This window comes from Camellia sinensis, chromosome 4, assembly GCF_055761805.1.
Source record: "Camellia sinensis isolate YWXY chromosome 4, ASM5576180v1, whole genome shotgun sequence".
Classification (NCBI taxonomy): domain Eukaryota; kingdom Viridiplantae; phylum Streptophyta; class Magnoliopsida; order Ericales; family Theaceae; genus Camellia; species Camellia sinensis.
Genome location: NC_138964.1, coordinates 108,767,618 through 108,911,796, shown reverse-complemented (window position 1 = coordinate 108,911,796; position 144,179 = coordinate 108,767,618). Strand labels below are relative to the sequence as shown.

The following is a 144,179-nucleotide window of genomic DNA, read 5'->3' as shown; positions in this document are numbered from 1 at the left end:
GATGGAACCACATATTTATAGAAAGCTGATTTGCGATCTCTGCTCGAGCGCAAGAATGGCCGCTTGAGCAGACTAACGTTCGAGCGCAGGAGGTTCCGCTCGAGCGCAAAAACACAACTTCCAATACATTTGTAGACAATTCAAACTTCTGGAACCAAAGATTCTCCGCTCGAGCGCACAAATGGCCGCTCAAGCGAACAAGCAACTTTGACTGCATTTTTGCTTTTTGTTTCAGGGGCGCTGCCCCGAACCCGCCAAAGGGCGCTGCCCCCTTGACCCCCACGAGCTAACCGGGCTGCTCGATCCCCGACATAGTCAGGGAAGTGGCAACCATGAAAGAATAAACTTTTGAAACAACTCTGTAAGGTGCAATTCGGGTTGGATTCGCATCTAAAACTCATAGCCTCACTGAAATAAAAGATCGAATACAATTACAACTTAAAGGAGTTTTGTCGAACGGGGATTGCCAAGAATAAAACCCTAGCAAAGTGGTTTGACTTAAAAACATCTATGAATAAATTTTAATTATAGTCCTTAAAATTTAACACCGTTTTTTTATTAAGTTCTTAAAATTTTAATTTTGTCATTTAAATTCTTAAATTATTAAATTCGAATCAATTTAGTCTTGAAAGCAATATAAAAATAGAACATAAACCTAAAAGTTAACAACAATTAAGTTAACAATTATTATAAAAACACACATGCGAAGAATAATTAAATTAATAATAAATTAAAATCTAAGACCAATCATAATTTTATATAATTTTAGGCTTATGTTCTTTTTTTATAAGGTTAATTGATGATAAATCCAATATAAGGAGGATATAAGGCATTAGATCCAAGAGAGATTTTTTGTTAATAAGAGATCCACGCTTTGTGAAATAATTTAGTAAGAGTTCTTGGAAAACATTTTGTTTCCAATTTACTCCTTGACTTTTTTTATTTGTTTCACTTTTTGTTGACTATCTATTGAAATTTTTTTTATCTGTTAAAAGTCCTATATGTTCAAATTTTTTATCTGTAGAATTTTTTTTATCTGTTCAAATTTTTTTAGGTGTTCAAATTTTTTATCTGTTCAATTTTATCAACTGTTAAAATTTTTTACCTGTTCATTTTCTATCTGTTCAAACAACAAATCGTCATAGAAGAAACCTTCTGGCCAACTGCTCATCAAAGACCTCTATTGAAGACTTGGTATCTCTTTCTCACTGATCTGTGAATCTACAATAGCAACAAGTAGACCTTCGCCGTCTATGCTGTCCATACCACCATTGATGAACATGTTCCTGCAACTGACATCTCTATGAATAATACAGAGACAAAGACACAAAGAGAGAGAGAGAGAGAGAGAGAGGGAGATGAGAAGGAGAAGGTGATCATGGGTAACATTTAAACTTAGCAGAGGCGTTTTCAACTCTTCAGTTTTCTCTTTAATGTTTCAGATCCATTCTTTCCATTTATTTATTTATTTATTTATTTTTCATATGTCTTTCCTTTTTCACATTCTTTAATATTTTTCAGCCTTCTTTTGGCCACTCATGAAATACACAGCTTTGAATCTTATATATGTATATATATATATATATATATATATATATATATATATATATATATGTATGTATATACTATACACATAGTGATAAAGTCATAAAATAACATTTAAGAGAGAAATATAGAGAATAGATCAAGGATGAGAAGGGTAATGGTGGGATCACAGTTATATCTTTTTCACAGCTATATTTGTGTATATGCATACATATATGTATGTCTTAGAACACAGTAATATTCAAATGTTGCATATAAAAAGAAAGAGAGAGTTAACTGTTAGAGAGATTGAAGGGGAAAAAAAAACAAGAAGAAGAAGAAGAAGCAGAAAAAAAAAGGGTAAATAAATTACACTAACAATGTTTTTTTTTTAATTTTGATTCTTGTGTTATTTTAGTCTCTATAATTTCAATTAGCTTAATTTTGATGTTTAATTTTTTATTTTGTTTCAATTTGATCTAATTAATTACAATTATTAATATTTTTTAATGAAAAATAAACACATAAGTGGTATGTATGTATTAGGCTTTACTTATTAAAATTGTAAATTTATTAAATTTTGTGAGTTAATCTCAACCAACCCACTTATTTATTTATTTTTTTCAATTCTACTCGACGTTATCAATTATATCAAATAGACATAAATTTTAAAATTAATGATCAAATTTAAACTAATTAAAAATACAAGGACCAAAATAATATAAAGAGTAAAAGATAAGAATTATCAATGTAATTTATTAAAATAAAAATAGTTAGAGATCATCTCAGTGAGAATGAGTGGAAAAAAGAAGAATTATTAAGTGTAAGGGGTTGTTTGGAGATGATCTAAATAAATGTACTTATTAATAATTTTATTTATTTGGGTCATATCACCTCTATATTTTTATGTACATCTTTTTATAAAAAGTTAAAAACTGCATTAAATAAACAAACCCTAAACAACTCCTAAATTTAAAAAAAAAATTATTTTATATTAATGAAAATTTTTATAATATTAATTATTAATATTTTTAACATATTTTTATTTTTTTTAAATACTTTTTAGGGTAGTATCAGTGCAATTCAAAAAAAAAAAAAAAAAGAGTTAAACATGGAAAGTGGGAAACAAAGAGAGTGAAATGGAAAGAAACACAAGGTCATGTTTTTTTTGCCTCTTTAAGGGAGGATTAGACTAATAGCATGTAAGACTCATCTAACAAGTGTTTATTTTGGAAAATGAGTGAGGGAATTAAATATTTCCTTAGACTAGTAATCTTCTTACGTGGTAGGACTAACAAAGTCATGGGAGGGCTAGGATTAGAAATTGAATGAGGAGATTAGAAAATTTTTAAATAATTTTTAAGCAAAAATTATATTTTTTATAATAAAAAATAATTATAATATTAAAAAAAACTAAAAATTTTAAAAAATAATTTTATATAATAACACTATTTATAGTATTATTAATCCAGTGGTGTACCAACAAACACTCTTTATTCAATATCTTCAACCTAATACCATTATACTAATAATTTTCTCACTTAATTTTACGGTACTTTTAATCCTCTCAATCCTATAAGCGAAAGAAACAAACGTGGCCTAAACTCTATTAAAATGCAATGTTTTGAGTGCGGTATACCTCTACTATGTGGCTAGTCTTTATTGGGACAACCCATCAACAGGACCAACAGCACTACTCTTGACCGCAACAAAACTGAACTCACCTAGTTATATTTCATTATTAAAGAGCATTATTGGAATTTACCTTTTAGCTATGAATTATTCTAATTGAATGCAAATTTTGTCTGTGTGAGGAAATTAGCTAAGAATATGAAGTTATAGTTTGCAGAGAGCTCAAGTTACATAGGTATATTTCATTATCAAGGAATATTATTTGAATTCACTACTTAGTTATAAATTATTCTATAGACGTGATGTGAGCATGGTAAATTTGGCTATGTATTAGGAGTGCTTGTGGTCCAGTTGTGGCTGGAGAACTTTTAATCCCCCATCCGTCTGCTGGATTGACGGATTGAAAAAGAATCAATCCGCATCTGTCTGTCGGATTGGCGTTTGCGAATTGAGCGGATTGGCAAATGGATATAAATCGATTTAGCGGTTTAAATTTTTACAAATTTTGAACATAATACAATAACTTGTCAACATTTTTTTAGATAATAATCTAACTCAACATAACTGTAACGCCCCCAAAATAACACAATAAATACAACTCAAAACATATAAAAATAACTGCATAATTCAGAGTAAATTGTCCCTTCATTTCATAGAGTTAATGATACGAAAGAGTTTAACAAAAACACAAATTCCCTATGGGCTTACACCTTTTCAAGTCTTTGCTTTGTTACACAAAAGTGAGCTCAACTCATTACAATCAAAGCCCTTGGCTATACAGATACAAAACAAAATAAAGAAGCTCTTGCTTCCCCCTTTAGTCTCTCTACGCTATTGTCTTGGTAGAGGTATATCAACTGTACCTGAAAATGGTTTTCCTAAATAGGGTGAGCCAAAACCCAGTAGGAATAATCTAACATAGTATATGAGATTTAACAAAGATATAAGTACAATGCACATATACAATGCCGAGGGTAAAACAATCTCCAATTTCAAAAATATTCATAAAATACCAAATTCATGTCTTAATCCCTTTTTCTTCAATTCATATCAAGTTCAGTTATTCTTTTTAATTCACGAGTCAAATTCATTATCTTTCAATAATCCAATTGAGGCTACAACTCAATGGTTTTCCAATCATACAATTAACCCATAAACATTTCAACTTACCATTTTACGAATATTTCGTCCACGGGATCGGCACCTATGTATACACAAAATTTCGGGATTTTCACCCTGGACACTCCAGCCAACTTAATTTCAATGGAGTTCATCCCCTATCTCCTCTCAAACAATGGAGTACATCCATTTTCTCCTCCTAAACATTATATATATGCAATGTATTTAAACATAGTCATATTCAATGACAATCAGCAAGAGATTGGTTTCAATTTACCTAATCCTCATATATTTTCTACAACAATCATAACTATCCTCTACCGATAACCCAATACAGTTATTTGTAAACAGATATTCAATCCTTATAACGGATAAATCATCAAACTTCCATAGGCGAGTGATTAAACAAGTCAAACAACACCATTCATATATACATCCTCCCAATTTCGCATTTTTCATACCAATTTCATTATTTATATAAAATAGTTATTCAAGACATTTTAGCGCAAAGCTACCCATTCTCCAAATATTAACACAACGGCCAAAATCAACTTTTCTATCATAAGAAGGCCTCACATCCAAACCCCATAATCATTTATATACGCCTATATAGAAACCCCTCTTTTTAAACTTGAAATCCAAACCCTAGGTTTGCTCAAAACATCCCCAAATCTCACCATTGTTACACAACAACAAATATGTCACACCCCACTTTTATTACCCGAAGCCATTACCCATTTCATCAACTTCATTCAATTTCAGAGATAACATGCGGAAATAAACTCAAATGTTCAATTGAAAGTAATGAACAACAACTCTCTCATTCAAATGAAAACTAAATACAATGTGAGCATCCTTAAATGAATTGCCCTCAGGCTTACAACATTAAATAATCAAATGAAGGGTGTAACCCTTTTACACATATGGCATTCTGCCAACAACAAAGAGGCCCCGTGGCCAACAAATAAAAAGATCCAAATCTTGTAGCACCTCCTGCTAAATACCTGAAAAAGATTCAACAACGTGGGATGAACATATAGTCCAGTAGGGATCTCAACATGATCCTCAACAATAACAACATTACAGATAGCTATGATCATGAACACTCATTCTCATACTAGAATAATAATGTGACAGTTTATACAAATTATATATATATATATATATATGAACTTTTCTCGAAAACAACTATTTAATTCAACGCTATAAGCGATTCATCTTTCCTTTTTCCTTTCATTAATCCCCGTTCCCAATCTTTTATAACATTAACAACTTCTTAGGAAAATAGATCCACTAAGCCCATTACTCTCTCCCATTTGCCACACATACAACAGATGTGCCTTTTCAAAACATATTTCTAAAATGTTTGATTTTCTTACACTTCCAAAAGATTAAAGGGCATTTCAGTTCAATCCCAATTACATCATAGTTATCCATGCACACCTCTATAAAAAAAAAAGATAACAACTCAACTACATGCATAAAATAAATCAATGAGGCAACTCGTCCCTCCAACACTGTAACCAATACAATCCACAATGTTTCCAGATACACTGAAACAATAACAAAACATCTCTGCTCTACTAGCTATATGCGTAGTAAGCCAAAGATACACTTCTCACAACAATCTACCAGTTTACCAGGCGCTAGCTGGAAGGGTATGGTACCTTAGATTATCAGCGCGTCAGTTCTCCGGGCGCTAGCTGGAAGGGTATGATACCTCTGATTATAAGCGCAGAGTATATATATATGAACACATAGGTGTGTGGAGTCCATCCCCTATCTTCTCACACACACTAGAGTACAACCCCTCTCTTCTCCCCAACCAGTATACAAATATAATATAATTCAGCATTTCATCACATACGATGTTAAATCAACAATGGTGTAATGCATACACAACAATACAACGCAACCTTATCATCCTCCACCGATGACCAAAATCTCTAGATGCATGCATATTGTACATCTATTAACAGACCCAACCAACATGAGATTACAAAACTCAGCAACAACATGAACATGGTAGTTAAAGCTATACCCCACACAAGTGTGTTCAACACTCAAAATACAACATTCCAATTTTCTTATACTTGTTTCAAAATACCTTTCGCATTTCACAAAATGAATTCCACTTCCTTTGTTTTCACAAAGTCATTCCCACGGACAAAAGCCATACTTCATTTAAATTCACTACATTCTTTTCAAAGCCATCTCGAACTAATTATGCAAATTAAGTCATAAACAGTAAATTAGGATTTTTCCTTCCTCTTTCTCAATATTGACCAAAAAGGCCCAATTAACATCAACAAACAACAATAACCACAATTAAGACTCAAAGTACCTAAGTATTTGCCCAAAGATCAAAACCCCTCAATTAATTTATTAAATCAAATAAGAAAATTTAGGGTTTCCTCTCCTTTCAACAACCACATGCTAATTAACACTCCAATTAGCCCAAACCACAACTAATGATAATAAACCTAAATTCAACAACTAACCCAAGGTTCAGTCCCATGATTTTCACAAATCCAACATGATACAATTTTTATGCAATACAAAAACTACCACATGTCTATCTATAGACGAAGTATTGAAAAGAAACAAGGAGAATCCCTACCTCAAAAGAGAACTCAAAAAGAGATGATGACCCGAAATCCAAGTGCTCCAAATCCACTATTTTTCAGATTGAACGAAGCCTAAGCCGCCCTCTATCTTTCTTACAAAGAACTTAAGATGGATTCACACTAGAAGTAGATGAAAACCTAGAAAGAAGATGAGTTTAGAGAGAGAGAAGTCGGACCTAGGGTTTGGAAACTAGAAAAGGATGAAAAAAAACTGATCAAAACCCGCTGCTGCCTATTTAAACTGGACAAGCTCGCTCGAGCGAAGACTTGGTCGCTCGAGCGACCAGACACAGGAAAGCCTCGCTCGATCGAAGAAACTCTCGCTCGAGCGAAGAAACACTGCTCACAGGTCTATACTAGACGCAAACGCTCGCTCGAGCTAAGAAACCCTGGATCGAGCCACCAGACACAAAACTCAACCCTAGCTCGAGCGACCAAACTCTCGCTCGAGCGACCAATCCAAATTCTGGACAGTAACACCTGGTTTCCAAACCCAACCAATCTAAAACAAACCTGCCCAACACATCCGATAACTCAAAAAGAGAAAATAAAGGATGACAACCACAATTATACAATTAGAGAATCTAGGGAACCTAAGTCCGGATACAACAACCAAAAGGAAAAAGACCGGGGTCGCTATAAAATAACTAAGCTAAAAACCATATGAAAGTGTAAAAAATCCCTACCTCAAAGAGAGAAGACGAGCCAAGCAAGAGTGAAATCCCAAAGGTACTCAAATCCAACTTTATTCGGATCAAAACGAAGCTCCCAAGATGCTCTACCCTTTTTCCAAAGACACTAGGGTAAAGAGATCAACGGATCTAGGGAAAAATGTAGAGAGAGAGTATTTTAGAGAGAGAGAGGGTCAAGATTTAGGTTTTGAAAAGTTTTAGAGAGAGAGGAGAATGAAAAAGTAATCTAAAACATCATCTTCACAGACTGTTATACACACAGTTCACTGGAGCGTGGAAAGTGACACTCGAGCATCAGACACAAAGGTCCGCTCGAGCAAGAGAAGTGACGCTCGAGCGTAAAATACACACTTCCAGAAGTTTTGCAAACGGAGGACCCCGCTCGAGCGTGAAACGGGACGCTCAAGCACCCACCTGCTCGAGTGTAAGAAACGCCTCTCAAGCGTCAAACACACTCTCCCAGTATTTGCAGGTCTGCAAAAATATTGGGAGTTGACAAATCCCGCTCAGCGCAAGAATGGTCGCTCGAGTGGAGGAGCAAATTTGTGAAGCCCACTCAAGTGCAAGAATGCTCGCTCGAGCGGAAGAGCCAAAATCTGGGCAACAAAGGATTGGAAACACAAGCAACCAACCTGTTCCAAACACACAACTACAACCCGGTGACCAAAATAAAGGGAAGACAATGGAAACAAGATATGAGAAACCATTCAAAACCATACCAACCCGAGTCCAGAATACAAGTGACGGGCCAAAACCGGAATCGCTATAACCTCCCCCCTTAAGAAATTTCATCCCCAAAATTACAAATCAAGTTTAAAAATCATAATTAGATCACTCCCAACAATGACATTATCGCAAGTTCAACACCATTATCCATTTTCCAATCATCCATTTTCATCGACTTGATACACAAGTCCTACATTGAAAGTACAGTTACAACAAGTGACGGGTCAAAACCGGAATCACTATAATAACCAAAAGATTATCAAGTAAATTGTTAAATACTAATAATAATACATATAAGAAAACAATGTATTATCAAAACTATTTCATTACTTTTTTTTATTTAAAAACTATTTAATTTGATTTTTTTTTTAAATGACAAAATTAAGTCTTATATAAAAATACCCAATATCAATACTTGTCATTTGATAAGGGGATTTCCAAATTGAAAACACAACAGAATATCTAAAATCTTTTTAAATTGAAAACACAAACAAAATAACTAAACAAATTAAAAACAGAAAGTCTTACAAATTACTAGGGGTGTTTACGATTTGACGGTTTAGTTGCGGTCAAAGGAACCTCAAATCCATCATCCGTCTAAAACTAGGTGGATTGGAAAAAAAATCAATCCGCAACCGTCCACTAATCATCAGGCATCCATCCAAAATGCGACAAATCGGTTCGGTTTGGTGGGTTTGCATGGATCGAAATATCCGCTGAGCACCCATACTAGGTATAAAGGAAATTGTTTAAAATAAATAGTAGAATTGTTTTTAGTGTTAAATAATACATAAAAGAATTAAAGGATAAAATATAATTTTAGTCTCTAAAGTATGTGTTTTTTTTTTTATTCATTCGAAGTTTTAATTTTTTCATTTTGTCCTCAAAAATTTCAATTTGATTTAAATTGGTTCAATTTCAAGCAGTTGTTTACAATGTTAATGGAAAAATTATAAATTTCCACCATGGTCCCTAGCATATATTTTTTGTATCATTTTGATCTCTAAAATATTGCTTTTGTCAATTTTTTTCGTTTAATATTGTAAGGTTATGTTTTATTTATCCATCAATGTTTCAAGATCGAATTTACAAAATATAAAATTTAAGAACTAAAGTGATACAAAATACATACTTTAAGAACCATGTATGTATTTTATTATCATTCTATTAACTATTTAAGCTGTCCGTTTGGAATTGGACCAATTGACTCAATTTAAAAAATTTAAGAAGCAAATTGACAATTTAAATTTAATAGTTCAAAATGACAAGAAATACATATTTTAAGAACTATTAAATATATTTTATCCTATATTTAAAAAACAACTAAAAATATATTAAATTATAAATATTTTGATATTTTATATTTATTAGTAATAATCCGTAAGATTGTTATTAGAAAAAACTTATCCTTAATTGCATTAGTAATAATCCGTAAGATTGTTATTAGAAAAACCTTATCCTTAATTGCTTCAAGAGACTTTCAACATTTTGGATAGCTTGAAATGTACGTTTGGTTATATCTCGAAGAAGATTAGGTTTATATTACGATATAAATAGATTCTCGTATTTTAGTAGTTTTTAGTTTTTGGTTAAAATATGACGTAAAAAAATTAGGGTAAATTACAATTACATCTCTTGAGATTTATTTAAAATATAGTTTTTCTCTCAAAGTTTTAGAAATTATATCACGCCCCTTAGTTTATGATCGCATAACAAATATCCATTTTTATTAATAAATCATCAAGTCAATTAATAGTTTTTAATGATGTCAAAAACATATTTCAATTAATAATGTGGATGATTTTATTATTGAATAGGAGAGTAGTTATTAATTTTGTTTTTTCTCATAATTTTGTTAAATAAAGAATTCTAACAAAGGGATATTCGTAATTTTTCAAACTACAGGGATAATTCGTATTTTAAACAAATCTTAAAGAGTGTATTTGTAATTTACTCAAAAAACTAGTATGTTTGGGAAGACTTTTTAACCTTTTATGAGAAAAACATGCAAAAAGTAGAGAATAGAATAATTTAATAATTTTTTGATATTTTTAATGACTTTTTGATTTTTAAACTGAAAAACCTAGGTGATTTGTGATTCGTAATAGATTTAATTGCAACAATTCCCAAACAATCAAAACTAACAATCTAAATCGTCTAGCACGTATGAATGTGATTTAGATTGTTATTTCACAATTAATAAATCAACACAAATGATTTTTACGTAGAAAACCCACAATTTGAGTACCTCTAATTCTGATTAAAAAGTCACAAGCGAAATGCCACTAATCAATGCACTATGAAGAATGAAATTACACAAGTTTACTAGACAATTTACCCAACACTCTGTAAAATTGTCTTCAACAACTCATGCCTTTTTCAACAACGTCTTCATCTCGGAATTGATCAGCTTGATGTTAAATCCACAACATTCACGTTGAATCCATGACCACAAGCTGCTTCAAACTCCTTCAAAACCTTCACGCTTGAATATTCAGGATCCACCAAAGAAAAAACTCTTTGTATTGAATGATCAAACAATCTCTATATAATCCACTTTAACCATGATATAAACTCCTTGATGAAAATCTTAACTCTCAAGAAGAAGATCTGGAAACCGTACCCTAGAATCAGACTTGTTCGCAACTTTATAGCAAACAGGGCCACGAAGACCACTTGAGCCATGGAATGGTCGCTCAAGCAGTGTGACTCAAACGCGTGTTTTCCTTAAGTGCCTTCGCTTGAACCACCAAAAGGTTCGCTCAAGCGAACATTAAATCTTCTCAATAATTTTGCAGATAGTTCAAACTTCTAGAACCAAGGATTCTTCGCTCGAGCCACCATCACTTCGCTTGAGCGGTGTATGACAAAAACAGTCTACAGATTTCATGAAAAAAAGTGTTTGTTCACGGAATTGGCAACATAAGGGACCTAACATAAACTAAAATTCAAATTCCCCAAACAAGGCCAAGCCTAATTTGATAATTTAACTTTTTGACTAAAAAATAGTAAAAGGGCATAAAGTCATTAAAACAATAAATAAATAAATAAATCCAATAAAAAAAGAAAAAAAAATTGAACATCTATTTGATTGACTAGAATGAGATGCGATGGAATGATGATTCTTTAGACTTTCTTAAGGAATTATCATTTCTTTAGAATGGTAAAAGATAATTTTATTTGTAATGTAGTTATCATTATTTTTGAAATTCTAACCAAACATGGAAATAAATATTTTGATAAAATGATAATTTCATTCTAATTCATTTTAGTGAACCAAACACTATCTAAGTAATTTATGATTTTCAATACAATTTAAAATTTATTTTCAAACACATAATTTGATAGATCAAAATTTGATACTTATTAGACATATCATTAAAGGTGGATTTTAGGATGAAAAATTATTATTGGGTACTCCTAGAATATGGTCATATATAGTATTGTGATTGATGAAAAAAGTGAGATATTATGATTTTGTGTTGGGTAATTGAGAAATATGATGAGGCATAATAAATGATAATTGGTAAAAAAAATATATACATGTGATATATTAAAGGTATCTAATAATTTATGGATAAACTAAGTATCTGAAGATTTTATTTTCTTTATTTTTTATCAATACTACTTATCAATGCCACATTCTCTCTGCTATGATATCGGATGGAAAATTTTGTATATTAGGGGTAGTTTGGTTTTTGAGTTAGGCTAAAAAATCACAAAAGGACAAAAAAAAGTCAAAAAAATCAAAAAGTCAAAAATCACAAAAGGACAAAAAAAAATTGCCAAAACAAAGCTAAAAAGCCAAAAAATTCAAACAATAATACCAAACAACCAAAAAAGTCTCAGGCTAAAAAAAGTCAAAAAACTGACAAAAAACCAACTAAAAAAGTCATTGTCAAACGAGCACTCAGTAACCATTTGATTGTAGTAGGGTTTGTTTTATTTATTTATTTTTTTTGTGTTTGTTTCGTTTAAATTAAAATGGTCCCCACTAAAGTTGTTTTCAAGTTGGATTTTGATAATTTTGATGAGTAATGTTATTTAAATTAAAAAATTAGATTATTTTTTAAACTAAATCATTTTTTTAAAAATATTTAAGTCATGTCTTGTTCTCATGTTTTCCTTATATTTTATTTACTTTAAAAAATTAACTTGTATCTATATATATATATATATATATATTTTTGGGTCAGGCTTCTCTCTAGTCCAAAATCGAATTAGAGCGTGCTGTTAGGCCCACCATGGGTCTTTTTTTTTTTTTTTAATGATCCGAACCATTTATTATGTAGAGTTTGTTAAGTACTTTATTCGTGTAAAAAATCACGTTGATCGGATATCAATAACTACTTGATCGGATCAGATTTCTGTCAATAGTAAATATAATTTTCAAAATAAATTGTTGACAAAAAACTGATCTGATCAACGTGAGTTTTTACACGAATAAATTATTCGACGAGTTCTATACATTGAATGATTTAAATTATTAAAATAGGACCCGTAGTAGGCCTCACTTCTTCAACAATACCGTACAGTCCACTTTGTGAATGGGAGACGATCTGTTCGCCATATTTTTTTCAAGTAAAGTGAAGAACCTCTGTAGACATTTAAAATAGAGATAATTACATCACAATGATGACCACGAAAAAAAACACAAATCTATGAAAAAATTTATAATTTTAATTATTAATATTTATAAAGTTTCACTGATTATAATTATAATTATTTTTTCTATGCCCACTTATTTGATATTTCCCTTATTAAAAAACTTTTATTTTCAAAATTTCAAATTTTAAATTTTAAATACATTAATTAATTTTCCTTTTGAAATGTGTAAATCAAGACATAATAAGATTGTTTTTTAAAATGATTCAATAAAAGCTAACCAATCGAAGTTATTTTTTTAATTATTTAAAAAATAAAAAAAAATCTATAAAAATAGTGATTGGAACTTAAATGTTACATATTTGGCCCGCTAAATATATATTTTATTAGTCCATTTATTTTTACTGTTTTATAATTTTATATATTTTTATGTGTTTTTATATATTTTGAGTATTTGTATATAAATTAATATAAATAATATATTTTAGATATTATATTATATTTATTATAAAATAAATTAAAAAGAAAAAAAGAAATCAAAAGAGGTTGTCGGCAATAGTCGCCCTCAATTGATATTATTATTATTATTATTATTATTATCTAGGGGTTCTCACGATTTGATAAAAGAATTTTCAAATTGAAAACACAAGAGAATATCTAAACTTTTTTTCAATTGAAAGCGCAAACAAAATATCTAAACAAATTGAAAACACTAAGTCTTACAAATTATTAGGGAGCGATTTGGCGGTTCGATTTTGGCCAAATGGACCTCAAATCTACCATCCGTCCAAATCTGGACGGATTGAAAAAAATCAATCCATAACTGTCCGCTCGTCATCACACATCCATCCAAAATGTGGCAGATCGATTTGGTTCGGTAGGTTTGGGTGGATAAAAATATTTGCTGAACACCCCTAATCACGTGTTGTAATTGTTGGTGATGGAAGCAATTATGAAGAATTAAATTAATAAACTTTTTCACTGTAAGTTTATGCTTTTTTATAAAGATCAATTTCTAATATTTAATCTCCCGCATCCGTATTTCTATTATGCATCTAACAATTATGTTAATTTCTAAAAATTTATTGCATGCTTGTGTAATCTAAGTGTACTTTTACAAAATAAATTTTCAATATCTTCAGTTCCAGTTCAATGGTTTAAAATCTATATTTATTAAGTGTATAATATGGATGACATAGGCTATTGAGAAAATGTGTATATTTATTCTCAATATAGCCAATAATAAATTTTCATTGTAAGTTTTTTCTTCTTCTGGAGGATGCATATGGTTATAATATTACTTATGCATTTATGTTTTGTAATTTCCATGATTTCATATTTTAAAAATTCTATAAGGTTTGCTTTTAATTTTTAGATTTCATAGTAGTGCATTTTTTTCTTGAATAATGTTATACTTTTTATATTTTTATATTATATTTTATTTTATTTTATTGTGTGACTAAGGTTATTTGGTTGTAATTTTAAATTATTATTTGGCTAAAAAATAGAGGCTTTTTAAACTATAATTTGTAATTTATTTTATTTTTTTAAAAAAAATAAAAAATAAAAACTTATTTGAAACCCTTGAATACATATGAACATAAGAGTCTCATATCTTTTGTCTTACTAATAACTTTTGAGGCATTATGAATATTTACACAATTAAAATGTTGTATAGATTATCAAAAGCTATATTGCACCAAATACAACTTATTTTAGGTTAATAATTTAAAATTTTACTTACAATTTATAACCATTATATGCAGGGCTTTTCCACACGTGCGCACCTTCTTCCGTACGTGCAGTGCGTACCTATCTGCATGTAGGGCCCCTTCCCCCGCATGTGCAGCCTATTTCCCGCACTTGCCTCCGCGCGTGCAATTAAAGCAGTGTTGAATCATCGACGGCCTCACCTCACCGCACGTGCAACCTCACCTCTCACACATATGACCTCACTTCCGCACGTGCGGTCCTGCCCTCCACCTAGAAATTGCACTTGCTGAAACCGAGACACCCCTGATCCAATTTCATGCTTTTTGAAACAAGCGGGACTCAACTCTGGAATGAAATAAAGATGAGAATCCGAGGAAAGTTTCATGGACGGTGAACTCAAATGGTCGACAGGGCCTCATATTAAATCCCGACACTCCCAACATAAATAAGATAAACACAATTAAAGAAAACAAGACAGGTTACTTACCCGGGCACCACACTAAAACGACCTTCACAAACCTTAAAAAAATAAGACCGGACTTGGTGGGCCAACGGACCAATACACACCCCGAATCAAGTGTGTTGTAAGCAATATCCTACTCTAGATATTACAAGGTTGTTTGGTAGAGTTTGATGAATTATTTATATTTTATTTTTATTTTAGAATTTGTGTTAAATTATTTAGTGTAATTTTTGTTTATAATTTATTGTCTAAAAATAATTTAAATTTTTTTCAAAAAAGGATTATTTAAAAACTGAATGAAAAATAATAATTTTTACTTTTTTTATTATCAATTTTTAATTTATAATAAATTTTACCAAACCAGTCCATATACTCCCCAACCACCTCTAAACTTTTTTAGGTCAATGTGTACGTAGAGAATTTTGATAATTTTAAATGATATGCCACTCACCAACAAAAACAATGTCACCCGCCATCCACTAATTACGGTGTTAATACTCACAAATTGTCAAATTTTGATAAACACTCTAAATGATGAATGTGATCTAGAACGGAATGTAGCTACAATTATTATAGATATTAAAATGAATATTTGGAGACTCCATGTATTTCTAAAGTATCAAGTCTGTAATTAAATCAGCCCAAAATTAGTTAGGTTTGTAAACATTAATTAACCCTATATAATGCTTTATAATATTACTACTTTCTCAACAACCAAAAAAAAATATTTAATTGGATTAATAATTCCTTAAGTTTCAAAAAAAAGTATGTTAATTTAGTTTTATGAAACATTAGCTGTAATTCAAATAAATAAATAAATAAAATAATAAAAGAGTCATTTACATCCATTCACATTGTCCTTCTTCAACTTTCGTCTATTACATCAATAATTTTGAATCTTTGATTTTCATATATTCAATTAATGAATAATAGGATTAAGAAAGAAGAAAAAATAAATAAATAAAATAAAATAAAATTCCCTACACTTCTCTCCTATTGGAGAAGCTTTGCTCTTATTTCAATTGCTGAGTACGGTTGTTTTGGCAAGTGGTAATCAATGTGCCACAGCCAATTGTTCTTATTTTAGTTGTTGGTTGGTCCTTTTCTTTGTTTCTTCTTTCGAGTACCTATTTCTTTTGATGGTGGCTTTCCCTATTTAGGTTTGTCTATATTTTGGTTTTTTTTCTTCTTAAAGGTGTGGTCATTGCCTATTAGATGTTGGTAATTATAATGGATATTAAAGACCCTAAACCCTAAAAGACAAACAAACAAACAAACAAACAAAAATTAATTTCTTAGTCAGACTTTGGGAGGGGAAAAAAAAACAAAATGAAAAGAAATAATAGCGGTAAAGAAAAAAATAGTAAAATTTTTGTTATTACGTTTCACTATTAATCTCACTAACTATACCTCTTGCTATTCTATGTTTTTTCATCATTATTGGATTTACTTAAGCATTTTCACAAACCCTTTTTCAAAGATCATAATTTATAATTGGAGAATTGTACATTTCAACATTGTTCAAGATCAAATTAACAACAAAACGGATTGCATGGATGCATTAGGGAAAGATATGATTTTCGTACAAGTATTGTAAATCAATCAAAGGAAATAAAAAAATAATAATACGCAAAAAATTAAATCAACGACACAAGAATTTTTTACATGATTTCCTTAATGTGCAGTACATCTACGAGACGATAATCTGATTCTACTATTAACTAAGAGTTTACAAACAATTACAAACGATACACAAAAATCTCACAACTATCTTTAGATGAATTCTAAATAATCATAAATAAAAAATAAAAAAGGAAAGACCTATCTAAAATGGATGAACAAATGTCTTCAAACTAGAGTTGGTAAAGAAAAAAAAAATTAATGAAATAAACCAGAGTTGGTAAAAAAAAAAATCAGGTGAAATAATCAAAAGTACATCATTACATTTATAAAATAAAAATTAATGAGAAGTTTTTTTTTTTTTTTTTTAGAGAATTACACTGACATGTGTCAGTTAAAAAAATATTTGCAACTAAATGAAAAATATTATAAATATTAATAATTATAATTATAATTTTTTTTATTAATATATAATTAAATTACACTGACACCACTGCATTATTATAAAGACAAGACTACTCAAAACTTTAAAAAATAAATTTTAATTTTCAAATATTATTAGTAGAATAATTTCTAACTGTAATATATATATAATACTAAGATAAAAGGTACATACATTAGCAACTAATTATTGCAACATATTTTAAATTTATGCATAATGAGTGAAGTTAGAAATTTAATCCATCAATTTGAACTTCTACAACTTTTTTTCACATTAATAACGGAAAATTCACCGTATTTAAGATTATATAATAACACAATATTTAAAAATTATGTAAGAATATTGGGTTAATTGTGACAAATCTACAATGTAGAATTTGATTAATAGTCCAAAAGTTGGGTTTGAGTAATTAGCCTAATACTCCAAAAGTTGAGATTTTTTTGAGGAATTTTTTTTTTCAGTAGTGATGTTATATGGTTGCTATACTCTTAGGTCTTATTTGATTAACATGATTAATAGTGAAATGATTAATAATCTCATGAATTAGTGTGCAATTAATTATCAAATTAAATTAGAGAGATAATTATTTATTATGTATTCATTTTTTTTCTTTCATACTTGAAATTATGATTCCTAACTTCTCTCAATATTAAAATTTTGTCAATTTTGTTGGATTGAATATTCGCCATATGGTGGTGTTTGGCAACTATGTTTTTCGTTTTTGGTTTTTTTTTTTTTTTTTGATTTTTTTTCACTACAAGACAAATGTTTTACAAAATCAAAAAAAACCAACCCAAACAAAATATCACATCAAACCTCATAATCATTTCACTTTTTCTCTCACAAACATTACATCCAACTACAAAAAAGTCCAACTATCTTCCCAAACACAAAAAAAAATTTCTCCAATAATATCCTACAACTAAAGAAAAAACCTACAAAAAAACTCACTTCCCAAATACTCACATAATCTAGTTAATAAAATTTGCAATCAAACATGGAATTGTGAGTACATAGAGACTAACCATCCCAATCCAATATTATAATTCTATTAATCAAACATGTCTTTAACTTTTGACTATTGTGTCTTCAATTTTTGTATAATTAAATACCATTCATCTTTTAAAAAAAAACTCCAAAATTATTTTATAGAATTCAAATGCATAATTAAAGGCTAATAAAGGCATATAGTTATCCCCCCCCAAAAAAAAAAAAAACTTTAAAACAAAATAAATCTTGAATTTTTTATTTAGTCAATTTAAACCCTATGTTTGAACGCCTAAGAAATAATCGTTCAAGTCATCTCATTCTAATTAATCAAATAATAAGAGTTCACAAATATATATATATATATATATATATATATATGTGTGTGTGTGAAATAAAATGATATTATATAATATATATGCTCTATTTGATAGTACTTATATGTTAATATTTCAGTTTATTGGTTTTAAAAAAAAAATTAATGGTGTTTGGTTGAAATTTATATTTGAATTTAACCGTCTAAAGATAAAATTTAAAAAAAAAGAGATAATTTTTTTAGTCAATAGATCAACTTTTTCAACACCTATTTAAATTACATTTTTTTTCATATAATTTTATCATTTTATCATTCAAACTGTGCCTGGTCGTTCCTACAAGGCAACATATCACAATCAAGTGGGTGAGCCATAAATTTTTTTTTTCCTTTTTTTTTAGAACGAAAGCAACAAACAAATATCTTTAATAAGTAGCATATGGGTTGCGAAAACTACATGCCTTCCCGACCTTGATAATACTATAAGAAAACTAAAAACCTGGCATCTCTATGAATAATAGACCTCTACGCTGACATCTCTGTGAATCTACAATAGCAACAAGTAGAACTTTGCCGTCTACGCTCACATCTCTGTGAATCTACAATGGCAACAAGTAGACAGAGGCACACAAGGCAACAAGTATACCAAATATCGAAACAGATCCATGCCGCACCTGCTCGCAATCCCTTCGCCCGCCATGATCCACGTTGCTGTGTCTTCCTGCAAATCCATGGCAAATCCTGTTGCCGATTGAAGAACACACACTTCACTTGAAACCACCACTGTGTAAAGCCATTGCTCTTGCTCTTGCGTCTTCAAACCACCACTGTGTTTGGCCGGCGCCGATTCCCTATCTCGGATCTGGCCTACGCGCGTGGCTTCTCAACCCACGCGGTGTGGCCTCAGCCGCCATTAGCATCGAAACAGATCCATGCCGCACCTGCTCGCAATCCCTTCGCCCGCCATGATCCATCTATAATGAGGGTCCACGTTGCTGTGTCTTCCTGCAAATCCATGGCAAAACCTGTTGCCGATTGAAAAACACACACTTCACTTGAAACCACCACTGTGTAAAGCCATTGCTCTTGCTCTTGCGTCTTCAAACCACCACTGTGTTTGGCCGGCGCCGATTCCCTATCTCGGATCTGGCCTACGCGCGTGGCTTCTCAACCCACGCGGTGTGGCCTCAGCCGCCATTACCCATCTTTCCATTCTTCTTCATTCTTCTATGAATCCGAGGGTAAGCATTCTTTTCCTTCTTTTTCTTTTTTTTTTTTTTTTTTGTTTTTTTGTATGTGTGAATCTTGATCTGCTAATTGTTGCTCACTGCTTTTCTGTAAAAAAAGAAAATAAGACTTTGTTGAATGTTTGAATATTGTAATTCCGGAATTTGAAAGTTTATTGAGGGGCTGACATTTACGACCTCAGAACTGGAACCTAGAATGTTTATTTTGTACAAAACTCCAAATTTTGTGAAATCAAAATTTGAAATCCTCTTGCTAAGAGGAAGAGCAATATTGTTGTTGTTGTAGAACTCATAATCATAATGTCACATTTTGTCTAGCATATTACACGTATGAACAAGTATAAATAAATAATCAAAAATTAGTTTTTAAATTTAAATAATAATATAAAATTTATCTAAATATGTAGTAAAATGGTTCATAATCAATTAAATTTTATTTATTTTATCAAAGTTACACATAAGAGAGTTTTTATTCTGATATCAACAATTTTGTGTTCTAGATTCTTAATAAAAAATACATGTCATAATTTAATTAATAAAAATTCAAAAATAAATTACAAAAGTTATATTTATGATAAAAAATACATTTTATTTTAAATGTTCTGTAATTTTAATTTGCCATATGATAATAGTAAATTACATTTGTTAATATACTAATTTTTTCTTATTTTGTAAAGCCTAAAAAACTCTCTACTCAAAATTGTTAGAAGTTAGTTGACTCAATATTTATGTCAATATGACATTCATCTAATTATTAAAGATTGTTTTGATCTATATCTAACATATGAATCATTTGACCTATTTATTTATTAAATTGGTAAATAAATATTTGTAATTATTTTTTTATAATAAATCATATGAACATATTTTATGCATATTTATTAAAAATTTTGAACTTAAGTAAAAAATTATATATTTATGTTAACACTATGAAATGAATAGTTATTTATATTTATGTATAAAAAAAATAAAAAATAAAAATTTATCTAAGATAGAATCACATTAAATTATAGGTCATATTCTAGTCTTAATCTTACACTTAATCTATAAAATTGATAAGTTAATTTGTAAAAACGTCTGATAATTATAAATTTAAATATTTATGTATAAATTATATCATTGATAAGTAGAATATTTTATAATAATCAATTCAAATTGACTAATGTCCATTATATCAGTATTAAAGTATATTTAAATCTTAAAAAAAATTATCAAAGGTTAGATTGGGCTAACTCATGAACTATGTTTTAGCCTAAAAATGCAATGGATCATAAAAATTTATCCCGTAAGTGAGTGTATGCTATAAATTTAAAGTTAGTAAGACGTGGGTTGCGCTCACAATAGATGTAAACCATCGTTTTCATTTTTTGAATATTTTGTTTGGTAGTCAAGTGAAATTTTATATCAAATTCATTAATTTGAAGTTAATACTTAAAAATTTTAAACTATTCAATATAATATTTTTTCAATAAGATTATGACATGCGTACTTGACATTATTGACCATTTGATAAATTATGATTAACAGTTAAAAAATAATTTAAATATTTTAAAATTATATATAATTCAAATTTTCTTTGGTCTTTCTTTTTAAATTTAAAATTAAATATAGTTTAGACATAGCTAAAAATATTACTATCTAACAAAAAAAGATATAGCTAAAATTATTTTTTGACATTTTATGTCCTTTTTTTTTTTATTGAATTTGAATTTGAAAATTAGATATGGTCAGATAAGTTAGTAATTTTAAATTATATTTATTTTTTAGTTTCAAATATTTTTTAAAAAAATGAATAATATTTTGAAGTATATATTTTTATAATTTTAAATTATATAATAAATTTAAATTTAGAATTTCCTTTTAAGGATTTTCAAATATCAAATTAGATGTGGCTTAGATATGATTAAAGTTATTTATTTGACTTTCTATATATAAATATTTTGTTTTTAAATTTAAAATTATAGATACGGTTTAATCCGTCAATAGTTGTATGTCACTTATATTTCTTAACTTTTAAAATTTTATATTAATGTTTTGAAATTCTTAGAGTCTCTTAGATCAAAAGTTTCTTTTGCTCGGAAGTAGTATACATATAGATATGGATCAGAGTATACTCTACACCTAAGAAACACACTAATTGATAAACTAAATATTCACTTAGTAGAATTGAAATTGAAAATTATGAAAAATATAATTATTGGCTTTTAAGGACTACATATATAAAATCAATAAAAGATACAATTCTTCTTTTTTTTTAATTTGTAATCTATATGTTAGAGGTATAATCAATCACAAATTCTAATTTTTTTAATAACATGAACAATTTAAAAAAGATTATATATTGATCCATTACATGTCTTAAAAAATAACAAACATATAAAAAATCTCATACCTAATATTAGCACCGAGACCACCAACTATTTGTAGTTGCTTCAGAATTTGAAAGAGGCATTCATGGTCATGTTCACATATGAGTCTGGTTTATTGTTGTTCTGTTATTAACAGAGGCCGGATGGGCGTGGAGATTAACTTGAAGAAAAGGCAAAAAAAATAAAATAAATAAACAGTGAAATCTTAAAAATCACCATTTTGAGAGAGAGAGAGGTGTAAAGAATATTTATTCTGGTAGAGATGAAGATGTTTCTTGTGTAAACTTCCTTTTATTTTGAAAGCAGTGAAAGATGTTTCTTGTGTTAGTTTTTTTTTTGTTAATAGTAAATTCATGCTAATTAGCTAGGTAAAATATATAGTATGTTTTTATTATAGAAAACAATTCCTTAAATCATGTGTATTTTGAAATTTAAATCCCTAAATGATAGAAGTCAATAAATTCTTTGTTGACTATAATTTTAAATTTTAAACTTTAAATTTCAATTTTCAGTATTCCTTAAATCATGTGTATTTTGAAATTTGAACCCCTAAATGATATGTGAATTGAATAAATTCTTTGTTAACTATAATTTTAAATTTTAAACTTAAAATTTTGATTTTTAGTAGCCAATGATTTTTAAAAATAAATAAATAAATAAAAATCAATATAATTGGATTGAAATTTTAAAGCTTTTAGAGTTCTTAAAGTTAAAAACCTTATTTTTCTTAATATATAATTTACCCTAATAATAATGGAAGATGATAGATTTCATGTAAAGACAAAAGAAATAAGAAGGATGGAGAACACATTAGAGATATATAGACTACATATATTTTGTGTGATAAATAAATCATTTTAATCTTAAATTATGTCTTAATAGTGACAAGCCATGATGTTAAGCCATCTAGGTAGATGTTAACAATAATTAAGCCACAAAATTTCACAATAAAATTTGATATGCATAAAAAATTATTAATTATAAAAATTGTTGAGAATAATAGTATCACAATTACTTAATAACATAAATAACTTGTATCAAACTAAACAAAACATTAAAAGAGAGAAATTCTATAAACTCAGAAAAATTATCATAAATTTACTTAGACTTTTAAATCAATGGTGTATATTATTATTGTGGGATCAAATTATGAATAAATATCAACTTTTAATTATAATTTATAAATAGTTTTTAAAAAAATTTAATCTGAGTTTGTTGCCTTGCTCATAAAAAGAACTTTTCAAACAAATCATTAATTGATTATGTTAGCAAATCTTTATTTTTGATTTCCTCTATTAATGACACACGCATATCATATCAAAATATAAATCATTCTCCATAGTTTGAATAAAACTTGTATAGTTCCTACATCATTTTAAAAAAAATTAATCAAAATAAGAATTTCGTAGGATTATAAAAATTATCTAAGAAAATAGTTTTAATCCATTTTATTTATAAAAAAAATGATGAAAAATTATTTGAATTGCACTTGAAGAAATATAACAAATGATAGTTTTAATCATTATATAACAAAAAAAAAAAATTATATAGGGTACTCAACGAAAAAATGGTAGAATACAAATAAAGTCATAGACAATGAATTAAATCACATGGGCTCTAAATTGATAGTATAATCTAGTGAATCAGCTAATAATAACATATAGATATTGACAAATATGTAGTACTTCTCTATCATCTTTGTATTACATTCATTAATTTCATATATCATATGAAAGTTTTACTCGTCTCAATCCTTCAATAAAATAAGGACCAAGAAAACAAAAATGATAAGTAATTGATTTTAAACTTTATTATTGAAAAAACAAAAATTTCAAAGAGAGAATTTAGAGATGAGATTGAAGAAATACTATAATGAATGACAGCCTTACAAAAAAAAACACGACAATGATCTAATACAAACTATTTTTAATAACTAATAGAAAGAATATCAAATTATTACCTTGGATAAATATAGTGACGAAAATTAATTTTGTAAGATTTTTATGCTGCCTTCTCTCATGCAACCTTCATTATTTCATTATTAGTAATCTTCTCATTCAGAGCCAATAAATTTTTTTTTTTTTTTATCACTTGGTAGATAATAACGAATAATAAAAAATATCAAGAGAAGGTTAAGAATTTAATAGGAGATAAGAAGTTATAGATAAGGGCATTTCATAAAATTAAAAAAAAATTAAAAAAAAAAGAAAAAAAGAAGATAATATGTGATAGAAGGAGAAAAAAAATATGAATAAGTCAAAATAAAGATTTAAATATATATGTTTTTGATAGATATATAGATTAACAAATCATGTCTTTATCTATATTTTATTATTTTATTTTTTTTGTAAACCAATTATTTAATCTTTATTTTTATCTATAGGTCATGAAATTAATCTTTATAAATTATTTATCAATTTTATATGTTTATTTATCTATAAGTTATGAAATTAATTTTTTTAACTATTTTTTTTTTTAAAAAATTTATCTTTATCTATAGGTCATGAAATAAATTTTCATAAATTATTTATGAGTTTTTATACGTTTATCTATAATAAAATTAATTAAAGTACAAAATGAAGGAGGGGAGGAGTAATTTCATTTTTTTGTTAAATCAATTATTTAATCTTTATCATTATTTGTAGGTCATGAAATTAATTTTTATATGTTTATTTATTGGAAGAAATTTTAAATTATCTATAAGTTATGAAATTAATTTTTTAAAATTAATTGGTTAATTTTTATCTTTATCTGTAGACTATAAAATTAATTTCTAATTTTTATATGTTTATCTATATGGAGGAAGTTTGAAATTCAAATCTTTATCCGTAAGCAATGAAATTAATTTTAATTTTAATTAATCAAACAAATAGAAAATTAAGCAAAATAGAAAACATGAAAGGCAATCAAAGAAGGTTGCCACGTAGGAAAGAAAGACTTTTAAAATTATGATAATGTAATTTCGTTTTTTTTTTTAAATTCAATTATTTAATCTTTATCTTTCTTTGTTGGCCATGAAATTAATTTTTATAAGTTATTTATCAACTTTTATATGTTTATTTATGGGAAGAAATTTTAAATTATCTACAAGTTGTTAAATTAATTTTTTTAAATTAATTGTTTAATTTTTATCTTTATCTGTAGACTATAAAATTAATTTTCAGCTTTTATATGTTTATCTACATGGAGGAATTTTGAAATTCAAATATTTATCCATAAGCAATGAAATTAATTTTAATTTTAATTAATCAAACAAATAAAATATGAAGAAAAATAGAAAACGGTAATCAAAAAAGGTTGCCACGTAGGAAAGAGAGAGTTTTAAAATTATGAGAATTTAGAAATAAATATTTGGAGGCTTTTAACAAAACAACTGCATACTATAACGAATGACAACCTTATAAAAATAATAATAAATAAATAAATAAATATAACAATGATCTAATGAAAACTATTTTTAATAACTAATAGAAAGAATATTAAATTATTACCTTAGATAAATATAGTGACGAAAATTAATTTTGTGAGATTTTTGTGCTGCCTTCTCCTATGCAGCCTTCATTATTTCATTATTAATACTCTTCTGATTCAAAGCGAACTAATTTCATTATTAATACTCTTTTCATTCAGAGTCAATAAATTTTTATTTTTTATTTTTTATTTTTTTTTAACCTTTATCACTTGGTAGATAATAATGAAGAATAAAAATTATCAAGAGAAGGTTAAGAATTTAATAGGAGATAAGAAGTTATAGATAAGGGCATTTTATAAAATGAAAAAATTAAAATAAAAAAAGATAATATGTAATAAAAAGAGAAAAAAATATGAGTAAATCAAACTAAAGATTTAGATATATAGATTAACAAATCATATCTTTATTTTAATTTTTTGTAAATCAATTATTCAATCTTTATATTTATCTAAAGGCAATTAATCTTTATAAATTATTTATCAATTTTTATATGTTTATTTATCTATATGTCATGAAATTAATGTTTTTAAATAAATTTTTTTTTTAATTTTTATCTTTATCTATAGGTCATGAAATAAATTTTCATAAATTATTTATGAATTTTTATATGTTTATCTATAATAAAATTAATTAGAGTACAAAATGAAGAGGGGGAAAAGGAGTAATTTCATTTTTTTTTAAATTCAATTATTTAATCTTTATCTTTCTTTGTAGGCCATGAAATTAATTTTTCTAAGTTATTTATCAACTTTTATATGTTTATTTATGAGAAGAAATTTTAAATTATCTATAAGTTATGAAATTAATTTTTTTAAATTAATTGTTTAATTTTTATCTTTTTCTGTAGACTATAAAATTAATTTTCAGTTCTTATATGTTTATCTATATGGAGGAATTTTGAAGTTATTTATCAACTTCTATATGTTTATTTATAGGAAGAAATTTTAAATTATCTATAAGTTATGAAATTAATTTTTTTAAATTAATTGTTTAATTTTTATCTTTTTCTGTAGACTATAAAATTAATTTTCAGTTCTTATATGTTTATCTATATGGAGGAATTTTGAGATTCAAATCTTTATCCATAAGAAATTAATTTTAATTTTAATTAATCAAAGAAATAGAAAATGAAACAAAATAGAAACATGAAAGGCAATCAAAGAAGGTTGCTATGTAGAAGAAAGAGAGTTTTAAAATTATGAGAATGTAATTTCATTTTTTTTAAATCAATTATTTAATCTTTATCTTTATTTGTAGGCCATGAAATTAATTTTTATAAGTTATTTATCAACTTTTATATGTTTTTTTATGGGAAGAAATTTTAAATTATCTATAAGTTATGTAATTAATTTTTTTAAATTAATTGTTTAATTTTTATCTTTGTTTGTAGACTAAAAAATTAGTTTTCAGTTTTTATATGTTTATCTATATAGAGGAATTTTGAAATTCAAATCTTTATCCATAAGCAATGAAGTTAATTTTAATTTTGATAAATCAAACAAATAGAAAATGAAGAAAAATAGAAAACATGAAAGGCAATCAAAAAAGCTTGTCACGTAGGAAAGAGAGAGTTTTAAAATTATGAGAATTTAGGAATAAATATTTGAAATTCTTTTGTTTGGACACCCATCTATTTTTATTTATTTATTTTTATTATATCCTTATTTTTCAATTCTCACAAATCAATATAGATAACATAACTTCTTTTTTTTGGTTCTACCCCCAGGTTGCATTTGAAGTTTTGTTGTTTGGGCACCCATCTATTTTTATTTATTTATTTTTATCATATTTTTATTTGTCAGTTCTCACAAATCAATATAGATAACATGATTGAAGTATTTTAAAAAAAAAAAAAAAGGCTTGCCAAACAATGTGTTTTATGGAAATAGCCCAAACCTCTCTCAAGTATTGTTTGATTCATTTGAATTTGGTTTGAATCAAATTATAATTTCATTAGAATGTCCATAGATTTTTGAGCAAAAGAAATGATGAAAACTATAATACAAATGAAATAATTCATACGGAGATTAAGAAATGAACATTTGATTCCATTCTACTTTCATTGTAACAAACCAAACTTAGTATAGATAAACGTTTGATGAACATGTGATTTTTGTAAACAACAAAATAAGATTACAACCAACAAAGTATGAAGGTGAGAGAACATTGCTTACAATTTGATGAATGTATGATTTATGCTTGGCACTAAACTTAGTGAGAGAACTCTCTTTTGAATCATGCTTAAACTCAAAGGAAAAAAGACAAAATAATTGAGAAGATTGGAAAAACATTAATAAAAAGGAAGAGAATAGAAGTGAGTGATTAAACATGCTTAAACCTGAATAAGAGATAATATGCTTAATTATAGAGTAGAGAGAAGCTAATATAAGGTTTTATTTTTCATTTCATGTTCGGCATAAGTTGTAACTCATCAGTTGTAGAAAGGATGTTGAATTAGCTTAATTATCTTTATTATACCAATTAAAATTTATTGAATCATGATATTTATGGTATTTTTTTTACCATGTATTTCTTATAATATAGATTTTATGTGAGTTTTTTTTTTTAACAAAATTTTATGTGAGATGGAAGATGTTTACTTTTTATTAGATTTATTTTAGGGAATAACGAGCTATCATTTCATGGTATTTATATCCTTTTTAAAAGGTGTAGATTTTTGTTTTAGGATAGACTCTGGATTTATTTTTGTAACGCCCCAAAAAATTATACACAATAGAAGTACACCAACTTTCACTCCTTACGATAAACCGAAATAATCTCCAACACTATATATAATCATAAGAGATTTACAAAATAGTTTTACATGCAACTATACATTCAACGACTTTAGTACAAGAATCTATAACATGTAAAACATCCAGTCAGAAGTAAATAAATGCCCTCAAAGGCTACAAAGTCCAAGGTTTAAGCCCGGTTACACAAAATGGTTGCTCGAAACCACACAAATATAGCTCTTGGCTTGCAAAATATAATCACAACAAAACAAGAGTCTTGTGTTCTCAACATACACATCCACGCCCTTAGTTTGGCGGAATCACCGCATCTTTTCCTGCACAAAATCCCATAGGGTGAGCATAAAGCTCAGTAGGAACTTCTTAACAAAGTATATACATTTTATACAAGTCTCATGAACTGAAATGCACATAGCATGCTATGGATTTTTTAAAAAAGTCACATCTTCATCTTTTGAAAGCCATCATGCACAATGAAATCTTGAAATTTCAACAATTCAATAATCTTAAATCAAGTTCAAAGGGCGATAAATACAACTCAGGTAATCCCTAGGTTGGTGTCTGCAAGTAGGCATAACTAGCACTACCAAATCCCTACTTTACCGGTAGCTAACCGGAAGGCACGTGGTACCTCCTCCGTGCGTGTTTTCAGTCTTTCACCCTGAACACTCAGGCCAACTTAATCAATTTCATCTACACCCCCTATCCGGACTTACCAACGTATTTACCCCAAAACAACTGAATGACAATCTTGTTTCACAAACATTTCCCCTTTCAATGCAAACTTTTCAATTTTTAATTCAAAACTCATAATAACCAAATGAATTGAATGCCAACGCAACATATATCAATGCATTACAATATTCTTCCACACAATTTTTCCATTGTGATCACAATTCCCATTTCTCTTTCCATTGCAATTTCACAGGATAAACATTTACTTATCAATCTCTATCGAGAAGCAACAACATTTCCATATTTCATGTATTTTCATCAACTTTATCATTTCATGACTATATTAACATTTTGAACAACAACTTCAAAACCAACTAATTCTCATGCACCATGGAATTTCTCATTTCAACATTTGTCATACTATTGGTCAAATATCAATTTCATAACATCACCACATTTTCTCAAAAATCTCCAAGTTTCTAGGGTTTCCATAAACTAGGTTTCCTCTTCATTTTGAAAGAAATCATTTCAAGATAACACTTCTCTACAACAACAAAGCTCCAAAATCTCAAGGGTTTTTAGAAAATATTATGTAAACCCACTTTTAAAATCACCCACAACTCATGAATCAAAAACCGAGTTTAACACCACAAGAAGGAGTCCCAAAAACTAAATAATTTGTAAAAATGTATATATAACTCAAAGAAAAATCTCTACCTCAAGTTCTTGAAGGAAAAAGAGAAGAAAGCCCCAAAATCAACGGTGTCGAAACTCGATCTCCATCGTACACAATGTAGCCCTCGAAGAGTTCTCCAACTTTGGTAGAGGAACTAAGGTCAAAAAGTTAATAAATTTAGAGAAATCAAGGATTTAGTGAGGTTTGGTGTAGGGAAAGTAGAGAGGAGTAGAAATGTATTTTTAGAGAGAGAGATGATGAAAAAGTGATATACACATAGCCCAAGAAGAAGAAAATGAGGAAATTTTTGAACTCAGCGACTCCCACACGTGTGTGCCTTTCCCCGCACGTGCAGCCTCCACCCCCGCACGTGTGGCCCTCCCTTACCCACACCTGCAGTTTCACGTGCAATTATTTCAATGTTGCACCCTGACCACCCCTACTTTCTGCGCTTGCAGCCTCACCTCCTGCACGTGCGGCCCAAGCCCCCGCACGTGCGACTTTGCCTCTCAGCCAAAAATTTTACCAGCTAAACTGAAAACTCCCAGATCCAACATCATCTCTCCCGAAACATGTGAAACTCGACACCGAAATAAATAAGAACGAGATTTTTGAGAAAAGTTTTCAAAAACAACAAACCCAAACAGTTGACAAGGCTTCAAGTTAAACCCAACACTCTAACAAAAGTGAACCCAACATAAATCAAAGAGGAACGAGGTGGTTTACGTACCCCGTCATCACATTTTTTTCCCTTTTGTAAGTGTTGATGCAAGCTTTTGAATTACATTAAATATTTCTAAATTTTGATTTTTAATGTCTAAGGATAGCCAATAGGTGTTTTTAAAATTCTATAAAAATCAAAAAAATTAAAAAATTGAGTTTAAAGTTTTCAAGCATTTAGAGTCTCTTAGACAAAAAAATCACTTTAATTTATTAGTATGAAATTACTGAAATCACTCAAACACTTAAAATAAAAGTTTCCATCTTAAATTTTGCTTAGAGCCTCCATAAAATCAGGACAGCCTCACGACCTTGGATGATGAGGAGCACTCCCTTGTGCTTAATGGCAAATGGCTTCTTCAAGCCATATCAATAAATCCAAGTGAGGAGATTGTCCTTGTTAGTTTAGTACACCAAGTTCTCATTTGTAGTGGTTTGTTGACAACAATTGGGTGGTGTTTGTGGTGGTTTTTGGAGGCATTCACGATCTTGGGGTAATAGGTTTCTTGGGTTTGATATTTGTTGTAGTGATGGTGGTCAATAGTTGTTAGTTAGAGGTGTTCAAAAAAATCGGTAGAATCAATAAATCAATTCAATCTCGTCTAAATCATCGGTTTAGTTAAGTTGGTTCTGGTTTTGAAAATGGTGGAACCGTTCAAATCGGTACAGTTCCCGCTCCCAAGGCTTTGATTATGGTTCCAAACCGAATTGGACTGTAACACATTTATTATTTTTTATATTTTTATATAAAAAATTTAAAATATGAAATGTTTCTTATAAGATTTGAAGACTAGCTATCATTGTGAAATTTATAAGCTTTAACCAACATAACTAAACTAATTATTATTAATTTATTTAGTAACATCAAATATATATCATATTTATTATTGCAAAAAAAATTTAGAAACGTAAACCGAACCGAACCAAACAATAGAAGTGTACTAAACTAACAATAGAGGGGCCGGCAATGAGAGAGTGGTATGGGTGTGGTCTAAATTAATTAAATGTAAGTGTGCCATCACCTAAGTCGAGTATGGAATTTTATCATTTTACATTAAGTCGTGTATGGGTGTGGTGTTCTTAAATTTCATGTGAACATATAATGAAAAGACAACTCGTTTTCTATTATAGTTAGATAACAACCTATAAAGATAACTCTAATTATTTATTTATATTATAAATAAATATTTTTTTATTTTTTATCAATTTTTTATTTAATTTGTTCATTTCTTTTCTCTTTTTTCTTTTTATCAATTTTTGAAATCAGGTTGAAGTTTCTACGGTTATTATTTGGGTCATCATCATCTTCATAAGTTTCAAGTCTGTAGCAGCCCAAGGTACAGATCCAAAACTGCAAAAGCCTTCTTCGTTTGATGAAAAAGATTTTTGGAAAATAAAAGGAATAAATAGTCCTCTTGTAATAATAATTATTGGATGTATTGTTTTAATTTTAGTTGTAGTTTTTTTTATTATTTGGTTAAGACATGTGCATGCGGCTGGTTTAGGAATAACATCACCAGTTATTGCACAAGGACTTGATCCACAGATAGTGGAGTCATTTCCTGTGCTTACCTTTCCTATTGATGGAGAGGTTGGTTTTGATATCACTGACTGTCACATATGCTTGGAGGAGTTCCTCCAAGGAGACAATGTACGAATACTCCCTGCTTGCAGGCATATTTATCATATTGATTGTATCCAGACTTGGCTAACTAGAGATACTCAATGCGCAGACTGCCGTTATAACTATGCAACATAAGAATTGGAAAGCATGCCACCTAATTTATCTTAAGTTGTGCTTCTTACTCAAAGTAAATCATAGGGCATCTTTCCAATCACTATGTTGAATAGTTATAACAATAGTCAGGACATCGAGTCTCTAGAAATTAGTTAGACTTAGATATATTCAATGTCATAAATACGCTTGCAAATGGGAGCACTTGTACACTTTCTCTGTTCCTAAACTCCTCCAAACATATATGATAGTCAATAGTTACAAAACCAACCCCTCTGATGATCAGTAAAAAAAGTAAACATAAGAAATGACTTCATTATTCCTGTGCAATAACTAAGTAAAATACCGCACACAACTATTGCTATAATAAGGCCAACTGCATGTACCTTCTTAGTAAGGTTATTGATGTAATTTCACTGTACTTGTACATTTTTATTAATCAATATATTTCCTTTTGGCTGATTAAAAAAAGGGCCAATTTGTTTCGTGCTGTTTGTTTACAATTGATGGGTGTTTTTATTATGTGCTTCATCAAAATAAAAATATATAGTGTATTCAATCCTTGCTTTAGAAATGTGCAATCAAAAATAAGAAACAAGCCTAGAACTTTGCTTTTCAAAAATCTGCAAGAGGGCCCAATTCTAGAACAAAATTGTGCCATTAAAAATTACATTCCCATCTATTAGTGCAAAATGCATCAGTGATGTCACCACTGCCCGATTTTCGCCATCATCGTGGAAGATCAGAGATAGACTAGTACCCTAACAAAGATTCATTCAAATGTTTCCTGCACCAGTAAATAAAATTTTAAAATAAAAAGAAAAACAAAGTAACGATCGCATAACAATAAATACAAGCATTATAGTCACGATTATTACAATAGACAGAAACAAAAATAGGATCTGTAGATAAGGCAGTATCAAAAAGGAGAATCAAATAACTAATACTCGCAATACACCTAAACATGTAAGGATTCATAAAACATAATACATATAGATTTGATGGTTCAATTGAATAGAAGAAGCAAATACAAATGATAACCTAACCTCTCTGTAAGGTGGGATTTTTTGTTCAAAATAATGGCTGCTATGGAGTTTCCAATTAGGTTTATTTCTCAGGTTATTCAGTGTGTGTCCACAGTTAGTTATTCCAGTGTGTTAGTTATTCCATTGTGTTGAATGGAGAATTGGAAGGTTATTTCAAGGGAGAAAAAGGTTTAAGGCAAAGGGATCCAATTTCCCCTTACCCTTTTCTTTTAGTTATGTGCTCTTCTTAAGTATAATTTGACTCACGGTCAGTTTACTTTCCATCCTAGGTGCCAATCTTTGGGTATCAGTCTTAGCCTTTGCGGATGATCTTTTTGTTCTGTGTGGGGCTGATATTCAGTTATTCAGAATTATAAATGACATTTTACATCAGTTCCATTTATGGTCTAGACTTCAACCTAATCTACAGAAGAGTGCTGTCTTCTTTGCTGAATTTCTTCTGTTTTAAAAGCTGATTTACTGATTGTTCTTCCAATTCCAGAGGGTCTATTAACTGTCAAGTACTTGGGTGTGCCTCTTATTTCCACAAGATTGAGGTATGGGGATTATCTTCAACTGAAGGACAGAATACGCTCTAGGATTCAGTTGTGGGCAAATAAGCTCGTCATATGGGGGAAGCATGCAATTTATTCAAATAGTATTCTTTAGTGTATAGATCTATCGGAGTTCCCTTTTTATTTTACCTCAAAGAACTCTAAAGGAGGTGGAAAGTTTGATTAGAGCCTTTTTATGGTCTGGTTCTGAGCTCAAGCAAACAGGGGCAAAAGTTAAGTGGGAGAGTATTTGTGTTCCTAAACAAGGAGGAGGGTTAGGTTTTAGATCGCTGAAAATTTGGAATAAAGTCAATATGATTAAACACCTTTGGGATATAAGTATGAAGGCTGATTCACTTTGAGTTGAATGGATACATACCTATATTTTAAAGGTTCAATGCTTTTGGTTTATTAATGTCCAAATGATTCCTCATGGACTATAAGGAAGATATTCAAGCTTTAGAGAGATTGGGCAGCCTCTTATTCATTACAGAATAGGGGATGGCAGTCCCACCTTCTTATGGCTTGATAACTGGCATCCCGTGGGGCCTCTTTATCAACATTTTGGAAGTAGAATTATGCAGAATATTGGTAGAGCTCTTTATGTGAATGTAAGATGCTGGCATTGGCCTAGATTAAGAAATAAAGCAATTCGGCAAGTTATTGCTTTAACACCTCATACCCATATTCCTAATCTGCACAGATCTGATAAAGCTGTTTGGTTACCTTCAAAGAGTGGTAGCTACTCCTCTAAATCTGCTTGGGAAGCTCTAAGGCCATCTAGAGCAGTGGTCCCATGGTGTTCTATTGTTTGGTTTAAAGGAAATGTGTCTAAATGGGCTTTTGTGAATTGGCCGATTTGTTTAAAAAAATTAGCTACCAATGATGGTTTATTGCATTGGGGAATGGAGGTGGATCCTGCGTGCAGTTTGTGTTGATCTGTAAATGAATCTCATGAGCATTTGTTCTGCTCTTGTCCTTTTACTGGGAAATACTATGTTCAAACTTTCCTTGGCTTGCACTTTATATCATGTATGATTGGAGAGGAATAGGAGAATTTGTACTCAGTCTGTTAGTCACAAGCAAGTGATAGTGGCTGGAATAGTTAAGGAAGTTAGAGCTAGAGCTTGTTCTTTCAAGAGAGTTGAGAATTCTTTGCAAAATTGGCAAATCTGTATGGACTGGGGGCTGCCTTGTTCCATTCTACATACCTGATAAATAGATTTTCTAGCTTTTTTTTTGTTTTGTTGTTTTGTTTTGGTGTTGATCTGTGTTTTTTTGTTTCTAGTGTGCAGGAGTAGGTCCTTGTTTCTTGTTTTCTTTGTGTTTTGTGTGGAATAAAATTTGAAGTCACCAAAAAAAATAATTACCTAACCTCTCTGATATGAAAAAACTACTAATTCTACCAACCCAATTCAATAAAGATACAACTTTCAATAATGAACAATCCAAACCCTAGGATTTGGATCCGCAAAAAAATCTGAAGTTACCTGGTTTAGAAACTTAAAAAATTGTGCAGCATCCCCAAATTTCATTGTTCCTATATGTCCTAGGTTGAAAGTAGGCTTTCAATCTCCAATCTTTATATTTATGATCAAAGTTTCCAATTATTCCTCGTCATTACTTTAGGATATGACGTTCTAGGTTAACTATGCTTGTCTGATGTGATCAGCTCACATATTCACCTTTCTACTTGTTGCTTATGAATTTAACCTTTATGTTAAGCTATGGAGCATCATAACTGTGATTCGCCTATTGATATTGCATATACTTGAGGTAAAGATGGGCTATGTTACATGAACACTAGAAATTAAATAAGGTTCCAGCAAGAGAATTCATGATACCTAGACAGTTATTCCAAAAAAACATGACTGCAAAAACAAGCCTTTGAGAATTTAGATTTTGGACATCCAGAGGCCTTCATCTACATAGTTAAGATTACTCACTCTATCTATGTGACTAATATACATATAGACTATAGGTGTCCAAATCAAGAAGGGAAATATATTATTGAACTAAACTGATAATAGATAAAAATGAAACATGAAGTAATGTTCTTGAGTTACTACTTTTAAACTAGCAAACAGTAAGAACCCTATGATCAGTACCAATGCTACTTTTAAACCATAATTCTAGCAACTAAGCCTTATGCAACTATACAGAAGATATTAGTATCAATATTAGTAAATAAATAGCCAAGTAGACAGATAAGCAAACTTACTAAGAAAAAGAGTCCCTCCGACATTGAGTTTGTCCTATCTTCTTCTTCTTCTTCTTCTTCTTCTTCTTCTTCTTCTTCTTCCTCTGATATTTGAACCTGCATTTGACAAGAACAAATAACATGAATAAAATGCCATATTGCAAATTTCATGATTAACTATGTACTCGCTTCCTCGGATGAATGATGGCAATTAAACGATGAGGTATGCATGGGATTGTTGTTGTGAATGCACACGTGTAGTAGTTGGTGCAATAGGCCCACCCATAGCCTGTTGAGACTCCAACTACCCTATTCGTGCTTGTTGAGCTTGGATTGTACCTTGCATCTGACTAAACATAGCATCCATCACTCCTTCACTTGCATCTCCATTTGTACTTTATGTTGGTTAAGTTGCTCTTGGACTTGCGTCTCAATGAGATGAGCCTGCTCTTGTGACTGCCTAAATCCACCTCCAAAGACATTTGTCGGAGAAGGACCCAATCCATATGTTCGAACACGACCAGGTTGATCAAGCCCTAGAACCTGTGTGAAGATCTCCTCATCTGTAGCACTGGATTGTGCTTCGAGCTCCTTCATTTGTGTCTGCAATTGTTAGTCAATGCCACCAATAAAATTTATATTAACAAAACTAATAAGAGTATCAAGTCTATGCATCCAACTGTGTCCAAGTGTCATGAAAACACAACAATCACAGCTGAAGCACCAGCAGAAAACACAGCTGCAGCCACAGCCACAGCCACTAAAGCCCAAGCGACTCATCCAAGGGCTGCAGCCACAGTACAAGTATATGCCTCTAATAAAAATCATCTAAACCAATGCACTAGGAAAATGAATGATCAAAAATAACACTATGCCAAGAAAGACAAATCAATAGGCAAATAGAGACACTCTTGGGACTCTCTCTCTCTCTCTCTGGTGGAGAAGGGGAGGTATCATCCCTCCTTTGGGCTGTTGAATTTTGTGTCAAGTTTTATCTCCACGCTACAGTCAATCTTAAGCTTAGTAGTTGAATAATGCTATACAAATTATATATATATATAATTACTTTACAAAGACTAGTACACACTAGTTCAACCTAGCATCTTCTTTTGAGTCATTTTCAATTAAATTGCTATTGTGTCATTAACTTAGACCCCCCCAAAAATGGTGTCTTTGAACGAGCAAAAAAAGGAAAAGATGGTGTCTTTTATAGCCTTCTATCCAACTTCTCTCAACCGATAATAATAAAAAAACAGGACTTGAAGCGCTGGATGGCAGAACCCTCAGGAAAATTTTCAGTTCGATCCCTCTATTCCCTAGCTGAATTGAATTGTGGTCAAGTGTTTCCCTCTTTAAAGTCCAATATTTTGGATGGCTAGCTTGGCTTTGAAGAGTTAATGGCTCCTAAGGATTGGTGTCTCTATAGCTTCTAATTCTAGGTTATATCTTTTCTGTAATGATAAGCTGGAAACATCAAACCATCCCCTAATTGATTGCCATGCTGTTTGGAAAGTTTGGGCATCTATCCTAAGATGATGGGGTTTGTCATGAGTGGCTCCTATATCAATTAAGTCACTGAGTGATTGGTGGAGAAGATGGAAAAATTAAGGAAAAAGGTTGTTTGCACTACAACAAAATTGAATTTTTACAACTTGCAATGCATGCCGTAAAAACTCTTTCACGGCATGCACACAAATGCCGTTATATGACATGCCGTGGAAAGTTGAGTGTCATTTACGGTATGCAAGTAAAGTTGTAAAAAGTAATAAATTAAACATTAATGACATACTTTGTATGTCGAATATAATTTTTTACGACATTTTTGTTATGCCATAAATCATCATACTTTCCATGGCATAATTTTGCATGCCGTAGAAGATTAGTTTTAATATATTTATGGCATACTATGTATACCGTATATAATCTTTTACGACATTTTCTTGCATGTCATAAATCATTACACTTTTCACGACATAATTTTGTATGTCGTAAAAAGTTATTTTTAGTATATTTTTGGCATACTCTATATGCCGTATATAATCTTTTACAGTATTTTCTTACATGTCATAAATTATTACACTTTACACAGCATAATTTTGTATGTCGTAAAAGGTTATTTTTAATATATATATATATATATAGAGAGAGAGAGAGAAGAAAAGCAAATTCAAAGTTCATTACATGAGTAAACTCAATATCTGAACACATGATATCACTAAAATGCCCACTTTAGTACTTGAAAAACAAATTACAAGATCAGATAGCAAATTATATGTACAAATGAAAGGAAAAAGATTATACACAACACAAGCCAGTCAAGTCTAATTCATTATTAGGAGCAACAGAGAGAGCTAAAGAATCAATTAACTTGGCCAATACAGAAAGGCCCTATGCCAATACCAATTGGAAGGATTCGAAAGCACACATTCCAGAACAACAGAAAAGCACCCAGCTTCCTGCAAAGCCACGGCAAACTCAACAACCTGCAGAAAAATAAATCCATCTTAAGAGGAAATCTCTACTTCAAAGCTTGCAAACTTATGAATTTTTTTGGAAAATATATAATAGTGGTAGGGTCATAACAGTTTTATGCACTCTGCATCACTCAGCAAATTCAAAATTGACAAAAGCTACCCAAAATTGGGAAAAAATGAAGAAAGAATATAACAAGAAAAGAAAATGAAAAGAGACAGTGTGTACCGAAATTGACATGGACATCATCATCCACTTTGACAGAAATCAGCATCCCATTTTGCAACAGTAGTGGAGAAGAAAATTTTGGTTTTTGCAGGCAATTCATGATACCCTTCAACATGCTCCTGCAAGACAACATGACTCATGAGCACCAAAAATTGAGAAAATTTGGTGAATTGTCCACAATATTTTTTGTACATACAAGCTCTGTGCATCCTCACCAGCCTGAGGAAGTCCTTATGCTGAGAATCTTTTGAATCAATAGCTCGATCTAGTATGCTGTTAGATGTTGCACTGCACCAATCAAAACAATTGGCATTCAGCATAATTCTCAATTATACACATAGGTGCCCTATATGATGCAAATATATTGTAGCAAGAGCAAAAGTTATGTATCTTCCATTTAGTAATATTATCCTATTCGAATGGATCTGCGTTGGTTTGAGTTAGGACCTGCTTTTTCTAAACCCCAAATTAAAAAGACCTCTATTTCTCAAATGAATTAGACTTTTTGAAATCTTGAAAACAAATAATTTTTGGGTATTAATGGTTAGATTGAAAACCAATACGTCGGAGAAAGGGTTAAGGTTAATTTAAACTTAGATTGGTAGGCTTTTGGGGCTAAAATGTACAATTTGAGGGCATTATGAACAATAGGCTGCAAATAGTACTTGGGGTAATTCAGACAGTGGAGGAGAAGAAGGGGGGAAGAAGTGTCTCACCCTCGTCACAAGGTTTAGTAAAATTCATACAACCACAACCTCAAATCCTCATAACTCAACTCTCCACTAAAAAGTGAAGATTATTTGCAAATCCATAGGATGCTACATTCTCCAAATTCTACAAAAAACAATGACTTCAAAATTTGGAAAGTAAAAATTTTTAACCAACTAAAATATTTTAGAACTAATAACGACTCTATAAAAGATCTAATAACATTATTTAAAGCATGGTAGTAAGACAATAGTAGTCTATTATTCACACATTGAAGCTTTCATTGTATAAAAAGAATATATTGGTCCCAACTGTGTCCTTTTCTCATAGCAGTTACTCAGAAAGTCACATGATCAATTATGTTCAATAATCAAAGTTTCTATAGGGCATGATCATGCATGAATTATTTCGATCAATGTATCACCCATTAAGCTACTCCAATATTTTTATAAAAATACCCATGTTGATTCTAGTCTTTCCAATTTTTTATGCTCATTCGATCAAATATCCTCATAAATCCCTTTCACTCTTTTCCATTTTTTATTCTCTTTCAGCTACAACTCATTTCATTATATCTCATCTAACACCAATGTTTCTCGGCTTTCCAACATTTGCTCTATGGCATTTAGGTCATTTTGTCACTATTCAACATAAATTTTCTTGTTTTCTGGTAAGTATAAATTCTCTTTAAATTTGCTGCTTTTATCATTATTAAAGCACTTAAGGTGAAAATCAAACTTTAACTATCCACCTAAAATCCAGAGGAATATCGTCCCTTAAGGTGCAAAATCAAACTTTAATTGTCCACCTCATACCCTTGAGAAAATCCTCTTCAACTACTGTCTTCTTACAAATGATTATGCTAAGGCTCCTAAGACAATAATTTACTGCATCTACATACCAGTTAAGAAACAGATGCGGAACACAACCAGAAGAGAGGAGACAACTTTAGAATTTTAAACGAAGCAACCTTGGAACCTTGTTTGGTCAAGTATGTTTTAATTAATTTTCATGGACTATAATTTACAGCATCTACATAAGACAAAATAATTGCTGCCTATAAATTTTATTACACTTTTAAGTTTCTACAGCTTATAATTCTAAAAATCAAGTTAATTCCAACTCGTTTCTGTCTACAAAAACCTCCAAACTTTCCCTAACCTTCTTAAATCCTAGAACTACAAGCTCACCTTATTCAAACCAACCGTGATTTCAACCATATGGAGCAGCGATCAAAGTTTCCTTCCTAGTGCAGCTTTACATAAATTTGACATCAAAATCCACGGGAGAGTGCTTCTTGTACTTGTCCACCAACACCAATGTGGAATGCAGATCAATTAAGATTTAGTTCACCTGACCAATTGATTCATTGGCCAAATAGTTCTGCAGTTCTTAGATATACAAACAAACATCTTCATGGTAATTTAGTTTGTCTTTTTCTAGTCTCATCAAAGAACATCACACCACATAAAAGTAAATTACCCTGCAGCATGTGGTAAAGATTATTTGTGCTTGTGCCATGACTACGGTTGTTGACCACCAATGGAATGGAAATACAGTAAACAAAGAATAATCTAAAACTTGTTCATTCTCATAACAAGTGAACATCTCAAAACTTCCTGGATATTCTATTTTAATTTTTAAAGGCAATTCATGTGATAATGATACAGTTATTTGCTTAACAATGTGTATTTTTACACAAGCAGGAGTTGACTTTTGACAAATCTACATCAAGGAAAAGCGATGGATCCAACTTCAAAAAATTAATAATGAGATCATATTGCCTAAAGAATTCCTATTGTTTTCAAATAATACTAAACTAACCAACTATTGAGAAAATGCAGACAAGAGATTTACCTATGGCCGATCATGAACCAGATGATAATTCCCTTCTCTTGTTCCAATTGAAGAAGTCTCTCTCCTAATCAAACCCAAAAAGCTAGTCAAGGAAAGCCATGAAATTAAGATATAGTAGGACATACACACAAAGACAATATCAAATTATCACCTTGAGGCATCCAAGTTTGTCTAACCAAATCATGCCTCTTCCTACTACTAAAAGCAGTATTAATTCCAATAACTATGAAAGCCTTCTTCCTTGCCAAGCCCTCATGAGTCAATTTGAGATGTGAGTGAACTCATCAGATCTCCTCATCTCTTGAGAACTTCGAGTAGCAGCCAGCTCCATCTGAAGCATTGAAATTGACTTGTCTAGTGATCTGCCAGACCTCCGAAAAAACTGAATTATCAATACAAACTTCAATTGATCCAGTACACACGCACAAGAAAAAATACGAAGTATGACGAGTTTCAAACTCACTGAATCGTTCGATACAAAGGAGCTTGTGGAGATCAGTTAGGGTTTGAGATCAATTGATTGAGAATGCATTTGGCTTGTAGTCTACGTTTTCATGGCTCTCACCAAACCCTAACTTCAAATAAAATGATGAATTCGAAGCTTTTGGGAAAATATGATAGAGCCAGAGAAAAATTTATCAATTGGGAGAGAAAGTGAATGACATACATTGGGAGGTCATGCGAAGTCGCGCGATCAATCAAGGCAATGCTAGAAAAGAGCTCGAAAGCTCGCACGCAGAGAGAGAGAGAGAGAGAGAGAGAGAGAGAGAGGGTTTGGGGCAAAAACATGTACAGATAGAATGAGAGGAGTTTGTGAGAGTGGTGAACAGGGCTAAAATAATTTTTTTGAGTTTTTTTTTTATATAGTTATTGTAAGTTTTTAAATATTTTAAATAATTTTTTTAACTTTTTAAATTCAAATAATTTACATATATTTAAAAGAAAAATATTTTTTAATTTTTTAAAAAAATCACTCAATTCAAAAAAATATAAAATTTAATACATTTCATATATATTATATTTTTTTCACAAATACCTTACTTTTTAGTTGTATTCAAATTAGGCACATCTAAAAAGTAAAAAATAAATAAATTATTAAATTAAGGGAAAATATTAAATCAAGGTAATTTTAAAAAAATAATAATTACAAATTAGTGAGAAGCCATATAAATATTAATCATTAAAATTACAAACTTTTTCATGAATATGTAATTTTTTTCCCAAAATCCCACTGGGTGCAATTCTCCCTTAAAAGAGACCCTAAATTATAAAATAATGTATAAATTATTTTTTACGTTGTCCTCAATTAGGAAAATCTAAAGTGAGAAGCTTGGTTGGAAATTGTTAGCTTTTTTAAATAATAAAAAAAGAAAAAAAAAAATTGGCTTGAAATTTTTTTTAATAAAAGTTTTCACATCTTAATGTATGCCGTGTAAAGTTATAATATTTCACAACATGAATTGTATGTCGTCTTTAAGTGCAAATATTTTATATCATATTTTTGTATGCCATGAAAATATGCATTTTGGCATGCCATAAAAAAAATTCAAATCGAATTTTTTTTTTTTTTTGCAAAAGTTTTCACAACATGTTAATGCATGCCGTGTAAAGTTATAATATTTTACAACATAAAATGTATGTCGTTTTAAGTGCAAATATTTTACAACATATTTTTTAAGTCGTGAAAATATAGATTTTTTACGGCATGCTTTTACATGCCATAAATATATGAATTAACGACTTATATGGTATGTATGTCATTATTGAAAAACTACTAATGGCTTGCAAAAAAAAATGTCATAGAATGTACTAATTACAACATGCATTTGATGTGTGCCGCAAAGTTGAAGCCGTAAATAGTTAGTTTTGTTGTGGTGTTAATGGTTCAAAAACTTATAGATCACAAAACCAAGTAAAATAAAAAGTTGCATCCTTCAAAGAAAACATGCATTGCTCCAGAAAATTTGAATGGGAAACAAAAAGAGTACAGAAGAAAAGAAAAGCAGATAGATGCATCAGATTCTTAAATACACAAAACATGAATTTTGGTTTTTGTTTTACCACCAAAACTACATCCCAAGAATCAACCTTTGGCACACTGATTCTAAGAGCTAGAAGAAGGAAGACTCCCACTTCCAATCCAGTTCAAAAAATGCCTACAATGTATTAGTGACCATCTTGTTACTGTCGAAAAAAAATTAAAAAATAAATAAATAAATAAAATTTGTAACGTTACGTACACTGGGAATAGCCATGGCCAAAACAATATCCATTAAGCACCAACAAGAAACAAAACAATGTAACGTACTAAAACCCATGGAGGAGCTTTCCAGATCATAGAAGTGCCACTGAGTCGGGAATCTTACGAGTAACATGATCATTGTAACGACCATTAGTCCAAAAAGAAACTAGCACGGATGTGAAAAGTTGGGCAACAAAACACATTAGATTATATTTTGTAGCAAGATTCCAATACGTGGAAGTTATACATACACAAGAAACCTTGAAACAAAAGTGGTGGTAAAGTTAGAAAGCGATGTTATTCTAAAATAGCCAGCATTATGTATAATACATATTGGCTCAAGAATCATCTGATACGGTATACAATTATCAATTGTGAATTTCTTCAATAATGAAGAAACAAAGGAATAATAGAATAAATTTCTAACCTTTACTTCGCAGTAGTGGACAAGAACAATGTTCAAGCGCTCCCTGCAGCAGGTGTCATCCAAATAAGAAGCAAATGAGAATGTGCAGCAAAAGCCCTTCCAAAATAACAACTAAGGAAACAAAAATGGTCAGATTTTCATTAACTTCCATAAATTGATTCAATTTTCAAGGTGTAGTCAATTTCATGGAAGTTCATACAAGTTAACATGAGTTTACAACTATAGACATGGCTGTAATTCCAAACATTAAAATGATTAGTATGACAAAGAAAAGGGGTGAAACTTTAAACCATATTTCATCTTTTTTCCCTCACAGAAAAAGGTAATGGGATTTCCAAAGCAGCAAAACTGTTCCAGAAGCAGATATAACTAACGAACCAGATTCTACTCAGCAATTGATGTCTATTCAATGCTAAATAGTATCAGAGGACTGGACTTATGCCTGTACATGCACAAGAAGCTGCAAGTAGGCATTTACATTCAATCAACTTTTATATGCTAATACTAATTAACAGATAAACTTCATATTAAAAGCAATTGCCCAGAGGTGGTCCATAATACAGACAGATTTATATATATGTATATATATATATATATAGAGAGAGAGAGAGAGAAGTGCAAAGATTTGACAAAATAAACACAAACTTTGATAAAAGCAAGGCAAACTTTTAGACACTCACTCTTCAAGCAACCAATAGCTTCGCCTTTGGAAATTTTCATTTTCTTCTCCATGGGCATAGTAGCAATGCAGCACATCAACACTCCCAGCCTGAAAGGACATTATACAAGCAAATTACCTTGGAAGTGTAATAAAAATATACAGCATGAACTATTCATTATATCATATAGTGCAAAATTCCTGAAAGTCACAAACTTCTGTCTGGTGTAGACAAAATCAACTTAAAAAATAAAAATTGCCTTCAACAAGCATCATCCTTTCGCACAAACCTTGAGCCTCTCATGAGCTTCCTTCACTGTCTTTCCATCTTTCTTCTTCCTCCAGTTATGGCCATCTTTTCCGAAGTATCTCAATACCTTTCGAAGTATCTCAATACCTTCCGATCAAAAAGAAAAAGTGAACCACCTGAAAAGGGACATGCACGTCAAGCCAAGATACTTTGAAGATATGAGAAAATACCCTCTTCTATCCAACAAAATTTAATGGGAAAATGCCCTAAATGAAGATAATGACACATTTAGATCACAAACATGACAGCAATAAATGCCCCTACAGCTTCAAACCATGTTATTATCTATGAGTTAAACATAAGCTGCGTGCTACTCCTAACTATCTAGAATTATCAATTACAGAGAGGAAATAACCAAGGCAGCTAATTTAAAACTAAAAGGCTCTTGTAGTGAGGATAAAAAGGCAGGACTAGAAGAACCAAGACAGACAGAAAAAAATTGAAATGACAAATAAGCATCAATGCCATCTGCAGAAAATAATGCAATTCCATTTTCCAAGCCACAAGTTGTGTGGAGAATGATGTCCTAAGCAGAATATAAACTCCCAATGGATTTAAAGGAAACAAAAATCGAAAATGAATTTCAACAACAATCAATGTTCAGGCGAAAATGAGATAACACTAAGTGCTAGTTGGATCTCAATATCTCATTGAATTTGAAAGAGGTTACAAATGGGAATTTCAATGATGATGTCAGTCAGAACCAAAAGATAATTATATTTAGCAATAAAACATATAAAGGAACAAAGAGTGGAAGTTTAACATAAAGAGTTGGGAAAAATAAAAAGAAAAAGAAACAATAATGCAGACAAAAAGACCCAAGAACAAGGGCATGAACATAAAGAGATATAAATAGGCAATGCGGGATAGCTGTTAAATTGATAGAAGTGAAATAACAACTTGAAAAATGCAAGGGACAAAAACTTTATCATCCTTGGCCTTTAGAAAGTGTGCCAAAGGCAAATACAAGAAAAATATTTGAAAATAAGAGTTTAAAGACGTTAAATATAAAGACATTACTGCTTCTCAAACTTCCCAGTTTTTCCCATACTGAACTTCTCCACTTTGAATTTACGTGTAAATGATTGACTACCTACAGCATATGTTACAGAAGTGTTGAGGAAATAAATGGCATCACACAAGTTGCGATACAGATTTGATCTTGGGTGTAAAAAAAAAAAAAAATGAAGGAAGAAGAAGAAGAAAACAATAGAAAATAAAACTAAAACAAATGAACTACAAACAACTTGACCAAAACAGAGTTTTATGCAAGAAGAAATTTTACCAACAGATCATTTTTAACACTCCAATCCATCTAAAAGTTAATATGAAAATCACGAAAGAACTTTCCAATAAATTAAAGCAAAAAACGAAACTTCACAATTCATCAAACACTTGGCCTTCAAAAATTCTGAGGTGGAAAAAAAAGTTAGGGTGGGTTGCACCTCAGCGAAATAAACAAAATTGGTTATTTGGTTAAAGTTCCTAAAGACACCTTAAACAGATGTGCACCATTGTGTATCCATACCTAAACCGTGAAGGCATTAAAAGTAACAATTCGAGAAAAAAAAAAACTACAAAAACAGAGATCCTTTTTGCTGAATTTACAATCAGACCAATTGATAACCAGCTTTGATGATGAACTTCAAACAAATCCATCAATAAACACAACATATAAGCACATATTTATCCTGATTCGATCATATTCAAACAGTCCAAAATTCATTTCCACAGCAAAGAATCGATCATATGCTTCAAAACTCATCAGATCTACCGATCACAAATCGATCAATCGAGACTAATATATACAAATATACGCATATACAGAGATTTGACTGTAACTTTGAAGAACCGAAGATAAGAAGAAGAAAAATATCTGACTTTTGATCAAAACCTACCTCAAAGGCCCGATCGATCAAGGGAATGCGCACAGAACATACCTCAAACAGACTAGAACGAAGAGAGCACGAGAGCACGCACGCCGAGAGAGTGAGAGAGAGAGATAGGGGGGCTTGCACTCGCCTTCGGGCCCAGTTCGTATCGTTTATATTTTAAGATTTATTCAGCATGTGATATTGTAAAAGATTAAGTTAATCGTATATTAAAAAATATATGTTTGGAAAAATTAAATTAAAAATTATTATTTTAAAAATTTTAATAAATAATTTTTCATTTTCAAACATATGTTTTTTGATATTTAATTAATTTAATTTTTTATAAATATGATATATTGAATAAATCTTAAAATATAAACTATTCGAATTATCAAAATTAAGTCTAAAAGTGGGTTCGAAAGCCCTTCAAAAAGGAAGTGCAAGGGCAGGATCCCAATTCGGGGGGTTGATGGCAAAAACATGTATAAATAGAATGAGATGGAGAGCAGTGAACGGGCTTAAATTAATGTTTTTGGGTTTTTTTTTTATTATTTTTAGTTATTGTAAGTTTTTAAATATTTTAAATAATTTTTTTTATTTTTAAATTCAAATAATTTACATATATTTAGAAGGAAAATATTTTTTTAATTTTTTTAAAAAGCACTAAATTCAAAAATATATATAATTTAATACATTTCATATGTATTATATTTTTTTATAAATATTTTTCTTTTTAGCTGTATCCAGATTAGGTATATCTAAAAAGTAAAAAATAAATAAACTATTAAAAGAAGGGAAAATATCAAATCAAGGTAATTTATAAAAAAAAATAATTACAAATTAGTGAAAAGCAATATAAATACTAATAATTATAATTATAAACTTTTTCATGAATATATAATTTTTTTTCCAAAATTTCACTGGGTTCAATTATTCCTTAAAAGAAGACTCTAAATTATAAAATAATGTATAAATTATTTTTTACATTGTCCTCAATTAGGAAAATTTAATGTGAGAAGCTTGGCTTGGAAATTGTTAGTTTTTTTAAATCAAACAAAAAAAATCGGATTGAAATTTTTTTAAATAAAAGTTTTCACGACATGCTAATGCATGCCGTGTAAAGTTATAATATTTTACGACATGAAATGTATGTCGTCTTAAGTGTAAAGATTTTATGACATATTTTTGTATGCTGTGAAAATATGCATTTTTTACGACATGCTTCTGCATGTCATAAAACAAGTCGAATTGAATTTATTTTTATTTTTTTGTAGAAGTTTTCACGACATGTTAATGCATGCCGTGTAAAGTTATAATATTTTCCAACATGAAATGTATGTCGTCTTAAGTGCAAATATTTTAGGACATATTTTTTAAGTTGTGAAAATATATATTTTTTACAGCATACTTTTGTATGCCATAAATATATGAATTAACGGCTTACATGGTATGTATGTCGTTATTGAAAAACCATTAACGGCTTGCAAAAGAAAAAAAAATGTCGTAGAATGTACTAATTACGACATGCATTTAATGTATGCCGTAAAGTTGAAGCTGTAAATAATTAGTTTTGTTGTAATTTAATAAACCTCAGGGGGTGTATTTGTAATTTACCATTTTTTTTATTACACTTATATCCCTTTGAAAATTACTGTTTTGGACTCCACCACCTACCGCCTGCCTCAACTTTCTTTTCTTCTCCGGCCACAATCATTGGCACCCACCATCACAACCATCCTCGCTGGTCGCCTCTCTACTCTCCGTCTCCTCTTCTTATTTGTCTGTCTCTCTCTCTCTCTCTCTCTCTCTCTGTCCCTTCTTCTTTTTCTCTACCTCTCCTAAAACCCTAACCCTAGATCTAGGGTTTTCAAAGAGCGGTGGCAGTAGGTCACGATTTCGTGGCAAAGGTGAGAGGTAATGGCAATGGCAATGGGTTGCAATTTGGCGATGGTGGTGGGTCAATCTAAAGTTTTGGAAGAAGAAGAAGAATGAGAAAAAGGGAATAAAGATAAGAGAAGGGCAACAATGGATAGTGGGTGGTGATAGCAGTGGCGGTGGGTGGTAGGCGATGATGTGGGTTTGCGACAGTGTTATATCTAGATCTAAGGTTAGGGTTTCAGGAGAAGAAGAGTAAGAAGAAGAAGAAGAAGAAGAAGAAGAAGACAAAAGAGACGATGAGGGGGAGAGGGTTAGGGTTTCTAGAACTAGGGTTAGGGTTTCGGCGATGGTCATATGCGCTGCCTCTTAATTTGATGAAATATCAACAAAATCCCGACATGTGGCCACATTTTTTCTTTTTCTTTTTTTGCAATGGATTTCTCTTTTATTGGTTTAAAGATAAAATATGAACATTTGATGGAATAACAACTAGGGTTGATAGGTTATGCCACGAGACAAAAGTTTTATTGATTGTCAACTACGAATAACAAGTATGGTCAGCAAAAAAATTTGAGACAAAAGTTCCATTGATTGTTGGTGGAAAGGTCATGCTATGATGTGATGACAATTTTTTTTTTTTTCAGTTTTTGTTTTGTTTCTTTACTATTTATTTTTTTGTGGAATTTTTTCCCTTGCTTTTTATTCGTAGGATTATGATTCCTCTTATATTGAATTGAGTTGGGTTGTCATGTGAATTTACTTGGATTTGTAGGATGGCAAGCTGGTGTAGGAAATGTGTATATTTAAAACCAAAATTGGAAAAATTGGCATCCGAGGTTAGATTGAATTTTTGTTTATAACCATCCGAGATCTAATTTTCTCATGCTAGTTATCAAAAACTTGTGTGAGCTTTATGCAAGAAAGCGTGTTATTACTTGCCGTTTGAGTCTTTCTATTTAAGTAGTTGTAATGTATCAGTACTTTACCTATAGGGGTGATGAAAAGGTAGTTTATCTCTAGAACTGCCACGTGCATTCTTTCTCTTGGCATATTTAATTCTTCCATTAAGATTTTGATGTATAGCATTAAAATTTTTCAAATCTCACTTGGTGACGCCATAATTATTAACCATTTTATAGTATGTGTTGATGTAGGATACGATTCTATTGTCTAGACGTGAATAATGTTCCATACAAGCCTATGGTTAGTGTAGTAGTCACTGTAAGTCGCTCAACTTTACAATTAATTTACATGCTATTGGTTTTTGTTTTGCCTCATTATTTCATGTTATTACCTGTGCTCGTTGTATTAGGAAATAGAAATAAATAAGCTATTGTTCTCTTCTAAGGTGCATGTTGAGTATTAATAACAAATTGTAACAATAATAAACAGTCCATGAATTGAAACTATGTGTTGGATTGCATATATATGGTCATTCAAATGTCTCATAATACATAATATTTACTTTTCAACTTAAAGTTCTATGTTACATAGATTTGAGTACAAGTATCAGGTGTAGGTGTATGTCCAAATATCATACCTTCATAAACTTAAATAAATTTTAAAATATTGGGATATGTATCAAAAAATTGGATATGGGTATGCACAATAGTTATTGCATATTGTGATGGCTGCATGTGTTTTTGTTGAGTGAATTGCATAAGTTTCGGACTAGAGTTTACTTTCATCAAGACTTTTGTTTTAACTACTTAAGTAATGGCTGCATGTTTTTTGTATGAGTGAATTGCAGAAGAGTTGCAGATAGGCCAAGAGATCCTGCCAAATGGAGGGAGATTGCTAATGTTGTAGCCGCACTATCTATTCCCGTTATAGCGAATGGTGATGTCTTCGAATATGAAGATATTCAGTACATTAAATTGGCAACTAGTAAGTAAAAGATCTCCAATCAATTCTTTAAATGATGTATCTATGCTGGATATTTTTCATATCATGCAAATGATGATCAGTGACTAATTTGTTCTTACCCTTTTTTTTTATGCGTCTATTCTCTCTCTCTCTCTCTCTCTCTCTCTCTCTCTCTCTCTATAATGATATTTGCAATTTAAGTGATCATCCTCCTTTTTTTCTTTTTCTTTTTTTAAGGTGCCTCGGTTGTGATGGTTGCTAGAGGAGCTTTTTGAAAAGCACAAGACACATTTTGAAGGAAATGATAATGCATTTTTCTACCCTTGAACTCCTGGAAGGAAAGGCTGTGATTAAATCTTAAACGTTGGCAAATCTAGCGCAAGTATATTAATTTTTTTTTTTTGGCTCTAGTTTGTTGTAATAATAGGATTACTATCAGAAACAATAGGATTACTATTGCATAGGCTTAAATCCCTATTGCTTCAATCAGTGTAATTACTGAGTTGCAACAATTTGATAGGATTGGTATAATATGACTTTTGAACTATATTAATACTTCTATGCAATGTTGGAAATTTGTTGTCAGCATATGAAAAAAGTTACATGAATGTATAAAGAAAGAAAATTTCCATGCTTTTATAGTGCCAAACGTGTGGCATAGCTTATTTCTAGTTAATGACTGGAAATAAGTTATTTTTATGATATTACAATGGTACATTTTCAGATCATATGTCATGATAAGATAGTATAATTTACGAATGTACATGAATCTTGTGTTAATTTGAATTTGAATGATTACCATTTCGTTTTATTTTAATTGTTTTATGATTTCCACAAATCAACCAAAACTAAATCACCTAACACATGCTGTGCCAATGTTGTAACATTGCAACTAACTGCTCATAACCTGATACTTGAGAATTTCTATGGAGAATTGGAATCCAATTTGGATCGTGGAACTTCAGAAATTGGAGGGTGATATTTTGGATCATCCTTTCGTATTAGAGTATTTTTATTAATGTAGAACAATTTATTGGTTAGTCCTCATCTGCTTCCGTAGAGTAGCTTCTAGTTCAAATTCTTAAAAATAGTGATTTGTTTGTTTTAAGACACAGAACAATTTTAGTTTATATGTTTATCTGTTCCTATAGTTGTTCATATCAACTAAAGTTTTTGTGTCATGTTGTGCAGTAATCTCACTGATTTTTCTTCCAGGGTGGATAAGATTCTAAAGATCCAAAGTAAAGCACTGCTGATATGACAGTTTTTGTAAGTCTCGTGATATGTGGTCCTCCCTATAAGATTTTTTGTAACTCTATGGCTTTCATCTAGCCATGGTGAGGTGATACTTTTCTGGTGATATGAAGCATACTTCAGGCATTTGGATTTGTTCTGCTCTTATTGTGACAACTCCTTAGTTCAAATGCATAATACATACATAGATATATATATATATATATATATATATATCTATATATTGTTTGAGAATTGGCATTCTTTATTCAATTTTGTATCTCTTTGGATGTGCATGTCAGCTCTTGATTGATAAAGATCATCCCATTGTACATAATCTTTTGTTTTGTTGTCTGCAAGAAAAAAGATTGCTTAAAAAATAACTGCTCTATATGATAGAAGCGTGTTAAAATATTTTTTCTGCCTTTTTCTGTGGTTTCAAAGCCTCAGAAATGACTGATTTGTTTAAGTTGTTCTTCCAGGTACAAAACCTTCTTCAACAGATGGTGAGTTGTAATGTAGATCTTATGTTTTACAATTGCAACACTTCTACTGTTGTTGATTTATGCAATTCACCTGATTTGGCTACATGTTCTGATGTAGGTATCCAGACCAGTGAAGACTACAGATTCTATGCTATATCAACTGAGTTCAGTGAATTTAGTAACAAGGGCAAGACATTAAATTAAATCATAACTCATAGGGTTTGTCTTGATGTTTTTCCTATTATTTGTTGGCGAATGTTAAAACATGATTTGTGGATATATTATTTTGTAGTTAATGGTGATTGGATATTAAATTGAATGAGAAAGTGAATTAATGTTATATTTGCTACCTGACAGCTTTTCATATAATTGGCTTATCTTTTGACAAATGTTCATTTGAATGGAAATGGGAGTGTTATTGTTTCATATTAGTGCTACTTTTCAATTTTATTACTGGTATTTTTTTAGTTCAACCACATAGAATTAGCACAATTTCAAAAAAACAATTAAAAAAATAAAGATATAATGGCATTTTTCAAAATGTCACTATATAGCTAATGGTTAGTTTTTTAAAATAAAAAAAAGCTATGACGACATTTTTGAAACGTCACTAAAAATTGTCATGATGTCACTTTGCCGTTATGTACCACATTTAGCAAATTAACGACGTTTTTAAAGCGCTGCAATGCTACAACGACGGCTGCGTCCTCGGCATTTGGTGCTAAGCGTCACAAAAGAATTAGCGGCATTTTTAGCACCAACACCGCTAAAAGCTAAATTTCCTGTAGTGTATGGATCAGTTGGGAATAGATTATTTTGGTAACAGAAAATATTTAAGACTCAAAAAAAAATTATGTACTCACAATGATGTAGTATCATATGTGTCAATTTTGATTTGTTACAAATCCAATAATATAAAGCCTAACTCCCTTGGCACATATGAATTGTTTAGTAAAAAAAAATTATTAAATTTTTTAAAAAAATTGTGATTATTTCACAATTACCAAGTGCTTCTCGGGCACGTGATAAGCAGCAACCAATAATACTTTATTTCATGACTCTTGAAATTTTTTCAATTTTAAATAATAGGTTAAAAATACAAAACTATTACATGCACCTAATTTAATTAATGAATAAATTAGACTTTGCAACCCTGCATTTTATATTGAATCTCATTTTAATCTCTACACATGAAATTATAACAGTTACCTCCTGCACTTTTAGTTAATTGTCAATATCTCCCTTTTATTACTCTATTGTATAAATCTTTAATAAAAATAATAATATAATAAGCACATGACTACGGAGTGTAATTTACCCTTAATTAATAGTTTAAAAATAGAAAATTACTAAATTCAAAAAAAAATATAATATTAAATACACATTAATAATTTAAAATTAGACCGTTACTAAAATCAAGAAAAATTAATACTATCCTATTTAATAGAATTAAGGTGCCTATTGTCCTGATCAAAAATAAAAAATTAGGGTGCCTATTGTATATGTCAAGCACTACTAGCACTGTTGTTCTCATGGTGTGGCTTGCTCCGATTCTTATTTTAATGATTGAAACAATTTATTTTTTAGAGTATATTGTGTACAATATACTTATAAAAAATAAGTTAATTGGACAACGATAACCCTTTAATCGAAACATATTTATATTCAATATTATATTTAAAATAACACTTACTATTCATTTTTATCGATACAAATGTGTTTTGCTAAAAGAGTTACTGTTATCAGATCAACTTGATTATTTATAGATATATTCTTCATGGTATATGCTAAAAAATAAACAGTTCAGATTATCAATATAAGACTCGAAGTGAGCCTCAAAGCGTGCACAATAGTGCCCACATACTTGATGCACAATAGCCACCCCAATTCCCTATTTAACACATGGCTAATGCTAGGAATACCAAATTTTTTACCAAACAAATGACCAAATGTCTCACATGAGTGTGGGTCCATGTGAGACATTTGGTCATTTGTTTGGTAGAAAATTTGAGGCGTATAACATTTTTTCTTAACCACATCTTATCAAATACCCCAGAGACATTTATTAGCATTAACCATAATTAATAATGGGCATTGCTAGACATCAGCTTCTTTTACTAGTATATATATTCGAACCATTCCCATTCCCATTTGTATTAAGGTTTCAAAATCATTCTCGTGACAGAAGTCTATTGTCTTTCAGGTATTTGTTTATGATTTATGGCATTATATTTTTTCCTAGTTAATAATTTGTTATTTTTAAATAGAAATTTTTGTAACTTCCTTCAAATGTAAAGATGTTTTAGTCTAAATTCCAAATTAGATAGTGAAAAATTAAATAAATGTTTGTCATTCAATCAAGCAAAGCTGCATTTCACAACATCTCTCCCTACAGTATACTTTGTTAACAGAAAACGGTGTTAATTCATGCTTAATAGTTGTAAAATTAGTATATTTAAATCCATTTTTACTAAACTCAAGAAAATAAAGATAAAAAATTATTGAATTTTCCTTCAATTACTTACAAATAATATACATTATTCCCACTTGCATTTTTTTATATGGCAATCATTACTTTAAACAAATTATGCCTTGATTTTTGTATGTGCGTTTGTAAATTTACTCAATATTTCCTGTTTAATTTGTCTGTTCATTTTCATTGTTATTTGGTTTACTTTGGTTTAGCAGTTTGACATGTCTTTTTTACTCTCTTCATAATCGAATTTTGCTAACCATTAGGCGCTATTTTTGGTTCATTAAAATGAATTGTGATTCCATAGACTTTCATATGGAATGACTATTTATTTAAAATTGTGAAAGGTAATTCTATTTATAATACGTTTGTTAATTTTTTTTAATTTAATCAAACAAGTGAATGAATATTTTGATGGAATGATAATTTCATTCCACTTTAATCATTCTAATGAATGAAACACTACCTAAGGAGTTGGCCTGGTAGTCAAGGCTGGGAAAATGGAGATGTGCTCTCTCTATGTTCTTAAGTTCAAAATCTCCTTGTCCCAAACAATTTTTTGAGTCAATCTATACTTTAATTGGACCATTTGTTAGTAAACAGTGAGATTGGTGGTTACCAAGTTATCAAAAATAAATAAATAATAATGCTCTCTCGCACTCTTATTAAAATAAATTAAGAAATTGATTTACAAAAATAAACTTTACATGAATAATTTAATTAAAATAATATGACAATGATATTTTAAAATAATAAGTTACTTTGATAAGACTATCTAATTTAAAATGAATTTTCCTATATTATAAATTTATCACCTCATTGGTATAATTTTTCTCCATCAAAAACCCAATGGTTAGCCACATCCAGTCAAATTGATATTTTCAGTTTTCAACTGAAATTAAATTGGAGTAATGCAAGAGATTGAGTTTTTAATTCATTAATTCTTTTCATTGGAAATAAATTTAATTATTATATTTTTAAGGGTATATTTTTTTTTTTTGGGGTCAATATGTAAGAGAGATATTTACAACCAATCTATCAAGCCCAACTTCTGTATCGAAATTGAAGCAGTGACGTCTATACAGCTATTAGATTAAATATCCTAATTTAATTTTATGAATCTTAAACATTCTCCATATAAAATGTGCGTCCTAGTTTCAATTGCAATACTACTAGAAAGTTAGCATTTTGCGTGTAATCTTTTGCGACCGACTATATTACCGTCGCAAAAACAAATATTTGCAACTGCAAAAAAAGCGGATGCAAAAAAATAAATGAATGGAACATGATTTTACTTTGCTCAATTTATTATTCCTATTTCTTTTATTTCTTTTATATACCAATGCCCTAGCCCCTTTTACTCTCACGACATTCACAAACTGTCTCTTGCTCTCTTGCTCGCCATAGTCGCAGCTCCAGCGGTCTGAATCTCTGTCTCTCGGTCTCTCACTTTCTTCATCATGTTCTGTTTCTCTGATCTTCAATTTCATTTTTCGACTCGAAATTTGATTTTCTAAGTTGAATTTTCTTGAGAAAGATACAGCCTCTATGAGACTTGATCGACGATGAAACAGAAAATTGTTGAGTGAAATTAAGCTAATTGTGTGATCGGGCAAAGAGAAAAAAAATAGAGAGATGAGAAGCACGAACAACAACGCTCTAGATAGGATAAGCGCTGCTGCGACTGAGATCGCGTCAGCTGGGACTCAAGCTTCGGTTCAGGTAAACAATTTGATTAGAATTTTAACTATAATTTACGTTGCTTGTTGTGGTTGATGATTTGATTATCTCAATTAGATACATGAATCTCTTGAGTTTTGATTTCTAATTCTAAGCTCTGTATAATCTGAACATTTAGGTTCAAGGTCTGCTGATTATATATATGTTACGTTGATCATTTCACTTTGTTTTATGTAGTTTTTGGAAATTATATTTGTTTAATGCTTTTTATTTTTTGTTGCAAGTCATCCTCATCATCTTGAAATTGAGAAGACAAAGAAGATGGAGAAGGCAAAGAAGATGCTGAAAGTATGAACTGAGATGTATCCTACAATATATATATATATATATATATATATATCACTTTGTTAACGTTATTGTTTGGTACTAAGTGTTTGAATGAACAAGCATTGATTAGCAATACAAATGGTAAATTATTATTTATGATAGCCTTTGAAAGATTTGGTTATGATAAATTTTATTTTTTTCTGTTTTGGAGGAAATAACCATTGACATTGACAACCTGAAGCTCATCTTGTCATAATAGCTTGTGGGTCTGCTTTGGAGGTAATTTATACTGTTGTTATCTCTTTTGATAATGTTAATGTTGGCCTAAATTAAAAGTTAATGTATTCTCTGAAGCTCCGTCATCGGTACTCCCAAAAAGAAGCACTCCTCGATTGCCAGAGCTTCAAGTGCATGCTCAAACTCGTATACTGCTTGTGCATCTGTGCATGTACAAATATCATTGTTTTGAGTCTAAGTTTGGGCCATATCTTGTGCAAATAAAATCTCTTGCCACTTTGTGTGGCTAAAATATTCCTTCATCGTGTTCCTTCTCAGGAATTTCACCTGAAGATGGTGGAGAGGGCTATGCAACATACATCTGCAGTTTCATCATCCTCGGTTTCTTGCAGTGATAGTGATAAGATTCGTGATTGAATTTACCCACCAAAAAAAAAAAAAAAAAAATTGTTATTGAATTTAATGGACTTAAGTATACTCTGACACAATTAATATATTGTGTCCTTGATTGCGACTCTTGTGCCTAAGAAGGATACAGCCCAGTTCCAATTAATAAATGTATGTTTATTTTTTAAAATAAAAAATTGAGTTAAAAATTGAAAACTAGATTAAAGTAGTTTGATGATTAATTTTTATAATAATATATTAAGGTAGTTAAATTAATTTAATTTAAAGTGTTATTAAATAAGAAATTTAGATAAAAAGATAAAACAAGGTTCGTTTCGTCTTCTTACATTGAAATTTCACTTTGACTAATTTTTTTCCCCTTCTCCACTCTCAAAATATGCATGTGAAACAAACTCTCTATTAGTTTGGATGGAAATTTTTTTTCCCCTTCTTCTTACAATGCTAAATATGTATTCTGGATTGTTTAAATGGTTGAGCTTCTGTGCCTAGAAATTCTTTGCAGGAAGTTGCTGAACCAATGCACATGTATAACATCTTCACATAATTTTAAAATATATACAGTACTTTTAAATTATTCTACATGCTTGGTTGTGGTCCCTTCACCTAAGAATGTTTGCTGACATGATCTTCTCCTTTATTGCTATTATTATACTCGAAAATTAACAAATGAATAAAATTATGAAGCGGAGGTGGAAAATGAAGGCCATTGAGAAATGTGATGTGATGGTGTACACAAAGATCTTCTTAAAGTTTCCATATAAGTTCTAGCCTAGTGGACCCGAAAAAGAATTCTTTATATATGCCCATTAGCGGAGAGGTTACTACACGTTCTGGCAGGTTCGTATAATTTATTCAAAATTACTGTACTTGCATCCTAAAAGTCATCGTGTTTTTTTATTTTATTTCGTACTGGGTGTGTTATGTTATTTCATGGATCGTGAATCATTCTAGTCGTTCTATCACTTGTTCCACATGACAAATAGCATTTTTAAGACTTATGGTCTTCTATTGCAGTTTATTTTGAGTATCTAACGACTTTTGCTTTGTTTGGTTGGGCAGGCCTTCAGATTCACTCTTCAATGATCATAGGCAGCCTGTACCTCAGAGGCCATGACCACCGCCTTTTTCCCCAGAAAACCATTATTTTTTTGACAATTTTGGTCCTTTTGTTGAAACTCAGAGGTATTTGTAACATAAACTGTGCCTTCTGTGTTTGTGGGCCAGTGCTCGTTACTGTGTATTTGTTAATGTTATGGAAAATTTAAACATGTTGCTCGTACTCAAGCAATGCAAGGTTAGAATCCAACAAGAAGTTCCACTGCATCTGGAGGATAAAAACATTGAATGTTTTGTCTATTATGCACCGTGTTCTATGACATTGCTATTGTAGATGTTGGTTGCTTTTGATGAAAATTTGGGACAAAATCATGAATAAATAGGTCCAAAATTATATGATCTGGCATATAGTTGAAACCACAGATCTCTTAATTATAACATGTCTTGTGCTGCACCAGACTCCCATGGGATATCGTGCATTAGGACCCATGCTGGGGTTAAGGTTTGGGATACAAGTACCTTGACAACGTCTACCGGGATGGGCATATATCGAGACTATTAGGTAGGGTCGAAGCCCTTTTAACAGGTGTAGATGTGGGCTCATTTTGGGTTTAGGAGGCCTGCTTTGCCTCATCCCATGTCAATCATATAGTATCTTACTAAATACCTGTCTAAAAATTGTCAAAATTGTGGTTCGTAGAGCACTTTTGGTATTTTTTTGGTTGCTCATTGTTGTAAAATGATAGTAAAGAATATTACCATTGTTGGTTAAATGGTTAAAGTCATGTGCTTTTTATTAAGAGAATTTTCTGTTCATTTCGTACATCCCTTAGTTGGTAGCACATAGTTTATCTTAAGATATGTGTAATTTTCCCCAGATTTATCTAATTATGCTGTTGATTTGTCATATAGAACTGCCATATCTCCCCCTGTATGGTGTAACCAGGCAACGTTGCCAGGCAATTTTAGCAACTCATGGACTTGCCAAGACCAACCTGTAGTCTTGCCTTATGATTCTAGAAAAAAATTTTGCAACCAAGAATGTGGATGCTCAGGCCCCAAAAAGAACCAGGTCCCCACCTATACCATCTGCAGATGAAGTTTCCCAAGAATATTCTTATCTTAGTCGAAATGACAAAATTCAAGCTGTGCTTGAGGCATGTGCCTGTCCACGGCTTGTGGAGCTTCTGCTGTATGTTCCTATTTGCTTCATACTTCTTCATTATGACATTGATTTTAAATTTGGTATGTCTTTTAGTTTTCTAGAATTAGTTCTATAGAAAAAATTCTCATTTTTTGCAAATTAGTGGAATATTTTTTTCTTTTCTCAGGGCTAAATTTCATTATGTGTTATTCTCTTTATAGTGGTCAGATTTTTGAAAGTAGTACTAACTAACTAACTAAATTTTGTTTTTCACAAATCATCGATCTCCTACAGTTCTTATACTCACACTTAGGGCAGTGGGAAACATTGTTAATGGTGATGATGCCCAAACTCAGGTATTAATGATTTCTACTTCTGTACTGTTAGTTCTTACCATAGTATCAGTTTGATGCAATATTTTCCATTCTTCATATTCATTCTCTGCATTTCTGTACTAATACCAACATCAAAGATGATATTCTTGTAATCAATACAATTACCAGATTTGTTAATATATTACAACTTATTGTAGTAGATTTGTTTTGGCATTCTGGTAGTGAAAAAGATAGATGGAAAAGGACTTCCTAGAGAAGGCTTCTGATTCTTTTTTTTTTTTTTTGATCAACAACAAAAAAATTTATTGATAAATCAAAAAAGGAACAAGGAGAAGGCTTCTGGCCTGGATAAGAATAGAAAATTTGGTTTTATACTCTACATGTACATGACCCAGCCCTGTGTTTTTTTTTTTTGAACTTCTAGTTAAGTCATTCTTTATCAAAGTGAAAATAATGTAAGATTTTTACTTTGCTCCTTGTACTAGAAGAGCTGAATGCTGAGATCATTTAAAAAAAAATAAATTTAGCACGTAAAACTGCATTTTAGAGGAATGAGAGTGCTGAGAAAGATTGAAATTCTCACTCTCTCTCTCATTTGTTTGACATTGACAAACTTTATATACTTTTCCCACACATGAGAAATTAATTCTTTTAATTTGTTTCGGTTTGTGATTGACAAACATGTCCTCCCTTGTCTCTATCAACTTCTCACACAAAATCACAAAAAAAGCATCAAGAAATAAGCTTGCCTGACAATATCAAATATCACTGCTGGGAATAGAAGTCAAATTCACGTATATGGATTCTCTCGCATATCCTCAAAAGATCCTTATGTGTCATCAACTATGATTATGTGACACAACATGGCACAAATCTCTCTTTGCTTGCATGTATTGTGTTCGTCGACCATGACTGACTGGGTTCATTGGTGGAAATGAGGGCCTTTATCCTCATTTTATTCATGAGTGATAGGACATTTTTTTTAATCTTTTCCAACTAACATCTATCTAATCTGAAATCATTTGTTACTGAAGATATATATTTGAGTTAGAAATTTGGGCACAGCTGGTTTATCATTAGAAGAGAGGTACATGCACTCATCATAGCTGTTTCCATATGGAACCACTGTTGTTCTGTTTTGTAAATGGCATCTGGGTTGTGTTCTGGCTGTTTATTTTGATTTCCATAATTTCTTTGCAATGTTTGCTCTGCTTGAGGGTTTATATCTAAAGAAAGATCTAGAAATTGGGTACTCTGTGTTCTAATCTATCTATTCCCCCTCATAATGTGTATTGATTAGGTGCAAGCTTGGATTTGAGGAACATATATCTCCATGGTAACAAATTGGAATTCAACCGGTACCTTATATAGTGGTGAACACCAGCATTGTAGATTTTGACTTTACTAGCATTCTATTTGGATTGTATTTTTTTCATAAAAGAATTTTTTCCAAGTTTTTAGTTGTAATAACTTTCACATATGGCTCCAATTTTGAAACTCAAATGGAATGCTTGATTAAACTACAATGCTATGCTGTCTGAATTCTTGTCATTGTTATTCTTAGAGTGCTTAACGTTACACTTTAATGGATTTTTTTTTTTTTGGTGATGGTTACAAAATGGTCGCCAAAAATCATGTTAGTGTTTTTCTTTGTTTTTTTGCGACGGCAAAATAGCGGTCGCTATAAGTAGTCTAGGTGGTCGCGAATAATTTGCGATTGTTGCTTTGCCGTCGCAAAAAGTACTTGCCACCCCTATATTCGCGACCCCTATTTGTCGTCGCAAAAGGTTTGTTGGGACTGTTTTTTATTATTTGTGACGGTTTATAGCGGTCGCAAAAAGTATTTTTTTTAGTAATAGGGCTAGCATATGTCTCAGGTACAAGGATATTCATTGTTCAAAGTTTCACGACTTCAATACGATTCTAATTTAATGCCAAACACAGGTGTCATTTGTTTTTTTCCACATTACATAAAAAACTAAAGGATAAACTACAATTTTAGTTTGTAAAATATAGATTCATTCACTACTAGAAAAATAGCTTTTTGCGTCTATTTTTTTGCGACTGATTGTTTGACCGTCGCAAAAAAAATTTATTTGCAACGCCGAAGCAAATTAGGAATGGCGAAACATATAACTTTTTTACATAAAAATCTCGTTTTACTCGTCATGTGCCCAATTTATTTATTTATTTTTATTTTCCTTTTTACTTAAACCCCAAATTGTGTAAAAACTTGCCCTAGACTCTCATTTACCGAATCTGATTTCGCTTGATCGTGTCTGAAGAAGAGAATCTGATTCCCTCTCTCGATTTCGCTCTCTGTTTCTCGCTCTATAGATCTCCATGGTCATTCAACAGTATGAACTCTCTCTCTCTCTCTCTCTCTCTTTCGTCTCAGTGAGTCTCTTTGAATCATTCGTTCATATTTCAACTTCTTCGCCTCTCTACATCGATCACTTGTTTCTTATCATCTGAACTCACTGTAATTCGATCACTGCTTCGTCAATCTGACTCTCTCTCTCTCTCTCTAGTCACATGCACATGTAACTCAGCTCACCTTTAAACGAGCTTTGGTTCGAACCAATCATTTCTCATCTGCTACAGGTACAAGTTGAACCATTCAATTCTTAATTGTTATCGCTTCACCCTCCAATTCTCACCTCTCTCTCTCTATATATATATATTGCATTGCTTTGAACCCTACTTTTAGTTTTGAATTCGAATTATTATTATTATTATCTTTGTCATGTTTGGTTTGTAAGTGTTTTGTGTTGCAATAGAATTGCATTGGTGGTGTTTGTTGATATTTAATAATGTACAGTTGTCCTAAAAAGTGATATTTAATTGTGTACTCATTTATTTGAAGATATATATATATATATATATATAACCTTCTTCTCATAAATTTTGATTTCTTTAGTTGTTCTATTTTCGATATGAAATTGAATTTGTTTCATGATAGCAAAAGTATGTATGAATTGGTTGTATATGCTCCAATTTATTATTTGATTGATGCAAAATTGAAAAATGGAGGGGAGAGAGTTTCAGCATGGAGAATTTCAGCATTTATTAAGTGCTGGAGGGGAGAGAGTTTTGAATTTTTTAAATTGGCTGGCAGAACAGGGAAATTTGTCCTGAATCATAATTTTGCTTAGATTAATGATCAATTGAGTTTGGATAGTTGTATGTATATATATGTATAATGGTATAGTAATTTGTCTTACCTTTATAGCTTTTTATTTGAGTTTGTATTAGCAAAGTTGTGTTTTGAGGCAATTTACAGATATATTACTTAGATTAGCTACTGGAATATGTGCTTTGAGTTTATGAATAAGCTGGGTTTCGTTTAGTTTCTCCAATCTAGCTTTTAGTTTTTCGATTTTTTTTTTCAATTTGAAAACTAAACCAGAGAAGATTTTGAAGTTTTAGATGATAATCATGTTACTCCTTGATTTTTGGACGGTTAAAATTGCAAATTGTTGAAGAATTTCATAGTGTTAGTATTAACTTGATTGGTTTTGTGATTAATTTTTTCTGTATTTTTGCTTGAAGATGCCGAGCATGAGTTTTGGATGATAAAGATGTTACTCCTTGAGAGGAGAAACATCTCATATCTAGGGAGTATGGCCTGCAACTTAACTCCAAGTAGTTGAACCAATATTCACAAGTGTGTGCCTGCATTATTTAGTTTTTATGTTTTCAGGAATGGATGCTTTCGTTGGCTTATATCTGGTGCGATTATAATGTGGTATGAACATTGAAATGCTCGCTTCCTGTGTATGATAAGCTCCCGTTGATACCCCCAACATGCATGTTTATAATTTTAGGCATTTCGCTTTGAAGTCTATTATAATTTCAGGAACTTGTAGTTTCAGGCATTTCTTAGGTTTCTATGGATCCTCCAACATGTCCCCCTTCTCTAATTTTAAGTTGAGGATATTACTCAATTTCATATTGTCATATATATAATTTCATTAGCAGCCCCTTCATTTATTGATGAGATCACACAATATGTGACACAAGCCGTTAAGTCTAGGTTCACTACAACAATCGAGAATCTGTGTTCTTAGAGTCACAGGGTGTCGCTGGGAGTATGAGCTTGAGAGAGGTGTAATGCTTACAAATTGATGAATCTTACGTTTTATCAATTTGTATATATACATATGGAAATTATTAACACATTATACTAGCATATATATATTTTTTTGATAAGTAATTAATTTTATTAGAAAAACATCAAGATGATGCAAAGAATACAAAGATCGTAGAACTCCTAACCAACAATTTTATCCACAAAATCTATGAAAACAAATATATCCGGCTCGGCTTGTGACTCCAACCAAGTGCATAAAGTAAACAACAAGCGATTCTGAAGCCAAGACACCGAATGAGTGATGTCGAGAAATGTTCGCCGATTCCTTTCCAACCAAACCATCCACATCAAACAAAAAGGCACGACGGACCAAATCCGCCGACGTCGATGACCAACACGAGCTCCTCGCCAACTCTATAACATCTCCAACACCCCCTTGGGCTGCACCCAAACAACCCCAAACAAAGAGCATACCAACCCCCATAGACGAGCTGCCACATCACAATGAAGAAATAAATGATCCACCGACTCTGCATCCCTACAACACATACAGCAGCGATTCACTAAGACATGACCTCTACGGATCAAATTATCAATAGTGAGATTCCGGCCCAAAGCAGCTGTCCACAAAAAGAACACTACCTTAGAAGGAATGCTCGGAACCCAAATGCTTCGCAAAGGGAACAACGAAGTTGCCCCCCCCACCAGACTCCGATAAAAGGATGACACCGTAAAAAGGCCTTTTGAACCCAACACTGACCACACCACCCTATCCTTCCCTCGCCCAACGGGTCCCAAACCATATAAAAACCCCAACATCTCCTCCAATTGAGTAGCCTCCCAATCTTGAACTGCCTGCCGCAGGCGGACGTCCCAGACTACCACCTCTCCATTCCCCAAACAATTCGCAACAGTCACCTCAGGATCTGCCGCAATGCCAAAAATCAAAGGGAATCGATCTTCCAACAACACCTCCTCGCACCATTTATCCCTCCAAAACCGAACCCTCTCCCCATTTCCTACTTGGAAATGCACTCGATTCCAAAACTCATCCCTCCCAAACCAAATCCCTCTCCACAAACCCCGCCCATGAAATCTTGTACTTGTTCTCGTCCTCCAATCCCCGCTATCCACCCCATACTTGGCAACAATCACCCTTCGCCAAAACCGGTCTTGCTCCCACGCAAAACGCCAAAACCATTTACCCAATAAGGCTCGATTAAAAGTAACCAAACTCCGGACCCCAAACCACTCGCAGCTTTTGGAGAACAAATCTAATCCCATCCCACCAAATGATAACGGAAAACCGCCGCTTCACTCCCCCACAGAAAATCTCTCTGAAGCTTCTTCAAACGTCGAGCCACTGAAATCGGAATTATCAGTATAGACATAAAGTAAGTCGGAATACTACTCAGCACACTCTGAATCAAAGTTAAACGTCCCCCTTTTGACAAATATTGCTTCTTCCAACCTGCCAGACGCCGCTGCACTCGCTCCACCACACCATTTCACACCCCTTGCGACCTAAAAGTAGCACCCAATGGCTAGTCTAAATAAGAAACTAGCAAAGCTGACACCTTGCACCCCAAATAGTTGCTAACATGGGGACTCGATCAACCTCCCCTATTGGGATTAACTCAGACTTACTCAAATTCACTCTCAGACCCAAGACCGTCTCAAAACACAGCAAAACACACCGCAAATAGCCCAACTGCTCAACACTCGGCTCGCAAAAGACCAAAGCATCATCTGCATACAAAAGATGCGAAACACTCACCACGCCTCCGCCCAAAGATCCGACCGAAAAACCCTCCAACAAGCCTTCATCTACAGCCCGCCCCAACAATCTAGTAAAAGCCTCCATCACCGAGAGGAACAACAATGGCGACAAGGGATCTCCCTGTCTAAGGCCACGAGAAGTAGAAAAGAATCCCGCCGGTGTACCATTCACCAATACAGATAGGTGGACCGTAGAAACACAGAATTTTATCCACTGACACCATTTCTCCCCAAAACCCATCCGCCTCATAACGTAGAAGAGAAACTCCCAATTAACACTATCATAGGCCTTTTCAATATCCAACTTGCAGATCACCCCGGGACGTCCCTGCCGAAGCCTCGAGTCAACACATTCATTAGCTACTAATACTGCATCCAGAATCTGACGACCCCCGATGAATGCATTTTGAGCTTCAGACACCACTGTTGGCAAAACACCACGCAGCCTATTGGCCAAAACTTTAGCTAAGAGCTTATACATGCTCCTAAGTAAACTAATAGGCCTAAAATCCCGAATATCCTTAGCCCCTCCTTTTTTTGGAATCAAAGCCAAAAAAGTCGCGTTTAGACTCTTTTCGAACCGTCCCGAACTAGAGAAATCCTGAAAGACGGCCATCACATCTTGCCTAATAACCTGCCAACAGTGCTGGAAGAAGGCCATCGTGAACCCATCTGGACCTGGAGCCTTGTCCCCACTCATAGTCTTCAGAGCCCCCATAACCTCCTCTTCAGAGAAATCCATCTCTAGAGCCTCCCTATCCCCTCCAGCAATAGCGTCAAAAAGCACCCCATCCAAACCTGGCCTCCACTGTCCTTCCTGCCGACTAAACATAGTCTGATAGAAGCCCACTATACCCTCTCTAATCTCTTTAAATGTGGTCAAGTCTGTCCCAGCTATCCGCAATCTAACAATCTGGTTCACCCGGCGATGGCAATTCGCCATTCGATGAAAGAATTTTATGTTTCGGTCCCCCTCCTTCAACCATAAACATCTAGATTTCTGTCGGAAGCACACCTCCTCCATACGAGCTAGACGAACAAAATCTTGCCTAGCTGCCTCCCTCTTAGCAAGATCTGCCTCCCTCAACCCCCCATTCATCTCTAGCTCATCAAACAACTGCAAAATCCCTAGCACTTCCGCTTTCTGCGTCTCTAGCCGACCAAACGACTCTTTGTTCCATTGTTTCAAGTTACCCTTTAGTAGCTTCAGTTTTTGAGCCAGCCTACCACTCGGTGAGCCAAACACCACGTAGCTCTACCACCACTTCTGGACCATGTCAATGAAACCGGCAGATTGTAACCACATGTTCTCAAAACGGAATGGCGTAGGCCCACCACGAAAACCTCCACAATCTAACAGAAGAGGCCAATGATCTGAAACTGGATGAGGCAAACGAAGCTGTATAACCCTCGCAAAATGTTCCTCCCAATTTCCGCTGACCAAATATCTATCAATCCAAGACATCTGCCGCCCAGTAGACCAAGTAAAGCACCCCCCATGAAGCGGAAAATCCATCAGTTGACAATTATCAATAAATGTACAAAAGGCCCGCATCGCACCGTTCACCCGACTATTCCCCACCTTCTCAAGCGGCCTTCTGACCACATTAAAATCACCCCACACACCATGGTTCGGACACCGGAACGCAACCATATCCAGCTCTAATAAGAACTCAGCCCGTTCTGCATGACAAACCAGCCCATATACTCTTGTAAACACCCACTGAAAATTATCTGCCACACACCTAAACAAGCAAGAAACCGAGAAACCCCCTATCACCTGTCCCTCCCTCACTACGATCCTGTTGTTGCAACATAGTAGAATCCCTCCTGCTGAACCCACTGCAGGCACATAAATCCATTCCATAAAACGACCACCCCAAAGTTGTCGCACCACTGCATCCTCCATTATTTCCATTTTTGTTTCTTGTGAACATACCACATCCGCTCTAGCATTTCGCACCACTGCCCTGACAACCATCCTTTTATCCCTATCGTTCAACCCTCGCACATTCCATGACAATTTTTAATCTCATTTCAACAAAAGGGCCCCCCCCGTGGCTTACGAACCTTTTGCCCTGCCATCCTGTCGACATGGTCATAATTAATTGAACAATGCAGATTTTTTAAGCTCACGAGCCCCTTTCCGACCTACTATTGACGACATCTTTCCAGAACTAGAACTCCCTGGCCTTCGTGAAGCCTCTACCGCTAAAAATAATCTCATTGCCTCTGCCTCATGTCCTTCAAAAGACACTCCTAACAAGCAGCTTACCTCACTAATCCTTTCCAGGACCCATTCAGACACAGCAGAGTCAGAAGGAATCGCAGTCTCACCAAACCCAGCATGATGGCCTGAAGTTGAATTTGAACTCTGTTGCCACAGCCTTTCGTCACTCCCCATAGCCAAAGGCTGAACCACCAGGGCTAGATCGTGCCCGACAGCATCCAAAGTCTCTATTCGATCTCTCTACGACATCGCAGCTGTCTGCGGCTTTTCCGTAAGTCGACACGACTTCCCAGCTATCTGCATCTTTTTCGTAAGTCGACCCCCAACGTCGTGAGACCGTGGCAGCAAAGGCCCCACCTCGAGACGATTGACCTTGTCCACCTGCATCGCCCCCTGCCAAGGTTCGAAATCCTCACCACCATCAGCCAAGCAGTCCGACGTTGATGGGTCACCCGTCGATACAGTCGGAACTATCGCAGAGGTCGAAACCTGATCCACTTGAGGAAGATCCAAACCCTGATAAAGGCTATCAAAAATATGGGCCACTGGAGTCATGTATCCAGCAGATTGGACCCTGCTCTACCCAGATGGACTCTTCCCTTTATTGCCCAAGTGCTCATTCAATTGAAAATGGCCCACTTTCCCCACATTGAGCCCAAATCCACTGCCACTCCTAGAGCCCACATGCACTGAAGGGTTTCTAGTTGGCCCAAGTCCATTAAATGGACCCAGACCCAGTCCCTCCAAGCTGCCATTTTGATCACAGGTGGACCGAAATTGTGGCCCAACACACTGATTACCTCCCCATAAACCTTCGGCCCAAGAGAGACCCAGCCCCCTGACCTTGCTGCTTAGGTAACCATATCTGAGATGATCTGCTTCTATCTCTATTATTCGGCAAATCTGGCCTCCGCCATTCTCGCCCAAAATCACGATGGCCAAATCGCCCTAAATCTCGCAATTTGAATTTCAGTCGTGGTTGAGCACGATTTTCCGACAAACTCCACCGTTCCATGGCTGGACTCACCTCTAACCAGACTGGAAGGACGTACCGCCATTGGCCCCATCGCACATGAATCCGCGACGGAACTCCATGCCCCGAGCCCCGAACCCCGAACCTTCAAACGAATACAACCCAGCGACTCCATCGTCGTCGTCGCCACATCGGTGGCCAGAAAACCCCCACACCGATCCCCAATTGCTTGAAACACTTGCTCCCCTCGAAGGTGAATCGGAAGTCCCAACACCTGTACCTAAACACTCTGTAGAGGCAAGGGATGATCCTGAGTACACAGTACCTCCGGCGACCACCATTCAAGCTATAGGGGTCGGCCATCAACCACCCGTGCATTATTCAGAATTCGAGTGGTGCCAGATGGTGAATTGTTTGTATTCAGAGAAAATGTATATATTAGGAGGCAAGTGTCAATGCCTTTTGCATATTTGTTGTAGGATTGCACTGGCTATATACCATTGACTACCCAAATAATGTGTAATAGAAAGGGTACATATGTGATATGCTGAATGATAATTGGATTTGGATGGACCTCTATGATACAATAAGACAATGTAACAAGAAGCCAAAAAACTTTTTGAGTCCAATAAATTCAATCTTAAATGTTCTTTCAAATGGTTTGTCTTTACAGCTTTTGTATTGATTGAAATTGTTTCTATATCAAGTCTTGATGGTTATATGGGATTGTTTTTATGGTTGTCTTCGTGTTTGGTGCCTTTTGTAATCAATCTGGCAATTAAATATGTTAACATGTGCAAGGTAGTTAATTTATGCTTAACTTGATCAAAATCCCCCTAGTTTTGTAGGCTTAAAAAATAAAAATAAATAAAAATAATAAAAAAAAAAGTTGTGTACTCAAAACAAAATTTTGTTAGGTTGGCTGAAGACAAATATTGATGGTAGGTAGTTTAATGCATACATGTATGTCAATGCAATCTGTTTTGTTTTGCGTTGTGTTGATGTTTCAGGTGAAGTATTCGAATGAACCGGACAATCCCACCAAGTGAAGTTCTCTAAACTTTGTCGATGCTGAGTTTCACAAGAATTGGCCTTTTTTTTATTTCGTTTTAATTTTCTTGAATGTTTTCCTCCATTTTCTCAGCTTCCAAACGGTGCAATTGTGCTTGCTAAATCATGGGTTTTATCTGATTTTGTGTGTGTGTGTGTGTTTTCTGGTGCCTTTTTTATTTCAGCGTGCAAAGCTAGGGGCTCCGATCTCCGAGTTCATTTCAAGGTATGTTGATGAGTTCGATCATATGGATTTGCCATTGTGTCTGTAGTGTTGCGTGTGCTATTATTCAATCTTGAATCATATATTGTAGTGTTGTATCAGATTGTTCCTGAATTGATGGTGTTGTGATAAATTGATGTAAGAATGTTGAATTAATGGTATTGGCAGGTTGGTCTGTTTATGGTCATGTGCGATTCGTAGGACAGGATTAGCTTTTGTGTTTCTTTCTTACTCAGCCTGATGAAAAAAAAAAAAAAAAACAGGGCTCCTCACCTTTTGTGGATCAGTCTCTCGTAAACTGGAGGGAAATTGTTGCATTGTGATTTGGTGAACCTATGTAAGTACGTTAGTGGCAGATGGTTCAGTAAATAATGGCACATTTTAACTGCTCTCCAAATCCAAATTATAGTTTTTTTCATTGAAATCTTTTGTGATCTGTTGTTGGCTTTGTTTAGTTCACCTTTTCAACTCGAATACAAACAAATGACATGCGTTTTTCATAAATACTATGCAACGTACAAGGCCGAGAATTGAGGATGAAGCAATTGTGCAGGGGATTTTATTTTTGTTAAAAATGTCTCTGTTAACCTTTCACACTTGAGCTAGACAGAGTTCGCATATGGGTTTTTCCAGTAAGAAACCAAATAAAATCAAAATTGAAGTCGCTGACCATCTAACACATACTGATGATGCATTCCAATAGATATTGTAACCATTTTGATGTATACGATCGTTTTTTGATTATTGTAAGACTAAATAATATTAAAGGCACCTTAGTATAGGTTCTGATTGTTTTTTATTGCATTAATTACTGTAGATTATGAAGTGGAATGAGCAGTGGGGGAATGGGATTTTCGCAGGGCCTCTTTAATTGAACATCTTCATTTGGCATGGAATTTTTCAAATAATATTTTATGTTTTGTTTGAAGCTAGTTATTTGGTTTTATTTGAAGCTTAATGGATTAATAAGGCTCCCGAGACACTCTTCTTGAACATTGACACTTGATTATTGTTTGTGAGCAAGTTACTTAAGAGCTCGGAAGGGGCATGGTGTGTTTTTTATTTTATTGAACAAATTACAAACATCTCCCTCGAGGTTTGGTGAAAATATAGATTTTCTCCTGAGGTTTGAGAAATTACATCCCGCTCCCAGAGGTTTATATTTTTATAACAAATTGTCCCCTGAAGTTTTTATTTTCACACAGGTTCCCCTCTAATTTGTTATGCAAATTTGACCATCAAGGGGCAATTTGTAATTTCTCAAACCTTAGGGGGGGAATCTGTATTTTCAACAAATCTCGAGGGGGATATTTGTAATTTGTCCTATTTTATTTTATTTTTTTTCATTTTTAGTGTTTTTTATATTGCCAAGTCCCATTTCACCGCTTGAGTGAATGTTACATTGTTATGTTTCTTGTTGATGCTTAATGGATATTGTTTTGGCCATAGCTATTCCCAAAGTGCTTAATGTTACATTTTTATTTTATTTTTATATATATATTTTTTTGCGACGGTAACAAGATGGTCGCTACTACATTGTGGGCATCTTTTGAACTTTTTGGGACGGTAAAACATTGGTCGCCATAAGTAGGTTGGGTGATCACAAATAGTTTGCGACTGTTGTTTTGGGGTTGCAAAAAGTATTTGCCACTCCTACATTTGCGACCCTCATTTGCTATCGCATGGGCCGTCGCAAAAGATCTTTTGCGATTGTATTTTTATTGTTTGCGACGGCTTGTAGCGGTCGCAAAAACTACTACTTTTAGTAATGTTGTTATATTGGTCCCTTAATTTTTAATTGTCAATCAATTAGGCCTAACCTAATTAACCACTATGACTTTTTTAAGAGCTTAGACCCTAGGGAAGGTTATTCAACTCTTCTTAGAGAGTTGAATTTGCAAAAAGTGGGTAGGCTAACTTTTAAAGGTGCTAATTTAACAACTAATAACTGATTTTAGTAGATCAAAAAAAAAATTAATTTTGTCATTTTGCTATTCCAAATTGTCAATTTGAGTCAAATTAATATAATCTCAAAACGGATGTTTAAATCGTTAAGAAAAAATAATTATAAATGTTACTATGGTCCCAAAGATGTATACTTTGTGTCGTATTGGTCCCTAAAGTATCAATTTTATCAATTTCATATTGTAATGTGATGTTTCATTTTCTTCATTAATGTTTCATGACCAAATTGACAAAATTAAAAACTTTGAGGACCAAAGTGATACGAGTGACAAGAAACACTTACTTTAAAGAACATGTGTGTATTTTATTACGATTCCGTTAACTAAAGAAGAAGATTTGGAGTTGGAGGAGTGACTTAAGCATCTCAACAAGCTAGCAGTCAGGACTATACAAGTATTTATTCTCAACTATTATTAGAAACATTTAGACTGCGTTTGGATCACTAATTTAGATAGAGAAATGAAATATTTAGGTAAGGTATAATTATATTTGATTCAGTTGTCACTCATGTTTTCTATTTTCCTTTTCAAATTCATATATAAATTTAAAATCTAAAAACAGTCTTAGTTCAATTTTGCTATGTTTGTTTCATGGGAGTGAATTTTATTTGATTAATAGACTCGTCATAATTGATGTTGATATTATCAATTGCATATATTATCCCAATTTGAAATATTCATGGATTGGGAAGTTAAATCTTATCATATACCATGTTTGTCTGGAATCACACTAGACATACATACGTAGTGTAATGACCATAATGGGAGAATATTTTGGTGTTTTTACTAATGCAGACCCTTTTTAATCTCTCATTTGGTATCTCATCACCTAATGGAGCTCAATAATCAATCATATCCCATACTTAATGTCATATTTTGTGTCTACCTCTTATGGAACTTAATAATCACCATATAAAGGATACATAGGGACAATCCCAAACAAACACAATCTCTATGTACGGCATGGGACCCTTTTGTCTCTAATGTGGAATGAATTAAATTTATACCAAATTAACAATAAAATATTAAACTAATTTTTTGAATGAAAAAGTTATTTATTGGGTTAAAAAAAATCTATGTCTTCAATTTTAAATCGGAACATAAAGTTGTTGACATCAACAAACTATTGTCTCAAATACAATAAATAAAAATTTAAGTTGGGCCGGTTTCATAGGATGTCCTGGGATTAGTTTTGAGGACATCCAATTCCAATATTGTCCAGTTAAATTTTCTATGAAAATCAAATGGCAGAGATTAATAGGCATCTTAGGCCTAATATCATGGATGTCTAGAATTGCAACCATTTAATTTGACGTTCTGAACTTGAGAATACAGAATATGGTATTATTATTTTTGCACAAAATTGTGAACAACCTTTCATGAATTAAACAATTGTATATAAAAATTAACAGAAAGATTGTAACATTTACAGAATAATTATGGAGATATTTATGATTGCGTGGATTTCTATAAACAAACTGCATTTGATCATCCTTTACTGAAGAACCACACTTTTCATTTTCAAGTTTGTCTCCATACATCCTCTTATCTCCAACACATTATTGAAGGCTGCTTAATTATTTATTCAACACTCCATAAGAACAAAATAAATTACAGAACACTGTAGTTCGCACATTAGGTGTTGGGATTATTGCACATCCTAAATTCAAATGGAAGCACATCCATATGCACACACTTAAGAGGAAAAATCACAAAGATTTGCATACAAAAGAGAAATATACTATGAATCATAGCAAGTACAACAATAAGACCAAAAACCACTAAAATCTGACACCAATACCCATTTCCCTACTTAAGATTAACTGATTCTAGAAGCTACACGTGCTTACTTACTCACTATCGTTGTCCAAGGAATTTTTTCATATCCCCTACATCTTTACAGACCCTCTCAATCTCACACCTCTACAATACTTCTTTTTATTAGCAAAGGGAATAATTGTATTGATCAAATCCAATAGATAAAATATAATTTTGGGACAAGAATCAATAAAAGAGAGGAGAGGGTAGAGAAGATTCATATTTATTGGCAAACCATAGAAATGTTAGTCCCATACAATTAGTAAAACCCTACACATTGAATTACTAGTGAACTCTTGATTTCACAACCTAACCCAAAATATAGTATGGATCTTACAAAATTTGATACACACACCCAACACTAATAACTGCATGGGGCTCATAGAAAACAAGACATGGACGTACCCAACAGTAAAATCCAACTCGTGTGAATTTCTGTAATCCATTATGTGATCAATTTATGTGCAAGTCTCCTTTACCTTTTTTGAATTGAGTTGAATTGGAGATGAAGCCCACTTCATTACCCAATAGATCAAGAGATCAAGTTTCCTCAAAAGATAGCAAACCTCTACATATAGGACTAAAGGGCGGAGGTTGCTTGATTGGAATAGTTCCAATTAGAAGAACTACTAAAGAAGATCTCACTAGAGAGAAACTTGCTTAAAAAATAATGACTCCTGCAGATGACACCGGTGGTGCTGATGTAAGTTATCCTAGTCAATCAAGATTATATAGCTTCACAATACTAGTTTTGCACTATTGCTTGTTTTCTATATTTGGTTTTATTTGTTTCTATGAATCACCTTTTTGAATGAGCTGCCAACGCACACATAAAACACTCTTAACCACATTTTTTGATCCTACAAATTGATTTTAGTCCTCATTTTTTTAAGCTATGTTTAGCCTCATCTTGTTGAAAGTTTTAGGCAAACTTTTGATAATAAATTTACTTGTAGACGTGATTGTTTACATCGCTTGAATCAGCACAACCAAAAACACTAAATATTAAATCTTATAGTTAGGGCACAATGCGTTTTTTGAATGAAAAGAGGGGGAAAAAATCAACAAAAAAAGTAAGATCATACATATGTGTGTGTGTGTGTGTGTGTGTGTGTGTGTTGGGTTTGGTTTCCCTCGTATGTGGAGGATGGCCTAAATATTTGGTAAAGCCCATATGAGTCTCAAGCCCACATGGAGAGATGAAAAATATTTGGGACCCCCTTTAGGGATGATCCCCACACCCCCAAAGTCATCCTAGCCCACCATGTATGTGTGGGGTCCGCATCATGAGTAGTCCAGATTTGTGGGGGTCATGTGGGGGTTTTGTAGGGGTAGGGGTCTCAATCACCACTCTAGAGAGATTATGGTAGCGTTTGGTTTACTTTTCAAAACTCAACTCTATTTTTAAATCATGATTAGAATGCAACTTGTTAACCAAACATATTTTTAAAATACAACTCAAAATTACTTTCAAAACTCCTCTTTTTATTTTTATTTTTATTATTAATCTATCACTTTTTCTCTCTCATTTCTCCTCTCTCCTCTCACATTCTCTCATATTCTATACATCAATCAATCAAAAAAAAAAAAAAAAAAAAAAAATAAATTACAAATCATTTCAAAACTCAAACCTAAACACATTTTCTTTTTTCAAATCATGATTCAAAAACTCAAAACTCAAAACATAACTCTACACTCAAATTATAATTCTAAAATTAAACCAAACGGATAATGTTTTTTGTTTGGTTTTTGGCCCGTGTGTGATGAAACAAAAACCCTCTCTACTACCCTTGAGAGAGAGTAGAGTACAACCACCAAACAAAGAGGAAAAAGGGGGCCAAGCAATTTTTTGATAAACTCTATCCAGTTTTGATCAAGCAGTTCAATCGGCAAGCATTTGTGGTCCGATTGAGCTGAAATTTGGTAGGCTAGTTCACACTCAAGGCTCTAAGATTTGAACGGTGGAGATCAGATTTGGAGCATTCTGACTTTGGTTTTCTAGCTCATGAACAGTACCTTGTTTTTGTGAGATCTTTCCTAAACTTTGTAACTAGTTTTTTGGTTGCGAGAAAAACTTATTTGTAGTTGTTCTTGATTGTTTGCCTCTAGTTCTAACCAGAGAGAACTCTTGTACACCCATTATTTTTTGATAGTGGAGATATTTGATAGACTACAGTCCCGTGATTTTTTCCTTCTCACAGTGGGAAGGTTTTCCATGTAAAAATTGCTCTTGCCTTTTATATATATATTGTGCTCTATTCAAATTGTTTCCTAATAGATTCACACAAAGAGGGAGAAAAATTACTTCTGCTATTTTGTGCTAAATTGGGGTATTTTGAATTGGCCTTTGGTTTCCCTCCCAACAATATGGATATGTACAGATTCTCACAGCGGAAAAGGTTAAAGGGAAAATATAAAAGTAACACATGTTTTGGACTTTTATTACCTAGTATGCCATAGTTGAGACAATAGATGGTCCAAACAAACACAGTGGAGCGTCAGCGGTGCTTACTGTACACCAACCAGATGTCGTGGGTAAACAATATAGTGCAGGGCGAATGATGATTCAAAATGGGCCTGATAGCTTACAAGTCGGGTGGAGGGTAAGTTGCTCTTCTTGCTTCTTGTAAATGTAACTTCTTACTTCTTTTACAAACAATTTTCAGAATTAAAAACTAGCTTCACATAGACAAAAGCATTTGTTTTTATTATGTTTTTGGTTTGTCTCAGGTGGATCCATCTCTGCTTGGTGACGCACGGACTCGACTATTCATAATGTAAGTATCACTGCTTTTGAGTGCATATTTCTTAATTGACTATATTTCTTAGTAGCTCTTACAATATATTCTTATATGTTTCTCTACCAAACAGGCAGGTCAATCTCATTGTTTCAATACAAATTGTCCGGGATTTGTGATTGTGGATACAGATATACCTCTTGGTTCAACAATTGGAAAGGTCTCTATACGTGGAGGGACATCGGTTGAGGTGGAAATCTACATCTTGCAGGTAAAATTTGAAAACTCTTAATATACATAAAGTCCACACCTAGACCACTGTATTGGAAGATCACAAGTTCCTAAGTCATGCTACCATTGTGTCAAATAATTATTACACCAATAATTATAAAACAAAAATCATAATTAAGTAATCAGTGGTAAAGAAATAGAATTTGTGTTCTTCTATCAATTATTCAATTTTGATATCCATGTAAAAATATATAGGACCTAGCTAATGGAAACTGGTGGCTTGGAGTTGCGAATACCAATTTTCTCTCTTTTAATGTTTTGTTTAGTTTGATACAAGTTATTTATGTTATCAAGTGATTGTAATATTATTATTCTCAACAATTTTTATAATTAATAATTTTTTTATGCATATCCAATTTTATTGTGAAATTTTGTGGCTTAATTATTGTTAACATCTACCTAGATGGCTTAACATCATGGCTTGTCACTATTAAGACATAATTTAAGATTAAGATGATTTATTTATCACACAAAATATATATAGTCTATATATGTCTAATGTGTTCTCCATCCTTCTCCTTATTTCTTTTGTCTATACATGAAATCTATCATCTTCCATTATTATTAGGGTAAATTATTAATAGATTTTAATAGTTAAATTTAATTCCCATCTATACTATATATTAAGAAAAATAAGGTTTTTAACTTTAAGAACTCTAAAAGCTTTAAAATTTTAATCCAATTATATTGATTTTTATTTATTTATTTATTTTTAAAAATCATTGGCTACTAAAAATTGAAATTTTAAGTTTAAAATTTAAAATTTTAATTAACGAAGAATTTATTCAATTCACATATCATTTAGGGGTTCAAATTTCAAAATACACATGATTTAAGGAATACTGAAAATTGAAATTCAAAGTTTAAAATTTAAAATTATAGTCAACAAAGAATTTATTGACTTCTATTATTTAGGGATTTAAATTTCAAAATACACATGATTTAAGGAATTGTTTTCCATAATAAAAATATATTATATATTTTACCTAGCTAATTAGCATGAATTTACTATTAACCAAAAAAAACTTACACAAGAAACATCTTTCACTGCTTTCAAAATAAAAGGAAGTTTACACAAGAAACATCTTCATCTCTACCAGAATAAATATTCTTTACACCTCTCTCTCTCTTAAAATGGTGATTTTTAAGATTTCATTGTTTAATTTTTTTTTTGGTGCCTTTTATTCAAGTTTAATCTCCACCCCCATCCGGCCTCTGTTAATAACGGAACAACAATAAACCAAGCACATATGTGAATATGACCATGAATGCCTCATTCAAATTCTAAAGTAATTACAAATAGTTGTTGGTCTCGGTGCTAAGATTATGTATGAGATTTTTTATATGTTTGTTATTTTTTAAGACATGTAATGGATCAATATATAATCTTTTAAATTGCTATGTTATTAAAAAAATTAGAATTTGTGATTGATTATACCTCTATCATATAGATTACAAATTAAAAAAAAAAAAGAATTGTACCTTTTATTGATTTTATATATGTAGTCCTTAAAAGCCAATAATTATATTTTTCATAATTTTCAATTTCAATTCTACTAAGTGAATATTTAATTTATCAATTAGTGTGTTTCTTAGATGTAGAGTATACTCTGATCCATATCTATATGTATACTATTTCCGAGCAAAAGAAACTTTTGATCTAAGAGACTCTAAGAATTTCAAAACATTAATATAAAATGTTAAAAGTTAAGAAATATAAGTGACATACAACTATTGGCGGATTAAACCATATCTATAATTTTAAATTTAAAAACAAAATATTTATACATAGAAAGTCAAATAAATAACTTTAATCATATCTAAGCCACATCTAATTTCATATTTGAAAATCCTTAAAAGGAAATTCTAAATTTAAATTTATTATATAATTTAAAATTATAAAAATATATACTTCAAAATATTATTCATTTTTTTAAAAAATATTTGAAACTAAAAAATAAATATAATTTAAAATTACTGACTTATCTGACCATATCTAATTTTCAAATTCTAATTCAATAAAAAAAAAATGGACATAAAATGTCAAAAAACAATCTTAGCTATATCTTTTTTTGTTAGATAGTAATATTTTTAGCTATGTCTAAACTATATTTAATTTTAAATTTAAAAAGAAAGTGCAAAGAAAATTTGAATTATACATAATTTTAAAATATTTAAATTATTTTTTAACTGTTAATCATAATTTATCAAATGGTCAATAATGTCAAGTAGGCATGTCATAATCTTATTGAAAAAATATTATATTGAATAGTTTTAAATTTTAAGTATTAACTTCAAATTAATAAATTTGATATAAAATTTCACTTGACTACCAAACAAAATATTCAAAAAATGAAAACAATGGTTTACATCTATTGTGAGTGCAACCCACGTCTTACTAACTTTAAATTAGCATACACTCACTTACCAGATAAATTTTTATGATCCATTGCATTTTTAGGCTAAAACATAGTTCATGAGTTAGCCCAATCTAACCTTTGATAATTTTTTTTAAGATTTAAATATACTTTAATACTGATATAATGGACATTAGTCAATTTGAATTGATTATTATAAAATATTCTACTTATCAATGATATAATTTATACATAAATATTTAAATTTATAATTATCAGACGTTTTTACAAATTAACTTATCAATTTTATAGATTAAGTGTAAGATTAAGACTAGAATATGACCTATAATTTAATGTGATTCTATCTTAGATAACTTTTTATTTTTTATTTTTTTTATACATAAATATAAATAACTATTCATTTCATAGTGTTAACATAAATATATAATTTTTTACTTAAGTTCAAAATTTTTAATAAATATGCATAAAATATGTTCATATGATTTATTATAAAAAAATAATTACAAATATTTATTTACCAATTTAATAAATAAATAGGTCAAATGATTCATAAGTTAGATATAGATCAAAACAATTTTTAATAATTAGATGAATGTCACATTAACATAAATATTGAGTCAACTAACTTCTAACAATTTTGAGTAGAAAATTTTTTAGGCTTTACAAAATAAGAAAAAATTAGTATATTAACAAATGTAATTTACTATTATCATATGGCAAATTAAAATTACAAAACATTTAAAATAAAATGTATTTATTTTTTATCATAAATATAACTTTTGTAATTTATTTTTGAATTTTTATTAATTAAATTATGACATGTATTTTTTATTAAGAATCTAGAACACAAAATTGTTGATATCAGAATAAAAACTCTTATGTGTAACTTTGATAAAAATAAATAAAATTTAATTGATTATGAATCATTTTACTACATATTTAGATAAATTTATATTATTATTTAAATTTAAAAACTAATTTTTAATTATTTATTTATACTTGTTCATACGTGTAATATGCTAAACAAAATGTGACAGTATGATTATGAGTTCTACAACAACAACAATATTGCTCTTCCTCTTAGCAAGAGGATTTCAAATTTTGATTTCACAAAATTTGGAGTTTTATACAAATTAAACATTCTAGGTTCCAGTTCCGAGGTCGTAAATGTCAGCCCCTCAATAAAGTTTCAAATTCCGGAATTACAATTACAATATTCAAACATTCAACAAAGTCTTATTTTCTTTTTTTTACAGAAAAGCAGTGAGCAACAATTAGCAGATCAAGATTCACACATACAAAAAAAAAAAAAAAAAAAAAAAAAAAAAAAAAAAAAAAAAAGGAAAAAGAAGGAAAAGAATGCTTACCCTCGGATTCATAGAAGAATGAAGAAGAATGGAAAGATGGGTAATGGCGGCTGAGGCCACACCGCGTGGGTTGAGAAGCCACGCGTGTAGGCCAGATCCGAGATAGGGAATCGGCGCCGGCCAAACACAGTGGTGGTTTGAAGACGCAAGAGCAAGAGCAATGACTTTACACAGTGGTGGTTTCAAGTGAAGTGTGTGTTCTTCAATCGGCAACAGGTTTTGCCATGGATTTGCAGGAAGACACAGCAACGTGGACCCTCATTATAGATGGATCATGGCGAGCGAAGGGATTGCGAGCAGGTGCGGCATGGATCTGTTTCGATGCTAATGGCGGCTGAGGCCACACCGCCACGCGCGTAGGCCAGATCCGAGATAGGGAATCGGCGCCGGCCAAACACAGTAGTGGCTTGAAGACGCAAGAGCAAGAGCAAGAGCAAGAGCAAGATGAAGCCAACAAAAATGATATTCTACAAGAAATGTCCAAACACAGTAGTGGCTTGAAGATGCAAGAGCGAGAGCAAGATGAAGCCAACAAAAATTTTATTTCTTTCTGCAAGAAATGTCCAAACACAGTAGTGGCTTGAAGACTGGCTTGAAGACGCAAGAGCAAGAGCAAGATGAAGCCAACAAAAATGATTATTTCTTTCTGCTAGAAATGTCCAAACACAGTAGTGGCTTGAAGACGCAAGAGCAAGAGCAAGAGGAAGATGAAGCCAACAAAAATGATTATTTCTTTCTGCTGGAAATGTATATACTAAATGATTTAAATTTTTTTTTTAACAAAATAATTTTTTTAAACTAATGTACTGATTTATTAGTAAGTTGGAGACTTTCCTAAATTGTGCATTTCGCAGGTGAGGTTGGTGTAGGAAATGTTTTCCTCAACATTGATTCATTAAATATGGCTCACCTACTTGATTGTGATATGTTGCCTTGTAGGAAAGGTCATGCACGGTTTGAATGATAAAATGATAAAATTATACAAATCTTTTTTTTAATTTAAGTAGGTGTTGGAAAAGTTGATCTATTGACTAAAAAAATTATCTCTTTTTTAAAATTTTATCTTTAGACGGTTAAATTTAAATAAAAATTTCAACTAAACACCATTAATTTTTTTTTAAAAAACCAATAAACTGAAAAATTAACTTATAAGTACCATCAAATAGAGCATATATATATATATATATATTATATAATATCATTTTATTTCACACACACATATATATATATATATATATATATATTTGTGAACTCTTATTATTTGATTAATTAGAATGAGATGACATGGAATGATTATTTCTTAGGCGTTCAAACATAGGGTTTAAATTGAACAAATAAAAAATTCAAGATTTATTTTGTTTTAAAGGTTTTTTTTTTTTTTTTTTTTGGGGGGGGGGGGGAGATAACTATATGCCTTTATTAGACTTTAATTATGCATTCGAATTCTCTAAAATAATTTTGGAGTTTTTTTTAAAGATGAATGGTACTTAATTATACAAAAATTGAAGATACAATAGTCAAAAGTTAAGGACATGTTTGATTAATAGAATTATAATATTGGATTGGGATGGTTAGTCTCTATGTACTCACAATCCCATTTTGATTGCAAATTTTATTAACTAGATTATATGTATGGCGAACATTCAATCCAACAAAATTGACAAAATTTTAATATTGAGAGAAGTTAGGAATCATAATTTCAAGTATGAAAGAAAAAAAATGAATACATAATAAATAATTATCTCTCTAATTTAATTTGATAATTAATCGCACACTAATTCATGAAATTATTAATCATTTCACTATTAATCGTGTTAATCAAATAAGACCTAAGAGTATAGCAACCATACAAATAATCACTATAACATTACTACTACTAAAAAAAAAAAATCCTCAAAAAAATCTCAACTTTTGGAGTTTTAGGCTAAACCCAACTTTTGGACTATTAATCAAATTCTACATTGTAGATTTGTCACAATTAACCCAATATTCTTACATAATTTTCAAATATTGTGTTATTATATAATCTTAAATATGGTGAATTTTCCATTATTAATGTGAAAAAAAGTTGTAGAAGTTCAAATAAATGGATTAAATTTCTAACTTCACTCATTATGCATAAATTTAAAATATGTTGCAATAATTAGTTGCTAATGTATGCACCCTTTTATCTTAGTATTAAGTATATATTACAGTTAGAAATTATTTTACTAATAATATTTGAAAATTAAAAATTCATTTTTTAAAGTTTTGAGTAGTCTTGTCTTTATAATAATGTAGTGGTGTCATTGTAACTTAATTATATATTAATAAAAAAATTATAATTATAATTATAATTATTAATATTTATAATATTTTTCATTTAGTTGCAAATATTTTTTTAACTGACACATGTCAGTGTAATTCTCAAAAAAAAAAAAAAAAACTTGTCATTAATTTTTATTTTATAAATGTAATGATGTGCTTTAAATTATTTCATCTGATTTTTTTTTTTTTTTTTTTTACCAACTCTAGTTTATTTCATTAATTTTTTTTTTCTTTACCAACTCTAGTTTGAAGACATTTGTTCAACCATTTTAGATAGGTCTTTCCTTTTTTATTTTTTATTTATGATTATTTAGAATTCACCTAAAGATAGTTGTGAGATTTTTTGTGTATCGTTTGTAATTGTTTGTAAACTCTTAGTTAATAGTAGAATCGGATTATCATCTCCTAGATGTACTGCACATTAAGGAAATCATGTAAAAAATTCTTGTATCGTTGATTTAATTTTTTGCGTGTTATTATTTTTTTATTTCCTTTGATTGATTTATAGTACTTGTAGGAAAATCATATTTTTCCCTAACGCATCCATGCAATCCGTTTTGTTGTTAATTTGATCTTGAACAATGTTGAAATGTACAAGTCTCTAATTATAAAGAATAAAGATTGGTAGCTCGAAGGATTTCGCCCTCGAATCCCCCTAAAGCCCAAAACGACGTCATTTTGGGCTTTAGGTTTTTTTTTTTTTTTTCCTTCTTTTTTTTCTTCCATTTTTGATTTGAAACCGACTGAGAAGAAGAGGGGAAGAGGAAGAGGGAGAGGGAGAGAGAGAGAGAAGAAGAAGAGGGGAAGAGGAGCAGCTGGTGGTGTAGCAGCTCCCCGCTATCGCGCCGTCGTCGCAGCTCCGGCCCGCCGTCGTCGCCTTGCCGCCAGCTCGCCGCAGCAGCAGCTCCAGCTCCAGCTCCGGCCGCCGTCCCGCCTCCGGCCCCGCCTCCTCCTCCCCTGTTATTAGGGCCCCCTCCAGTCCTCCTTCTCCTCCTCCTCCTCCTCCTTCCTCCTTCTCCTCTCCTCTCCCCTCCATCTTCCTCCTGATTTTTGCGTCTGAAAAAAAAAAAAAATACAAAAACGGCAACGTTTCCTATTCGGGGGATTCGAGCTACGTAGCTTTCGAGCTACGTAGCATGACTGAATTATAAATTATGATCATTGAAAAAAGGCCTGTGAAAATGCTTCATATTTTTCCCTAACACATCAATGCAATCCATTTTATTGTTAATTTGATCTTGAACAATGTTGAAATGTACAATTCTCCAATTATAAATTATGATCTTTGAAAAAGGGTTTGTGAAAATGCTTAAATAAATCCAATAATGATGAAAAAATATAGAATAGCAAGAGGTACAGTTAGTGAGACTAATAGCGAAACGTAATAACAAAAATTTTACTATTTTTTTCTTTTCCACTATTATTTCTTTTCATTTTGTTATTTTTTTTTCCTCCCAAAGTCCAACTAACAAATTAATTTTGTTTGTTTGTTTGTTTGTGTTTTAGGGTTTAGGGTTTTAATATCTGTGTGAGTGATTTTCCGACCACACTGCCCGCTTAGTAATAAACTGGAGAGCACCGGTAGAATAGATGGCTTTAGCTAACCTGTAACAGAAAGAAAAGGCTCCGACGGTGGTTCTTCTACTCAGGGGCACTCTGACGATCAAGTCAGTATATCTCTCAAAGATAATCAAGTGCTAAACTTATTGCTCAAAACATAAATTGCATACCTTAGACCCACGGGGGTGCTTCTCTTTTATAATTAACTCAATCCAAGTCCTACTAGAAGCATGACTTCTATGGACTCCAATTCTGTGCTTACATGGATTCCTCAAAAGATAAAGATAAACTCCCTAAGAGCTTTATCCTTATCTTGGCTAAGTCTCCTCTTTGTCCTAGGACTCTTGTCCTTTATCCGCTTATCTCAGATTCTGATATTTTCGGAGATAACCTCGGCAACTTCGAGATCACCTCGGCGTAACTACCATGACACGTGGCACCTCGGCTGACACGTCGGCGTCACCATGCCACGTGTTGGTACTCAGAAAATATATCCCCACAACTGCCCCTAGGTTCTATTACCTCGGCATTCTAAGGTGATGGAACCTATAGCGTTCCTCTTTTCAGTACGTCGGCGTAAGAACTCCTCGGCCGTGATCATTCACGTTAGGCCGACATGCCTCCATCAAAGAACAAAAACTCAAACGAACTCCCCCACGCGCATGAGTTGTCATGCATCTCTTCTCAACCGTTATCCTTACATGTTCTATCTTCATTGGCTCGTGTCTGTGATGCGCTTGTAAGCCGTCTTTCATCCGTCTGCGCCGTCTGACGCGTACGTTCCTCCAGGCGCAATAAATGCCCTGTTTTGCCGCCGTTTTAAGTTTTTGATAAAACTTTTCTTTCCTTCTTCACCTCTTTATTTTTGCACTCGATTTTCTGGCTTTCTCTCTCTCTTAAACTTTCTCATATCCGCCATTGCTCTAGCTCCAAGCTCTGCAACCGTCTTCATTCTTCCATTCCAGCGAAGCTTTCGCCATTCCGTCGTGTCTGCAACCATGCCTTACCTCGGCGTCTTTCATTCCGGCTTCATTTGTTCTGGTAAGCCTTTGTTCCTCTTATTCCCAATTGCTTCTATGTGCTTTCATTTACTTACTGCCATTATTGCTCTGTTTCAAACCTTTTGATTTGCTGAACTATTCATCTGGATGTGTCTATTCATGATTTCAATCATATCTTGAACACTTGCATGGTTTCAACACTTTTCTTGCCACTGTTCTTGACCATTTACTTCTGTATTTCCTTTGCTTTTGAGAACCACACCTCTGTTCTTTGTTTCTGAAACGTCGTTCTTTGTTTCTTGTTTTCTGTTTTTCCTTTCCAGATCTCTGCTTTTAATTCTTTCTTTCAATCTTTGCCCTCATAGATTTAGGTTTGGGATTTGTCTATAGAACCCTCAATTTTTAGGAAAAACTGAAACAATCCTTCCCAGCATATACCTAGGGTTTCGCCGAGGTCCCGATAACCCTTTAAGAGCACCTTCTTTCTGAAACCTAGCCCTCTGTCCTTAGGCCGACGTTATGGGTATGTGGAGACATAGGGTAGATACCCCGACCAAACTTGAGTACTTTAGACAAGAGTTCTCCGTCCCTGCCGATGTCCATCTGAGACTGGCTGGGGATGATGACTCCATCATGCCTACCGAAAACACCATGCCTCTCCCTATTGTAGCCTTTACTGAGTGTGGACTTCGGCTTCCACTTAACATTCTTTTTCGCGAGATTCTGCATTATTATAAGTTGAACCCTATGCAACTTGCCATAAACTCTTATCGAGTGATTTTTGGTATCATCGCCTTAGCCAGACAAGAAAATGTTAGAATCACCCTAGCCGACATACAGTATTGTTACACCATGTGCCCCCTTAACCTGAAGGAAAAAGGTTACATCTACTACCTCAAGCCGAGGTCTACTGAATTCAAAATTGTAGCCGACCTTCCAGACTCCAACAAGGGGGCTGGAGATGATTATGTTATCGCTTCGGGAAATTGGGAGTTTGGTGCAGACGAGGATGCCCATCTCTACCCTCTTCCCCGATCAATTAAAGAGGGCAAGGGTAAGAGCCCAGTGTCAATACTTAGTTGTTTCTATTCAAGTCTTCAATAATTTATCTGTTTCTAATGTCTGTTTCTTCTTGCAGACGTTCGTAAGCCAGCGAAAGACTTCCGCCAATTCTATGTTCCCAGCAAGGACCTGAAAAAGCTCATGGACTTGCCTGTCCACAAAAGAAAAGCACCTCTACTCCTAAACTTCATTCCCACATACAAATCGATTCTGCCCGACGTCCCGAAAAGAAAGAAGAAAAGCCTTTCTCCCTCTACTGCCACAACTCAAACCGCCTCTTCATCACGAACAGATCAAGGGTCAACCTCTGATCCAGTCGATCAACCATCAACTTCAGCCCCATACTTAGTCCCAATACCAGAAAGGAAACGTCGGCGTCGACTCGTCAAAACTGCTGAGATGGGTCGCCCGAAGCCTGTTGCCCAAGATCTCCTAGCCGACCTTCCTACGGATGTTGACGCTCAACCAACCCAATCCATGCCCCCATCAAAGCCAAAAAGAACCAAAAAAGCTCAGCCCAAGACCAAAGCCACTGTAGTTGAGACTGAAGATACTCTGCCAATTTCACAATCGGCTGGGAATGAGAAGACCGCTTCTATTTCCACAAAAAGGTGGGCTGAAACAAAGCCAGCAGAATCTTCAAAGTCAAAGAAAGCGAGGTCGTCCTCTGCAACGGCTACGGGGTCCAAAAATCACGACGTCTCCTGGGCCCCAAAGTTTACTTTGGAGGACAGGCCAATCATGTCTAGTGAAAGCGCCGACGACATTAACGTCGGTATCGCCCTCAGCACCGCTCTTCTCCTTCCAGGGGACCTGGAGCGAAATGCTGAGTATAGTGAGTATGAGAACTACGCTTTAATGCTCCAGCACTCCGTTCAAGTAAGTGTTCCTGCTTTGAACTTTTGACTTTTCTTTCTGTTTCATATTTAAAATATTTTCTAACACTTATATTTTCTTTCAGGCCATCCAGCATGCCCATTCGTTTTCAATGCAATCTTTTGAAAATCGGCAAAGATTGGCCGACATGAAGAGGGAGGTTTCTGCCCTGAAAAAGGAGAACAAAACTCTTGAATCAAAGATGAAAAAGCTGGAAGATCAGGCCGAGGTTGCCACTAAGGCCCAACAGAACGGAGTCTGCTGAGGCTATCAGAAAAGTTGCTGAGGCCGAAAAGAGAGAGGCCGAGGTCAAAAAGGCCCAAGCTGAAAAAGAGCTTCAGAAGGTTCTGGTAACCAAAGAAGCCGAAATCAAGGAAGCTGATGAGAAGGCTTACGCCCAGGGCATGGCCGACGTCACTGAGGAATACAAACTTCAAGTCAGGCAGGCATGCAACAGGGGCTTCTCCCTTGGTTGGATGGCCCTTGCCAAGAAGCTTAACATTCCTGACGATTCGCTACTGCGCAAAGCCGACGCTATTCCTCTGCCGTTCCCCCCACCTCCTCCATCAAGTCAACCTGAAGGAGAGTCTGAATCTGAGTCTGAAGGTGAGGAGGAAGGTGAGGACGAGGCTTTAGTAAGGAAGTCCAATGAGGCTGGTGAGATCAAGTCTCCTCCTCAGGATGATCAAGTCCTAGACTTGACTCATGAGGAGGATGAGGAGGTTATCAAGGAGGCCACTCCTGAGCAAGCGTCATCTGATGTTCCTCCAGTTGGTAAGAGCGTTGATGAAACACTTGCCGAGATCGACGCAGATAAGGAAGCCGAGGTATCTCTCCAGGAGACTTCTGAGGTTCAGATCCAGCCAGTTGCTGATGCTGAAAAGTCTTAATTTTCATATCTTTTCTTTTGCACCCTTGTATTTTGTTTTGTTTTCTGGATAATGTAAGCTTCCTTTCATGGCCGATGTGCCTTTCTTTGTACATAACTGCAACTGTTTTTCTATGGATGCTTCAATCTTTTAATTTCTCTTCATTTGCTTCTGCATGGTTCTGTACTTAGAATATTTTGCATGCCTTTTATATTTTGCCACCTTTGCGCAATCTTCTCAGGGTTACATATCTCGGGTGTAATAACTACAAGCTTTACTTCGGCAAGATACTGACCTGCAAACTTTTCATAAATTTGAACAAGTGTAAAACATATACTATTCAATGTCAACTTTGCGAACGTTTCTTAATGTTTCAATCAAGTGTTTATACAGTGATCTTAGTCTAACCTACTTGTAAATTGCTACAAATTTCAACAAGTGTTATCATATACTGAAAACTTTTCTCAAGTTATAACAAGTGTTTAAGCAATGATCTACTTGTAAATTGCTACAAATTTCAACAAGTGTTTAAACAATATACTTAGCTTTTACTCAACCTGTAAATCGTTGCAAATTTCAACATATGATCACTTGTCGGCTTAACATTATCTTGTAAATTGCTACAAATTTCAACAAGTGTTAAGCATCTTCTTTGGTTCGGACCAACCTGTAGATTGCTACAAGTGTGCAAACTATAACCTCGGCTTCATTTCGACTTGTAAATTGCTACAAATTTCAACAAGTGAAGAGAAACAGTAAACTCGGCTTAACTTCAACTTGTAAATTGCTATAAATTTCAACAAGTGAAGATAAGGAACCAGCTTAACTTCAACTTGTAAATTGCTACAAATTTCAACAAGTGAAGATAAGGAACCAGCTTAACTTCAACTTGTAAATTGCTACAAATTTCAACAAGTGAAGATAAGGAATAATCTCGGCTTAACCCCAACTTGTAAATTGTTACAAATTTCAACAAGTGAAGATAAGGAACCATCTTAACTTCAACTTGTAAATTGCTACAAATTTCAACAAGTGAAGATAAGGAACCAGCTTAACTTCAACTTGTAAATTGCTACAAATTTCAACAAGTGAATTAAGTGTCTCTGTCTTCTCTCTGCCCCCAATGTGAACCTAAGTTCCACTTGGGTTCTCATTATTCATGTCTAACATTGTGTATCTTTTATCAATCATATGTGTTTGAAGAATTCAGAAAAGATTTTACTGATGACATCGGCCAAAGATAATGGACATCTAATGATAGAAAAATTTCAGATTACAAGTGTTCCAAGGTCTTGGTAATGCTTTGCCCTCATTGTCTTCAAGCCGATAAGCTCCATTGCCTAATACCGAAGTAATTCTGTAGGGTCCTTCCCAGTTTGGGCCAAGCTTGCCTTCTCTGGGATCCTTCTTGTTGCCGACGACTTTTCTCAGGACTAGGTCGCCGACTTGAATATCTCTTGGATTGACCTTTTTGTTATAAGCTCTGGCAAGCTGTTGCTGGTATACTGCGAGCTGAATTGCATCTTTCTCTCTTCGTTCTTCTAAAAGATCCAGATCTCGGGCTAAGAGTATGTCATTGGTGCCATTCTTTACTCCCTGGGTTCTGATCCCTGGGATGCCGATCTCCAATGGGATGACTGCTTCTGTGCCATAAGCCATGGCAAAGGGGGATTCCCCTGTTGATCTTCTCGGCGTAGTCCGATATGCCCAAAGTACGTTGGGCAACTCGTCTACCCACTTTCCTTTTGCTGCCTGCAGCCTCTTTTTTAATCCATCTAAAATTACTTTGTTGGATGCTTCTGCTTGCCCATTACTTTGGGGAAAACTTAGTGTTGAAAAGTAATTCTTGATCTTGAATTTCGCACAAAAGTTCTTGATGAGTTTGCTGTCAAACTGTGTTCCGTTGTCGGCAATTATTGCTCTTGGAATCCCAAATCTGGTGATGATGTTTCTCCATATAAAGCTCTTGACGTCCACATCTTGGATTTTGGCAAGGGGTTCTGCCTCTATCCACTTCGTAAAGTAATCTGTTGCTACCAGCAAGTATTTTCTCTGCCCAGTTGCCTGGGGGAGTTGCCCCACAAGATCCATGCCCCATTGGGCAAACGACCAAGGGCTGGATACTGGGTTCAGGTCAGCGGCTGGCTGATGTATCAATGGTGCAAACCTTTGGCATTGTTCACACTTCTTCACGTAGGTTTCAGCATCCTTTTGCATGTAGGGCCACCAATACCCCTGGGTAATGGCCCTGTGGGCTAATGATCTGCCCCCGGCGTGGCTTCCACAAATCCCTTCATGAATCTCGTATAGAAAATCTTCAACTTGCAAAGGGTGTACGCACCTTAAGAGGGGTCCAGTGAAGGACCTTCTGTAGAGATGGCCCTCTGCTGTCAGACTGAATATGGCCAACTTCAATCTGATTTTATGTGCTTCCTTATGATCTTCTGGCAGCTTTCCCTCTTTTAGGAATGCAACGATTGCATCCATCCAGCTTGGTCCCAAGTCCACGCACATTACTTCTTGCTTTGTGCTCTGTGGTTTTATGCTCGGGCCCGATATGTATTCAATCATAATTGTCCTTGTTTTTCCAGTCTGCATTGAACTTGCCAGGTTAGACAACGCGTCAGCGTGGGTGTTGTCATCTCGGCTAACTTGGAGTAGTCGGGAGTTTTGAAATAGGGCTGCCAATCTGATGACCTCTTTTGCATATGTCGATATCCTTTCGTTCCTGGCAGCAAATTCTCCTGTTGACTGGTTAACAATAAGCTGTGAATCACAAAAAACTATTACCTAATCTGCTTCTGCTGCTGCTGCCAGTTTTAGCCCTGCAATTAATGCTTCATATTCCGCTTCATTGTTTGAGGCCTTGAACCCCAGATGGATGGACTGTTCTATTATTTCTCCATCTGGAGATATCAGCAGTACTCCTGCCCCCGCTCCTTGTTGGTTCAAACTTCGATCAACAAACAGTCTGAATGAATCGCCGATGTAGATGCTGCAGGGTCTGAATTTTTCCTTCCTTTGCTCTTTTGCCTTTGGCTGGGATTCGCCTTGCTTGCTGGGACAATGCTCATCCTGGCTCAACGGAGCCCGATGTTCGACGGTTTCAGGTGTGAATTCTGCCACGAAGTCGGCTAGAACTTGGCCCTTTATTGCTATTCTCGGCCTGAACTCCAGGTCATACTGGCCCAGGGCTACTGCCCATCTTGCTATCCTTCCTGTTAAGTCTCCTTATTGCAACAAGGACTTCAGTGGGTGCTCTGTTAGGACCACAATCTTGTGCCCCTGAAAGTAATGGTTCAACTTCTTTGAGGCCATTACTAAGGCTAGCATTAATTTCTCTAGTGGTAGATACCTTGTTTCTGCATCGGCCAAGGTTTTGCTTACATAATAAACAGCCTTTTGCTCCCATTTTTCCTCTCAGATTAGCACTGCACTGACTGCGTGTTCTGAAACTGCCAAGTACAAAAACAGTTCTTCCCTTGGTTCTGGATTGGAAAGAACTGGAGTTGTGGTCAAGTACTTCTTCAGGTCGGTTAAAGCAGCTTCGCATTCTTCTGTCCACAGGAAGTCTGTGGATTTTTTTCCCAGGTTGAAGAAGGGTCTGCACTTATCTGAGCTTCTGCTGATGAATCTGTTTAGGGCTGCGGCCCTTCTAGTAAGCATCTGAACTGTTTTACCGACGTCGGGCTCTTCAGCTCTAGGATGGCCTTGATTTGGTCTGGGCTGGCCTCAATGCCCTTTCTTGTTACCAGATACCCTAAAAACTTACCTGATCCAACTCCAAACGCGCACTTTGATGCGTTGAGTCGGAGCCGGTATGTTTTGAGTATATCAAAGACCTCTTTTAGGTCGGCAAGATGACCCTTAGATTCCTTGGTCTTTACGACCATGTCATCGATGTAGACTTCTACCGTTTTTCCAATCAGGTGCTTGAACATCTTGGTTACCAATCTTTGGTAAGTTGCCCTCGCGTTTTTCAACCCAAAAGGCATTACCTTATAACAGTACAGGCCTTTAGGGGTGATGAACGTGGTCTTCTCCTCGTCTGGAGGGTACATGGCAATCTGGTGGTACCCCCTGTATGCATCCAGAAAACTCATCCTTTCATGTCCTGAAGTAGCATCTACTAGCTGGTTAATTTTGGGTAGAGGAAAGCAGTCTTTGGGGCAGGCTTTGTTGAGGCTGGTAAAGTCTACACAAACCCTCCATTTGCCGTTCTTCTTCTTCACCACTACTGTGTTGGACAGCCATGTCGGGTAGTGAACTTCTCGGATGGCCCTGGCCTCCAAAAGTCTGTCTACCTCTTCTTCTACTGCTTCGACGTGCATCAACGTCGGTCTTCTGGCTCGTTGAATCACAGGTTTTGCCGACCTGTCGACATTCAGTCTGTGGCAAGTGACCTCGGGGTCAATGCCAGGCATTTCATAAGGTGTCCAGGCGAACACCTCAATGTTGGTTCTTAGAAAAGTTTCCAACTCTTTCTCCTCTTCTTCGGTTAAGCCTGAGCCGAGAAGAAAGAACCGTTCTTCATCCCCATCCTGGACAAGGATTTTCTTTAGCGCCTCTTCGCTCTTCTCGGCTGGTTCTTTGCTGACGTCTTCTAGGACTTCTACGTCCTCATCTTCAATTTCTGCCTTTTTTGGCTCTTGTACGCTGCAGGTAGACTTCATTGCTGCCATGGAGCAATTCTTTGCCTGCAGTTGATCTCCTTTGACTTCTTCAATCCCATGTTCTGTTGGGAACCGTAGTAATTGATGCAGCGTTGAGGGAACTGCCTCCATTGCATGCAACCACAGCCTTCCCAAGATGATGTTGTATGGTGAGGGCGTGTCAATTACTAGAAACTCTGTTTTGATCTTCTTAGTGCCAGCTTGTACTTCCAAGTTTGTTGCCCCCAGTGGCCATGTCGGCGTTTCATTGAAGCCGACCATTGGGCCGTTGGATTGCTCCAAGTCATCAGGGTGAAGGCCCAGCTCCTTGTAACATCTGACATACATGATGTCGTAAGAGCTGCCTTGATCTATCAGGATGCGTTTCACTTGGCATTCCCCAACCTGGAGGGATACTACCAAGGCATTATTATGCGAATGTTGGACCAACTCCAGGTCGGCTTCAGTAAAGGCTATTATCGGTCCTTGGCGCTCTTCTGGCCGATGTCTCTTTTCTCCGACTTGGTAGACATGCTGTAAATGCCTTACCCTCTGGGTCTCTCCTCTGACTTCGTTCTCGTTGACCCTTGAGTGGATCACATTAACCACCCGTGGTCCTCCTACCTGTGGTTACTGTGCTGGGGGAGGTGGTGCTGCTGGTGCTTGAGGCAATCTTGCCTGTTCTTCCCTTGTCCTGGCTTCATCGACCAGGTCCCTCAGAAGGCCTTGCCTTACCAAGTTCTCTAAGTGTGCTTTCAAGGCTCTGCAGCCCTGAGTTGGGTGCCTTTCTTCATTGTGGTAGGCACAACGCCTACCAACATTTCTTTCCATAAATTCCCCTGGTGCTCTGAAATAGGGTTGGTTTCGAATTTGATCCAGGACTTTATGGATGGGGATTCGGAACACTGTCGTCACCGCCTGTTTAGACCTCAATTCTGTTTTTTGTTTAGTTGGCCCGTTGTTACCTCGGCCTCGCTTTGGCGAGCCGTTTCCCTTCTCCTGCTTCATCTCTTTGTTTCCCGACGTATCTTCCTCGGCTCTGGCGTACTTCTCGATTCTCGCCATGAGTTCTTCCATGCTTTTTGGCAATGTTTTTGCTAAAGACTTCCGTAATGGGCAGTCATCTTTCAGGCCGTTCTTGAAAGACACGACCGCTACTTCTTGGTTGCATTCGGGTATACGATTGAACACCTCGTAGTACCTTTTTGCGTAGGCCCTCAGGCTTTCATCCTTGGTGATTCTTAAAGCCATAAGAGCGTCGACCCTCAGGGGTTGTAGCTTGTTGGTCACAAACCTGGCCACAAATATCTCGGCCAGGCCTTTCCACGTCTTTACACTTCCCTTTGGTAGTTTATGGAACCAATCAGATGCAATCTCCCCAAAGGATGAGGGGAATACTTTGCAGAGCAACGGCTCGTTTCCACTATATAATGCCATTGAATTTAGGTATAGTCCAACATGAAAGTTGGGATCTGACTTACCATCATAAATTTAGAACCTCGGCATACTGAATCTCTTTGGTGCTTCGAATTTGTCCAGTTCCACCGAGAATGGTGTCTTCGGCTTAACTGGGGAATTTACCTCGGCTTCAACATTCTGTTGCTTCCTCTTGAGGTAATTCCTCAAGTCTTCTTTACTCCTCCCTGGAGCTCGGCTATCTTTGGACTTCAGTCTTTTTGGCATACTACTTTCGGCCTCGTGGTGGGACCGTTTCGATTTTTCTCTGTGGGTTGTGTCAAAGCAGAGTGCTTGCCCTTGTACATGCCGATGTTCTCTGGGCTCTGGATCCTTCGTGTGATGCGTCCTTCGGGACTCTTCTTGCCTTGGCTCTTCTCGTCCGACTTCCCTGGAAGGTCGGTGAGAGTGCCTTCCACTCCTGGTGTGCTGAGGGACTTCGGGGATTGTTTTCCTTCCTCCTTTCTGGGTATTAATTGCTGACATCAGCGTATCTTGCATCGGGTATGGTGGCTACATCACATTATTCTGCATCATGAAGTTGACGACTGACTGTAGGTTTGCCAACTTGTTTGCCAATTCTTTTACTTCTTCATCCCTCCGTAGGCACCTGTCCCTCCATACCTGGAGGTTATCTTCATTGTAGTACTTTCCTTGGTCTGTCTTCTTCGAAGTGTCGCCCTCCTGGACGACATCTTTCTCTCTGTGACTCTGGTCACGGGTTTCTGTGTTGTGGTTGTCTCCTTCAATGTCAAGGTCAATTGGTCTACCACTCCCAGCGGGAGCGTTGTTCCCAATCTTTTCCTTCTGTCCGTTACTGGCCATCTATTATTCCTTCTTCCCACAGACGGCGCCAAATTGTGTGAGTGATTTTCTGACCACACTGCCCGCTTAGTAATCAACTGGAGAGCACCGGCAGAATAGATGGCTTTAGCTAACCTATAACAGAAAGAAAAGGCTCCGGCGGTGGTTCTTCCACCCGGGGGCACTCCAACGATCAAGTCAGTATATCTCTCAAAGATAATCAAGTGCTAAACTTATTGCTCAAAACATAAATTGCATACCTTAGACCCATGGGGGTGCCTCTCTTTTATAATTAACTCAATCCAAGTCATACTAAAAGCATGACTTCTATGGACTCTAATTCTGTGCTTACTTGGATTCCTTAAAAGATAAAGATAAACTCCCTAAGAGCTTTATCCTTATCTTGGCTAAGTCTCCTCTTTGTCCTAGGACTCTTGTCCCTTATCCGCTTATCTCGGATTCCGATATCTTCGGAGATAACCTCGGCAACTCCGAGATCACCTCGGCGTAACTACCACGACACGTGGCACCTCGGCTGACACGTCGGCGTCACCATGCCACGTGTTGGTACTCAGAAAATATATCCCCACAATATCCATTATAATTACCAACATCTAATAGACAAGGACCACACCTTTAAGAAGAAAAAAAACTAAAATATGGACAAAACTAAACAGGGAAAACCACCATCAAAAGAAATAGGTACTCGAAAGAAGAAACAAAGAAAAGGATCAACCAACAACTAAAATAAGAACAATTGGCAGTGGCACATTGATTACCACTTGCCAAAACAACCGTACTCAGCAACTGAAATAAGAGCAAAGCTTCTCAAATAGGAGAGAAGTGTAGGGATTTTTTTTTTTCTTTTTTTTTCCCTTAATCCTATTATTCATTAATTGAATATATGAAAATCAAAGATTCAAAATTATTGATGTAATAGATGAAAGTTGAAAAAGGACAATGTGAATGGATGTAAATGACTCTTTTATTATTATTATTATTATTATTTATTTATTTATTTGAATTACAGTAAATGTTTCATAAAACTAAATTAACATACTTTTTGTGAAACTTAAGGAATTATTAATCCAATTAATTAATTTTTTTTGGTTGTTGAGAAAGTAGTAATATTATAAAGCATTATATAGGGTTAATTAATGTTTACAAACCTAACTAATTTTGGGCTGATTTAATTACAGACTTGATACTTTAGAAATACATGGAGTCTCCAAATATTTATTTTAATATCTATAATAATTGTAGCTACATTCCATTCTAGATCACATTCATCATTTAGAGTGTTTATCAAAATTTGACAATTTGTGAGTATTTAAGCCATGAAATAAAAAAATGAAATTATTTTATTTATATCTTTTTAAGTTCTTGTAATAATTTGTTAAGATCTTAATCTATGTAAGCAAATTTTGGATTCCTAGTGAGGCTGTTTCAAACACTCATTTTGAATTGTAAATAAGAGGAAACTGAACTTAAAACACCTACAATATTTGAAATTGTCTACTAGAGACTACAATTATTGATCCACATGAAAAAATAATAATAATTATAATTGAATTTTAGAATAATCAATGATTATTTTATTGATTACATGAAAAATTCAAATCTTTTCTTATGTGATCTCCTCTTTTTTTTTTCTTTTTTTTTTAATTTTTTTAAATTTATATATATATTTTAAAGAAAGGTAAACAAAGAAATTGAGCTACAATCGCAAATTAGCATCACTAAAGACCACATAGGCTAAAAGAGGTGGCACCTCTTCCATCCAAACTTTCAACCCAGACCAAGCCTTACTACCAGCATTTGGAGTATGAGAAACGCAGAGTCCGAAGCAATAAAAGCAATGAAAGGAGCAGGGGTGTTGGATACCCAGTTTGGTCCCAAACAATCACAGAGGACAATTTTTGCTAATCAATGACAATGACCAATCCTATTATTAGTTGTCCTATTATTAGTTGTTCTAGGTTCCAGCCGAAAGTAAGTCCTCTAACAAACGCCAAAATTTCTAATCAATGACAACAATTAAGTTAACAATTATTATAAAAACACACATGTGGAGAATAATTACATTAACAATAAATTAAAAGTTGGGACCAATCATAATTTTACATAATTTTTAGGCTTATGTTCTTTTTTTATAGGATTAATTGATGATAAATCCAATATAAGGAGAGTATAAGACATTAGGCTCAAGAGAGATTTTTTGTTAGAGGTCCACGCTTTGTGAAATAGTTTAGTGAGAGTTCTTGGAAAACATTTTGTTTCCAATTTACCCTTGGACTTTTTTTATCTGTTTCACTTATTGTTGACTATCTGTTGAAATTATTTTTATCTATTGAAATTATTTTTATCTGTTAAAAGTCCTATCTGTTCAAATTTTTTATTTGTTGAATTTTTTTTTATCTATTCAAATTTTTTATTTGTTGAAATTTTTATCTGTTTAAAATTTTTTTAGGTGTTCAAATTTTTAATCTGTTCAATTTTTTTTTATCAACTATTAAAATTTTTTACCTGTTCATTTTCTATTCAAACGACAAATCATCATAGAAGAAACCTTCTGGCCAACTGCTCATCAGAGACCTCCATTGAAGACTTGGTATCTCTCTCTCACTATGTGAATCTAGCAACAAAGGTGAAAGAGATTAAAAGAAATTATATGTATATAAACCCCTCTCTCTCTTTTCCTAAATTCTTAGATGAATGAATCTGATTTTTGGATTTCACCCCAAGCAAGTAGGTTTATTCCATGGCAGTTGTCCATGGCCACCACCACCTTAATCTCAAACTTCCTTAGACAACTGTCCACTCTTCCCCTTACCCCTCCTACCAGCACCTCTAACTTCCCACTCCTCCCCCTTCTCAATCACTGTTGTCGGTCTAGAAAAACTCTAGGCCTTTGACCATGGCAACGGCGACATAGTCTACTAGGTCCGCCACAAGCAGACCTTCGCCATCTATGCTGTGCACATTGCCATTGATGAACACGTTGCTGCAACTGAGATCTTTTTGAATAATACTGATGGGTCGTTTTACACACCAAAAATAAATACTAAATTGTACCAAATTCCTTAGAATAATGGTAAATCCAAGTATCAATTCACAGGGACAAATGTGAAATTAAACTAATTTAATTATTAAATTCCTAAGTTAATTTTGATCAAAGAGATGATTGTTCATAAACTAATAATAATTAAAATACTAAGAGATTAAACTAGTAATTAAAAATAAAACTGGAATTATTGATTTTAGGGAAAATCTAGGGTAATGAATTCACCACTGTAGATAAGGGTGTGCATAATACCGCCGAAACCGCCGAAACCGCCAAAACCGCACCGAACCGCACCGCCAAGGCAAATTCGTTATTATTTGTCAATCGAACCGCCGGTTTTTGGTAAGAAAAATGGCAAATTCTAGTGACACTTTTATCAATCCGCCGGTTTCTATTTTTCTTCCAAACCGCACCGACCCGCACCGCTATTAAATCATGTTTTATAGGATTCTAAAAATTCTTTTTTACTTAAGTTTGCTTGTTGTTCTATACCTTAGAATATAGTATTACATTACTGCTCGAGGGGAATTTTATGTATTGTATTTGATCATTGTAGCTTCCACAGATGCTTGTAATGAACTGATGGTATAGTCGTTGATATTATCATGTTGTTGCTACACTTGCTGCATCAGAAGAAAGCTTCACAAGATGCTTAACATTACGATATCTCTCGTCTTTTTTTTACTCTTTGATTTAAGTTTTGTAATTTGAATTATATTTTTTATAAACCGCCAATCCGCTTGAACCGCCAAGGCAAATCCGCCATTATTTGCCAACCGAACCGCCGGTTTTCGATAAGGAAAATAGCAAATTCTAGTGACACTTTTATCAATCCGCCACCCGCCATACGGTTTCTATTTTTCTCTCAAACCGCACCGACCCGCACCGCGCACACCCCTAACTGTAGACATCCCATTTTTGACCGACCTTAAGACTCAGACGTCACTGATTGAGCGCTCGGTGATATTGCATATTGTGCTCGTTCAGAAGTTTTAGAGTCCCGGCTGCAAGCCTTGCCTCCGGACTTCCGGACTCTTTCGTGTCTTGCCTCGGTTTGCGAACCAGGTCCCGTTTTTTCCGTTTTCTCTTCCCGAAGGGAGGGAGAGGTCTTGTAGATCATCTCTCAGTGGCCGTAGGCTACGTTTCGTGGTCGTAGGCCATTCTTCCCGTTTGGAGCCTGGTTTCCAATTTTTCGGAGCCGACGGCCGTGTGCCTCGGTTCGGGACCACCTAACCACCTCCGTTTGCTCCGGTTTTTGGTATACACCTTATTTCCTTCCTTTTGAGAAACACTGTGGCCTGAGAGACCAACTTCGTGGTCGAATGCCACCTCCGGTGCTTAACAGCCCATTTTCGGGGCCCCGGGCCGCGCGTTTCGATCCTCGAACCTCCGTTTTGCATCCGTTTTGGTTTATTTTTGGTGGAGACCTTATTTTCATTGTTAGGAAGCTTGTAGGAGGGTGGGAGGCCAACAATTGTTCTGAAAAGCCAGCTTTATTTCTTCATCGCTCTCTGTCGCCCGTTTTCCTCACTAAAAAGCTAATGTTGACCACCCCGGGGCCACTTTCTTTAGCCCTAAACCCCATATTTGTGTTGTACACACCTGGGAGGCCACCAATATTGATAGGCTGGCCAGTAATTGTCTTTGAACCTTTTGAACCCCTCTAAAAAGTTGGCTTTTCTCTCTCCTGATTCACATTTTCTGGGTTTTGACCACATAGTTGTGTTGTGCATACATGGGAGGCCACATTTTTTGAGGTGGCCGGCCAGCAATCTTCTTTGACCCTTTTGACCCCTGGTCGGCCAACCATGGGGGGGTGGCCGGCCGGCCACCTGAACCTTTTGAACCTGGCCGGCCAAAATCCTCTCTCCAAGTGTGTTCCAGCTGTACCCCCTGTTTCCCCCCAGATTTTGTATCCGGGAGGTTGCCTTTTGGGGGGGGGGGGAAATTTGAATTTGATTTTCCCTCCCATTCCCCTACTCTTCTCCTCTATAAAACCAGCACCTCAGCTCCATGTTTGGGGGTTACAAAAATTTGTTTTGGAGCTCTTGCATTAAATCTCCTTCTCTCTCTGTTCCAACCCTCAAAACACCCTTGGTTCTTGGCCATTTCTACACCAATCCATAGCACCACACCTCCACCTCCATTCCAGCAACTTGAAGGCTATTTCCAGAGGCTAGGAGCATCATTTCTTGGACCAAAAGCTGTTGAAGACTTAGGCTACAAGGGTAAGTCTCTTTTCCCTCTCTTTTGGCTCTATTTTGCATCCTTTCTTAGCCTTTGTTTCTTGCATTTTTGGGCTCTGACCCAAACTGGAAATAGTCATATTTTGAGCTCCTTTTCATGTTTGATCAAGGACCTCTTGCTGTTTGAGGTCTCCTACTGCCACTTGCCTCTTTATCTCTCTTTTAGGCATATTTTTGCATGGTATTTTAGGCTTATTTTTGATCTGTAAAATGTCTTTTTTTGAGCCCCTCTTAAACTTTGTTGAAGGGCTTTCCTCTGTTTGAGGCCAGAAGCTACCACTTGCCTCTTTATCCCTCTTTTAGGCCTTTTTCTTGCATCCTGATTTAGCCTCATTTCTGTTCATTTTCGAGACTTGATGTAAACTGTAAAGTGCCTTGTTTTGAGCCCCTCTTAAACTTTTTTGAAGGGATCTTCACTGTTTGGGGCCAGATGCTGTCCCTTGTCTCTATTCTCTCTTTTAGGGCCATTTTTGCATGATAGATTAGCCCTATTTATGTTCATTTTCGAGATTTGTTATAAACTGAAAAAAGTTTTGTTTTGAGGCCCTCTTGATGTTTTATTAAGGGCATTATTTTTTTTGAGGCCATATGCTCCCTTGTATGCTTGATTGCCTCTCATTTTGAGCCTTACACCTAAGCCCCAATTGCATGCTTTGTTTGGCCTTCTAGCCACTGAAATCCAATGGATTTTAAGTGGCTGGAACACTATTTTGAGAGCCAAGATTAGAGGGGGGTGACCCCCTCTCTCCTTCTCTTGTTTGGTGGCCCTTTTGGCCTTCCAAAGAGACCCTACCTTGCATGCTTCGAAGTCACTTTCCAGGGTCAATTTGGTGAGTTTTAGGACTACCATATTTTATTTTCATAGTTTTTTATGCCATGATAAATGTCTACCTTGCATGTGCTTAATAACTCCTTGCATGGCCCTCCAAAGTAACTCATTATTTTTGCATACCATGTTTGCATGTCAGTGGTTATTTGGGCCTATTTTCACATGATTTATTCACTGATTTTTTCTGATTTGGTGAGATTCCATATGCTTCATACACTTTCCATGTAAACCATGTTTGCTAGTCGAACTTGCATGCTATGTTAGGCCATCTTGCTAGCATCTTTTGGCCATGCTTTGAACTGGAAATATGCATGTTTTGGGACTACCTTGGTTCTGTATTCATGCTTCATGATCAAATAATGCATGTTTTGTATAGCTATAGGTCAATGCATGTGCCTAGTTTTGTGTTTCGGGACCATTCCATGCATCGGGTGCCATGTTTTCGTGATTCAGGACCATTTTGTATCATATTTCAGTGCTGAAATTTTCATGTTTGCGTACCATGTTCCATGCCTTGCCATGCTTTGATAGAGTGGCATTTGATGCCTTAGGCTTGGTCCTCGGTTTACGTGCATATGTGCACGCATTTCGAGTGCCTCATTTTCATCTAATGGCTACCGATGTGAGTGTGGCCGAGGTCCACTCATGTTGGTGTAAGTCCATTGTGCATTGTTTATGCCATTTTATTTCATAGCATTGTGTATGCTAGGTCGTATGTTAGAGCATTATGTATGCCTCGTTACATCGTGCATTGTGTATGCCATTTTATAGCATTACGTATGCTAGGTTGCATGTTAGGGTTGCATTCATGCATATCATACATATTGCATAGTGTTTGGGATAGGAGTTAGCCCAAGCACGGGAAACGAGGTACGTTTCGTACTCCGAGTGACGGAACGTGTCTCAATTCCCTGTCGCCGACATTCCAGATTATCCATGATGGAGTCTAGGCCTTGTTGTGTCCATATGTGCATTCATTTCATATTAAGTTGTGCAAATCGACTCCTCGGCCATCATGCATTGAGATGCGTGATTGGTGGCACGAGGATCGAGGACTACACTCCTTGAAGAGTAGTCATGCATACATACGTGAAAATACTTTGCCATGCCCCTTTGTTGCTCTCTATTGCAGCAAATCAGAAATCGACAGCCTTTCGGAGCTTGGCACGCATTCCAAGAACAATTGCAAACAGAGGCAAACCGGGGCATCGCAAGGGATTTTCCGACAAAGGCAACCCGAGCATGCATCATTCATCATTCGAAACAGAGCTGAGGCAGTCCATGGACTTGCGTGCCGATTTACTGCTTTCCTAGATTAATTTGTTAATTAATTAGGGTTTTGTATTTATTTGGACTGTAATTATTTATTCGGGACTGTATTATTTATTTGGACCCTCTGCGCGAGGGAAATATTGTCATAAGTGTGCGTGTGTGTGATGTATGTCTTCCAACCCCACGTCTTTCTCCCTTTTATTTACCAGCTTATGATGGTTAGATTAGGGCATGTTTCAATTAGCATACAGTATGATAGCATGTTTGCATTCATTTATCTGTTTTGCATGCACCGGGCTTGGCGCATCATACTAACTGCATTATATTTTCAATTCCAAGTTGAATACATGTTAGCTGTAGCATTTCATATGCCATGTTTAGAATAGCCGAGCCTGCTATAGTTGCATTTTTGCATGTGTTGTATTAGGCACTTCTGTATAGTTAGGATCATGCATGGATTTCTAATTAGCTTCTGTTTTGGCTTGGAGTACTCGGTAAGTTTTTATGCTTTAGCATCCTTGCATGTGTGTGAGTGACTGCCATGATAGCATGCTTACCATGAGGCTAATTGCTTATGTGATATAACTACTTGAATGCCTGTGGGTGAAGGTTGGGTTATTTGAGTTGGAGCAATTCGTTAAAATGTGTGTTTTAAGCCCACTAGATAGTGGCAAAATCATTTTTTCTAAGCCCACTGAATTAAAATGTATGTTTTAATTGTGAGTTTTTTTAAAGCCCACTAGATAGTGGCAAAATCATTTTTTCTAAGCCCACCCGAGGGTGGCAAATCCACATCTTAGCCTACTTGCGGGTAGCACCATCAAACCATCTTTCAAACAAACAAACTTGAAATGTTTTATTCCAATTCAGGCGATCCAGTCTATACTTGTATGCTGTGCGCATCACGTAGTAAATCTAGGCTAATAACCGGAATAAGAACGCATAATGTTTTCAAGACTAGATATCATGGTTAGTAGAGGCCGATCTTTGATCGGGCGAGCGGGGGTGCTCACGAAGTGACCTTCCCCAATCGTACTCAAGTTCCCGAGCCGAGGCAACTTTGGTGATGACGGACACATGGCCTTAGGCAACGAGTCAGGGTTTTCTAAATTTCCCCAAAATAAATATTTAGGTGGCGACTCTATATCTAGCAAAGCAGTCCATGTTTGGCACTTCTTTCTAAAAAATCTATTTTCTTAAAACGTTTTGCCGGATTTGGACTCTTTGGTTCAGATTGAAAACCGTGACAATTTGAGAGTCCGAACTGTAGTGAGCCCAAAAAGAACTGAACGGGGGACTCGTCTACCCGGGGCGTTCGGGGACGTCTACAGTTTCTGGCGACTCTGCTGGGGATTTAGAGAACTTGACTCGAACTCATAATATCTGTTTCTGACTACACCTATGTGTTTCTTTGCATTGCATGTGCATTGGTGCGCCTAGGACACCGTGTTTGCCATCTGCTATTCCTGAACGGTTTGCCAGAGGCTTGTCTTGTCAAGGTATGACCATAAGGCTGACCGGTTGTGGGCTCTGCTAGTATTGGAACACAAACCCCGGTTTTACCGAGGCACCCTTTTGACCTTTCGACCTAGTGCATATTCAGAATACGTAGTGACCATTCCAAAGTAGGACAGGTTGCTTACCCGATAGGTTGTTTGAAACCGCTGCGTGCGTAGTGAAACCCTAGCTCCTGACAAAATAGGACAGGAAAACCTTACCCCAACATAGGGGTGTTTTGGCTCTCACTTGTTTGTTATGTGCTGTTAGAGTGCGTCTCTATACGAATGCATGTATCAGTTTACAAGTTCGGGCATCAGGCCTGCGGGCGCCAGTTCAGTATTTTGGGTATCAGGCCTGCGGGCATCAGTTAGTGTTTCAGAATCAGTTATCTGCGGGTACCGGATTCAGTTTTCGGGGACAGTGATTCAGGGATAATGATCAGTGTTTGAGGACAGTGTGTACTCAACTTATCGACCGTGTGTTGTTATGCCCGGCTGTGTGTCGTGTATTTATTTTAAGCTGTTATGCTGTCCGTTTATCTGGTTATTTATTTCCTTATTGCTTTATTTATCTTTTTGCTAGGAAAGTAGTTTAGCATAATTGCTTCAAACCAAGCAGATACTCCCCAAGCACTCTGGACTAGAGGTTGCCGACTCAATCGATCCGAGGATTTGTTGACGGACAACCAGTGTTCCACTCTCTACCCCCGGTTATCAGGCAAAAGACAAGGAAGTGTAGTGTATTCGAACAAAGGTTGCCAGGGCAGTGGATCACCCCATCAGTGGACAGTCAGATTGAGATCCCAATTGTTGCTATAGAAATAGACCTGCCAATAGTTCAGACAAATTAGGGCGGTATGGCGGCACCGACGGGAGTTGAGGAAATGATGCGTCCGATGCAAGAAACCATGAGAGCCATGCAGCAGGACGCCGTTCGCCGGGATGAGTTTGCCAAACAGGTCGAGATCATGGCCCAGCAAGCAGAATTAATTGCTAGGCTGCAACAACAAACCGGAGCATCTGCTTCACACCTAGTTCCTCCCCCACCAGGAATCCCAGCACCCGAGGAGGCACCAAATGTCCAGGTAGATACGGACATATCAACAGGGCCAGCTCCGCCCCCAATTCTGCCCCAGCTATCTAAGGCACCTACGCCTGTCAATCAACCGGACTCTCCCTTCGAGTTCGAGGTAGACCATACTGCACTGAAATTGAGCAAGCTTGAGAAGCTATTCAAAAAATCCCAAGGGGTAAAGGCTATCCCGGATATCGAGGACGGATATACCGATGTGGTTGTAACGTTGCCGGATAGATTCAAAATGCCACAGATCGATCGCTTCGACGGATCTGGTGATCCCATGGTCCACCTCCGGCTATTCTCCGATATATTACGGCTAATGGGCCTCACCAGACCCTAGAAGCTTTTGCTATTCGGCCGGACCCTGTCGGGTGTGGCCGCTATCTGGTATGCGAAGTTGGAGGATGATGTCAAGCAGAGTTGGGATGAAATGGCCGAGGCCTTTGTTGCGCAATACTCTTACAATACCCAAATTGAGATTACAACTCGTGATCTCGAAACAACAAGGCAGGAGCACAAAGAGAGTTTCTCGGATTTTGTGACCCGGTGGAGGGCGAAGGCCTCGATGATGACTTTAAGGCCCACCGATAAGGACCAGATTAGGATGATTGTGCGCAATCTCCAGCCAAAATTGATGCAAAAGATGATTGTACTCCCCTTCCCCACCTTTTCTGATCTGCATGAGATGGGGGTGCAAATCGAAGATACAATGAAACAAGGTTTGATTGACCAAGATAGAGAGCAGCCCCGAAGGACTTTTAATCGCAACAACAATACAGGCCCGAGTGGCGCCGCAACCGCAAGAGCTTCAGAGGTAAGCGTGGTCACCACCATCCCCCCTCCCCTTCCAAGACCCATAGCAGCCACACCCTTTTCCGGTGCATCCGGAAGTAGTACACAGACCACCAAATACCAACCCCGCGGCCAAAAAACCTTCACCCCATTGTACATGCCCCTGTCCAAGGCTTTAGGGGTACTAATCAGGAAAGGGCATCTAAAACCCCTGGAGCCGAGGCCATTGCCAAATCCGCTCCCTCCCTCTCATAACCCAACCAAATACTGCACATATCACCAACAACACGGTCATAACACTGACCAATGCTTCAGATTACGTCATGAGATTTAGGATCTCATTGACAAAAATGTGATTTTGTCGCCAGAAAAACCCAACGTCACAACCAACCCCCTCCCTACACACAACCAAGCTCCACCTCCTAAAAGAGTCAATTTTATCCAGACTGGGGTCGTGCCTTACGATCTTAGCATCAATATCACCCCTTCCCACCTACCTAAGCCGGAGGTGCTCCTTCTTGATTGCACCGACTCTTTGTGCATGTTGGACATCTCTAAAACCCAACCCGAGCCAGTAGTGGTGACTGTCAAAGATAGAGCAGAGGAGGTTTCAGAGGAGGATGGAATTACTGAATCAGGGTTTAAGCAGTCTGGAAGTGTTGTTAGGGGAGCCTACGATCCGAGTGATTACATTCTGCCAGCAGGCCAATTTGAGCCAAATATTGAATTGTCAGAGAAGGCAGAGCTGTGTGCGATCCGAGGGGACGGGTTTGAACAGAGGGCAGATGATTTGACGGTAGTAGAAGAGGACTTAGCCAACCTCCAGTTTTTCAATGACCAAGAATCAGGGGATGCGGCAGTCAACTGGTTTGATTATGAGGAATCGGCAGAGGCTACTGGGTGGCTTGATGACCTACCGGACGTCGTTGAAGAATCTCAGTTGGAACAGGGCCCGGCAGGGGCGAGAGTATCAATTGTGGCCGGAAGGGCCGGAAGTCAGAATACATTGCCGGAGAGCGCCGGTATGAAGAATTTCGCTCGGGACTTGAGCATTGTGGATGCAGAGAAAGTTGAACAACAAACTGCACTGATGCAGTCAGAACAAGAAAAGTTTTGGGATTTTGAGAGAATCAGGAAGGCAAAAGCCCGTGAAGGGGCCGAAAATGTTGTGGGCATAGGAACAGAAGATGCCGCGGACATGTGGGCTGAAGGTACTGCGAGTACGATCATACCGGGGCCGGACAGGTGTCTGTCGGCTGCCGACGGAATGTGGTGGGAAGACGATGATTTATGTCTCGCCCACACAGATGAAGATTGGGGAAGTAACCAGCCAGATGATACCTGGTATGTCGGCGAGGTCGATCACATGACAAGAAGTGGACGGTATTTCAAACCCCTGCATCTAGACCAGCCAGAGGCATCCGGAAAAGATAAGGAAGCTGAGAGACAGAAGGAGAAACAAATCGAAGAAGAGGCTGTACTGAAGCAGTTAAAGAAGATACAAGCAGACATCTCCATCTGGGGACTGCTTATGGCATCACGAGTACACAGGCAGGCTGTCCTTTCAGCCATGGACAAGGCCAAGCTTTCTATAGATACCACGCCGGAGCAGCTGGTTGGATTGGTTTTTTCGGGAGGAGGTTCCCCGACGTTGACCTTTTCTGACAAAGAACTACCGCCTGAAGGCGCAAATCACAACAAACCTCTCTACATCTCGGTGGAATGTAGAGGCAAATGGGTACCAGTGGTTCTTATCGATACGAGATCCGCTATTAATGTGTGCCCGTCAAGAACGGCATATGCAATCGGGTTGAAGCCCGCGGACTTCGTACCAACTACTCAAGTGATTAGAGCCTATGATAACACAAGCAGGGAGGTGATGGGGATTGCCAAAATTCAGACCCAGGTTGGTCCAGGACAACACAACATTGAATTCCATGTCTTGGACGTTCCCTCAACCTTTAACCTACTTTTGGGGTGACCGTGGTTGCACCAAGTCAAGGCAGTCGCTTCCACCTTGTATCAGATGTTGAAGTACCCTCATGGGAAAGGGATAGCTATTGTTTTTGGGATTTCGTCGATCCATCCGCCGCCGGAAGTGTCTACACCAGTCTTGGAAATCGAACATGGCACGGAGGATTTGTTCTTATCAGGGTTTACTTTGGCTAAGGCCTGAGTTGTGCAGAACATCATGGCTGTTAATGAGGGAGTGTATGTCAGTGCTCAATCTGTATACCTCATGAACAAGCTTCAACACGTCCCTGGGATGGGATTAGGAAAGAGCGGCCGGAAGGGCGTCGCAGCATTGGCCGAAGTGCCGCACAATCCGCATACCTTTGGTTTGGGTTATTTGCCCACCAAAGAGGACTGGGTAAGGAAGGGTAAAGAGATGGCTGGGAGAGCCAGAGCAAAGAATGCAGGGAAGCCTTTTGAGTTAATGCATCGACCCATTCAGGGTACCCTGAACGGATGCTTCGTCCGGGAGGGGGAGGGCTTTCCATTTTGTCTCTTCCCAGAGCCATGGCAAAACGCGGAGAGGAAGCGCGTACCTGGTTTTGAGATCTTCTTCGACCTGCAACTATCCGGGGATGACGTTGCCGAAGAGTAGACGGACCCATTGGCTGAGGTTGAGCAGAGTAAGAAAGTGCAGTCTGAGGACACCGAACTTGAAATGGGGGTAGCACTGGCCTATCTACTTTTAGATCCTCCGATCGACCAGGAGTGCTTGGGGGATAACTTCTCGATATGCGTGATCGGGAATGGAACGGTTGCGGGCCTGCCAGCAATTATTTTGGATACATCTATCGCACCCTCTCTCATTTGGTAGTATGAAGAGGGATTTTTGTCCAGCAGCACCGAGTCAGGTAGTGAGCCGGAATCTGATTCCACCGAGTCTTGTGAGTCGGAATCAGGTTCCAGCTCGACTGAGTCTGAGTTTGGTATTCCTGGGGATGATAACCCGGATGCCACAGTCTTGTCCAGGTCGTCTTTTTCTTTCTCTTTTGAGTCTGTTGTAACCGAAGAATCGGACGATTTGGATGTGCTTAATGAGAATCAAGTAGCTATGCTTTCTGAGTACTTTTTTGTGCCCTTGATTTATTGCATTAACTCAGACTTTCAAAATTTTGATGAAAACGACGAGGAAGAAATTCCTCCGGTTTTGCAACGCTTAATTGAACAAGAGCAGGAGAGGTTTGTTAAACCCTTAATGGATGAAATCACTACTGTGAATATTGGTACTGAGGAGGACTCGCGGCTGGTCCAGATCGGGTCCACGTTGTCTTCGGAGGAACGCGAGCGCTTAGTCGCTTTATTAAAAGATTTCAAAGATGTTTTCGTGTGGTCCTACGAAGACATGCCTGGAATCAATCCTGAGATTGTACAACACAGGATCCCTCTTGACCCCGAGGCCCGACCCGTTAAACAGAAACTCAGAAGGATCCGCCCGGACTGGGCTCTCAAGATTAAGGAAGAGTCACCAAACAAATCGACGCAGGGTTCCTGTTGGTATCCGAATACCCAACCTGGTTGGCCAACATCGTCCCAGTGCCGAAGAAGGATGGCAGGATCAGGGTGTGTGTAGATTTCAGGGATTTGAACAGAGCCAGTCCAAAGGACGACTTTCCCTTGCCACATATCGATGAGTTGGTGGATTTCACAGCAGGGCATGCTTTGCTTTCGTTCATGGATGGCTTTTCGGGCTACAACCAGATAGTAATGGCACCTGAAGATCGGGAAAAGACTGCTTTCACCACCCCATGGGGGACATACTGCTATAGAGTGATGCCGTTTGGGTTGAAGAATGCTAGAGCTACATATCAACGGGCCGCGACCACAATATTGCATGACATGATCCACAAAGAGGTTGAGGTGTATGTGGACGACATGATTGTCAAATCCAAAGAAAGAGAGGGCCACTACACCGCCTTGCAAAAGTTCTTTCAAAGGATCAGAGAATTTTGGTTGCGTTTGAATCCTCAGAAGTGTACGTTTGATGTTACAGCAGGGAAAATGGTGGGGTTTCTGATTACACAGAGAGGTATCGAAGTCGACCCTTCCAAAATCAAGGCCATCCTAGAAATGCCACCACCAAGGACTGAAAAGGAGGTGTGAGGCTTTCTAGGTAAAGTGCAATTCATAAGACGATTTATCTCAAAATTAACCTTGACTTGTGAACCACTTTTTGGTCTCCTGAAGAAAGGAAAGAAATTCCAATGGGACGGCTGATGCCAAGCTGCTTTTGAACAGATCAAGGAATACTTACAGAACCTACCCGTGTTGTCACTGCTAGAGCCGGAGAGACCGTTGATATTGTACCTTTCAGTGATCGAGACCACAATGGGCTGCATGCTCGCGCAAGAATCAGAGGACAAAGTGGAGAGAGCCATCTACTATCTGAGCAAGAAGATGCTAGAGTATGAGACTCGCTACACACCGTTGGAGAAGGCTTGCTTAGCTTTAGTATGGGCTACCAGGAAGCTGCGGCACTACCTGTTAGCTCACTCCGTAATGTTGGTTTCACGACTCGATCCTATCAAATGTCTTTTCGAGAAATCGACACTTACGGGTAGGCTAGCTCGTTGGTTGCTGTTGCTTTCCGAATTCAATCTAAAATATGTGACGCGCAAGTCAGTCAAGGGAAGAGCAGTAGTAGAATTCTTAGCCGACCATCCAGTGGAAGGAGGTGAAGCAGTCGAGTACTTATTCCCAGATGAAGCCATTTTGCACATCGACAACGAAACTTGGACGATGTACTTTGATGGAGCATCAAATTAGTACGGGTATGGGATAGGAGTGCTGCTGATAGCACCTGACAAGTCCCGTGTCCCTCTAGCCTTCAAACTTCGATTCAAGGTCTCGAACAACGAAGCAGAATATGAGGCATGCATTGCCGGTCTAGAAGTGGCCTTGGAACTAGGGGCAAGATGTTTGGACGTCATCGGGGACTCGAACCTTGTTGTGTCTCAAGCAAAAGGGGACTGGAAAGTCAAAGAAGAAAAGATGATGATGTACCACCAGACCTTAGACTTGCTAATTCCTCGGTTTGAGAAGCTAAACTTTGCTCATCTACTAAGAGAGAACAACAGGTTCGTAGATTCTTTAGCAACTCTATCTTCCATGATAGACATCCCGTTCGGAGTCCGGATGCGTCCCGTCATCATTGACCAGAAATTTACGCCAGTCTACGAGTCAATTGCTGCTATAGATGAGGTTCAAGACGAAAACCCCTAGTATTACGACATTTGGAATTTCTTGGAGAAGGAAGCATACCCGCCAGGGGTAAATGCCAAGGATAAAAGGGCAATCAGAAGAATGGCTGTTCAGTTCATCATCTGTGGGGGTAAGTTGTATAAGAAAGGTCATCTGGGAATGCATAAGCTGTGTGTTGAAGCCGAGGAATCGAAGCGCCTAATGGAGGCCATCCATGGAGGGGAATGCGGTGCGCATATGAACGGAGTAATGCTAGCACGGAAGATCCTCAGACAAGGTTACTACTGGTCCACCATGGAGGAGGATTGTATCAGCTTTGTTCGGCGATGCCACAAGTGTCAGATCCATGCGAACCGCATGAACATTCCGCCGTTGAAGCTGTACAATATGACTTCGCCATGGCCATTCTCAGTTTGGGGCATCGATGTGATCGGAGCTGTTACCCCAAAGGGGTCTAATGGGCATGAGTTCATCCTGGTCGCGATAGATTATTTCACGAAGTGGGTTGAGGCCCAATCCTATGCAGTGTTGAAGGCGTCACATGTTGCAAAGCTTATCAGAAACAACATCATCTGTCGTTATGGGGTCTTAAACGAGGTCATTTCGGATAATGGTTCCCACTTCAAGAAGGAAGTTGACTTGTTGGAAAAATACAACGTGGCTTTTCACAAGTCATCTACCTATCGGCTGTAAACCAATGGAGCGGTTGAGGCTGCCAACAAGAATATCAAACACATATTGCAGAAGATGGTGGAAACCTACCGGGACTGGCCAGATAAGCTCCATTTGCTCTGTGGGGCTACAGGACTTTAATTAGAACTTCTATCGGAGCGACTCCGTATTCATTGGTTTATGGGATGAGGCCGTTCTACCTATCGAAATTGAGGTTCCGTCTTTGCGAGTATTGGCTGAGTGTCAAATAGCCGAAGCAGATTAGCAGCAGAACAGGTTTGAGGAACTTATGCTCTTTGATGAGAGAAGACTGAAAGCATTGTACCATGTTCAAGGTTATCAGTGCATAATTGCCCGGGCTTTCAACCAGAAAGTCAAGTCCAGGAATCTAAAGGAAGGAGATTTGGTGCTCAAGGACAACCGGGCTCCCATCCACGACCCAAGGGGCAAGTTTAGACCCAATTGGACTGGTCCCTACATCATTAAGTCTATCTGGTTGGGTGGAGCTGTGGTTCTGATGGATCTAGATGGCTTGGAGTTCTCACAACCGATCAACATGGACAAGTTGAAGAAATATTACCCCTGAGAGGCTCGTTAGGCCGAAAACCCGAAAGGGCGACCTAGGCAAAACTTAGAGCACGAAAAATTTGAAATTACGAAAACTGAGCTCGCAAGGTTGAAAAATCGCAAAGGGCGGCCTTGGCAAAAGTTAGAGCGTAAAAGGAGAGTGAAAATACTCGAGTGAACCTAAGCCTGAACTACGTAAGACTTGATTCCCATCGTCGGGATACGTAGGCAACTTCATCCTGAAGTTCAGCCATAAACTTTTCCCCGATCAACCTTGTCCATTTGATCATCTCAGTCATCTTTGTCTATCAGCATCCATTGGAATCTCCGGTGCAGTGCTATTCAAACTAGGGGTAACTTTCCGTTGCCATGCAGTGCCGCGGTACTCTTCAGACTAGGGGCAACTTTCCAGTTGCAGGGATCTGGGGTTGTGCATCTCAGTGACAGATCTCAGGTGTGTCCCGTTCTGATCCATATCGAAAATGGTTTTGAAAAGTTTTAATAAAAGTTGACTTTGTTCAAATTAATCTTTCTACAACTATGACCATTTTTGAACCAAAACGGAAAATTTTCAGTACCGCAACCTTCAATTTCATTGATTTCAAAACAGAGTTCTCCTACTCTTGCATACAATCGAAGTTGCTTTTTATTACATTCATAAAGAAAACTTGAAAGTACTAATAAAGCAATAAATCCGGGGCATAGTCAAGTCAGGTGTCCCTACGCCCCCTCCCAGAGCTGGTCGAAGCTTCTGATACCAAGCTGGGCCCGATCTGTGCCCTTCATTGAGCCAATCCAAGCACTCGTCAGACAAAGTATAACTGAAAGTGGGGGTGGGGGCCAGGAGTTCTCTCGTCCTCCATGCCATGGCATATCAGGCAAGCTGTGCACCTCGAACCGGGAATGGAGCCGGATACTTTATCCCCTCTGGTGGACAACTCTGATCATAACCGAACTGGCGCTGGAACTGGAACGGAAAATAGAATACACAGTGAGTCAGACTAATCAACTGGATTCCAGTCTGCCGAGACATGCTATAGCTCATTGCCGGGAGATTGAGCCAAGGGCAGCGCCAAGCGATGCGATCTGCAGACAAATTGCACATCCCGCTGTACCACCATCCCTCATCAAGGGCATCGACTAGGCATTGTCGAAAGAAGTAGCCGCGATCTAAGTAGGCTGGGCAAGAGTCCACAATCTGGAATTTATCCATCAACCATACTTGGGGAGGGATGAAAAATGAGAGAATAAAGAATAGAGAGATGTGCGATGAGAGAAAAGAAAGAAGAAGGGTTTTGTGAGAAAAACCGAGCTTGAGGGCCGAGTGATGTGAACAATACATATGTGAGATTGGGTGGGAAACATTACCTGCAGCAGTAGCGGACTCCCCGCAAATCTGGTCGTCTCCCGGCGATGGAAAGCATCTAGGCCCATCAGCGTCTCGGCCAATGTCATGGCGATGCAGCTCTTTCCTTCCTTCAAGCCTTGAGCAACTTCAATCAGACGAATGCTAGATCCACTAAAGCCTGGGGCAAGCAAAAAGTGAGATAACATGCACAAACAAAGGGCGTGTTGCCGAAAACCTTGCCAATGATGGTCGCCACGGTCACCGGCGTCAGAAAAGCGATGAATCAATCCGAGGATGTCCAGTTCCCCATTACAGATCAGAGAACGAGCGTCATGCGCGGTGAGTCCACACATCCGCCCTAAAGCTTGGGCGTGATCAAAGCGAAGCTGAGGCAAAATTTCTTCATAACATTCAGATTCCATCAAAACTTGAAAATCTTTGAAGGTCGGACACACCTCTTGCCTGCCGAAGCTAAAGACGTGTGTTATCGGGTTCCAAAACCTCGCCGCGGCATGAAGGAAAGGAAGATGCAGCGGAGTGCGACCCAACGTGAATAGTGCATTCGAGCTGAAGCCCCGGAAGTTCAACTTTTCCGAGCCAGTTAGAGAAGCAGTCCAAGCTGTGAGATTTTGGATGAGAAACGCCTCCATTTTGGTGCAAAACTGAGATGAAATGAATGAGCCACAGAGCTAGGACTTTTAAAGAGGATAAAGCACTGTTCGGGGGGACACATGTTGAAAAACTGGTGGTTGCTGAGCTAAGTGGCCGGCCGGCCACCTTTTCTGGTAGGCCGGCCACCCCTCTCCCCTCAAATGTAAAAAGCTGGTCGGCCAGCTTCCAAAGGTGGCCGGCCATACTGCGATTTGTGTCTTTGGCCCTGTTCTACCCTCTAAAAGAAAGTTCCTAGCATATCCATGCATCGGGAGTGTCGAAGGCCTCCATTTCCCTCTGTTTCGGTTGCGTTCCATCACCCAGATCGTCCGAAATGTGTTTCGTTTATTGAATTGGTGTTTAGTTTTGCTTATCGAGTTGTTCTTTTGCTTATCGGGTTGTTGTTTTGTTGGTCGGGCTGTTTCGTTTACCGAGTCTTGTTTATTGAGTCGCCAAGTTTTGTGCATTTGAGTTGTCACTCTTTGTTTATCAATTTTGTTGTGTTTTACTTATTGAGTTGTAAACTTGCTAAGGTTTTGTTGTTTCTTAGTAAGTTAGGTTGTTTAGTTTGTCGTGTCGGCTCGCTACCTGACTTGGCAAATACACAATGCACATTTACTGTTCAATCTCATTATTTGTAAAATGATACGATGCGATGCTGAGAACATGAAGTACAACACTTTTTCAAAAAGCTGTTTCATTCCATCATGCTTCCTTTGTTACAACATTTTACAACAAAGGTACAAGTTTTACAGAAAATAAAACTGCATAATTTACAATGTGCTACAACTACTAGTAAAAAGGTAAATAAAGCAGGAAACAGCTGCACCAATGCTCTCAAGAGCAGGAATAAGAGGCCCTCTTCGTCCTCTTCTGCGGAACAGGCTCTGCACCACCGGCACCATCTGAGTCGGAACTGTCATCCTCGGGATCCTCCTCAGCCTCCTCTCCACTCCCGGAACCAGGGTCGGAACCCTCTTCCCTGTCAGCAGATATCTCTGATTGATGATCTGCAGCCTCCTCCTCGTCCTCGTCCTCACTGGGCTCCTCTACGATATGTGCTCTGCGTCTGCGAGATGACTCCCCTCTCCCGGCCCCGCGGGAAAGCCGAGACGGCCCGGCTCCCCGAGAAGGTCGAGATGGCCCGGCTCCCTGAGAAGGCCTGGATGGCCTGGTCTGTGGCTGATATACGGGAGCCATCTGAAAATGAAAAGTGCAGTTTGAATACATCAGCTCAAATGTGTGTATCAGATACAGATGCAAGCAAACTTCATGAAATGGGGGTGCATGCAGATACAGTATATGAATGTGGTGTGTGTCAGATGTGCTCTACACAGGCAACCTATCAATGCAGTGAAATGATCAAGTTCAGCATGTCATCAGAAGTATGATAAATGCAAGAAAACTGAAGAGTACCTGGACACCCATGATGGACAACTGTGCCTCTCTCCGTAAGACCATGCCCTCGAGTGCGGCCATCATCCTGAGCATCTCATCCATATACTCGACCGGAGGCTGCAGATACAAATGCAAAATGTCAGTAAAGGAATGAATGTCCAAGTATTTGAGTGATAAATCAAAGCTGTAAAGCATACCAGCGGCGAATCAGGATCCCTGACATATCTGTGGTCAGGCATAGGAGGCTCTATCGGAATCGAGTAGGGAGTCCCGAATTGCCATCCCGTCAGCTCGGTCGGCATGTCCGGCCACCCAGGATGATGATGAGTCCGAGGAATCGGGGGAACCAATCCAACCCCACCTCTAGATGTACCAGCCCTGCTAGTGGAAGGGACATCTGCAGCCCGAGCCCGGCTCGATGAGGGCATACCAGCGGGTCTCCTCGTCGGAGTACGGACTCCCGTCAACGAAGGCATCAAGTATGCATGACGATAAGTCGCGTGCTCTCCCTGCTCCAGATGAAGAAGTGCATCAGTGCCCAACCTGGCGTCGACAACACCCTGGGAAGGGAGCCTATCAGCAGTCCGCATGTCGACTGGGGGTGCTGAGGGAATGTCCTGAACGGGGTAGCCCCATGTCTGGCGCAGGAAGCGCTCCCCTAAAAACCAAGCCCTGCCAACTAGCCCCTCTAGCAGGATCCTGTACTGAGAGGCACCCCAGGCTCTGGCAAACTGGAATTGGGGATCTCTACCCAAAGGAGCCCAAGGCTGCCATGTGATCTGCGGATAACCAATGTATAAGCTGATCAGAAATTGTAAATGCGCAAGACAAATCAAAGATTGAAAACATGAAGAACTGAGAGTTCTACAATATCTCTGATGGCCGTACTGTATCAAAGTACTGCCGTAGATAGAGGAGAGACTCTCGAGGTCTCGGCCGGTACGGGCCCTCAAATACCAGCGAGTAAAGGGTCACGGGAGGCATCCCCACCTCGAGCTCCGGAGCTAGTGTCAGGAAATACGCATAGATCCATAGCTATGGAAAACAGGGCAGTAGCCATCAGAATACAGAATGCTGAGTGCAAATTGTAAATACAGAATGCTGAGGGCAGAATACAGAGATACAAAATGTAAAGTGTACCGTGTGTGCAGTGTATAGAGAATGAAAGAAAAAATGTAAATCATAGGGGGCAGAAAGTACCTCCCAGGCTCTCCAATAACCGCCAAGTATGTTCCCCCGTCCGCGGGAGGTTGCGCTCATATAGCAATAAAGAGTAGCCAGGCTGGCGCCACCCCAATCGTACCGCCAGACCTGTGATAGGTCCACTAAGGCACTCAACAGATAAAGTTCGACAGTGTTCCCCCTATCGGCGAACAGGGTGGTGCCGAAGAGGAACATCAGGAATCCGCGAGTATACTGCGCCACCTCCTCAGGAGTCTCAGGCTCCATCTCCACCCTCCTGAAATGGGAAGAGAACCAGGTGTATCGAACTCTGCCTGAAGATCTGTCAACAGGCAGACGAGCCCCCAATAAATATATCTAGGCGGCCTCCCACTCGCCCATATCCTCATCATACGGGATGGCCCAACCTCCCACATCAAGGCCCGTCAGTATGGCAAAGTCAAATGGGGTCATGGTCATGTCCCCGGTGGCAGAGAAATGAAAGGAGTTGGTGGTGTCCCACCATCTCTTTACCAAAACACCCATCAGTATCCTACTGGCAGGACAGCGAGATATCCCAGTGCAAAAGGGCCCGAACCCTGCCACGTCAACCAGATCCTGGACAGCCTCTGGGAGCTCTGTATACCACTCCCTCGCCGCGATGGTGCCATATCCTCGCGCAGTACGAGAAGTCACCTGCATTCAGGATGAACACATGTATTCAGTTTTAGAATGAAATAAATAAGCTGCGTGCAAATGAAATAAATAAGCTGCGTGCAAATGAAATGTATAAGCTGTGTGAAAAATCAAAACAGATACAGAATCTGGGCTGTGTGTTCAGAAAGTTCAAATGTATGAGCCGTGTGTTCAGAATTCAAGTATTTGAGTTGTGTGTTCAGATTTCAAAGTATGGGCTGTGTGTTCATCTCAAAGTACGAGCTGTATGATCGACATCAAAGTGTGGGCTGCGGGTTCAACTCTCAATCAGTGTGTGTTGTGTGTTCACCTCAACAACGAGCTGTGTGTTCGACATCAAGTGTGTGGGCTACGTGTTCAACTCTCAATCAGTGTGGGCTGTGTGTTCATCTCAAAGTTCGAGCTGTGTGTTCAACATCAAGTATTTGAGCTGTGTGTTCAGATTTCAAAGTATGGGCTACGTGTTTAACCCTTAATCAGTGTGTGCTGTGTGTTCACCTCAACAACGAGCTGTGTGTTCGACATCAAGTGTGTGGGCTGCGTGTTCAACTCTCAATCAGTATGGGCTGTGTGTTCATCTCAAAGTTTGGGCTGCATGTTCAACTCTCAATCAGTGTGTGCTGTGTGTTCACCTTCAGTGGGCCGTGTGTTCATCTCAAAGTTTGGGCTGTGTGTTCAGATCTCAACAAGCGTGTGCTATGTGCTCACAACCAATATACGGGCCGTGTGTTCAGAAAGTCAGAGTGTTTGAACTGTGTGTTCAAGATGCAAACGGAATACGGTGCTATGGACTAAACATTCAAAAAAAAAAAAAAACAAAAAAAACAAGCTGTGTGCTTGAATGGGCAGAAAAACATAGCAAAAGCACGAAATGCACGGAGGATGCAGAATACATTGTAGGAAATGTAAGAATGAAGTAAATACCTCTCGTGCCTCATGAGAGAGGTGAGACTCTAGCTCCCGCAGTAGTAAATCTGCAGGCACTCGCTCATCAAAGTCAGTGAAGTGGTGGAAAACCGCCTGAGGAAAGACGTGCTCCTGGGGATGATACCTCTCGGGATCGAATGGCCGAACTCTCGGAGGTAAAGCCATAATATCTGGGTCACCTCCGGCACCTGGAGGACCTCCGCCATAAGGGAAATGACCAGCCATCTTGAAAGATCTGCAAAAAAAGAGCAAAAATGAGCCAAAATTGAAAAAAGTCAACTCTCGGGAAATGAAAAAAGTCAACAAAAGTCAACTCCCGAGAAAATCTTCCAAATGTTGAGACAAACTTACCTCAAGCGGTGAAAATGAGAAAGAAGCACCGAAATCAAAATTTAATCAGTTCAAAGTGACGAAAACTGAAAGATTTCGCGAAAACAACTTGCGTGGAGCGTTGGAAAACGCGTATAGAGCTCAGATCTGAAGAGGAAAATGGTCTAGGAAGGTAGGGAAGGTGTTTTCGGAGCTGGAGTTATGAGGAAAAATGCTTTGGCCGAATGGATTTAAAGAAAAGAGAGTAAAAGTACCAAAATGCCCACGGTTTTGGAAAAGTGGCCAGCCAGCCACCTTTTCGGGCAGGCCAGCCACCCCTCTCCCTCAACCCTGGCCGGTGGCCTCTCCTTGGGAAGAGAGCTGGCCGGTGGTGTTCCCCAGGTGCCCACCAAGCTCTCTGCAAATTTTGGGGAGGATTGGAGTCCTCGGGACCTGAAAATGTACAAGAGAAGTGCACTTTCTGTCGCAAAATCGCTCTACCGGAACTTCAACTTCAACTTTTGATGAGTTTTCCATCGTTACTCGTCAAAAGTGAGATGTATCCTTTTTGAATGTGTTGCGACCCCTCCGGGAGGTAAACTGGAGGTCGCGATTGAGCTACCCTCGTCAGAAACTTGCATTTCTTTGCTCGTCGTTTTGCGACAAATTTGCATTCGAGTCCACATTTATCCTGCATTGTTATGCACGTCACTTGCATTCTCATGCAAACCACTCATACTACTGTGCACGTTTCACGGGTGTTTTCATACCCTCATGCTTAACCCGCGTTGTCACGCGCGTTACTCCTCGCATTATGATACACTTTTCTATCGATGCCGCGATTGTCTGCATTCAATATCGCTTTGAAAATATGTTGTTAACAATGTTGTGCTTGTTGAGTTTCTCTCTTTTCAGGGCACGATATTGTATGTACGGTTCATTTGAGGCTGGTGTGACTAGATGAGCCGCACATGTATTTTATCCCCTCTGTGTGAGACGTGGCGAGAATTCAATAATTCTCCGCATTCTTCAAAAAATGTAGTCTTGCTTTGCATTCTTGCTTAAAACTGTTGCATCTATTTGTAAATACTTGCTTCATTACAGCTTGCTGCATTTGCATGATCGCGAGGTATCTTCGACTTTGTGCATATCATTTTGCATTTTGCCCCCTGCCTGCGGGCACGCCTGCAGGCGCATCGCTATTTATCTCGCATGTTTGTCTAAGTCTTCGGCCTTGTCAAAAATGGGTCGTCTCTGGGCTTTGACATTCACTCCCGTCATTTATGACTTCCGAGTTCTGTCAAAGAGGGGCAACTGTAGACACCCCATTTTTGACCGACCTTAAGACTCAGATGTCACTAATTGAGCGCTCGGGGATATTGCATATTGTGCTCGTTCAGAAGTTTCAGAGTCCCGACTGCAAGCCTTGCCTCCGGACTTTCGGACTCTTTCGTGCCTTGCCTCGGTTTGAGAACAAGGTCCCGTTTTCTCCATTTTCTCTTCCCGAAGGGAGGGAGAGGTCTTGTAGATCATCTCTCAGTGGCCGCAGGCTACGTTTCGTTGTCGTAGGCCATTCTTCCCATTTGGAGCCCGGTTTCCAATTTTTTGGAGCCAACGGCCGTGTGCCTCGGTTCGGGACCGCCTAACCACCTCCGTTTGCTCCGGTTTTTGGTATACACCTTATTTCCTCCCTTTTGAGGAACACTGTGGCCTGAGAGACCAACTTCGTGGTCGAATGCCACCTCCGGTGCTTAACAGCCCATTTTCAGGGCCCCAGGCCGCGCGTTTCGGTCCCCGAGCCTCCGTTTTGCATCCGTTTTGGTTCATTTTTGGTGGAGACCTTATTTTCATTGTTAGGAAGCTTGTAGGAGGGTGAGAGGCCAGCAATTGTTCTGAAAAGCCAGCTTTTTTTCTTCATTGCTCTTCGTCGCCCATTTTCCTCACTAAAAAGCTAATGTTGACCACCTCGGGGCCACTTTCTTTAGCCTTAAACCCCATATTTGTGTTGTACACACCTGGGAGGCCACCAATATTGATAGGCCAGCCAGTAATTATCTTTGACCCTTTTGAACCCCTCTAAAAAGTGGGCTTTTCTTTCTCCTGGTTCACATTTTCTGGGTTTTGACCACATAGTTGTGTTGTGCACACATGGGAGGCCACCTTTTTGAGGTGGCCGGCCAGCAATCTTCTTTGACCTTTTTGACCCCTGGTCGGCCGACCATGCGGGGGTTGGCCGGCCGGCCACCTGAACCATTGGAACCTGGCCGGCCAGAATCCTCTCTCCAAGTGTGTTCCAGCTGTACCCTCTGTTTCCCTCCAGATTTTGTATCCGGGAGGCTGCCTTTTGGAGGGAAAATTTGAATTTGATTTTCCCCCCCATTCCCCCACTCTTCTCCTCTATAAAACCATCACCTCAGCTCCATGTTTGGGGGTTACAAAAATTTGTTTTGGAGCTCTTGCATTAAATCTCCCTCTCTCTCTATTCCAACCCTCAAAACACCCTTGGTTCTTGGCCATTTCTACACCAATCCATAGCACCACACCTCCACCTCCATTACAGCAACTTGAAGGCTATTTCCAGAGGCTAGGAGCATCATTTCTTGGACCAAAAGCTGTTGAAGACTTAGGCTATAAGGGTAAGTCTCTTTTCCCTCTCTTTTGGCTCTATTTTGCATGCTTTCTTAGCCTTTGTTTCTTGCATTTTTGGGCTCCGACCCAAACTTGAAATAGTCATATTTTGATCTCCTTTTCATGTTTGATCAAGGACCTCTTGCTGTTTGAGATCTCCTACTGCCACTTTCCTCTTTATCTCTCTTTTAGGCATATTTTTGCATGGTATTTTAGGCTTATTTGTGATCTGTTTTGGACTTTTCCATAAACTGTAAAATGTCTTTTTTTGAGCCCCTCTTCAACTTTGTTGAAGGGCTCTCCTCTGTTTGAGGCCAGAAGCTACCACTTGCCTCTTTATCCCTTTTTTAGGCCTTTTTCTTGCATGCTGATTTAGCCTCATTTCTGTTCATTTTTGAGACTTGATGTAAACTGTAAAGTGCCTTGTTTTGAGCCCCTCTTCAACTTTGTTGAAGGGATCTTCACTGTTTGGGGCTAGCTGCTGTCCCTTGTCTCTATTCTCTCTTTTAGTGCCATTTTTGCATGATAGATTAGCCCTATTTATGTTCATTTTCGAGATTTGTTATAAACTGAAAAAAGTTTTTTTTTGAGGCCCTCTTGATGTTTTATTAAGGGAATTATTTTTTTTGAGGCCATATGCTCCCTTGTATGCTTGATTGCCTCTCATTTTGAGCCTTACACCTAAGCCCCAATTGCATGCTTTGTTTGGCCTTCTAGCCACTAAAATCCAGTGGATTTTTAGTTGCTGGAACACTATTTTGAGGGCCAAGATTAGTGGGGGGTGACCCCCTCTCTCCTTCTCTTGTTTGGTGGCCCTTTTGGCCTTCCAAAGAGACCCTACCTTGCATGCTTCGAAGTCACTTTCCAGGGTCAATTTGGTGAGTTTTAGGACTATCATATTTGATTTTCATATTTTTTTATGCCATGCTAAATTTCTACCTTGCATGTGCTTAATAACTCCTTGCATGGCCCTCCAAAGTAACTCATTATTTTTGCATACCATGTTTGCATGTCAGTGGTTATTTGGGCCTATTTTTATATGATTTATTCACTGATTTTTTCTGGTTTGGTGAGATTCCATATGCTTCATACACTTTCCATGTAAACCATGTTTGCTAGTTGAACTTGCATGCTATGTTAGGCCATCTTGATAGCATCTTTTGGCCATGCTTTGAACTGAAAATATGCATGCTTTGGGACTGCCTTGGTTCTTTCTTCATGCTTCATGATCAAATAATGCATGTTTTGTATAGCTATAGGTCAATGCATGTGCCTAGTTTTGTGTTTCGGGACCATTCCATGCATCGGGTGCCATGTTTCCGTGATTCGGGACCATTTTGTATCATATTTCAGTGCTAAAATTTGCATGTTTGCATACCATGTTCCATGCCTTGCCATGCTTTGATAGAGTGGCATTTGATGCCTTAGGCTTGGTCCTCGGATTGCGTGCATGTGTGCACGCATTTCGAGTGTCTCATTTTCATCTAATGGCTACAGATATGAGTGTGGCTGAGGTCCACTCATGTTGGTGTAAGTCCATTGTGCATTGTGTATGCCATTTTATTTCATAGCATTGTGTATGCTAGGTCGTATGTTAGAGCATTGTGTATGCCTTGTTACATCGTGCATTGTGTATGCCATTTCATAGCATTGCGTATGATATGTTGCATGTTAGGGTTGCATTCATACATATCATACATATTTGCATAGTGCTTGGGATAGGAGTTAGCCCAAGCACGGGAAACGAGGTACGTTTCGTACTCCGAGTGACGGAACGTGTCTCAATTCCCTGTCGCCGACATTCCAGATTATCCATGATGGAGTCTAGGCCTTGTTGTGTCCATATGTGCATTCATTTCATATTGAGTCATGCAAATCGACTCCTCGGCCATCATGCATTAAGATGCGTGATTGGTGACACGAGGATCAAGGACTACACTCCCTGAAGAGTAGTCATGCATACATACGTGAAAATACTTTGCCATGCCCCTTTGTTGCTCTCTGTTGCAGCAAATCAGAAATCAGCAGCCTTTCGGAGCTTGGCACGCATTCTAAGAACAATTGCAAACAGAGGCAAATCGGGGCATCACAAGGGATTTTCTGACAAAGGCAACCCGAGCATGCGTCATTCATCATTCGAAACAGAGCTGAGGCAGTCCATGGACTTGCGTGCCGATTTACTGCTTTCCTAGATTAATTTGTTAATTAATTAGGGTTTTGTATTTATTTGGACTGTAATTATTTATTCGGGACTGTATTATTTATTCGAACCCTCTGCGCGAGGGAAATATTGTAATAAGTGTGCGTGTGTGTGATGTATGTCTTCGAACCCCACGTCTTTCTCCTTTTTATTTACCAGCTTATGATGGATAGATTAGGGCATATTTCAATTAGCATACAGTATGATAGCATGTTTGCATTCATTCATCTGTTTTGCATGCGTCGGGCTCGGCGCATCATACTAACTGCATTGTATTTTCAATTCCAAGTTGAATACATGTTAGCTGTAGCATTTCATATGCCATGTTTAGAATAGCCGAGCCTGCTATAGTTGCATTTTTGCATGTGTTGCATTAGGCACTTCTGTATTGTTAGGATCATGCATGGATTTCTAATTAGCTTCTGTTTTGGCTTGGAGTACTCGGTAAGTTTTTATGCTTTAGCATCCTTGCATGTGTGTGAGTGACTGCCATGATAGCATGCTTACCATGAAGCTAATTGCTATGTGATATAACTGCCTGAATGTCTGTGGGTGAAAGTTGGGTTATTTGAGTTGGAGCAATTCGTTAAAATGTGTGTTTTAAGCCCACTAGATGATGGCAAAATCATGTTTTTCTAAGCCCACCCGAGGGTGGCAAATCCATATCTTAGCCTACTTGCGGGTAGCACCATCAAACCATTTTCAAATAAACAAACATGAAATGTTTTGTTCCAATTCAGGCAACCCAGTCTATACTTGTATGCTGTGTGCATCACATAGTAATTCTAGGCTAATAACCGGAATAAGAACACATAATGTTTTCAAAAATAGATATCATGGTTAGTAGAGGCCGATCTTTGATCGGGCGAGCGGGGGTGCTCACGAAGTGACCTTCCCCAATCGTACCCAAGTTCCCGAGCCGAGGCAACTTTGGTGATGACGGACACGTGGCCTTAGGCAACGAGTCAGGGTTTCCTAAATTTCTCCCAAAATAAAATATTTAGGTGGCGACTCTGTATCTGGCAAAGCAGTCCATGTTTGGCACTTCTTTCTAAATAAAAAAAAATCTGTTTTCTCAAAACGATTTGCCGGATTTGGACTCTTTGGTTCAGATTTAGAACCGTGACATCTTGAGAGTCCGAACTGTAGTGAGCCTAAACGAACAGAACGGGGGACTCTTCCCTCCCGGGGCGTTTGGGGACGTCTACAACCACTAGTTACATAAATAAGGTCTCAATTTGAAAATCAATTATGTTATGGTTCGAACCAAATAATACTTCGCAACTACAAGTTCGAAGCATTGATCAAGAGAATTATCACATTCAATGTATAGGCATGAACCATTTCAAGTAGCACAAGTTGTTCACTCTAAACTAGGGTAGCAAAACAACTCGTCCCTCGTAGTATGGCTCATCTTATATCATGAATATGAAAGAATAGAAAACCGTTGCATGGAAAGCATTCAACAATCACAGAAAGAAGAATACTTGATGAAATAATGGCTAGTATATTTAAAAACTTCTTGAATACCATACAACTTGTTCAAACCATTATATAATCAACAATCCAAAAAAAAAAAAACCCTATTTACTTGGCTAAGGTTTCATCAAACCCCAGAAATAGAAGCCTAACCACTCATGAAGGAGTGGGAAGAGGTAGAAGAAGAGGAAACCTCCATGAAAGATGTTTTTGAAGCTTGAGAATCCACCTTTCCAAACCCTAGCCCCTCATCTCTTTTGAAATATTTTGGAACCCTAGAACAGCCTATTTTTATTCTCAGCAAAACGAGCTCAAAATTCAAGGCATGTGTCCCTAGGTGGGCCGCTCGAGCACAGACAATTTCTGCTCTAGCTGTGGTGGGCCGCACTTGTGTTGAAGTCTGGCCTCATGTGCAGTAAGGTGGCAGGCTAAGAATTTGCACTACTTACGCGGAGAATCTGCTTTTGTGCCACTTTTCGTCTGAATTTGCGTGTTGCTTGCCAAATTTGTACAAGTGCACAAAACACATCATTTTCGCCAAATAAACAAACTTCAAATACTACAAATGTAACTTAAGCGGCCTTAATGTGATACCTTTTGGCCTACATCACATCCCCCAACTTACATTTTGTTAGTCCTCAAGCAAAACAAAAGGAATAAGAAAAATCTATGGAATTGTGTGTTGTTCTTCTATCAACTTATGTTTAATACATATATGTACACATGTTATATAAACAAGTGTCCATAACAAACACTTTTAGTAACAAATCAAGATTTTACAAAACACTTCCATCATGACAATAATTGTACTTTTTTCCCCCTCAGAAAAAATAACGATGTTAAAATTCATAACAATATGATATCGCCTTAAACTCCTACTCATCAAAATATTTTTATTACAATGAGTTATAGTGGTGAGCAAGAAAATGGTGAAACAAAAATTACGGAAGATCTATTGTGGGAGCCGAATAAATAGCAGAATCAAAGCGTACGCTCTAGAAGATAGACATTATTCGGCTCTAACCTGCACAATCAGGAGGCCGAATGCAATAAATAGGCCGAGTAACTATTGAACTATGGGGTCGAATAAATAAGCGGATAGTGAGCGAAAAGTGGACCAAGCCCCGACGCCCGAGAAACAAGTATAAATAAATGAACAACAGTCGAAGAAAAGTATGTGAGAACTAGTATGCTTAACTTAAAATACAAGTAACCTAGAGAGAGTAGAGACTGACTTGTCCGTCGGAGTGCTAATTCCGGCACCCCCGACCGGAGTGTTCATTTCTTTTCAGGTGTCTATTTGAGGATTACGAGTGTCTCCTAGGATCGGAAGAGTATTTCCAAACCACTTCCCCACAACTGGCGCCGTGTGTGGGAATACACAAATACATCTATGGCGGGCGTAACGGAAAACCCTCCGATAGTCACTGACAAAACCACACAGAGAGACGACCTCACCCCGACAAACATGCTTGGACCAGAGACTATCACCGCAAGACGCGCCTTGAACTTTGCCTCACCCTTGACTTCAGAGCATGAGACAATGCAAACAATCATGGAACAAACTAAACAAAACGAACAGAGGTTGTAGAACATGATCGTTGAGAGCGAACGTCTCCGTCAAGGTTTGGCCTTGGAAGTGGCAAAGTCCAAACAAGCTGTCTGCCCAGTGGCAGGACGACCTCTGAGGGCAGGTGGTCGACGACCTCGAGCCCGACAACAAGACACTGATAGCAACTCCGACTCATTGTCCCCGGAGCCCAAGAAGAAGGAATGACACGAAAGCACCAGTTCCTCCGAAGAGAGTCCACGTGTAAGGCATAAGCGACGAAGAAACAGTTTAGACGAAAAAGACCAGCACGATCCGTTTGTACGAAGGATTGCAAGGGCAGTGCTACCCAAGAAATTCAAAGCACCGTTATTCACCTTGTACGACGGCAAATCAGACCCCACCGATCACATCCGCCATTACAAGTAAGCCATGACACTGCATGCAGACGACGAGGCTCTCATATGCAGAATATTTCCGAGTAGTTTGGGACCACTAGCTGTCAGGTGGTATTATAAACTGGAGCCGGCTTCGATCAAGAGCTTCCACCAACTCCAAAAATCCTTCAGGGTAAGGTTTATCACTAATGAGGTCCAGCCAAAGCAAGCCAATTTCCTCTGGGCAATGCAGATTCAACCGGGGGAAACCCTTCTTGCGTATTCGGCGCGGTATTGGAAATGTTTTAATCTGGTAGATGATGCTTGTAACGACTCCATGGCCATTACCGCCTTCAAGATGGGGCTGCATCCCGACAGTGCCCTTCGCAGCTCTTTGACTAGACGGCCCCCCAAAACAGTCTGGTCTTTAATGAAGAAAGTTGAAGAATACTGTAAAGTGGAGGATGATGCCTTGCGGGTTAAAGCCGTAAATGTGACCAACAAGACGGCTCCTTTTGAAATTGCTCAGCCGTTAAATTCTATACCACCTCAGAGCCCTAAACCACGACATCGGGCTAAACGAGAAAAGAGACGAGATTCTAGCCTATCAAACGACCAATGCTCTCACTGAGCAAATGAATAGCTACAAGTCGATAGTAGGCGCACAATGCGCACTGATAAGAAATATACGGAGTTGACAGAGTCGATCAGCGCGGTACTGACTAAAATCCAACACCTTCTGTTCTTCAAATGGCCGTCCAAAATAGTGAGACCTCCTGACACGAGAAGACGGGATAGACGGTGTGAGTATCATAAGGACCATGGCCACGATACTGAGAGTTGTTATGCATTAAAGGATCACCTGGAGGAATTGGTACAAGATGGTAGGCTACAACAGTACGTTCGAAAAGGTAACTCAACCAAAGTAATAGCCTTAAGACAAGACTCCCCTCCACTCGGCGTGATCCACATGATATACAGCCTGCCAATATCATTTGCGGTGTATACGATTTAGTCGAATCCCAACCCTTAAAATTAGCTCACTGCGGCAAAACGTCCCCATGAAGCTGCGAGCATTACTTTTGATGATTCGGATTTGGCCGGAGTGACACTTCCCCACATTGCTCCCTTAGTAATTGAGTTGCGCGTCAACCGATTCACCGTTGAGCGCGTACTCATTGATCCAGGGAGCACATCAAAATTTATGTATTACAAGACATTCACCAAACTCAGCCTCTCTGAATCGAACCTCTCTCCGGCTCCCTATCCGCTATTCGGCTTCAACGCCAATCCAGAATACTCGTTAGGGAAAATTACACTACCCTTTCGAGCGGGCTCCCGAATAGTGGAAGTGGAATTCTTGGTTGTTAAGCTGCTGTCGTCGTATAACCTCATCATGGGGCAAAATTGGTTGCACACCATGCGGGCCGTGCCGAGTACCTATCATCAGCTGCTACGCTTCCCGACCGAACGTGGCATTGAACAAATCCGTGGCTCCCAGAAATCGACACAAGCATGTTATCTCCTTCCTGGAAAGACGTCAAAAGATTTGCAAGTGAATTCCATTGAGGTGCCAGATCAGGAGAGCCTCGATAATGTTGGACGGCTCCCAAGTGAAAAGGCAACGGTAGCCCTAGATCAAGTTGAAATCGACGGAAGCCCATGCAAGTTCTTCATGGTCGGCGCCTCCCTGAATCATGCCGACAGACAGCAGCTAATTTCATTCCTGCTCAGCAACCTTGCTGTCTTTGCGTGGACTTCATACGAGATGCCGGGTATAGATCCGTCCGTTTCACAGCATAGTTTGAATGTTGACCCTAAGTGCAAGCCGATCATTCAAAAAAGCCGGCGGTTAGCTGCAGAGCACACTGCCGCCATTGTTGAGGAGGTTGACAGGTTGCTTGACGCCGGGGAAATCAGGGAGGTGACCTACCCTACATGGCTCTCTAATACAGTAGTTGTGAAGAAGAAAAATGGGACTTGGCGAGTATGTGTCGATTTCACAGACTTAAACAAAGCCTGCCCCCAAGGATTGTTTTCCCCTACCCAGAATTGACCAACTTATAGATGCGACGGCACGCCATCAGCATATGAGCTTCCTCAATGCCTATAGAGGCTACCATCAAATCGCCATGCATCCAGAGGACCAAGACAAAACTGCATTCCTCACCCCAAGAGGAACCTACTGCTACAAGGTTATGCCTTTTGGGCTGAAGAATGCAAGGGCAACCTACTAATGATTGGTCACTACCATGTTCAAGGAGCAACTCGACCACACTATGGAAGTGTACATCGACGATATGGTGGTCAAGTCTAAGGAAGAGCAGAATCATATAGCCGATCTGGAGGAGACATTCGACATTTTACGTAAATATAGAATGAAACTAAACGCTTCCAAATATGCGTTCAGGATCGACTCTGGCAAATTCTTGGGTTACATTGTCAACCACTAAGGAATCGAAGCCAACCCAAGGCAAATCACAGCAATCCTAGAACTCGGTTCCCCTCGATTGGTCAAGGAAGTTCAGAAGTTGATGGGGATGGCCGCCGCACTCAATAGGTTCATCAGTCGTTCCATGGACTGCTGCCGACAATTCTTTCATACACTACGGCAGGGCAAGGCTTTTGAATGGTCCACCGAGTCCGAAGCTGCTTTCAATGGCCTCAAGACCTACCTCCGATCAGTTCCACTCTTGACAACATCTTCGGCCGATGATCCGCTCATTTTGTATCTGGCAGTTTCTAACCGGGCCGTCATCGCCATACTGATAAAGGAAGAATTCGGGGAGCAGCGGCCAGTGTACTATGTAAGCAAGGCAATGGTTGACGCCGAAACAAGCTACCTTCCGTTGGAAAAGCTCATTCTAGCCCTTGTCATGGTAGCAAGAAAACTGATGCGCTGCTTCCAGGGGCATAGCATCGGGGTGCTAACAGATTACCCCCTTCGACCAGTACTACGAAGTGCAGAAGCATCAGGACGTGTTTCAAAGTGGGCTCTTGAACTCGGCCAGTATGATATTCAGTTTCTACCTAGAACCTTAATCAAGGGACAGGTGCTTGCCGACTTTGTTGCCGAATTCACAGGGGGTCTTACCGACTTCAAGTCTGATGAAATTCGACCTAAGCCGAACTGGAGAATTTATGTTGGGGACATTTGGCAGTTGTACTGTGATGGATCGTCCAATCAACGGGGCAGTGGAGCCGGAGTAGTAATCATGGCTTCCGATGGCGCAATAATTGAGCAGGCTGTCAAGCTCGGCTTCGAAGCATCAAAAAACGAAGCCAAATACGAAGCCCTTCTAACTGGTTTGCGTAATGCACATCTTCTGGGTGCTCGGCGTTTGCTTATATTTTGTGATTCAAAACTGGCGATCAACCAGCTAAAGGGGGAGTACGCGGCAAGAAATGACCGTATGGCAGCTTACATGAAAACAGCTAACTCCTTGCTGGCAAAATTTGACCATCATGAATTGCATCAGATAACACGTGATCAGAACACACATGCAGATGCCCTGGCTTGCCTAGCCTCCGCCATTAACTCAGAGATTAAACGGACCATCGAAGTAGGTTTCATCTCGGAGCTGAGCAATGGCCCTTCGGAGGAAGTCTAGGTCAATGTCATAGAAGCTAGACCGAGTTGGATGGATCCCATTGCTACATTCTTGTCTTCCGAACAGCTCCCAAAGGACAAGAAAGAAGCGCATAAGTTGCGAAACAAAGCCCTGCGATACTACTTGGATCCGCAAGGAAAGCTTATAAAAAATCCATTTATGGTCCATATTTAGAATGTGTGCATCCGAACAAAGTCGAAGAGCTTCTAACTGAAATACATGAAGGTAGTTGTGGCGCCCATTCTGGCGGGCGCTGTAGACACCCCATTTTTGACTGACCTTAAGACTCAGACGTCACCGATTGAGCGCTTGGTGATGTTGCATATCGTGCTGGTTCGGAAGTCGCGGAGTCTTGGCTGCGAGCCTTGCCTTCGGACTTTCGGACTCTTTCATACCTTGCCTCGGTTTGTGAACCAGGCTCAGTTTTCTCTGTTTCTCTTCCTGAAGGGAGGGAGAGGTCTAGTAGATCATCTCTCAGTGGCCGTAGGCTACGTTTTGTGGTCATAGGCCATTTTGCCCGTTTGGAGTTCGGTTTCCGGTTTTGCGGAGCCGTTGGCCGTGTGCCTCGGTTCGGGACCGCTTAACTACCTTTGTTTGCTCCAGTTTTTGGCATGCATCTTATTTACACCCTTTTGAGGGACACTGAGGCTCCATAAACCAACTTCGTGGTCGAACACCACTTCCAGTGCCTAACAGTCAGTTTTCGGGGCCTCGGGCTGCACGTTTCGGCCCCCGAACCTTCATTTTGCATCGGTTTGAGCTCATTTTTGGCAGGGACCTCTGTTTTATTGTTAGAAAGGTCGTAGTAGGGTGGGAGGCCAGCAATTGTTCTGGCAACCAGTTTTATTCCTCCGTCGCCCTCCGTCGCCCGTTTTTCTCACTTCAAAGCCAATGTTGACCACCCTTGGGCCATTTTCTTGCACCCTAAACCACATATTTGTGATGTACACATCTGGGAGGCCACCAATATTTGGTGGCCGGCCAGTAATTGCTGTTGAACCTTTTGAACCCCTTTGAAAAGTGGATTCTTCTCTCTCCTGGTTCACTGTCTCCAGTTTTTGACCACATGGTTGTGTTGTGCACACATCAGAGGCTCTCTTTTTGGCATGGCCGGCCACTAATCCTGCTTGACCCTTTTGACCCCTAGCCGACCGGCCATGGGGAAGGCCGGTCGGCCACCTAAACCCTAAATAATCGGCCGGCCAGAACCCTCACATCATGTACAGTGCAGAAGTGTATTCTGTTTCCCCCCAGATTCTGTATCCGGGGGGGCTACTTTTTGGAGGGAAACTTGGCTTCATTTCCCTCTATTTTCCCCCCCTTTTCTCCCCACTTTGGCCTATATAACAGCAGCTCCAGCTGCTGGTTTTAGGGTTACAAAAAAAATTGGCCTAAGAGTTTTGCATACATACACCTTCTTCTCCCTCTCTTCCAACCTTCAAACCTCATCATTTCTACACCATTCCTACACCATCACCTAGCACCACACCACCACTCCATTCCAGAAGCTTGGAGAGCCTTCTCAGAGCTTTGGAGGCACCTTTTCCCAAGCCAAAAGGCTGCTAGAGTTTGGTCTTCAAGGGTGAGTAACATTCCCTCTCTTTTGAGCTTATTTTTGTATCTTTTCTAAGCCATACATGCTTGCATATTTGGGCTCTGACCCTAACTGAAACTAGGCTTATTTTGAGCTATTTTTCATGTTTGTTTAAGGGCCTCTCACTGTTTGAGGTCTCCTTGTTGCACTTGCTTCATTATCTCCCTTGTATGCCATTTTCTTGTGTAGTATTTTTGGCCTATGTATAAACTGTTTTGAGTTCTATCATGAACTGAAAAGTGGCTTATTTTGAGCCCTTCTTCAACATTGTTGAAGGGATCATTACAGTTTGAGGCTTATATCTTCCACTTGCCTTTATATCTCTCTTTTGGCCATATTTTTGCATGATTTGTTATCCCCTTGTGCTTATATTTTTGGGCTCTTTTCAGAACTGTAAAAAGTTACATTTTGACCCCCTATTCATGTTTCATTAAGGGTCTTTTTCTGTTTGAAGTCTCCTTTTTTCACTTTGTGTTATAGCTCTCTTTTTGGCCATATTTTGCATAGTATTTTAGGCTTGCATATATACTGTTTTGGGTCTGGCCACCAAATGTAAAATGCAATATTTTGGGCCCCTCTTAAACATTTTTGAAGAGCCCCTCTGTGTTTGAGGCCAGCAACCATCACTTGCTTCTTTGTCCCTCTTTTGGCCCATTTCTTACATGAGAGTTTAGCCATACTTGTGTTTGTTTTTGTGGCTTGTTGTAAACTGTGAAATATCATATTTTGGGCCCCTATTCAACATTTTTGAAGGGACCTCATCTGTTTGAGGCCAGAAGATGCTACTTGCTTCATTATCTCACATTTAGGGCCATTTTTGCGTATTGGTTTAGCCCTATTTGTATTCATTGTTTGGCCTTGATTAAAACTGTAAAAATGCTTGTTTTGGGACTTCCTTGATTTTGTATTTACATTTCATGTTCAAATGATGCATGCTTTGTATAGCTATAGGTCATTGCGTATGCCTAATTTTGCATTTCGGGTCCTATTCCATGTTTCGGGTGCCATATTCCCATGTTCGGGGGCTGTTTTACATCATATTTTGCTTCTAAAATTTGCATGTTTGCATATCATATTCCATGCCTTGCCATGTTTTGTTAGAGTGGCATGCGTGCCTTAGGTTCGGTCCTCGGTTTGCGTGCATGCGTGCGCGTATCTCGAGTTGTCTCATTTTTATCTAATGGCCTCTTATGTGAGAGTGGCTGAGGTCCACTCATGTTAGTGTAAGTCCATTATGCATTGTGTATGCCATTTCGTTTCATAGCATTGCGTATGCTAGGTTGTATGTTAGCGCATCGTGTATGCCATATTACCTCGTGCATCATGTATGCTAGGTTGCATCTTAGTTGCATTTCATGCATATCATGCATATTGCATCGTGTTTGGGATAGGAGTTAGCCCGAGCACGGGAAACGAGGTACGTTCCGTACTCCGAGTGACGGAACGTGTCTCAATTCCCTGTCACTGACACTCCGGATTACCCATGATGGAGTTTAGGTCTCATTGTGTTTTCATGTGCATTCATTCTATATTGAGTTGTGCAATTCGACTCCTCGGCCATCATGCATCGAGATGCGTGATTGGTGGCACGAGGATCGAGGCATGCATACATTTGTGAAAATACATTGCTATGCCCCTTTCCTGCTCTCTGTTGCAGCAAATCAAGAATTAGCAACCTTCCGGAGCTTGGCACGCTTTCCAAGAATAATTACAAAACAGAGGCTAATTGGGGCATCCCAGTAGATTTCCGCGCAAGGCAGCCCAAACATACATCATTCATCAGAGTCGAGGCAGTCCCTGGCTTGCATGCCAGTTTATAGCTTTCTTAGATTAATTTGTAAATTAATTAGGATTTTTGTACATATTTGGACTGTATTATTTATTCGGACTGTATTATTTGGGACTGTATATTATTTTATTCGGACCCTCTGTACGAGGGCATAATTGTAATAAGTGTGCGTACGTATGATGTATGTCTTCCAACCCCACGTCTTTCTTCCCTTTTATTTACCTGCTTATGATGGTTAGATTAGGGCATGTTTCAATTAGCATACAGTATGATAGCATGTTTGCATTCATTCATCTGTATTGCATGCATCGGGCTCGGCGCATCATACTAACTGCATTTGTATTTTAATTCTAAGTTGAATACATGTTAGCTGTAGCATTTCGTATGCCATGTTTAGAATAGCCGAGCCTGCTATAGTTGCATTTTTGCATGTGTTGCATTAGGCATTTCTGTATATTTAGGATCATGCATGATTTCTAACTTAGTTTTTGTTTTGGCTTGGAGTACTCGGTGAGTTTTATGCTTTAGCATCCTTGCATGCATGTGAGTGACTGCCATGAATAGCATGCTTACCATGAGGCTAATTGCTTATGTGATATAACTGCTTAAATGCCTGTGGGTGAAGGTTGGGTTACTTGGATTGGAACAAATCATCAACTGTGAGTTTTAAGCCCACTAGATAGTGGCAAAACCATGTTTTCTAAGCCCACCTAAGGGTGGCATAATTTGCACTTTAAGCCTACTTGCGAGTAGCAAACCATCTTTCAAAACAAACATGAAATGTTTCGTTCCAATTCAGGCGACCCAGTCTATACTTGTATGCTGTGCGCATCACATAGTAAATCTAGGCTAATAACCGGAATAAGAACGCATAATGTTTTCAAAACTACATATCATGGTTAGTAGAGGCCGATCTTTGATCGGGCGAGCGGGGGTGCTCACGAAGTGACCTTCCCCAATTGTACCCAAGTTCCCAAGCCGAGACAACTTTGGTAATGACGGACACGTGGCCTTAGGCAACGAGTTAGGGTTTCCTAAATTTCCCAAAATAAAATATTTAGGTGGTGACTCTGTATCTGGCAAAGCAGTCCATGTTTGGCACTTCTTTCAAAAAAATCTGTTTTCTTAAAACGATTTGCCGGATTTGGACTCTTTGGTTCAGATTAAGAACTGTGACACAGATCGAGTCCGAACTGTAGCGAGGTCCCCCCGCGGACTTGTTACAGTTTCTGGCGACTCTGCTGGGGATTTAGAGAACTTGACTCGAACTCATGATATCTGGTTTTGACTACACTTGTGTGTTTCTCTGCATTGCATTTGCATTGGTGCGCCTAGGACACCGTGTTTGCCATCTGCTATTCCTGAACGGTTTGCCGGAGGCTTGTCTTGTCAAGGCATGACCATAAGGCTGACCGGTTGTGGGCTCTGCCAATATGGGAACACAAACCCCGGTTTTACCGGGGCACCCTTTTTGACCATTCGACCTAGTGCATATCGAAATCCGTAGTGACCATTCCAAACTAGGACAGGTTGCTTACCCGATAGGTTGTTTGAAACTGCTGCGTGCATAATGAAACCCTAGCTCCTGACAAAATAGGATAGGGAAACCCTACCCCAACATAGGGGTGTTTTGGCTCTCACTTACTTGTTATGTGCTTTGGAGTGCGTCTCCATACGAATGCATGTATCAGTTTACAGAGTTTGGGCATCAGGCCTGCGGGCATCAGTTCAATACTGTGGGTATCAGACCTACGGGCATCAGTCAGTGTTTCAGAATCAGTTATCTGCGGGTACAGGATTCAGTTATTCAGGGACAGTGATTCAGGGATAATAATCAGTGTTTGAGGACAGTGTGTATTCAGCTTATCGACCGTGTGTTGTTATGCCCTGCTGTGTGTTGTGCATTTATTTTAAGCTGTTATGCTGTCCGTTTATCTGTTTATTTATTTCCTTATTGCTTTATTTATCTTTTTGCTAGGACAGTTTTAGCATAATTGCTTCAAACCCAGCAGATACCCCCCAAGCACTTTGGACAAGAGGTCGTCGGCTCAATCGATATGAGGATCTGGTTGACGGACAGCCAGTGTTCCATTCTCTACCCCCAGTTGTCAGAAGAAGGCAGAGAAAACGCAGTGTGTCTGAACAGAGGTTACCAGAACAGTGGTTTCCCCCATCAACGGACAGTCGGATTGAGATCCCCATTGTTGCTATAGAGATAGATCTGCCAGTAGTTCGGATAGATCAGAACAGTATGGCGGCACCAACAGGAGTTGAGGAGATGATGCGTCAAATGCAAGAGACCATGCGGGCTATGCAGCAGGATGCCATTCGCCAAGATGAGTTTGCCAAGCAACAGCCCGAGATCATGGCCCAGCAGACAGAGTTAATTATCAGGTTGCAACAACAGGCTGGAGCATCGACCTCACACCCACCTCCTCCCCCACCAGGGGTTCCACTGCCTGAGCAAACACCAAATACCCAGGACACCCTGCCAAATACCCAGAACATCCAAGCAGATACAGACATACCAGCAGGGCTGGCTCCGCCTCCAATGCTACCTCAGTTGTCTAAAGCGTCTACGCCTGTCAACCACCCGGACTCTCCCTTCGAGTTTGAAATAGACCATACAGCTCTGAAACTGAGCAAGCTCGAGAAGCTTTTCAAGAAATCACAAGGAGTAAAGGCTATTCCGGATATCGAGGACGGATATACCGATGTGGCCGTAACATTGCCAGACAGATTTAAGATGCTGCAGATTGATCGTTTCGACGGATCCGGGGATCCTATGGTCCACCTCCAGTTATTTTCAGATATACTGCGGCCAATGGGCCTAACCCGACCACAAAAGCTTTCACTGTTCGGCCGAACCCTGTCGGGTGTGGCTGCTATATGGTACGCGAAGTTGGAAGATGAGGTAAAAAGAAATTGGGATGAAATGACAGAGGCCTTTGTCGCGCAGTACTCGTACAATACCCAGATCGAGATTACAACTCGTGATCTCGAAATGACAAGGCAGGAACCCAAAGAGACTTTCTTAGAGTTCGTAACTCGGTGGAGGGCGAAGGCATCGATGATGACTTTGAGGCCCACTGATAAAGACCAAATCAGGATGATTGTGCGCAATCTCCAACCAAAACTGATGCAGAAAATGATTGTACTCCCCTTCCCCACTTTTTCGGATCTACATGAGATGGGGATACAAATCGAGGATGCGATGAAACAGGGTCTGATCGACCAGGATAGGGAGCAACCTCGGAGAACATTTAACCGCAGCAATAACGCAAGCCTGAGTGGCACTGCAACCGCAAGAGCTTCGGAGGTCAGCATGGTCACCACCATTCCCCCTCCCCTTCCAAGGCCCATGGCAGCCACACCCTTCTCCGGTGCATCCGGAAGTAACACCCAAACCAATAAATACCCGCCCAGAGGCCAAAGAACTTTCACCCCACTGTACATGCCTTTGTCTAAGGCTCTGGGGGTCTTAATCAGAAAGGGGCATCTAAAACCCCTAGAGCCGAGGCCACTACCAAATCCACTTCCACCGTCTCACAACCCAGCCAAGTACTGTGCATACCACCAGCAGCACGGCCATGATACTGACCAATGTTTCAGGCTGCGTCACGACATCCAAGACCTTGTTGACAAAAATGTGATCCTACCCCCAGAGAGACCTAACGTCACAACCAATCCACTCCCTACACACAACCAAGCTCCACCTCCCAAAAGAGTCAATCTTATCCAGACTGGGGTCGTGTCTTACGATCCTAGCATCTATATTACTCCTACCCATCTACCTAAGCCGGAGGTGCTCCTTCCCGACTGCACTGACTTTTTGTGCATGTTGGACATCTCTACAACCCAATCTGAGCTAGTGGTGGTGACTGTGGAGGATAGCGCAGCAGAAGGAGTCACGGAGGGAGATGGAATGGTCGAGGCAGGGTTTGAATAGTCTAGAAATCTTGTTGGGGGAGCCTATGATCCGAGTGAGTACATCCTGTCAGTAGGCCAATCTGATCTGAGTATAGGGTTGCCAGAAAGTGTGGAACTGTGTGTGATCCGAGGGGGGGGTTTGAGTAGAGGGCAGATGATTTGATGGCAGTGGAAGAGGACTTAGCCAACCTCCAGTTTTTCAATGACCAAGAATCAGGGGACGCAGCAGTCAACTGGTTTAAATATGAGGAGTCTGCAGGAGCTACCGGGTGGCTAGATGATCAACCCGATGTTGTGGAAGAAATCCGACCAGAACAGGGCCCGACAGGGGCGGGAGTATCAGTTGTGGCCGGAAGGGCCGAAAGTCAAAGTACATTGCCGGAGAGCGCCGGTACAAAGAATTTCGCTCAGGACAGAAGCATTGAGAATGCAGGGAAGGTTGAACAACAAATTGCACTGACGCAGGTAGAACAACAGGGTTCTGAGAGAGCCAGAAAAGCTAAAATCCATGAGGGGATCGAAAGTGCTGTGGGCACGAGAACAGAGGATGCTGTGAGCATATAGGCTGAAAGTGCTGTGGGTACAAACATGCCAGAACCAGACAGGTGCCTTTTGGACGCCAACGGAATGTGGTGGGAAGACGATGACTTATGTCTTGCCCACACAGATGAAGATTGGGGAAGCAATCAACCAGACGACACCTGGTACCTCGATGAGGTTGCTCACATGACAAGAAGTGGGCGATATTTCAAACCCCACACCTAGACCAACCCGAGACATCAGGAAAGGACAAGGAAGCCGAGAGACAAAAAGAGAAGCAGATCGAAGATGAAGCTGTACTGAAACAACTGAAGAAGATACAAGTAGACATCTCTATCTGGGGACTGCTTATGGCTTCACGAGTACACAGGCAGGCTGTCCTATCTGCTATGGACAAAGCCAAACTCTCTATAGATACCACACCAGAGCAGCTGGTTGGACTGGTCTTTTCGGGAGGAGGTTCCCCGACGATGACCTTTTCAGATAAAGAACTACTGCCTGAGGGCGCAAATCACAACAAACCCCTCTACGTTTCCGTGGAATGTAGAGGCAAGTGGATACCGGTGGTACTTGTTGATACCGGGTCTGCCATCAACGTCTCCCCAGCCAGAACAGCGTATGCAATCGGGTTGAAGCCTGCGGACTTCCTGCCGACTACTCAGGTGATCAGAGCATATGATAATACTAGCAGAGAAGTGATGGGGACTGTCAAAATTCAGACCCAGGTTGGTCCAGGACAGCACAACATTGAATTCCATGTCTTGGACGTTCCCGCAACCTTTAACCTACTTTTGGGGCGACCGTGGTTGCACCAAGTAAAGGCAGTCTCTTCCACTTTACATCAGATGTTGAAGTACCCTCACGGGAAGGGGGTGGCTATTGTCTTCGGGAATTCATCAATCCATCCGCCGCCGGAAGTGTCCACACCAGTGTTGGAAATCGAGCATGGCACTGAGGATGTATTCTTATCAGGGTTCACTTTGGCCGAGGCTCGGGTGGTACAGAATATTATGGCTGTGAATGAGGGGGTGTACGTCAGTGCTCAATCCGTCTACCTCATGAACAAGCTACAACACGTCCCCGGGATGGGATTAGGAAGGAGCGGCCGGAAAGGCGTCGCAGCATTGGCTGAAGTGCCACACAACCCTCATACCTTTGGCTTGGGTTATCTGCCCACCAAAGAGGACTGGGCGAGGAAGGGTAAAGAGATGGCTGGGAGAGCCAGAGCAAAGAAGGCTGGGAAGCCTTTCGAATTAATGCACAGGCCCATTCAGGGTACTCTGAATGGACGCTTCGTCCGGGAGGGGGAGGACTTTCCATTTTGTGGCTTCCTAGAACCATGGCTGAACGCGGAAGGGAAGCGCGTGCCTGGTTTTGAGATCTTCTTCGACCTACAACTATCCGGGGATGACGTTGCCGAGGAGCAGACAGACCCATCAGCTGAGGTTGAGCAGTGTAAGGCCGGGGACTTCGAGGGCACTGAAATTGAAATAGGGGTAGCACTGGCATGTCTACTCTCAGATCCTTCGATCGACCATAAGTGCTTGGGGATAACTTCACGGTTTCCATGATTGGGGATGAAACGGCTGCGGGCCTATCAGCAACTATCTTGGATGCATCCATCGCACCCTCTCTCACTTGGCAATACGAAGAGGGATTTCTATCCAGCAGGACCGGGTCAGGTAGTGAGCCGGAATCTGATTCCACCGAGTCTTGTGAGTCGGAATCAGGTTCCAGCTCGACTGAGTCTGAGTTTGGTATTCCTGGGAATGATAACCCGGATACCACAGTTATGTCCAGGTCGTCTTTTTCTTTCTCATTTGAGTCTGTTGTAATCGAGAATTCGGACGATTTGGATGAGCTTAATGAGAATCAAGTAACTGTGGTTTATGAGTACTTTTCTGTGCCCTTGATTTATTGCATCAATTCAGACTTTCAAAATTTTGATGAAAACGACGGGGAGGAAATTCCCCCGGTTTTGCAATGATTAATTGAACAGGAGCAGGAGAGGTTTGTCAAACCCTTAATGGATGAAATCACTACAGTGAACATTGGTACTAAGGAGGACCCACGGCTGGTCCAGATTGGGTCCACGTTGTCTTCGGAGGAACGCGAGCGCTTAGTCGCTTTATTAAAAGATTTCAAAGATGTTTTCGCGTGGTCCTACGAAGACATGCCTGGAATCGATCCTGAGATTGTATAGCACTGGATCCCCCTTGACCCCGAGGCTTGACCTGTCAAGCAGAAACTCAGAAAGATTCGGTCGGACTAGGCCCTCAAGATCAAAGAAGAGGTCACCAAGCAAATCGATTCAGGCTTCCTGTTGATATCTGAATACCCGACTTGGTTGGCCAACATTGTTCCAGTGCCGAAAAAGGATGGCAGGATTCGGGTGTGCGTGGATTTCAGGGATTTAAACAGAGCTAGTCCGAAGGACGACTTTCCCTTGCCGCACATTGATGAGTTGGTGGATTTCACAACAGGGCATGCTTTGCTCTCATTCATGGATGGCTTCTCAGGGTACAATCAGATAATGATGGCACCTGAAGATCGGGAAAAGACTGCATTCACCACCCCATGGGGGACATACTACTACAGAGTGATGCCGTTTGGGTTGAAGAATGCTGGAGCTACTTATCAATGGGCCGCGACTACAATACTGCATGATATGATCCACAAAGAGGTTGAGGTGTACGTGGACGACATGATTGTCAAGTCCAAGGAAAGAAAAGGCCACTACACCGCCTTACAGAAATTCTTCCAAAGGATCAGAGAATTCTGGCTGCGGCTAAATCCTCAGAAATGTACATTCGGTGTTACAGCGAGAAAGATGCTGGGGTTTATGATTACACAGAGAGGCATCGAAGTCGACCCTTCCAAAACCAAGGTCATCCTAGAAATGCCCCCACCAAGGACTGAAAAGGAGGTGCGAGGCTTTCTAGGCAAAGTGCAATTCATAAGACAGTTTATCTCAAAATTAACCTTGACTTGTGAACCACTTTTTGGTCTCCTGAAGAAAGGGAAGAAATTCCAATGGGACGGCCGATGCCAAGCTGCTTTTGAATAGATCAAGGAATATTTGCAGAACTCGCCTGTGTTGTCACCACCAGAGCCGGGGAAACCATTGATATTGTACCTGTCAGTAACCGAGACCACAATGGGCTGCATGCTCGCACAAGAATCTGATGACAAGGTGGAGAAAGCCATCTACTATCTGAGCAAGAAGATTCTAGAGTATGAAACTCGCTATACGCCATTGGAGAAGGCTTGCTTAGCTTTGGTATGGGCTACCAGGAAGCTGCGGCACTACCTGTTAGCTCACTCCGTAATGTTGGTTTCACGACTCGATCCCATCAAATATCTTTTTGAGAAACCAGCACTTACGGGTAGGCTAGCTCGTTGGTTGCTGTTGCTCTCCGAATTTGATCTAAAATATGTGACGCGCAAGTCAGTTAAAGGAAGAGCAGTCGCGGAATTCTTAGCTGACCATCCAGTAGAAGGGGGCGAAGCAGTCGAATACCTATTCCCAGATGAGGCCATTTTGCACATCGACGACGAAACTTGGATAATGTACTTTGATGGAGCATCAAATCAGCACGGGTATGGGATAGGAGTGCTGCTGATAGCACCTGACAAGTCCCGTATCCCTCTAGCCTTCAAACTCCGATTCAAAGACTCCAACAATGAAGCAGAATATGAGGCATGCATTGCCGGTCTGGAAGCAGCTCTGGAATTAGGGGCAAGACGGTTGGACGTCATCGGTGACTCAAACCTTGTTGTGTCTCAAGCAAAAGGAGACTGGAAAGTCAAAGAAGAGAAGATGACGATGTATCACCAGACCTTGGACTTATTAATTCCTAGGTTTGAGAAGTTAAACTTTGCTCATCTTCCAAGAGAGAACAATAGGTTCGCAGATTCTTTAGCAACTCTATCTTCCATGATAGACATCCCGTTCGGAGTCCGGATGCGTCCAGTCATCATCGACCAGAAATTTGCACCTGCCTACGAGTCGATTGCCGCTATAGATGAGGTTCAGGACGAAAAGCCCTGGTACTACGACATTTGGAACTTCTTGGAGAAGGAAGCATATCCGCCAGGAGTAAATGCCAAGGATAAAAGGGCAATCAGAAGAATGGCCGTTCAGTTCATCATCTGTGGGGGTAAGCTGTATAAGAGAGGTCATCTGGGAATGCATAAGCTGTGTGTCGAAGCCGAGGAATCGAAGTGCCTGATGGAGGCCATCCATGGAGGAGAATGCGGCGCGCATATGAACGGGGTAATGCTGGCACGAAAGATCCTCAGACAGGGTTACTACTGGTCCACCATGGAGGAGGATTGTATCGGCTTTGTTCGGCGATGCCACAAGTGTCAAATCCATGCAAATCGCATGAACATTCCGCCGTCAAAGCTGTACAACATGACTTCACCATGGCCATTTTCAGTCTGGGGAATTGACGTGATCGGAGCTGTCACTCCAAAGGGGTCGAATGGGCATGAGTTCATCCTAGTCGCGATAGATTATTTTACAAAGTGGGTCGAGGCCCAGTCCTATGCAGTGTTGAAGGATTCTCATGTCGCAAAGTTTATCAGAAACAACATCATCTATCGTTACGGGGTCCCAAACGAGGTCATTTCAGATAACGGTTCCCACTTCAAAAAGGAAGTGATTGATTTGTTGGAGAAATACAACGTGGCTTTTCATAAGTCATCCACATACCGGCCGCAGACCAATGGGGCGGTTGAGGCTGCCAATAAGAACATCAAACATGTACTGCAGAAGATGGTGGAAACCTATCGGGATTAGCCAGATAAGCTGCCGTTTGCTCTGTGGGGCTACAGGACTTCAATCAGAACTTCTACTAGGGCGACTCCGTATTCGTTGGTTTATGGGATGGAGGCCGTTCTACCTATTGAGATTGAGGTCCCGTCATTACGAGTATTGGCTGAGTGTCAAATAGCCGAGGCGGATTGGCAGCAGAGCAGGTTTGAGGAACTCATGCTTTTTGATGAAAAAAGACTGAAAGCACTGTACCATGTTCAAGGTTATTAGCGCAGAATTGCCCGGGCTTTCAACAAGAAAGTTAAGTCCAGGAATCTAAAGGAAGGAGATTTGGTGCTCAAGGACAACCGAGCTCCCATCCATGACCCAAGGGGCAAGTTCAGACCTAATTGGACTGGTCCCTACATCATTAAGTCTATCTGGTCAGGTGGAGCTGTGGTTCTGATGGATCTAGATGGCTTGGAGTTTTCACAACCGATCAATATGGACAAGTTGAAGAAATATTACCCTTGAGAGGCTCGCTAGGCCGAAAACCCGAAAGGGCGACCTAGGCAAAACTTAGAGCACGAAAAATTTGAAAATATAAAAATTGAGCTCGCAAGGTTGAAAACCTGCAAAGGGCGGCCTTCGCAAAAGTTAAAGCGTAAAAGGAGAGTGAAAATACCCGAGTGAACCTAAGCCTGAACTACGTAAGGCTTGATTCCC

At 37.3% G+C, this 144,179-nt stretch overlaps 3 protein-coding genes, 1 long non-coding RNA gene and 1 other non-coding gene across 11 annotated transcripts; 4 read left to right on the top strand and 1 right to left on the bottom strand.

The window, feature by feature from the left end:
• Positions 1–32,602: 32,602 nt before the first annotated feature.
• On the bottom strand, positions 32,603–44,885 carry LOC114273412 (calmodulin-binding transcription activator 3-like; the record flags this gene model as incomplete). The annotated part of the gene is made up of 11 exons (XM_082865902.1): positions 32,603–32,897; positions 35,911–36,006; positions 36,229–36,492; positions 38,290–38,372; positions 38,590–38,708; positions 38,786–38,877; positions 41,155–41,218; positions 41,306–41,516; positions 43,824–43,866; positions 44,504–44,592; positions 44,772–44,885. Coding segments are annotated over 4 exons (324 nt in total), but the record flags the coding sequence as incomplete, so codon positions are not given.
• Positions 44,886–55,936: 11,051 nt separating this feature from the next.
• Positions 55,937–71,594, top strand: LOC114283781 (uncharacterized). Of its 7 annotated transcripts, none has more exons than XR_014327312.1 (11): positions 55,937–56,322; positions 56,565–56,628; positions 56,819–56,886; positions 57,163–58,089; positions 58,312–58,434; positions 59,221–59,500; positions 59,747–59,808; positions 61,088–61,160; positions 69,873–69,907; positions 70,098–70,138; positions 70,399–71,594. It is a non-coding gene; the product is annotated as an uncharacterized LOC114283781 (long non-coding RNA). The 7 variants fall into 7 exon arrangements; XR_014327311.1 differs by having other exon boundaries at positions 70,304–71,594; XR_014327314.1 differs by lacking the exon at positions 61,088–61,160 and having other exon boundaries at positions 70,304–71,594.
• On the top strand, positions 70,389–70,517 carry LOC145789972 (small nucleolar RNA snoR74). Its single transcript, XR_014328529.1, has one exon. It is a non-coding gene; the product is annotated as a small nucleolar RNA snoR74 (small nucleolar RNA).
• A 2,993-nt stretch (positions 71,595–74,587) lies between the features above and the next one.
• Positions 74,588–86,754, top strand: LOC145823959 (uncharacterized). The gene is made up of 4 exons (XM_082923534.1): positions 74,588–74,620; positions 76,368–76,520; positions 76,789–76,926; positions 86,698–86,754. The coding sequence occupies exons 1-4, from the start codon at positions 74,588–74,590 to the stop codon at positions 86,752–86,754; spliced, it is 381 nt and encodes a 126-aa protein (XP_082779660.1).
• Positions 86,755–86,762: 8 nt separating this feature from the next.
• LOC145789429 (uncharacterized) lies at positions 86,763–87,762 on the top strand. The gene is made up of 2 exons (XM_082865901.1): positions 86,763–87,500; positions 87,583–87,762. The coding sequence occupies exons 1-2, from the start codon at positions 86,763–86,765 to the stop codon at positions 87,760–87,762; spliced, it is 918 nt and encodes a 305-aa protein (XP_082722027.1).
• Positions 87,763–144,179: the final 56,417 nt, after the last annotated feature.

Bases quoted from the DNA above. Each gene is read 5' to 3' on its own strand.
- LOC145823959 (XM_082923534.1), top strand. From the start codon at position 74,588: ATGACTCCTGCAGATGACACCGGTGGTGCTGAT. The intron at 76,521-76,788 runs GTAAGTTGCTCT...TCTACCAAACAG, and splicing joins GCTTACAAGTCGGGTGGAGG to GCAGGTCAATCTCATTGTTT. The intron at 76,927-86,697 runs GTAAAATTTGAA...TTCTTCTTGCAG, and splicing joins TGGAAATCTACATCTTGCAG to ACGTTCGTAAGCCAGCGAAA.
- LOC145789429 (XM_082865901.1), top strand. From the start codon at position 86,763: ATGGACTTGCCTGTCCACAAAAGAAAAGCACCTCTACTCCTAAACTTC. The intron at 87,501-87,582 runs GTAAGTGTTCCT...ATTTTCTTTCAG, and splicing joins TGCTCCAGCACTCCGTTCAA to GCCATCCAGCATGCCCATTC.